This window comes from Dasypus novemcinctus, chromosome 8 (genome assembly GCF_030445035.2).
Source record: "Dasypus novemcinctus isolate mDasNov1 chromosome 8, mDasNov1.1.hap2, whole genome shotgun sequence".
Classification (NCBI taxonomy): domain Eukaryota; kingdom Metazoa; phylum Chordata; class Mammalia; order Cingulata; family Dasypodidae; genus Dasypus; species Dasypus novemcinctus.
This window is the reverse complement of record NC_080680.1, coordinates 16849363-16985137: the sequence shown is the minus strand read 5'-3', so window position 1 is coordinate 16985137 and position 135775 is coordinate 16849363. Positions and strand designations below refer to the sequence as shown.

At 38.3% G+C, this 135775-nt stretch overlaps 2 protein-coding genes, 1 long non-coding RNA gene and 2 other non-coding genes across 9 annotated transcripts; 1 reads left to right on the top strand and 4 right to left on the bottom strand.

The window, feature by feature from the left end:
- Positions 1-3785: 3785 nt before the first annotated feature.
- LOC111762697 (U6 spliceosomal RNA) lies at positions 3786-3893 on the bottom strand. Its single transcript, XR_002795743.1, has one exon. It is a non-coding gene; the product is annotated as a U6 spliceosomal RNA (small nuclear RNA).
- A 46221-nt stretch (positions 3894-50114) lies between these two features.
- ZNF510 (zinc finger protein 510) lies at positions 50115-73399 on the bottom strand. The gene is made up of 5 exons (XM_058301504.2): positions 72782-73399; positions 71202-71260; positions 63308-63434; positions 62944-63039; positions 50115-52724 (listed from the first exon to the last, which is right to left on the bottom strand). Exons 2-5 carry the CDS (start codon positions 71214-71216, stop codon positions 51106-51108), a joined length of 1857 nt encoding a protein of 618 aa, XP_058157487.1. The 5' UTR covers positions 71217-71260; positions 72782-73399; the 3' UTR covers positions 50115-51105.
- Positions 73400-78476: 5077 nt separating this feature from the next.
- ZNF782 (zinc finger protein 782) lies at positions 78477-109357 on the bottom strand. Of its 5 annotated transcripts, XM_058301497.1 has the most exons (8): positions 109016-109357; positions 108629-108804; positions 106922-106981; positions 104525-104595; positions 103262-103367; positions 103051-103177; positions 87980-88072; positions 78477-81972 (listed from the first exon to the last, which is right to left on the bottom strand). In XM_058301497.1, the coding sequence occupies exons 5-8, from the start codon at positions 103262-103264 to the stop codon at positions 80093-80095; spliced, it is 2103 nt and encodes a 700-aa protein (XP_058157480.1). In that variant the 5' UTR covers positions 103265-103367; positions 104525-104595; positions 106922-106981; positions 108629-108804; positions 109016-109357; the 3' UTR covers positions 78477-80092. The 5 variants fall into 5 exon arrangements, with proteins under 5 accessions (XP_058157480.1, XP_071072702.1, XP_058157479.1 ...); XM_071216601.1 differs by lacking the exon at positions 106922-106981 and having other exon boundaries at positions 109016-109156; XM_058301496.2 differs by lacking the exon at positions 108629-108804 and having other exon boundaries at positions 109016-109139.
- LOC131279411 (uncharacterized) lies at positions 79148-83744 on the top strand. The gene is made up of 3 exons (XR_009186741.2): positions 79148-79230; positions 82333-82405; positions 83666-83744. It is a non-coding gene; the product is annotated as an uncharacterized lncRNA (long non-coding RNA).
- A 21186-nt stretch (positions 109358-130543) lies between the features above and the next one.
- Positions 130544-130650, bottom strand: LOC111762698 (U6 spliceosomal RNA). The gene has a single exon (XR_002795744.1). It is a non-coding gene; the product is annotated as a U6 spliceosomal RNA (small nuclear RNA).
- Positions 130651-135775: the final 5125 nt, after the last annotated feature.

The window sequence follows — 135775 nt, the reverse complement described above, 5'->3', positions numbered from 1 at the left end:
AAGGAAACTGGTTAGATAACAGAGGACAAGAGAAACCACCATGTGTATTGCCATGTGACAATGCAAGGACCTAGAATTGCCGGTATGCAGGACATGAATGCTACAGTCTTCAGGGAGAAAGCATCTCCATGATGCCTTGATTTGGACTTTCGTTCAGTCTCAAAACTGTAAGGAATACTTAATTTATTGTTAATCTGTTGTATATATGTTACTAGAATAAAACATTAAGAAAATCGTAGGCATAGACAACCCAGTAAACCCATGTGTAATAGATGCACTACATAATGTAAGATCTTACTAATAGAGTATAATAGTGTAATATGGGAACTCTGTATTTTATGCATGATTTTTGTGTGAACCTACACTATCTCTAATTTTTAAAAAAGATCATGATCATCTGCAGTAAAATAACAATCATTCCAGATACTTGGAGACCAACATGGAATGAAATGTAAAATTCTGTACCCTCATGGGATTTATGATCAGGATTGTTATGAGAAATTCATCAGTCAGCATCATCTTTTTGAAGAGCAGCTTCACACAGCGAAGTACATCTGCTGATGTATTCAAGAGACACTCACTGTGCTTAATAAGCTTCAACTGCATCTGAATCCAAACATATGTCACACCAATTTCCAGTTTCCTAGACTTTACAAAATTCACATAATATACTTGCTCACATTGTGGGTCCAAAGCTATTGTAATCCACTATTCTTGAAAAACAAACATTTTATTTTATTTGTTCAACATCAGCCCAGTAGGTACGAGAAAAGAGATTATTTAGAGCAAAGAGGTTTGCTGGTCCTCTGATATTTTATTGAGCCAAGTCCTTGCTTTTGACATTTTTCTATTTTGAACTATCCAGTGGCCTCTTTACTGGCCAGCCCACTTCTCAAACTGTCATTTAGTCAATCAGAGCCCAGCTTTTTTTCATTCCAAGAAAACACCAAAAATATAGCTGGTTCTCAGCATTTATAAATCTTTTAAGTGTAGCATAAGTCTAGATACTGCAACCAGATTCCTAAGTAGCTGCTGGTCAGACACCAGTGCACAAGTCTCATCACTAAAGTTACATCTCAACATTCACCTCTTCAGTATCCTGTTTGTTGTTAGGAACATCTGCAGAAAATAACTGTACTGATGGACATTTTTTCTAGTTGAGCCATAAAAGCCACCAAATTTGGTATTTTAAGGTATGATTTTTGGTGATGGGTTCAAAGACTTGTGTTTACTCATCCTTCCAAATGGCACCTTCTAATATAAGACATCAAATTTGAAATATGAATACTCACACTTGTTAATATGACTGAATATCCTATACTTCCTTGGCTAAACTTCTAAGCCTCAAAGTGATATAACTGGTGAGTGACCCTGTGGAGTTTTTTGGAACAATTAAAAATATCATAGAGAGGAGAATCTTTTTTCATATATTATCCAGCTCACAGAAAGTAATTTTCCTGCAGTCTCTCTCCAATGTCATGGTCAAGAAAGAACTGATAAGGCTTTACAGTATTTTCTTGAGAAACTAAGGGCTTATATTTTTCTTTTACCAGAGAAGCAAAGTCAAATTTTTGAAGATTGCCGTGAATTTAACAAGTTATGTTTCTCGAAGTATCCTAAATTGACAAAAAGTAACCAGTAAACTCTTAATAAATTAACAGAATTGATGTGTTAAATTTCAGTTCACTTATCAGCTCCACGATATATAGCATTTTCAGACTGGCATCTTTCCATAGTGATATGCATTTTAGGTCCCTTGTCTATTTATGACATGATAGCTCAGTTATTTTTATCAACTGAATAATATCCCATTGTACAAATATAACACAGTGCATTTATGCATTTATATCTTAGTCATTTCAGTTTTAGGCAATTATGACTAAAGCATCATTCCTTTCACTGCATCAGAGAACTCACACAGGAGAGATACCCTATGAATGTAATGAATATGGGACGTGGAGTAATATGCTGCTGGAAATAAAAACTCAAAGTTTTTCAGCCAGAATTCAGACTTCCTTATATATTAAACCAGTCACCCAGGAATGTATCATGATGAAGGAAATGAATCTGCAAAATATTCCCTCTGAATTCTACACTCCATGAACCCAAATTGTAGAGAAACCCTCAGAAAGTAATACAAATGTAAGAACTTTCTTCCAGAAGTCAAACTGCGTTAAACAGCAGAGGAATCACACAGTGAGGAATCCTAGAACGTAATGTGTGATAACCATTAGCTCAAATATAACTTTTTTGAGTACAGCAGAAAATACATACATTGTAGAGATTCATAGTATATCAAACCCATTAAGATGGTAATGAATGTGGGAAATCGTCCTATGAGAGCTCATTCCTCAAATTGACTTATGCATGGGCATCTCCCATTTGGCATGTCCTTAATAATTTGATTCCAATAATAAATTTTTCATCTCCCTAAGTTCACACCTGTTCTAAATTTTCAACCACTCTTTCCTCCACATGAGGTCTTGCACTAACATCTGGCTAGTATACTGTGGGGTCAGTGACAAGTAATATGAAGGACATTCCTCAACAGCCTGCAAGTTCTCGAATATTCTGTATCAGAACAGCATATGGAGAACACTCCAAGTGAGCAATGAATTGAAGGTGATAAAATAGAAGCCCGAGGGAGGCAGTATCCAAGAATGACTCTAAGGCATGGAATTTCTTCCATGTCACACTTGGATTTTTGTCAACATGGAAATAAACTTGTTTTTGCTGAGCTTTTTATAGGTTTAGGTTTCCTTGTTATGTACCAATGTTAATGCATCCAATGAATAGGATTTCTGTTTGAAAACAACTCTCAGTACATTTAAAAATGTAGCTGAAGAAACTCATAAAATATTGTGAATGATTGTTAGCTTTTATTCACAGTTCTTCATTATTAATGAGAAATAATAGGTGAGACTAGCATATGAACAGCTATAGGAAAGCCTTTATCAAGAATTGATAGCTCACTGAGTATCAGTTTATATTAGTATAAATGTTCTGGTTCTGTGAAAGTTTACCACAAAACTTCAACCCTTATTAAAGATCAATGATTGTTCAAAGGGCAACCTATCAATTCAGGAAATGTTACTAAAAGCCTTTATGTACTGTATCAAAACCCTTGTAAAATATGAAATACTAAAATGTTCAATAATAGACAACAAAATATTCATAGACATTCACTGTGTAGGAAGTTTCAGAAAATCCAGAAAATGTGTAGTGTGAATGTTTTCTGAGCCCTGTAGTGTTTGTTTATGTGAGTATGCATATGTGCATGTCAATTTAGCAGCTTTTTAATATTTTTTGTAGCTTTCATCATTGTAATAGGAATTATGGATCTTTTCCTTAATAATCATTATCATATAATCTTTTATATTCTATATAGGTCTTTTTTTATCATGCGATCCTATTAAGATACATTTATACACATGCACATATACATATATACATATAATTATAAAACTGTATACATAAAATAATACACATGTAGAGGAAAGCTGAGGGGAACATGTTCTAAATTTTTGTGCTAATGGTTACCTCTGAGGAATGGAATTTGTGTTGGGAGACAGAGAATGAAAAGGGCCTCTGCTTTTTATGTTATGCATTTCAATCATGTGTGAAATGTTTTCCCAAGCCTGTTCTACCTCTGTTGTGTTTTTTTTTGTCTTCATTTATTTTTTTAATGTTACATTTCAAAAAATGAGGTCCCCATATACCCCCCACCACCCTGACCCCACTCCTCCCCCCATAACAACAACCTCCTCCATCATCATGAGACATTCAAAAATATGGAATGCTTCACGAATTTGTGTGTTATCCGTGCGTAGGGGCCATGCTAATCTTCTCTGTATCGTTCCAATTTTTAGTATATGTGCTGCTGAAGCAAGCACTATATAGGTCTTAATCACAAATAAATTGTTTATGTGAAATATTTGAAAACTTCGTTGAGACATTCCACATTTTCTGTGGTATTTTGGAAATTTTTATTAGAGCAGTTGTAGGTTTAATAAAATAACAAAGTTCCATAAACTAACATATTATTAACATCTTGCATTAATGTGCCACATTTGTTGAAATTGATGAAAGAACATTTTTATAATTGTACTGTTAAGTATACATGCTAATCACATTAGGGTTCACAGTTTATATTGTTAAGTCCTATGGAATTTTTTAAAAACACTTATTCTAGTAATATATATACAAGTTAAAATTTCCCACTTTTAAGTACATTCAAATGTATATTTCCCTGATGTTAATTACATTCATAATATTGTGCTGCAATCACCACCATCCATTACCAAAATCCCAAATAGAAACTCTGTACAATTTAAGCATTAAGTTCCCATTTTCTCCCTCCTGCCATGCATTGGTAAACTATATTTAGTTTCTGATACTGTGAATTTTCTTATACTAATTATTTCACATCAGTGGGATCATACAATTTTCTCCTTTCATATCTGGCTTGTTTCACTCAACATGATGTCTTCAAGTTTCATCAATATTGTGGCATGTATCAGAACTTCATATCCTTTGATGCCTGAATAATATTCCAAGGTAGGTATATACTGCATTTTGTTTATCCATTGATCAATTGGTCGACACTTGGGTTGCTTCCTTCTTTTGGCAATTGTGAGTAATTCCACTATGAACACTGGAGTCCAAATATATGTTCAATTTCCAGTTTTCAAGTCTTTGGGATATATACATAGAAGTGGAATTGCCAGATCATAATCCTATACCTAACCATGCAAGGAAAACCCAGACACCATTTTACATTCCCAACAACAATAAATGAGTTTCTTATTTCTCCACATCCTCTCTAATAATTGTAATTTTTCTTGTTTTAAGAGGATACGTTCTAGTGGGTTCTCTCACTGTGGTTTTGATTTGCATTTGTCATATAGTTAATGTTGTTAAAGCACTTTTCATGTGGGGTTTGATCTCTGTGCTATATAAAGAGCTTATACATGCTCTGCTCTCTTGCCTCTGGACCCGTTCCTGCCTTCTGGGCACCACTCACCATTTTTCCTCTGCCATGTGGCCACACAAGTAAACCTGGGATTTATAACCTATAATGGGGAATTGTAGTCTATAAATCAGCCCTCTTTATCACTTTTCAGCCCCTTCCTCTCTACCTGGGACCCCTGATCTGTTATTTTCTCCCATTTCTCTTCCCTGCCTACCTGAATAAATTATTGATCTAACTCAAAAAAAAGAAAAAAGAAAAAAAAGATCATACAAGTCAACAATAAAAGAGCTAGCAATCCAATTTTTTAAAATTCCAATTAAATAGACATTTCCCAAAAGAAAATACAATGGTCAAAAAGGACAAGAAAAACTGTTCAATATCACTAGCTGTTAGGGAAATGCAACAAAATGATAACACAATAACATCTCACACCTCATAGAATGGCCATTTGATAAAAAAAGAAAACAACAAACATTAGTGAGGATGTGGCGAAAGAGGAACACTCATTTACTGTTGGTAGGAATGTAGAATGGTGCAGCATCTATGGAAGACAATTTGGAGGTTTCTTAGGAAGCTAAACATAGAATTGCTATATGATCTGGCAATCCCTTTACTAGGAATATTTCCGGAAGAACTGAAAACAGGGACATGATTAAGCATTTGCACACCAACAGTCATGGTGGCATTATTCACAATTGCCAGAAGATGAAAACACCCCAGGGTCCATCAACCAATGACTGGATAAACAAACTCATGTGTACATGCAAAGAATGCTATGCTGCTATAAGAAGAAATGAAATTGGGTCACATAGGACATCATGGTTGAAACTTGAGTTAATTATGCTGAGTAAAAGAAGCCATACGCAAAAGGTCAATAGTTATGATCTCACTTATATGCACTAATACGAAGAATAACACATGGAGGTAAAATCTAGGGTATAAGTTACTAGGAAATGGGATGAGGGCTGAAAAGGAGTCCTGATGCTTAATGTATGTAGAATTTTTTATTAGCTTGAGCATAAAATGTGAAAATGGATAGAGTTGATGTTAATGTATTATAGTGAGTATAACTAATATGGCTGGTTTATAAACGTGATTGTGGCTGAAAGCGGTAGTCTAGGGATGTAAATGTCAATTGAAAGAAAGCTACAGAATAATCTAGGGACTGTATAACATAGTGAACTCAGGGAAACGGACTTGGCCCAGTGGTTAGGGCGTCTGTCTACCACATGGGAGGTCCACAGTTCAAACCCCGGGCCTCCTTGACCCGTGTGGAGCTGGCCCATGTGCAGTGCTGATGCGCGCAAGGAGTGCCCTGACACGGCAAGGGTGTCCCCACGTAGGGGAGCCGCATGCGCAAGGAGTGCACCCTGTAAGGAGAGCCGCCCAGCGCGAAAGAAAGTGCAGGCTGCCCAGGAATGGCACCGCCCACACTTCCCTTGCCGCTGACAACAACAGAAGCGGACAAAGAAACAAGACGCAGCGAATAGACTCAGAGAACAGACAACCGGGGGAGGGGGGGAATTAAATAAATAAATAAATCTTTAAAAAAAAAAACAAAAAAAAACATAGTGAACTCAGTGGTGGATAAGGATTGTGGTTAACAATACAAATAAAAGAATATTCTTCTATGAACTAGGACAAATTTATGTCACTGTTACGAGGTGGTAAGAATATGTTGATACATGAGAAAAATACAAGTCATGTAACTTATGGACTACAGTTAATAGCAATATTGTCATAGTCTTGCATCAATGTCATAGAACATACTATATCAATTCCTAGGGTCAGATAGAGGGGGTATGGGATTTTTTCTTGTACTAAGGAAAACATTCAAAAATTTACTGAGGCAATGATGCACAACTCACAACTCTGTGATGAAATAGAGCCATTCAGTCTATACGTTAAGTGGACTGTATAAAGTCCTGGAATTATAACACCGTGAACCATGTGGTAGATGAAGGACTGTAGTTAAGAGTAAAAATATGAGAGTGCTGTCTCATGAAATATAACAATTATACAATACTAAAACATGTTATTTAACTTGTGGATGTACATAAAAATATACCAAATGCAAACTACAGACTATAGTTAGTAGTAATATTTTGATGATATTCTTTCATATCTGTCAGAAATGTTCTACAACAATGAAAAGTGTTGGTGGCAGAGAGTTATATGGGAATTCTTCAAGTATGCAAGATTGTTTTGTAAGCTCACAACTTTTCTAATAAAAAGATAAATATATAGAACAGTTCCATTGGTTTGAGATGCAAACTCTATCATTTACTAGGTTTCCATTCATACTTCAAATTTATTTCTACTCTATTAATTTACTTGTCTATTTGTGAGTCTCTTGTATTACTTTAGTTATATATCTATTATAGTATGGTTTAGAATATGGTAAATATTCTTTTTTTTTTCCAAGGAGGTACCAGAGATTGAACCCAGGACCTTGTACATGTGAAGCTCACGCTCAGACAATCAGTTAAACCTGCTCCACAATCTATGGTAATGTTAAACATCCTGCATTGGTCTTCATTTTCAGTGATTTCCAAGTCCTGTGTTTATTTTTCCATATTAACTTCAGCATCAACTGGTCTAAATGTAAGGCAACAAAAAATATTGCTATTGCAATTGGGATTGCATTAATTAACTTTATAATATAAATTAGGGAAAACTAAGAGTTTGATCATACTACCACATCCTATTGTGGAATAAAGAATAATTTTCAATTCAAGTCTACTATTATTGCTTACAGGACTGTTTAATAGTTTTCTTAGGGGTGTGGGGAAGGGGAGAGAAATAAATAAAAATAAATCTAAAAAAAAATAGTTTTCTTATTGACTTCACACATTTTCTGTTAAGGTTATTCCTGTGTTTTACTGTTATTGTAAATGGAGTTTTCTATAGCCTTATGTTAACTGGTTATATGAAGGCTATGAACTTTTGCATGAAAAATTTCTTAAAGATCATTTATATTCTAAGTTATTTTTCAGAGTGATATCCAAAGGTAATCCCTGATCAGCAATATAGGGAAACATTACATCATTACACCTTTCTCTGTTTCAGACAGATTTTTTTTTCTCTCCCCTTCCTCCCTGTTATCTGCTCTCTGTGTCCATTCTCTGTGTGTTCTTCTGTGTCCGCTTGCATTCTTGTCAGCGGCACTGGGAATCTGTGTCTCTTTTTATTACGTCATCTTGCTGTGTCAGCTCTCAGGGTGTGTGGCACCACTCCCGGGCAGGCTGCACTTTCTTTCGTGCTGGGTGGCTCTCCTTGCAGGGACGCACTCCTTGTGCGTGGGGCTCCCCTATGTGGGGGACACCCCTGTGTGGCACGGCATTCCTTGCGTGTATCAGCATTGCACATGGGCCAGCTCACCACAAGGGTCAGAAGGGCCTGAGTTTGAACCCTGGGCCTTCCATATGGTAGGTAGATGCTCTATCAGTTGAGCCAAATCCACTTCCCTCAGACAGATTAATTTTGAATCGTTGACAAAATGTTAAGTAAAGTGGTTTCAATTTACATTGATTTAAAAAATGAAAAGCTTAATATTTTATATTTTGATTACTTATAATACTTTTATAAATTATGTATCATATGCTTTCATCAGAATACATTTCTCCACTGAATACATTTCTCCAATCAATGAGTGCATTATTGAGTAAATATTTATTTAGACCATATCAGTCCCTACCACACTGCTATATTTCAGCTCAGTCTGACTAATGACAAGAAAGTTTATCAAATATATGTGCCATTGAGGGGCAAAACATACTAGATTTTTTTCATTTGACTCTGAATACTGGACATAGAGAGATTGCTACTGCCAAATAAATATTTATAATGACCTGTCCTAATCCAAAGCATGTAAACTGTGGTAATACTCATTTTCTATTTGCCTGCAGTGATTTCAAAACCACCTCTGAACAATTATGGGGACCATCAGACTTTTGCAACATGAGATATTTCAACTTCCATTAATTCTTTCCTTTTAAATCTTCTACAGAAGATACAACATCCTGGAAAACTCCCTTTTTCATAGGCTAAGGCTTTTTTGTTGTGTTCAGCTCTAAATTTTTGTCAATTTAGACTTTAATTTGACGTTTTTCAGATTTTAGCTTATTTGAATCAAATTTGCATGGGGTTATCTTTTTCCAATCTTTTACTTTCAACTGGGTTATATCCCTGGGTGGAGGGTGAGTTTCTTATAACCAGCATATCCATTATGTTAGCCCATATCTTTTGATTGGGGAGTTTAATCCATTCACATTCAATGATATTACTGTAAATGCATTATTTACTTACACCATTTTCTTCTTTCGTTTTCATGTCATATCATACTTTCATATGTCTTTTTACTCTTTTGGTTATCTTTTCTGTTATTCTTTCTTCTATACTCTCCTCCAAGCCTCTCTCTCCTGTCTTTTCCTTTCAGGCTTTACGGCTTTCTTTAATATTTCCTGCAAAGATGGATTATTTTTCATTAACTTTCTTGGTTTCTGTTTGTTTGTGAATATTTTATACTCCCCTTTATAGTTGAAGGATAAACGAGATGGATAAAGAATTCTTGGCTAGTAGTTTTTCTCTTACTGTCCTAATAGTATCATACCACTGTCTTCTCATCTCCATGGTTTCTGATGAAAAATCTACACTAAGTCTTAATGGACATCCCTTGTATGTGATAATCTGCTTCTCCCTTGCTCCTCCCAGAATTTTCTCTTTGTCTTTGACACTCGATATTCTCAGTACTATGTGTCTTGGATTAAGTCTATTTGGATTTATTCTGACACAAGTATGGTATACTTCTTGGACATGTAAGTTAATTTCTTTCATGAGAGCTGGGAAATTTTCAGCTATTATATCCTCAAATACCCTCTCTGCCCTTTTTCCCTTCTCTTCTCCATCTGGAACTCCCATGACACATATTACGTTGCATTTCATGTTGTCATTCAACAACCTGAGTCTCTACTCAAGTTTTTCCATTCTTTTATCTCTTCAATTTCAGCTGTTCTGTCTTTGGTACTCCTCCACAGCTTGCCTTGTTTGCAGGAGCAGCATAGGACTCTGAAGAGAGTAAGTTCAGTTTGGGTATGTCACCATTCATTTCAACCCTGGGCCGGGCTCTGAGAGCACGTTAAATGGCTTAGGGTCCAGGTCTCAAGAGTACGGTAGGATCACAGACTCCAGCTGTGTCTCTTCCTCTCCCCTTTCCTGGGAGATGTGTCTTCTACAGTCCGTCCCTTCCAGGAGAGAGCGAGAGATCTCTCCAGTAATGTGCTGTCTCCCAGAGCAAATACTGGCATGGTCCCGCCCAGCCTGGAAGGGCTTGTGGCACACAGCAGACCAAATTTGTGGGTCAGAAGCAGAGTCAGCCTTGGGCTGTGCCCCTCTCTCTCCCCTTTCCTGGGGCGGTGGATCCCTGAAGATCCCTTTGTCTGTAGCCAGCGCAGACACTTGAGAATTCTAAAGGGTCTTTAGTGTGGGGGAGGGTGCCAGTAGTTGCAGCCACTGGATTCAACTCACAGTTTTGCCATCATAGCAATTCCCCTCATTTGTCCTTCTCTTTTCTGGGTAGTGTCCAAGCTTTGCTTGGTGTTCTAAATCCTAGAAGATATTTTTCCAGGCCATTCCAGCCTGTTCTCTTGCTATTTTTCTGGGAGAAAAGAGAGTCCTGTGTCTTTCTAGCCTGCCATCTTCCTGGAAGTATCTGGACATTTTTATTATTGTTTGTTAACCTAAATATATGACTCCAACTTTCATTCAAATAAAACTGACTGCAATGATTGAAAAAAAGAGTTGAAAATGTATAGCAATGCCTCTGGAGTAGCATATGTGCTACTGCCAAAATAACTTCTACAACTTTGTCCTGGTGCTATACAATTTCAAATCAGGCAAGAAGAAAAATTGAGATGAGAGCATGTGAGAGTCAGTGCATAAAGCAGCGGGAAAAAGAGGAAACAACGCATTATAGGGAGTATCTCTCAGCAGGATTCAAGCTATACACATTAAAAAGACAATTTCTAAGTTATTAGAGAAAACAATTTAAAAAGAATACAAAACCCATCAGCTCCTTTCCTAAGCAATATTCGCCCATCTTCATCCCTACCAGACTCTTGAGACCTGGACCCTAAGCCCTTTCATATGCTCTCAGAGCCCAGCCTGGGGTTGAAATGAACAGTCACTTCCCCAAGCTGAGCTTACCCTCTTCAGAGTCCTGTGCTGCTCCTGCACAGAAGGCAGGCCATGGAGGAGTAGTACGGGGAGGGGGAGGTAGGGGGAGTGCTTCACAGATAAGGGCAGCAACCAAGGAGGGTAGAAGATAAGGAGAGGAGAGGGGGGAAGGGGATGGAATGGGAGAGGGGAAAGGAGGGGTCAGGTGCGGCCACCATTCTCCAAGTAGCTCAGAGGATCATGGGCAGGGCTTGGGGAACTGAAGGAAGAACTGACTCTTCCAAGTCAAGGATTCCCAAAGGTCTCAATGGGTATGAAGTTCAGTCTTTGCAAAAATCGACCCTATTCATTATCCTATGGGTTTTTTGGTGATGAATACAATAAAAGTAAATTTATTTCCCTTAAACAGATAGTTACATAAAAGTAGAGTTCTTCTTGATTAAATACAATTTTCTACATAAAACCATTTGCATTCTAAAGCTAAAGGTGAATTGTCATTCATTTATTTTATGCAAGTAGGATGGGCTTTCTCATCCAGCAGCCTTAGCAAAATCATGAATAAGATTTGCAGTTTGGTTTTTCCATCTGCTTGAATACTACACTGAGAACAGCCACTAAATAAGTAGTGGTTCCTGAACATTTGAGAATTTTTTTGCCCTTATTTTTTATAATGTATTTAAGTTTCCTTAAACAATTTAAAATTTTGTAATAATTTGAGAATTACAAAAACTTGAAAAGGTTGTAGGAATTTCTGAAGAGTCTTCATTAATTTTCTTCTAATATTAACAACTTACATAACCAGGGTACATTTATGAAAACTGAGAAATTAATGTCAGTAGAATGTTACCTCTCTAGTTACCTAAACTAGAGATTTTTTTTTTCAATTTCCCCATGTCTACAGTAATGTCCCTTAACTCTTCCAGGATCCAACCCAGGTCTAATTGCATATAGTGGTTATGTGTCCTTAGCGTCCTTCAATCTCTGTCAGTTTTATGGTCTTTCCTTATCCTTCATGCATATGACACCTTCGGAGAGTTCTTGGTCAGATATTTTGTACTTTGTCCCTCAATTTCAATTTCTCTTATGTTTTCTTATTTGACTGAGGCTTTAGGTTTGGGGGGGGAATATCACAGAGGTGATGGGTCCTCCTCAAAGCATTATGCTGAGGGTACAGGTTGTCAGCATAGATTGTTTCCGGTGATGGAAACCATGGTCACTTAAAGTGGTGTCTACCAGGTTTCTCCAGAGTAAAGTTACTATTTGTTAGAAGGAAGTGAGCACACTTGGTGGCACTGGCAGTAGCATGTTATGACTCACCTCCTAGTACGATGAATGTCACTAAATTTGTGGACATATGTTAAAAACTACCATTATAACTAAAAAATATTTGCTGAGAGATACTTTGAAACATCTTTCTCTTTAAAATTTCCCCAGTAATTTTAGAACTTTTCAGTAAATCAGTCTGCATCAACTATACTGTGGTGTTCTAATGGTGAATTTATATTTTCCTCATTGGTTTGGGAAGGAAATTCAGCATCTGGGGTGATATTAGAGGTAGGCTTCCATGTTGTTTAAAAGCCGTCCTGGCACTCACTGCTATACCACAGTGTTTTCTCTTGGACATAAACAATCTCATGAAACACCAATTAGGCAAGGTTGTTGTTCTGTGACCATGAGGAAGTAGAATAAACAATATCACTTTATAATTTTGTTTTAGCACAAACAGATAACAAGGTCACTGTGCCACCTAGAAACTACCAAAAATTCTCCCTTGGCTAATGTGAATGACTGCTGCTTCTTTATAACACCAATGCCGAACAAACTCTGTTTTCTTCGACTCTCCCCAAAATTACCTAACCAAAGCCCCAATACTAAAATAAGTCCTTTTTAATACTATCTTTATAAGATGATCTGTGGTTCCCCCATGATGTGTGATCTCTCTCTTTGCAAGGAGTAACGGAGCCCACCTACTAGGAAAACCCCAACATATGCTACAGGTATGTTGCTGGTGATTTTTGGCTGAAATGCAGTGGCAACTATTTTATTAACTGTAATTATTTTGTAAGGAGGACTTTCCTCTTCTCCCCCATTTATTTATTAATTGAAAGTTATTTTTGTTAGGATGGACACATAGAGATTTCTTTTATGATTTGGACTATAATTCTAATTATTATTATGTTGCCAAATGTGTTCCAGATTTGGACATTGGGAACTATTTTAGCCTTGTTTTGTGTCCTTTTGAAATATTCCCACCCTTTTAAACACAAAATCAATGCAAAAAACTCTCTTACTTATGGCACTAAAAGATCCTCAAGGCTCATCTTGTACTTTCTCTATGCCAGCCATAAATCCACTATTTGTAAAGATCCTTGGTTTCTTTTATTCAAGCATGATATCTGGAAACCAAGATCTAGGTGCAATATGTGCTCATTGCTACTGGAATATCAGTGTTTGTAGGTGCTTGTGACAGTTTGAAGCTGCATGGATCCCAGAAGATGATGTTCTTTAAGCTAATCCATTCCTGTGGGTGCAAAATCTACTATAGATGGGATCATTAGATTAGGTTCAGTTAAGGACCTTACTTTTCATTACATTACTTTAGTAGGGCATGGCCCAGGATGGGTCTTTTTTCTTTTAAAGTTTTTATTTATTTATTTATTTCCCCCAACCCTCTTGCTATTTGAACTTTGCTTTGTCTATTGTTTTCCTTGTGTCATTGGGAGGTACCGAAAAGTGAACCTGGAACTCTGATGTGGGAGGGAAATGCCTAATCACTAGAGTCACTTCCGTTCCCTGCTTTGTTGTGTCTCTCATTATGTTTTTCTTCTTGTGTCTATTGTTGCTTCATCGTGCTGCATCACCTGCCACACCTGCCCATCACACCAGCTTGCTGTCTTGCTATCTTCTTTAGGAGGCACCAGGAGCTGAACTAGGACTTCCCATGTAATAGGTGGGAGCCCAATCACTTGTGCCACATCTGCTTCCCCCAGGATGGGTCTTAATCTTCTTACTGGAGTCCTTAAGAAATGGATGAATGAGGAGCCGAAAACAAAGAAAAGAAGGCCACAGAGACAGAGAGATCGCTTCCAGAAGTTGAAATCAACGGACCTAGGAGACAGAAAAGCCACAGACAGATCAGCCTGAAGTGGAAAGCAATGAGGACTGGAGAAGAGAAGAGAGATGAGCAGTACCCTGCCATGTGCCTGGTCACCCACAGCTGAACTCAATGAGAAAGTGAGCCTGAAGGAGAGGGCAGAAACTGGCAGTCACCACTGGGCCTTACGGCATGTTGGTAGTTCAGGAGTGCCAGCAGCTGACCCTCAGGGAGAGAGCTTCACCTGATGCCTTGATTTGGACACTTGCCCAGTCTCAAAACTGTAAGCTTTTTGGGAAGTGGCTGTGGCTCAGTTAGTTGGGCTCCCATCTACCATATGGGAGGCCCTGGGTTCTCGTCCCGGGGCCTCCTTGTGAAGGCAACCTCACCCGCACAGTGAAGAGAGCTGACTCAGCAAGGTGACACAACAAAATAAAAGGGAGACAAGCAAAACAAACAAACAAACACGGAAGAGCATGCAGTGAATGGACACAGAGAGCAGCAGACAGCACGCAAAAAGTCACAAGGGGGGGGTAAAAAAAACAAACTGTAAGCTTTTCACCTAATAAATTTCCATTATAAAAGCCAATACATTTCTGGTGTATTGCTCCTAGCAGCCTTTACCAAACTAAAACAATACTCTGAGTGGACAGAGCTAGGAGATACACATGCACACGCACACACACATATGCAAACATTTATCTTTTTTCCACTTCTATCATTTTGTCTTTCACAGGATATCATGTCAAAGAATACATGATATGTGGGTTCTAGCTTCTATCACGTAGGAGCACTCATTTAAAATTACCTAAATTGTTCTGTATATTTAGATTATATTTTGCATGGGATTATTTAATTCATAATTTACATTTTGGTTGTTTTTGCTGGTGTATAGGAGCACAACTAGTTTATCCATGTTCATTTTGTAGCCTGCAACTTTAAAAAAAAAGATTTTATTTATTTCTGTCCCTTCCCCACCCCCATTTCTGCTCTCCTGTGTCCATTTGCTGTCCGCTTGCATTCTCGGTGGCACCAGGAATCTGTGTCTCTTTTTGTTTTGTCATCTTGCTGTGTCAGCTCTCCATGTGTGTGGCATCACTCCTGGGCAGGTTGTGCTTTTTTTGCGCAGGGCGGCTCTCCTTGTGGGGTGCACTCCTTGTGCGTGGGGCTCCCCTATGCAGGGGACACCCCTGTGTAGCAGGGCGCTCCTTGTGTGCATCAGTCCTGCATGTGGGCCAGCTCACCACATGGGCCAGGAAGCTCTGGGTTTGAACCCTGGATCTCCTATACGGTAGGCACACAATCTATCAGTTGAGCCACACCCACTTCCCTGTTTTGTTTTTCAGTTCTGGTAGTTTTCTTGTGGAGTTTCTGGGATTTTCTATAAAGAGGATCATGTCATCTGGGAATAAAGACAGTTTTACTAACTTCTTTCCAATATGGATGGCATTTATTTCCTTTACATGCCTAATACACAGCCCAGAACTACCAATGCAATGTTCAATAGAAATGACAGAAGCAGGCATCCTAGTATTGTTTGTGACTTTACTAAGAAAGCTTTCAAACTTTCACCATTGAGTATGATGTTAACTGTGGGGTTTTAATTAACTCCCTTTTTCTTGTTGAGGAAGTTCTCATATAGTCCCCATTTGTTGAGTTATTTTAATGTGACAGGGTGTCGAATTTCAACTAATTTCAACTAACAAAAATCAACTAATTTTTTGCCCTCAATTGACATGATCAAGTGTTTTCTCCTTCATTCTACTAGTACATGATATCACATTGTCTTATTTTCCTTTGTTGAACCAACCTTGCATTCTGGAATAAATTCTGCTTGGTCATAGTGTAAAATCCTTTTAACATGCTACTTGATTCCCTTTGGGATTTTGTGGAGAATTTTGTATCTATGTCTGTAAGAGATAGTGATCTGTAGTTTCCTTTTATTCAGATGTTCTTGTCTAGCTTTTGTCATCAGGGAAATATTGGTCTCATGAAGGACTAGTGTTAGTTCTTTGATTTTTTGGGAAAATTCACCGTGAAGTCATGTGGAATTTTCTTTTTGATAGGTTTTAGGTTACTGATTTGATCTCCTTTCTCGTGGATCTTCAGTTTTTCTATTTTTTTCTAAGGCAGTTTTGGTAATTTGTGTTTTTCCAGAAATTTGTCTGTTTCATCTAGGTTATTTAACTGGAAGACATAAAATTTGGTAGGAATGTTCCACTTACATCTCTGATTTTCCTTATTTGACTCCTCTTGTTTTGTATCAGTTATTTAAAGCTTCTCTCTGTTCTTCTGAAGCAAAAGCTTTGTCAGTTTTGTTGCTGTTTCCAAGAACCAACGTTTAGTATCAGTCTTAGTTGCAGGGCTTACTGCAACAAAGTACCAAAGACTAGATGGCTGTAAACATCAAACTGATTACACCTCAGTTTTGGAGGCTAGATATCTGAAAGCAAAGTGTTGGCAGGGCCTTGCTTCCTCTCCATGCCTTCTTTTTGATTTCTGATGGGGTTCATGGACTTCCATGGCTTGTGGCAGTGTATCTCAGTCTCTGACTTTATCACATGGGTGTCTCTTTCTCTTATGTGTCCAAATGTCCTTTTAATAGTGGACTAATAGTGGATTAAAAGCCTACCCTTAAGAATTAACACCTTCAAAGATGATATTTCCCAATGGATCGACTTCACAGGATTGGAGATTAGAACTTGAACATTAATCTTTTCCAGGTAGCCAATTCAATCCACTCTAGTACTGTTTTGTTTACTTTATAAATATTCTGTATTATGTGTTTTCTCTCTCCTAATCATTATTTTCTTTATCCACTGGCATGTGTTTAGTTTCCAATTGTTTTGTTTGTAAACATCTCCAAAGCAAAGATGTAGAGGATTGAGGGAATAAAATCATGTACTTCTTTTAAAGTTATTTGGCAAAAGTATCTGTAGTGCTCTGCCTGAAAAGTTTAATTAATTTGTAGAATTTTTTGCTGTTTTGAAAGAAAGCTAGTATTGTTACAAGTTACTCTGTCATTTCCAGACTGAACCTTTAAAATTTCATTGTCTCTACAGTCAGATGATTTTTGACAAGCTGTAACCCACCCAGATGGGCCAGAACAGTCTATTCAACAAATGCTGCTGGGGGAACAGTATAGCCATACCTAAAAGAAAGACAGAGGACCCCTATCTCACACACAAATTAACTCAAAATGGATGAAGGAACTAACTATAAAGGCTACAACCGTATACCACCTAGAAGAAACTGTAGGAAATTTTCTTCAAATCACTTATGTGTTTGTGTGTGTGTCTATGCATATATGTTTATTAAAATGTATTGCTGATCCTGAGACTTGTGATGATAAATATAGACCATGCTAAATTTCATTAAAATTTATAAAGTGTATGATCCAAAATGTAAACCACCATGTAAATCATTGACTTTGGTTAGGACCAATGTTTTGATATTTGTACATCAATTGTAACAAATGCACCATCCACATGTAAAATGTTATTGATAGGGGAAAGGGAAAAAGGGGGAGGATGTTGGATATATGGGAATAGCCTATATTCTGTACATGACTTCTCTGTAACCTAAAGCTTCTTTAAAGACAAAATGAAAAAAAAAAAAAGACACAGGAAAAAACGGAAGAAAATGTCACTGTACGTCCAAGACAACAGATCTTACAGTAATGAAATACATAATGTAAAAAAAAATTTTTTATTATTTCAAAGCTTTTAAAAATATTTGGTATTTTATTTATTTTAAAAATATCATTATGTCATTTTCTTATTAATTGTATTTGGTTATATTGGTGGCTTCATTTTTGAAGAAGTTTTGGATCACAGAATGGTTACAGCTGTGGCAAGGGAGGATCATTGGCGAGGTTTGTCAGTGATGGGGCATGCATGGGAGAAGGCTCACCTGGGGCATACCTATAAGGCATATGAATGTGTTCAAGTATTCATGGGGCATTGTTACGGGGGGTGCACTTTCACAAAATACCAAAAGAATATCGAACTCCCATCCCTGGGAGTTCTGCCACATTCTCTTATGGGACAGCAGTGACTGTCTAATGGGACAGCCCCCAGGAGCAGTGACTAGTGAAGGAGGAAGGACCATTGATGGGTCCTTGATAGTGATGACTGTACTTATGAACCTTTACTTTTGAAATAGAAATTTAGCCGAGTATTATAGAGTGCCTAGGAGTTAACTCCTGAGAGCATCCTTGTTGCTCAAATGTGACCTCTCTCTAAGCCAAACAGCATAGAAATGCAGTACCTTCCCTCCAATGTGGGATAACTCTGGGGAATGATCCTCCCTGGCACTGAGGAATTACTAGCAAGCACCAACTAGCAATGAAACTGGAAAAAGACCTTGACCAAAAGTGGAACAGGATAAGGACAAATGGGTTTATATGGCTAAGCGACTTCAAAGTGAGAGGTTATGCTTACCCACATCTCAACAGGATCTCATTGACTGCCAAAGTAAATATTGCCTTTTTTTTAAAAAAAAGAAACAGACTTTATGCTAAATATGGGTGGTGTTTTTATATTTCTAGGGGTTGGAAGAATGGAAAGTTTTAGATTGCAATGCCATATACTTTTTTTTAAAGATTTATTTTATTTTTTTCTTCCTATCCACTCTTTGTTTGAGACAAATTTTAACTACAAGTCTGTTTATAATTATTAACTATTATTAGATCTACCTGTAATGCGGTATAGAATCAAGATCTATTCTTGAGGGAAACTAGCACTTTTGTTTGAGGCTTTGCATACTGTGGTAATTTGTGACATCTGGCTGAGACCTTCATAAGAGTAACCTCCAGAATGACCTTCCACCACTTTTTGAAATCTATTAGCCATAGCAACACTATTTTATTCTAATATTTCCCCTATCCACCTGGTTAGGATTCTTTTTCAGAAGCACTGTTGATTAATATTTGGTATTAATCCCTTGGTACCAGGAAGGCTCATTCTTGGAAGTTAGGTCCCATGGATGGAGGAAGATAGTGAGTTTATTTTGTAGAGTTTTCTTAGAGAAAAAGGTCACATTGAATAACAAAGAGGTTTTCTGGGAGTGACTCTTTTTTTTTTTAATTTATTTTTTATTTTCAATTTCTTGGGCAATATTACCCATCCTCCCATCCCTATGGGAGTGACTCTTGGTTTTAATTATAATTAGGTTTAGTTCTGTCATTATAAAAATAAAGTCTATAGGCCCTGTAAAGTTCTTTGATTACAGTTTCAGTAAACGGGAACTTATATTTCCTGAGAGAATGGCAGGAATTCCTCAGGGGAGGAAATTTGGAGTTTTATGCTTTTCTTCCTCAGTTCCTCAAGGAACTTTACAAATATTTCTTTCATTTTCTGCCCCAAACATTTTGAATTGCATAAAGGTATTACATTAGCTTGTACAGAATACTAAAATTTCATTTATTATTTTAGATTCTAACTTAAAGTTGAGTAAGGTTGTTTATATAAATGGAATAAACAGGTTAAAACAGTGTGTTACAGAAAATTCAGGTTTTGGATAAAATTAATTTCTTTCTTTTTGATTTTGCACAGAGAGTTTAAAACAGACAGTATTACCTTTTACCCTGTATTCTGATTTACATCAGTTTTAACTAGATGTATTCCATTCACATTTTAAAGTAAAGTTTGCTACCTTCATCAGTTTCTTCGTCAGTGGCTGTATGGAATCATCTTTTTAGAATTAATGTTGCTTCCTCAGTATTTTCAGAGCTGGAGAATTTCAGCTCTGAGTCTAAGGTGTCACACACACACCCAAAGTTCCAGGAAGCTACTAGGTTATACACAAATAGCAAATATTTTAGAATTTAGAAATAACAACTAAAGCTCTGAAACAAATGTGACTGGAAGGGCTTACAAGCTAGATTTGAATTTCTTTATGAACATTTTCTAAATGAAGCTATTTTTAGAAATATAAACATTTGGCAATTAACTTACTTTGAGGTTATTAACCATAGACCATAGCAGAAGTTTTTCTTTCTCTTTTACATTTTTGCTTGGGTTATGTTATTTAATAGGTAGAATATAATTGACCTTACTTTTCAAAAAATTTTCCTAAAAAATCAAGCTTTGATTTGTGGCAGTCTGTATGTACTTTTAGAGGGGCATCAGAGTAAAAACAATGTAAATGATAAGGAAAGTTGGTTGCTTTTATGACATATATTATGCAGAAATCTTTTTAAAATCTCTAGGCATTTTATATAATCCTTAAATATTTACATGAACATTTAACTCACACTAATTTAATTAACAGGTTAGAAAATCCCTTTTAATTTTCTTAACACTTTTTCAACACTTCATGCAACTTATAAGTTATGAAGTTAGCTAATTTTAGTATTTTATCTTTTACAAGATGGAAGAACAAATCTTTTACAAATGCTTGAAATAAAAAGATATTACTTAGGGTTTGACTTTGAGAAAGTAAAATGTCAAAAGTTGTTAGATATGAACATTATGTTCTTTTAAAAATGAGAAGACAGCGGTGTGATGTATTTAAGGTACTGAAAGAGAAAAATTGCCAGCCAAGAATGCTGTATCTGGCAAAACTGTCCATCAAAAATGAGGGCGAGTTTAAAGTCTTTACAGAAGAACAAAAACTTAGGAAGTATGTTATCAAAGGACCGGAATTACAAAAGATACTAAAGGGAGTGCTGCAGACTGGAAGGAAAAAACAAGGATGATAGATTTGGAGAAGAGTGTAGAAATGAAGATTATTGGTAAGGGTAAATTAACAGGTAAAAAAACAGACAAGAGAAAGATATGAAAATAGCAAGCCAAAGGATAAAATGGACAAAGTAAGAAAAACCTATACAGTAATAACATCGAATGTTAATGGCTTAAACTCCCCAATCAAAAGTTATAGACTGATAGAATGGATAAAAATATATGAGCCATCTAGATGCTGTCTAAAGAAACTCACCGCAGACAGAAGACCAAGTTGAAAGTGAAAGCCTGGAAAAGATATTCCATGCAACTAGTAACAAAAAGATCAGGAGTAGTGATACTAATATTAGACAAAAAAGAATTTAAATGAAAAACTGTTATAAGGGATGAAGAAGTACATTATAAATTAATAAAAGAGGAAATTCACCAAGAATAAATAACTATAATAAATATTTATGCACCTAACCTCAGTACCCAAAGATATGTGAGGCACACACTGACAAAACTGAAGGAAGAAATAGATGTCTCTACAATAATAGTTGGAGACTTCAATCTGCCACTCTCAGTAATGGATAGAACATCTGAACAGAGGATAAATAAAGAAACAGAGAGCTTGAATAATATGATAACTGAACTAGAGCCAACAGATGTTTATAGAACATTATACCCTGAAACCACAGGATATACATTCTTTTCTTTTCTTTTCTTTTTTTAAAGATTTATTTATTTATTTAATTTCCCCCCCTCCCCTGGTTGTCTGTTCTTGGTGTCTATTCGCTGCGTCTTGTTTCTTTGTCCGCTTCTGTTGTCATCAGCTGCACGGGAAGTGTGGGCGGCGCCATTCCTGGGCAGGCTGCTCTTTCTTTTTCACGCTGGGCGGCTTTCCTCACGGGCGCACTCCTTGCGCGTGGGGCTCCCCCACGCGGGGGACACTCTTGCGTGGCACGGCACTCCTTGCGCGCATCAGCACTGCGCATGGCCAGCTCCACACGGGTCAAGGAGGCCCGGGGTTTGAACCGCGGACCTCCCATATGGTAGACGGACGCCCTAACCACTGGGCCAAAGTCCGTTTCCCTATACATTCTTTTCAAGCATCCATGCATCCTTCTCCAGGAGAGACCATAAGCTGGGTCACAAGACAGGTCTCAATAAATTTAAAATGATTGAAATTATACAAAAACACTCGCTCTGATCATAACAAAATGAAGCTGGAAATCAATAATGGACAGATGTGATGGTTAGGATAATGTGTCAACTCAGCCAGGTAATGGTGCCCAGTTATTTGGTCAAGTAAGCACTGGGCTAATTGTAATACAAGGGCATTTCATGTACTTTAATCATCAGTGAGTTGATTGCATAGCTGGTTACATCTACAATCAATGGAGGAGATTGCCATCAGCAATGAGTAATGTCTCATCCAATCATCTGAAGGCCTTAGAAGGGGTAGTGATTTCAGCATTCAGAGAAAATTCCCATCTCTACTTCAGACAGCCAGTTTCTCCTGGGAAATTTATCAAGGACCTTCATCAGAACACCTGGTTTGCAGCCTGCCCTATGGAATTTGAACTTGTGCATCCCCACAGTTGCATGAAGCAATTTTATAAAATGTCAGAATATTTACAGATGTGTTCTGCCATTTCTGTTTCCCTAGAGAACCTTGACTAATAAAGCTTGGTACCCAGAGTGGCTCTTGAGAAACAGAACCTTAAAAATGGGATTTCTGAATTGGTTTGGAGATTTTTGCAACTGGTTTTCTACTCTGATTAGATTCAAGGTCACTAATGGCTCTGTTTCCAAAAATCAAGAGGCCACTAACAGTCCATGGCATATATTGGCAATAGAGATATGCAAAATATCACCCCTAGTTACTACTACCTCAGTGCTTGTAAGAGGCAAAGATCTTAGTTACAGTGTTTTTAACACCTTAAAAGAGTTTTGTGACATTAAAAGGTACAATGATGTTGCCTGGCTGTTCCTAAATATGCTGGATACAGTTACAAAAGTGCTGAAGGGGAAACGGACTTGGCCCAGTGGTTAGGGCGTCCATCTACCACATGGGAGGTCCGCGGTTCAAACCCCGGGCCTCCTTGACCCGTGTGGAGCTGGCCCATGCACAGTGCTGATGTGTGCAAGGAGTGCTGATGCGCGCAAGGAGTGCCGTGCCACGCGGGGGTGTCCCCCGCATAGGAGAGCCCCACGGCGCAAGGAGTGCGCCCGTAAGGAGAGCCGCCCAGCGTGAAAGAAAGTGCAGCCTGCCCAGGAATGGCACCGCCCACACTTCCTGTGCCGCTGACGACAACAGAAGCGGACAAAGAAACAAGACGCAGCAAATAGACACAGAGAACAGACAACCGGGGGAGGGGGGAAATTAAATAAATAAATACATCTTTAAAAACAAAAAAAGGGATATGTATATTACTAGAAGGAAAGCTAAAAAATGTAAGATGGGTCTGTATTACATAGTAAAACCTCATGTGAAATATGAATATAGGTAATTGAAGATTGTTTTTTAAAAAAATATTAATACGAACAAATTGGAGAGACCAAAACAGAATAGCAGGTATGTATGACGGCATGAGCACAGTGAGATTGAGAGGTGATAGTTTTTGTTCGTTTGCCAATTTATTATTATTATTGGAATAATAAAAATGCTCTAAGTGGTGACTGAAGTGATGAATGTACAATTATGTTACTATACCACCATTACACACTTTGGATGGATTCATGCTTTATTAATATGTATCAATAAAATTGACTTTTTAAAAAAGAATGTAACATATTCAATTTATTTTCATATGAATATTGAAACTCATGAAGGTATTTTGTATTTACAGTTTTGTTAAGTTCTTTTTAAGTAGGTGTTTTAGTTTGCCAATGTGGTGCCAATGCAAAGTACCAGAAATGTGTTGGCTTTTCCAAAGAGTATTTATTTGGGGTAAAAGATTACAATTCCAAGGCTTTGAAAAGTCCAACTTAAGGCACCATAAGAGTGCTTTCTCACCCAAGTCAGCTGCCATGCTTTGAAATTTCTGCCTGGCCTCTGCCTTCCCTGGGCTTCCTCTCTCAGGCTCAGCTGCTCTGCTTTCTTTTAGCTGCAGGCTCTCAGGCAGAAGGCTTATCTCCTGAGCTGCTCTGCGGGACCAGCTTCTTGGGGCTTTGTGCTTAAGTGATTCCTGTAGCCCTCTCTCCTGACATAGGGCTTGTCTCTTAGGGTTTCTCTCCTTGCAGTTCAGGTGTGGGCAAAACTTGAGTCTTTTTTTTCACATGGCAGAATCAATATGGAAGTTTCCTTTTTCCTGTGTGTCTATCTGAGTGAGTCTTTCTCTGTGTTTCCATTTATATCAGACCCAGCACGGGGGCAAAGACTCAACATGAATTACACCCCATTGATGTAATCCAATCAAATGGGTCTCACACCCACAGGAATGGATTAGTTAAAACAAAATATTTCTCTTTTTGGGTTTCATGAAATAATTTCAAATGGCCACATTAGCTATATATATATATACACACACACACACACCTAAGTTTTTTTCCCTTAAATGAATTATTTTATTTATGAAGACATAAGTAATAAGCATTGAAAATATTATTTTAGATTATACTGTATTCTTATATGATTCTTAGAATGCAGTTAAAGGAAGGCACTTTGTTTTCTTTTCTAAATAGTTATATGTCTATCCAAATTTCTGCATGACTTTTACCAATGGTCCTGTAAATTAACTGGCAAAGGTCTGAAAATGCAGGTATATTAATCTGATAAGATTGAATTTTTTCAAGATGCACGGAATCTTCATTAGGATTTAAGAAATATTGTTATAGAAAGGGAGTTAGGCTAAGTTTGAATACGGAGAGAAAAGACAGGAGGACTTCAAAGAATACTAGAAGCTCAGCTTCTCTAATTTCTGGGACTTTAGGAGTATTAATTTATACATATAAGCAATTATTTATCTTTAGGCAATTTGTTTAGAGTTCTCTTAAGAATTTTCATCTGTTGGTTTAGTATTACCATCCAGGGGAAGGAGAATACATATCACGCAAACAGATGCAAAAAGAAGGTCAGACATAACATCACAGAAACACATCACAACAGTGCAAGGTCTCAATGGTAGGGTGATGTACGCAAGCCCTGTATGATGATATGCATGTTTGTTTTGTAGGTTCACAACTTTTACTTTACACTTGTTTATGTATGTTCATGTAGGAATGATACACTTTAATAAAATTTTATTTTTAAAAAACACAGAAACACAGATATATAAAATGATTTAATTTGAATCAGAAGTTTGTACTTTTTTCTGAAAATTCTTATTCTGTTAGACCATAAAATATTGTACATATGGAATTTCATTCCATTTTCTCATTCTCTTACAAAATAAATTTAACTGTAAGATAACATTATAGTCAAGAGATCTCTTGACGGCCATTCCTGACCATCCTCTAATTTATACTGTGGCCTTGCAGGTTTTAAAAAAAATGTTCCTTCCCTCCCCTTCCCCAACCCCCCCCCCCCAAGTTGTCTGCTCTCTGTGTCCATTGGCTGTGTATTCCTCCGTGCCTGCTTGTATTCTTGTCAGTGGCACTGGGAATATGTGTTTCTTTTTGTTGCGTCACATTGCTGCATCAGCTATCCATGTGTGCAGCACCACTCCTGGGCAGGCTGCACTTTTTTCACGCGGGGCGCACTCCTTGCATGTGGGGCATCCCTACATGGGGGTCCCCCTGAGTGGCACGGCACTCCTTGCACACATCAGCACTGCACATGGGCCAGCTCACCACACGGGTCAAGAGGCCCTGGGTTTGAACCCTGGACCTCCCATGTGGTAGGCAGATGCTCTATCAGTTGAGCCAAATCCACTTCCCTGGCTTTTGCACAAAATGTCATTCTCTTTTTAGTCACTGGCTCATAACCAAATTGTTCCCAATATTTTAAAATGCAATCTAAAGGACAACATTTCGCCTCTACTTCAGAGCACTGCCATTTAACCAATCTGAACCTCTCCTTTCTTTAAGAGACTTGACAACAATCAATTCACAATTCTCAAATTCCAAGACCAAAAGACACTTGTGCTTCTGCCTGGGTGTGATATGGTCTCCTATACCAGGAGGCTGCCCCCCTTTGGGCTTCAGAAACTCTGGATGTCCCCAGGACCAAGACAAAGAGTCTAAGGATAGTCTAACTGCCTACAGTTTTGGCAGGAGATTTAAACCCACATCAACAAGACCAAGTTTAGCTTAAAGAATAATTTGAAGCATAGGGTAATCACTGGAGTTGAGGAGGAAGTTCTAGTGTTTCCCTTGTTGCTCTACTGCTGTATGGACCAGCAGTGCTGGGGGCCAGTGCTGGCTCACAGAGACAACTGGCTCTAGCAGCCACTGAGACAAGTTCAGAGAATACCCACCACAGGAAGCTGATGCATCAGGCAGCAATCTCTTCAGAGACACAGGGTCCCATCTGGGGTGCCAACTGAAGGGTAACTCTGCAGGTTCTCTGGGTCCTTACCCAGTGCAGAGAATATAAATCCACACAAACACTGATCAAAAGGGAAAAATTTATTAAACTGGCAGAGGTCAGGAAATAGTTTCAAATCTGCCTCTGAAAACAAAGAATTAAGGGTTTTTATTAGATAAAGAGAGGTGGGGATAGGGAAGCCATTGGCAGAGGCAACCTGCAAACTGAGGTCTATAAAGTGGGCATCAGAGGAGGGGGAGAAGGGGTCAGCTCATAGTTGCTGTTTTTTCCCACTTTAATTGTACTCCTTGGAGTGTCGTGGGTTCCCAGGTATCTCAGTCTTATGAATGGTACTAGGTTTAAGATAACAGGAGAAAGAAAACAGGAGCTTGTTACTGAGTAGGGGGAAAAAGTCAGAAACCTGCTAGGGAGTGAAAACCAGGAAGTTGCTAGGGGAGTGAAAACAGGAACTTAATTGATAACTAAAGATAATTTCATCAACAGGCAACAGTGTACAACTACATGCTGTGGATTACATGAGTGAAATTACATAATTAAAATTAAAATATTCATTAGCTAAATTAAAATTAAGATTACAGTGTAATATATATAAATACTATAAATACTATATGGTTATGTGTATATATATATCTCATATGACTGATTTGGTTTCTCTCTCAAAAACATTCTCCAGTGGATGATGTGGTACTGGGGAATCCTCTGGGCAAGTCCTGAGCAACAGGGGAGAGCAGGTGAAGTCTGTTTCCCCAAGGACTAGCTTGTATCTCCTGAATTTGAAGGAATGAACCCAGGTCTTCTGGCCAAATTGATTTCACCATGTGGGTGCATGATTGAGACTAAATTTGATACAAATTCAATCATAATCTCAAAAGATTTATTGAAGGAACACTATACTTTCCGGGATCATTTCTACAGTTCTTTACTAGAGAAGGTTCCCTGAAGGTATATACCATGACAGAAAAAACCCAAAATCAAAATGGGTGAAATAAGAACTGCCTTTACAGTAATAATACTGAATGTTAATGATTAAACTCCCAATGAAAAGATACAGAATGGAGGAATGTATAAGAAAATATAAATCATTTACATGCTGTCTACAAGAGACTCACCTTATAGTATAGAATACAAACAGGTTGAAAGTGAAACGCTGGAAAAAGATATTCCATATATGCAGTAATTTAAAAAAAGCTGGAGTAGCTATACTTATATAGGATGAATTAGACTTTAAAAGCAAATCTGTTCAGCTATGAACAGTTGGGAAAGCATAGAGAGATTGAGAGGTGAGAAATTTTCTTGTTTGTTACTTTGTTTTTTTTATTATTAATATTGAAATAATGAAATGCTCTAGTAATGACTGAAGTGATGAACACACAACTACGTGATTATAATGTGATTATGGCAAATATCATTGATTGCACATCTTGGAGGAACTGTATGTTTTATTAATATGTATCAATAAATTGATTTTAAAAATGAAAACAAAAAAACACACCAAACAACAACAACCATAGAGTGTAAAACACAGTGTATTCTCAAGTAAACTATGCAGTATGGTTAATAGTACAATTACAATATTCTCTCATCAATTGCAGCAACATATCACACTAATGCAAAATGTTAAAATGAGGGCAGGTGTATGAGAACTGTGATTTTTCTGCATGATCTTTCTGTAAACCTATAATTTCCCTAGTAAAAAAAAAATTATTATGCTGGGGGAAAAAGAAGCAAAGCTGTTAGAGAAGCATATGTGGCTCAAGCAGTTGGGAGCCCACCTCCCATATGGGAAGCCCTGGGTTCAGTTTCTGGTGTCTCCTAACGAAGACAAGCAGACACAATGAGCAGATACAACAAGCAGACATGAGCAGACACAGTGAGCAGACAATGAGCACACAGATGAGGAAGCCATCTGGGAGAGGGAGGGAGAATCAGTTTGCCCTGTAATTCCCCAGTTTAAATCTTTAAAAAAAAATAAAAGTAAAGCTGTTATTAGAGACAAGAAAGATGATTATATGCTAATAAAAGGGGCAATTCACAATCATAAATAACAATCATAAATGTTTATGCACCTAACCAAGATGCTCCAAATTACATGGGACAAACACTGGCAAAACTGAGGGGAGAAATAGATGTCTCTACAATAATTGTTGGAAACTTCAATACACAACTCTCATCATTGCATAGATCATCTTTTTTTTTTTCACTTTTTTTTCAAAGATACTTTGATTACATAAATGTTACATAAAATATATAGGGAATTCCCATATGCAAGGATAGATCATCTTGGCAGATGATCAATAAAGAAACAGAGAGCTTGAATAATATGATAAACAAACTAAACCTAAAAGACATATACAAAACATTGCACCCACAAACAGCAGGATATACATTTTTCTCAAGTGCTCATGGATCTTTCTCCAGGATAGACCATATGCTCGGCCACAAAGCAGATCTCAATAAATTTAAAAAGATCAAAATTATATAAAGCACATTCCACGATCATAATGGACTAAAGCTGGAAATCAACAACAGTCAAAAAAGGGAAAATTCACAAATGCATGGAGGCTAAACACACTATTAAATAATCAGTGGGTCAAAGAAGAAATTGCAAGACAAATAAATATCTTGAGATATTGAAAACAGGAACACAACATATCAGAACCTATGGGATGCAGTGAAAGCAGTGCTAAGAAGGAAAATTTATAGCCCTCAATACTTATATTTAAAAAGTAGAGCTAAAATCAATGACCTAACAATACAGCTGGAGGAACTAGAAAAAGAACACAAACTATGCCCAAAGCAAGAAGAAGGCATGATAAAATAACAAAGATTCGAGCAGAAATAAATGAAATTGAGAACAACAACAAAACAATAGAAAGAATTAAAATCAAAAGTTGGTTCTTCAAAATTATCAATGAAATTGACAAACCCTTAGCTAGACTAAGAATAAAAGAGAGAAGATGCAAATAAATGAAATAAAAAATGAAAATGGGGACATTAATACTGACCCTACAGAAATAAAATAGATCATAAGACAATACTATGAACAACTGTACACCAACAAAGCAGATGAAATGGAAAAATTCCTAGGAATATACGAACAAGCTTCAATGGCACTAGAAGAAATATAGGATGTCAACAAACCACAAACAAAGAGATTGAAACAGTCATCAAACAACTCCCCAACATGAAAAGCCTAGGACCAGATGACTTCACAGATGAATTCTACCAAGTATTCAAAGAAGAATTAAAACGAAAAAAAAAAAAAAAAAATTTGAACATAAAGGAACACTATCAAACTCATTCTATAAAGCCAATAGCATACTGATATAAAAGCTAAACAAAGATATTATTAAAAAAAGAAAATTACAGGACCATTTCCCTAATGAATATGAATGCAAAAATCCTCAACAAAATAAATACTTGCTACAAATCTAAAAACACATTAAAATAATTATTCATCATGATCAAGAGGGTTTTTATCTCAGGCATGCAAGGGTGGTTCACATAAGAAAATCAATCGGTTTAATACACCACATTAATAAACCAAAGAAGAAAAATCACATCATCTAGATTGATGCAGAAAAGGCATTTTACAAAATCCAGCATTTTTTCTTGATATAAACACTCCAAAAGATAGGAATTGAAGGAAACATTCTCAACATGACAAAGGGCATATTTTAAAAATCCCACAGCTAACATTGTACTCAATTGTGAAAGACTGAAAGCTTTCCCATTTAGATTGGAAATAAGACAAAGATGCCCAGTGTCACTACTGTTATTCAGTATCATGCTACAGGTTCTAACTAGAGCAATCAGGCAAGAAAAAGAAATACAAAGTGTCCAAATTGGAAAGGATGAAGTAAAACTTTTGCTATTCATAGATATAATCTTACACCTAGAAAATCTTGAAAAATCTACAACAAAGCTACTAGAGCTAATAAATGAATTCGGCAGTGTGGCAGGAAACAAGATTAATATACAAAAATCAGTAGTGTTTCTATACCCTAGTAACAAGCACTCTTAGGAGGAAGCCAGGAAAAAAATTCCATTTATGCCAATAAAAAGAGTAAAATATTTAGGAATAAACATAACAAAGGACATAAAGCACTTGTATTCAGAAAACTACAATGTATTGCTAAAAGAAATCAAAGAAGACCTAAATAAATGGAAGAACATTCTGTGTTCATAAATGGGAAGACTAAATATCATTAAGATGTCAACTCTACCCAAATTGATACACAAATTTAAGACAATCCTGAAAAAAATTCCTACAGCCTTTTTAAAAAAAAATGGAAAACCCAGTTATCAAATTCATTTGGAAGGGTAAAGAGCCCAAAATAGCTAGAAACATCTTAAAAAGGAAGAGCAAAGCTGGAAGACTCTTACTTTAAATCATATTACTGGGAAGCGGATGTGGCTCAAAGAGTTGGGCACATGGGAGGTCATGGGTTCAGTTCCTGGTGCCTTCTAAAGAAAATGAGCAAGATAGCAACCTGACATGATGGGCTGGTGCGGTGAGCTGAAGCAACAAGATGATGCAACAAGGAGACATAATGAGGAAACAAAAGGAGACACAACAAGTAATGGAGGTAGCTCAAGTGATGGGGCACCTCCCTCACACATGGGAGGTCCAGGGTTTGATTCCCAGTGCCTCCTAAAAAGATGAGTAGGGGAGTGGATGTAGCTCAAGCAATTGAGTGCCTACTTCCCACATATAACTTCCTGGGTTCAATTCCTGGCCGTGGTATGTAAAAAAAAAAAAAGATGATGAGCAGACACAGAGAGCAGACAGTGAGTGCAAACAATGGGGGTGGGGTGGAGAAATAAATTTAAAAATCTTAATAAATAAATCATATTACCTAGCTAGAGTGGTAAAAACATCACAGTACTGGCATAAAGATAGACATATAGATAAAAAGAACCAGATTGGTGGTTCAGAAGCAGACCCTTACACCTATGGTTAAGTGATTTTTTAAAAGATTTATTTACTTATTTCTCCCCACCCCCTCGTTGTTTACATTTTTTGTGTCTGTTGTGTGCTGGTCTTTTTTAGGAGGCACTAGGAACCAAACCTGGGACCTCCCATATGGGAGGGACCACCTAATTTCTTGAGTTCCCTCTGCGCTTCCTTTTGTTGTAGCTTTCATTATGTTTTTCCTCCTCATGTCCCTGTTGTCGTGTCCTCATGTCGCCGTGCCTGCCCATTATGTCAGCTTGCTATCTTGCTTGTCTTCTTTAGGAGGCACTGGGCACTGAATCCAGGACCTCCCCTGTGGTAGGTGAGAGCTCAATTGTTGGAGCCACATATGCTTCCTAGGTCAAGTGATTTTTGACAAGACTGTCAAACCCACCCAACTGGAGCAAAGCAGTCTATGAACAAATGGTGCTGGTAAAACTGGATATCCATATCCAAAAGAAAGAAAGAGACCCCTGCTTCAAACCTTATACAAAAATTAACTCAAAATGTATCAAAGACCCAAATATAAAAGCAAGTATCAAAGAACTCCTAAAAGAAAAACAGGGAAACATCTTCAATACCTGGTGGTATATGGGACTTTGTAAACCTTAAGCCAAAAGCATGAGCTGTGAAAGAAAACACGGCTAAATAGGACCTTCTCAAACTTAAACACTTCTGTACTTCAAAGGTCTTTGTCAAGAAGGTGAAAGTCAGCCCACTTAATGGGAGAAACTATTTGGAAACCACATATCCAGTAACGGTATGATTTCCATGCTATATAAAGAGATCCCGTAACTCAACAATAAAAGAGCAAGCAATCTAACTAAAAAAATGGGACTTAAGTAGATATTTCTCCCAAGAGGAAATACAAATGACCAAAAAGCACATGAAAAATGTTCCATATCACTAGCTATTAGGGAAATGCAAATCAAAACTACCATGAGATATCATCTCACACCTAATACAATGGCCATTATTTAAAAAAACAGACAACAGTAAGTGCTGGATAGGATGTGGAGAAATAAGAACACTCCTTCACTGTTGGTGTTAATGTCTAATGGTGCAGCCTCTGTGCAAGACAGTTTGGCAGTTCTTCAGGAACCTAAACATAGAAATGCCATATGATCCAGCAATCCCTCTACTAGAAATATATCCTGAAGAACTGAAAACAGTGACACAAGCAGACACTGGCACACCAACGTCCATACAAGCATTATTCACAATTGCCAAAGATGGAAACAACCCAAGTGTCCATCAACCAACAAATGGAAAAACATATGACATATACTATTATACCATCTATGGTATATACTATGATGCTGTAAGAAGAAATGACATTGGGGCACATATGATAACATAGATAAACCTTGAAGATAGTATTATGTTAAGTGAAATAAGCCAGACAAAAAAATTACAAATATGGTATGGTCTCACTAATATGAACTAAATATGGAGAATAAATACATGGAGATAAAACCTAGACTATAGGTTACTAGGATATAGGATGAGGGTTGAGAAGTGGTACTGTTACTTAATTATGTAGAATTTTCAATTAGCTTGACTCTAAAAGTGTGAAAATGGATAGAGTTGATGATAAGACATTATAGTGAATATATTTAACATGGCTGGTTTATAAATGGGATTGTGGCTGAAGGGGATAGTCTATGGAAATAAATGTCAATTGAAAGAAAGCTAGAATAACCTAGGGACTGAATAACATTGTGTACCTAGAGGTGGGTGAGGATTATGGTTAATAGTACAAGAATGTTCTTCTATGAACTATAACAAATGTACTTCACTCTTACAAGGTGGTAAGAATATAGTGATGCATAGGAAAAATAAAGTTCATTAACTTATGGACTAGAGTTAACAAAGAGGTACTTTATCAATGCTAAGCATCAATATTATGGGGATATGGGGTTTTTTCTTTTGGACTAAGAAAAATGTTCAAAGGTTTACTGAGGCAGTGCCTGAAGATCTCTGTGATGAAAGTGAGAGCCACTGAGTGTACACTTTAGATAGAATATACAAGGCATGGTACTGTATAACACAGTATTGGGTTCTGTAATAGTCAAAGAGGTGCTGACGCAAAATAACAGAAGTCTGCTGACTTTTATAAAGAGTATTTATTTGGGGTAGGAGCTTACTGATACCAGTATATAAAGCATAAGTTACTTCCCTCAACAAAGTCTATTTCCACATGTTGGAGCAAGATGGTTGCCAATATCTGCCAGGATTCAGGCTTCCTGGGTTCCTCTCTTCCCAGGTTTTGCTGCTCTCTGGGCTCAGGGCCTCTAGTTTCTCACAAGGTCAGCTGTAGACTATGAGGCTCTCTAGGCATTGCCTCTCTCCACAAGGTCAGCTGTAGATTATCAGGCAAATGGCTCTATCTCTCTCCCTGGGGTTTCTGCTGTGTCTAAGAAGCCGTCTCTATTTCTCTTCCCAGGGCTCCAGCTCCAGACTCCAGCATCAAACTCCAAAACTCCAGCATCAAAATCTCCAGGATCAAAAAGCTCCAACTCTGTCCTTTGCCATGCCTTTTTTTTTTTTTTAAGATTTATTTATTTATTTATCTCCCCTTCTCCCTCACCCAAGTTGTCTGTGCCATGCCTTTTATCAACACCCTACTGATGTGGCCCAATCAAAGCCCTAATCATAATTTAATCATTCCCAGGTACAGACCACTTTACAAACATAATCCAATATCTATTTTTGGAATTCATAACTATATCAAACTGCTACAGGTTCCTTGTCATTTTTTCCAGGCCACCCCATCTTTCAGCAGATTTTGCCACATCTGGCTATAGGAAACCCTCTTTGTACTGGACTTTGTAGGAGGTGATTTTCCTTTTTCCCATATTTTGCCTTCCTATTTGGCACTCCAATTCCTGATATCCTTGTATCCATCTTTATCTCTCCCATCTCAGCAAGGGCTTGTCCTTTATCATACACAGGGATTCCAACAGGAGGGCCTAAAATTGGGAGGAGGGTCCTCTTCCAACCACGAGTTGCCACTTTTAATTCTAATTCCTTGGCTCCCTTATCAAAATCAATTGGCCATAGAAGGGCTCTCAGTTCTATTCCATTGGTCTTATAAGTCCATCTTTGTACCACACATACTTTTCAATGTGGATTTTTATGGCTCGAAGAGCTGCCTAACCCAGATAGGGATGTTGGAGTAGGCTTATTTGGCAACAGATGGTGTTCAGCATAATGATCTAACAAGCCCAGAGGGGTGGATTTGAGTCCTGAGTCCACCCAATTGTTTCTCAAGAGGGCTCCTGACAAAAACAAGCCCTCCTTACTGGCAATAATGCCTAATGCAAAAACAATTCAAAAGGCTATAGGTGCCTAGATTTAATAGAAACTAATGAAAGACAAACTCAGTGTCAAATTTGCCATTAATTCTACAAATAGCACTCCTGGCTTAAAACAAAAGTACTATCAATGGCAAGGCTGCTTTCTCCCCCACTACCCCCATGCAATCCACCATGGCCCTGTGCCTGCTTAGGCATGAACCCCAAGTTGAACAGGAGAGATTATATTGGCTCTATGGACAAGGGAATCCCTAATTGTAAGTGCCCTGCTCTTCCATCAGAAACTAGTAAATCACTGGAGCAATCACAATGTTTATTACTCTTAGATTGCAACCTGTAGTACGCTTACAATTTGGTGTCTGCCTTATCTTCTGCACCTGCCCCTGATTTCCACCAGTGGCAGGGACTTGCTCCAATATAGGGATTTGGTTATAAGAAAGTGGACTCTTCCTACAGACAATTGCCTTTTTCCCACATTAACTGTAGTTTGGGCTCCAAAAAATAAACAGCACTGGCTGGCTGTGTTGGACACGGGTGCCGAGATTGCCCTAATCCCAGAAAGCCCTCATGCTTTAATGGGACTTCCCCCCTAGAGGTGACCAATTTGGGATGAGGATTAATTGAAGTGGTAATTACCTGCTTATTAATATTGGCTCAAGGGAAGCGGATTTGGCCCAATGGATAGGGTGTCCACCTACCACATGGGAGGTCCAAGGTTCAAAACCAGGGCCTCCTGACCCATGTAATGAGCTGGCCCATGCGCAGTGCTGATGCACATAAGGAGTGCCGTGCCACGCAGGGATGTCCCCCACATAGGGGAGCCCCACGTACAAGGAGTGTGCCTCGTAAGGAGAGCCGCCCAGGGTGAAAAAAGTGCAGCCTGCCCAGGAATGGTGCCGCACACATGGAGAGCTGATGCAGCAAGATGATGCAACAAAATGAGACACAGATTCCGGGTGCCGCTGACAAGAATACAAGCAGGCACAGAAGAACACACAGTGAACCGACACAGAGCAGACAACTGGGGGCGGGGGGGGGGGAGGGGAGGCAGGGAAGGAGAGAGAAATAAATAAAAAATAAATCTTAAAAAAATATCGGCTCAGTTCATTAAAAGATACCTCTGTTCCAATTTTTACCCCCAAGACAATCCCTTTTCTTATTATTGGAATGGACTCCCTCAGTCAGGGGGTATCCTTGTGAAACAGGCTTAAAACTTTTATGCTATCAGTGGGTGCTGCTTGGTGGAAGCCAGTTATCCATCCCATTACTAGCCAGTTGTTAAGCGGCACACACCTAAAATAATCTTAGATCTCACTGTTTGGTAAAAACATTGCCAATTCTAGTTGGCCTCAAAGTGCTCTATAGATTACAGCCTTAAAAAATGTTCCAGCAGAAAGAGGGGCAATGGATAATCCCAGGAAATGGATGCAGGGTTTGGGCACTTAGGATAAACACCTGCTGAAGAGGAAATGGGCAATTTTAGTTCTAGTATTGGCTCAGAAAATGCAGCAGTATTCTTGTAAGAGGTTTCCAGGGAATTCTCCTTTCTCCAGATTTCCCCTTCGCAGCTCTGGCAAGTGAGTGTGGTAATGCCCCAAGGGTTTCCATCTGTTGTTCTCAAAGGTAGCACCTGGGATCAAGAAAGGAATCTGGGGTGACAGTCTACCATTATGGCCTTTGGAGAAGACAGCTTTAGGCGAAGGGGCTAGAGGCCTAGGCATCTAGTCTTCTCACATCTGCGAGCCCCAAATTCAGGAGATTTGGGCAGGCAGGAGGGCCTCCCCTGTAACTCTGTCCCACCCCCTTGTCATCCCTTAACCCAGGGAGGAACTGGACCAGAAAGACACAAGCCTGCCCACCCAAGACCCTTAGTCCTTAGCTCAGGCTATGGCCCCACCCAAGGTCCCAGGTCCAAGTGGAACACAGCATGCATTTGGGAAGGGAAGAATGGGGGTTGAGAATAGTGTACGGGTTGCTTCATAGTAAACTGATGGGTGCAGCCAGGAGGAGTACAGACCAGCCTGCTGCAAGTCTGCCGCTTCCCCTCTGGTGAGTGTGAGCCCAGGTCATGTGACGCTTTTCTCCTTTCCCACAACATTACTGTCAGACATTATATTTGGGGAGAACTGCTAGGCTGTCTTTGAAATGAACTCCAGAGATTCCCAGGGACCAGAGGCAGGACCTTTGCTAGGAGGATCTGTTTTAACCCCATGGGTAAGGTGAGATGTCAGGAAGGGGTGTCAAGGAGCAGCACTGCCTGGCCCACCATCATCATCCACATCAGGGTCCTCTGGGAAGTGCCTCCCAGGATTTCTCCAGCAGTGGACCACATTTTTAATGATTATCAGATGTTTTGCTTTTCTCCTTTTGAGAACATACTGGCATCTCTGTGTCAAAGCTGTGTGGGCAGTGGAGCAGTCCCCCACCACAGTAGACCTCCGGTTCCCTGCATTGGGTTGTGGTGGGTCCGTGTTGGGTGGAATGTTCTAACTTTGAGGCCCCAGGGACTATATCCTGGGGATGATGAGAAATGGGAAATGCACAAGCACCAGAATTTCTTGGGGCAAACCACAAGTAAAGTATAAGTTGTTCGTTAAAAAGCCTGGGGTTAAGGCAGGAAAATTAAGGGGCATATTGCAGTCAGCTCCCTCACTGGAGGTGTCAGGAAGTCTCTGAACAGCCTTTGGAGTGTGTGGAAGCCCCAAGGAGACTGAGATTTGATCAGTTAAAATGAATTAAATCAGTTTAGTTAAAAATGGAAAGACAATTCCATCCAATTCCATGGCCATGGAATTCTGAAGCTTCTTACTTAACTACACACATATACACAAATATAGTTATGTATGCATGCATGTATGCCTATATAGTATATAAACAAAAGGGAAGAGAGGAACAGTAAGGCAAGTGTCCAATTAATTCCTCCCTATTTTTTTCCTCTCTCCCACCCACTTGTGCCTCTCCCAATAAAAACATACGCATGCAGGATATTAATTTTTATTGATGAATTATTGGAATAATTCTTTGAATCACTTGTGAACCTGACAATTTTTTTCTCATTGTTAAGAGTCAGTCTTTCTTAAAGAAATGTTTTATTTTGGAAAAATTATAGACTCGCAGGATGTTGCAAAGATAGTAGAGAGGTTCATTTACCCTTCCCCCAGCTTCCTTCAAGGGTTACATCTTACACAACTATAGTACAAGAGTAAAACCAGGAAATTGACATTGGCATAATTCTATTAGACTACACACTTTAAATTTTCATGGTTATTACACTATGCAATTTTTTATAGGCTAATTTTTTTTGTCTTTATTCATTTTTTAATATTACATTAAAAAAATATGAGGTCCCCATATACCCTCCACCCCCCTCACCCCACTACTCCCCACATAGAAACATTCTCCTCCATTATCATGAGACATTCATTGCATTTGGTGAATACATCTATGCAATTTTATTACATGTTTATATTCATGTAATCACCACCACAATCAAGGAATTTCCATTACTATAAACTACATCATGCTATCCCTTTTTAGTCATACCCACTCCCCTCAGCCTCCCAAACTTTTAAAATCTTTAATCAGGTCTCCATTCCTATAATTGTATTGTTTTGTCATTATATCAATACCATCATATAGTATGTAACTTTTTCAGACTGACATTTTCACTCAGCATAATTTCCTTTAGATTCATCAAAGTTGTTGTATATATCAATAATTCACTCCTTTTTATTGCTGTTTAGTATCCCACCAGCAATAAATGAGAGATCTAGTTGTTCTGTTTCTTTGCTAGCACTTGGTATTGTCAGTATTTTAAATTCTAGCCATTGTAACAGGTTTTAATTTGAATCTCCTTAATTTCAATGATGTTGAATATCTTTTCATGTGGCATATTCCCATCGTTAAAGTTTCTGTTCATGTCTTTTGCTCCTTGGTTTTTTAACTGTTTAAATAATTATTTATACAGTTTGATACAAATCCTCTGTTGGAGATAAGGTTGCAAATATTTTCTCCCATCTATACCTTGGACTTTCATCCTCCTAATATTGTCTTTTACAGAGTAAAAAAGTGATTTTGATGAAGTCCAATTAATCCATCAAGTTTTTCTTCTATTGATCATGATTTTGATGTCATGACTAAGAACTCTTTCCCTATTCCTACTTCCAGAAGAATTTCTCCTAGGCTTTCTTCTAAAACTTAATTTTTTCCCAATGGATATCCAGTTATCATTTTGTGAAAATGCTTTCTTCCCATCTTTAAATAACCTTGGCAAGTCTGTAAAAAATCAGCCTGTTCTACTTGCGTGGGTCAATTTCTGGATCATTTTTATTCTCTTGATCTATGTGGCTATCCCTCATCCAAACCTGTCTCATTTAAGTGCAGGTAAATAAGTTTTAAAATTCAGTAGTATGACCCCTTGTTTTAGTTTGATAAAACATACCAAAAGCAATATATCAGAAATGAACTGGCTTTTACAATGGGAACTTAATGGCTTGTAAGCTTACAGTTCCAAGACAGCGAAAAGTGTCCAAATCAAGGCATCATTAGGTCACACTCTCCCAGATGACCAACTGCTAATGATATGGCACATGACAGCATCTGCTGGTCTTTGCCTTCTTCTCTGGGCTCTGTCGCTTTCAGCTGCTGGCTGCTCCATCTGTAGCTTTCTCTCTCCTGGTTCTGTTATTTTCAGCTTCTTGATCTCATGGCTTTTTCTCTCTGTTTTCTGTGGGTGTCCTTCTGAGCTCCTGTGTCTTTCAATTCATCCCATTTATAAAGGATGCCAATTAGACTATTAAGACTCACCCTGGGTGACACCTTACTAAAGTTATCTAGTCAAAAGATACCACTTACAATAGGCTCATATCCACAGAAATGAATTAGCTTTAAGGACATAATTTGCTGAGGTCCAGAAAGCTTAAAAGTCCAACACTCCTCCAGTGGTGTTCTCTTGCATTAGAATAAACCTACAAACAGTCGTGCTGGGATTATGAAAGCAAGTAAATTTACAGATTACTTTAGGTGGAATTGACATCATTACTATGTTGAGTCTTTCAATCAATATAACTCTCTGGTTATTTAGATCTTCTTTTGAGTTCTTTCATTAATGTTCTGTCATCCAGTGTACAAATCCTGTAAATGTTATCTAAGATTTATACCTAAGAATTTCATTTTTTGAGAGATTGTAAGTGGCACGGTGTTTTAAATTTCATTTTCATTTGCAGATAAATAGAACAGTCTAGTATATAAACATATAACTAAATTTTTGCATTGACCTTGCTGAATTTACCAAGTAATCTAGGAAGTTTTTATTTTTAAATCATAGATTCCCTGAGATTTTGTTCATACAGCCATGTCATATGGAAATAGGGATAGATTTATTACTTCCTTTCTAAGCCATATGCATTTTTCTTTTTCTTGTCTTGTGCTGCAAGGACATCATACTATGTTGAATAAGAGTGATGAAATTGGGCATTATAGAATGTTAGCTGTATACTTTTAGTAGATGTTCTTTAATTTGTATCATGAATAGGTGTTGAATTTTGTCAAATAATTGATATGACCATGTCACTCGTCTTCCTTAGTTTAATACCATGCTTGCATTTCTGGAATAAATGCCACTTGGTTATAATGTATATTTGTTTTTATATATTGCTAGATTTCATATGCTGAGATTTTGCTGAGAACTTTTGCTTAGAAATTTATATGGTATTAGCCTTGAAATTTTTTTTTTTTTTTTACTATTTTTGCCACATTTTGGTAAGAGGGTCATAGTGGTCTTATAAAATGAATTGTAAAACATCCCCCCCCTTGTTTATTTAATGGAAGTGGTTGTGTAGAATTGTGTTAATTCTTTTTTTTAAAGGTTTTTTCTCTCCCCCTGCCCCTCCCCCCGGTTTCTGCTCTGTGTCCATTCGCTGTGTGTTCTTCTTTTTAATTTTTTTATTTGAGATTTTTAAAGAAATTTATTTTATTTCTCTCCCCTTCCTCCCTTCCCCTCTTCCTTCCCCCCTTCCCCCTCCTCCCCTCCTCCCCTCTCCCCCAGTTGTCTGTTCTCTGTGTCTATTTGCTGCATGTCCGCTTCTGTTGTCAGCAGCACAGGAATCTGTGTCTCTTTTTCTGGCATCAGCTTGCTGCGTCAGCTCTCCACGTGTTTGGCACCATTCCTGGGCAGGCTGAACTTTTTTTCGCACTGGGTGGCTCTCCTTATGGGGCGTACTCCTTGCGCGTGGGGCTCCCCTACGTGGGGGGCACCCCTGCATGGCATGGCACTCCTTGTGTGCATAGGCACTGCACGTGGCCCAACTCCACACGGGTCAAGGAGGCCTGGGGTTTGAACCGTGGACCTCCCATGGTAGACGGATGCCCTACCCATTGGGCCAAGTCCGCTTCCCCCCCGTTGTGTGTTCTTCTGTGTCCACTTGCATTCTCAGCAGCACTGGGAATCTGTGTCTCTTTTTTGTTGCAGCATCTTGCTGCATCAGCTCTCTGTGTGTGTGGCGCCACTCTTAGGTGGGCTGTGTTTTTTTTCACATGGGGCAGCTCTCCTTGCAGGGCACCCTCCTTGTGTGTGGGGCTCCCCTATGCGGGGGCACGCCTGTGTGGCATGGCACTCCTTGTGCACGGCAGCACTGTGTGTGGGCCAACTCACCACACGGGCCAGGAGGCCCTGAGTTTTGAATCCGGGATCTCCTAAATGGTAGGTGGATGCTCAATCAGTTGAGGCCCATCCACTTCCCTGTGTTAATTCTTTAAATGTGGTAGAATTCACCATCGAAACAAGCTAAACTGGAACATTTCTTCCTTGCAATTTTTTAAACCATCAATACAACATATTTATGAGATACAGGAAAGTTAAATTCACACTATTTATTTTATCTTGGATGCATTTAAGTAATTTGTGGTCTTCAGGTATTGGTCAATTTCATCTAAATTATAAAATTTATGTGCACACAGTTTTTTGTGGTGTTTCCTTATTATCCTTTTAATATCTGCAGAGTCTGTAGTGATAGCACCTCTTTCATTCCTCATATTGGTCATTTCTGTCATCTTTTACATTTTACTAAAGAATTATCAATTTTGTTGATAAATGCATAGTAAAATTTACATAACAAACATGCATATTATCATACAAGACTCTCATACATCTTCCCACCACCAACACCTTGTAGTGTTGTGAAACATTTGTTACAAACTATGAAAGAACACCGTCAAAATATTGCTACTAACTGTACCCCATATCTTACATTTGGAGTATTTTCCCCATTCTCATATTTTCCCTGTTAACCACTGTACATCCTCCACCACTGGAGTCCCTGTGTTATAGAGTCCCATGCTTTGTACAATCCATTAAAAGTGTACACTCAGTGGCTCTCATTTTCATGACAGAGTTGTACTGTTACCACCTCAATTTTAGAACATTTTCATTACTCCAAAAGGAAAAATCACATACCTTTTTATACTTCCCTATTGTCTCTTAGTATTGTAAAAATATCTCCTTGACATTGCCATAAAATTTTACAATTTTACTGTTAACTATTGTCTAGAAATTACATTAGTTGTAATTTTCCCATGTATCACCATATTCTTAGCACTTTGTAAAAGAAGAGTATCCTTATATTTATACCATTAATCACAATCTTCATCCACCACCAAAATCTGTTACACATTCCCTAGATTATTCTCTAGTTTTCTTTCTATTGACATTTATTTCCACAGACTACCCTTTTCAGCCACAATCACATTTACAAATCAGCAATGTTAGTTATACTCATTAAAATGTGTTACTCTCAACTCTATTCATTTCCACACTTTTACATTAACTTTATCAATAATGCTGCATACATTAAGCACCATCTTCCATTCTCAACTCACCTTCTATTTCCCAATAACTTCTATTCTAGAGTTTACCTCTGTGAGTTTACTCAACATCTTCAGCTCATATTAATGTGACAATACAATAGCTGTCCTTTTGTGTCTGGCTTATTTCACTCAACGTAATATCCTCTATGTTCATCCATGTTGTCATATGCATCCTGATTTCATTTTTTAAAATCCATTTTTAAAATCCATTATTTGGTTGATGGACACTTGGGCTGGTTCCATATTTTAGCAATTGTGAATAATTTTGCTATAAACATTGATGTGCAAATGTCAGTTCACATTCTTGCTTTCAGTTCTTCTGAATATATTCCTAGTAACGAGATTGCTGGATCATATAGTAGTTCTATATTCAGTTTCTTGAAGTACAGCCAAACTGTCTTCCACAGAGGTTGCACCATTCTACATTCCCTCCAACAGTGAAGGAGTATTCCTATTTCTCCATATCCTTTCCAGAACTTGTATTTTTTTAAAAAAATAATGGTCATTCTATACAGTGTGAAATCGTATCTCATTGTAGTTTTGATCTGCAGTTCCCTAAAAGCTAGACAAGCTGAGCATTTTTTCATGTGCTGTTTGGTCATTTATGTTTCCTCTTTAGTGAAAGGTCTAGTTTTTTGTCAATTTTTAATTTACGTTGCTTGTCTTTTTATTGTTGAGTTGTATGATCTCCTTATATAATATGGATATCAAACCTTTACTGGATATTTTGTTTCCAAATATTTTCTCCCATTGAGTAGGCAGGTTTCACATATCTTGTTGCTCTGTTTGGCACAAATGTAATTGCTCCCTTCTTTGTGTACTGACCCCTTTATCATTAATGTCACTTTTTTCCTAGGAAATATTCTTTGCTCTAAAATCTTTTTTTTTTTTAAAGATTTTTTATTTATTTCTCTCCCCTTCCTCCTCCCCTCCCCCCAGTTGTCTGCTTTCTGTGTCCATTTGCTGTGTGTGTTCTTCTGTGACTGCTTCTACCCTTATCAGTGGCACCGGGAATCTGGGTTTTTGTTGTGTCATCTTGTTATGTCAGGTCTCCATGTGTGCAGCGCTATTCTTGGGCAAGCTGCACTTTCATCACCACAAAAGAAAACCTTATACCTATTAAGCAGTCACTCCCCATTTCCTCCTCACTCATACCTTAGCAAAGTCTAGTCTGCTTTCTGTCTCTCTTGATTGTTAAATATTCTGGATATTTCTTATGAAAGGAATCATACAATTTATGAACTTTTGAGTCTGGTTTCTTCTTCTTAGCATCACGATTTCGAGGTTCATCCATTTTGTGGTATGTATCTGAACTTCATTTCTTTTCATGGTTGCATAGTATTCCATTGTATGGATATATTACATTTTATTGATCCAATCATCAGTTGGTGAACATTTGGGCTATTTCCAACTTTTGGCTTTTATGAATATTGTTGTTTTTAAATTATGTACAAGTGTTTTTTGAGTACCTGTTTTCAAATCTTTTGGATACCTAGAGTGGAATTGCTGGGTCTTATTGAGGAACCACCTAGTTCTTTTCCACAGAGGTTCCCCATGGAATAATCCTCACAGCACATATGAAGTTGCCAAATCCTCTACATCCTCACAAGCTGTTATTTTCCACTTTTTTTTTTTTAAGATTTATTTATTTATTTCTCTCCCCTTCACCCCCCCACCCCGGTTGTCTGTTCTCTATTTGCTGCGTCTTCTTTGTCCGCTTCTGTTGTTGTCATTGGCATGGGAATCTGTGTTTCTTTTTGTTGCGTCATCTTGTGTCAGTTCTCCATGTGTGTGGCACCATTCCTGGGCAGGCTGAACTTTCTCTCGCGCTGGCGGCTCTCCTTATGGGGTGCACTCCTTGCGCATGGGGCTCCCCTACCCGTGGGACACCCCTGCGTGGCATGGCATTCCTTGCGCGCATCAGCACTGCGCATGGGCCAGCTCTACATGGGTCAAGGAGGCCCCGGGTTTGAACTGCGGACCTCCCATGTGGTAGACGGACGTCCTAACCACTGGGCCAAGTCCGCCGCCTCCACTTTATTTATTTTTTTTTTAAAGATTTATTTATTTATTTAATTCCTTACCCCCTCCCCTTTGTCTGTTCTTGGTGTCTGTTTGCTGCGTCTTGTTTCTTTGTCCGTTTCTGTTGTCGTCAGCTGCACGGGAAGTGTGGGCGGCGCCATTCCTGGGCAGGCTGCTCTCTCTTTTCACGCTGGGCGGCTCTCCTCACGGGCGCACTCCTTGCGCGTGGGGCTCCCCCACGCGGGGGACACCCCTGCGTGGCAAGGCACTCCTTGCGCGCATCAGCACTGCGCATGGCCAGCTCCACACGGGTCAAGGAGGCCGGGGTTTGAACCGCCGACCTCCCATATGGTAGATGGATGCCCTAACCACTGGGCCAAAGTCCGTTTCCCCTCCACTTTATTTTTTTTAGTCTTCCTAGTAAATATGAAGTAGGATCTCATTTTGGATTCTTTTTGCCTTGCAGTTCCTAATGATATTAATTTTTTCATCTGCTTATTGGCCAGTTGTATATATTTTTGGGTGAAATGTCTATTCAAGGCTTTGTCCATTTTTAAATAGGGTTGTTTGTCTATTTTATTATTGACTCTTAAGTTGTTATGATATTATAGTTGTTGATTTTTGATTTTTAAAAATTTTATTGTAAATGTTTATGAGCACACAAACTGATTTTTAATTATTGTTTTATGCATTTGTCTTATTTCATATAAAAAAGACTTAGGAACAAAAATTCAGTATTTTTTTTTAGATTTACCCATTTTTAAAATTCTTCATATGAATCTGAATTGCTGTCCAGTGTCAATTCATATGTAGGCAGGAGGACTCCTTTTAGCCTTTTCTTTTGTAGCATGTGTTTATGAACTTGCTGTACATTTTGGTTATCTGAAAATAGTTTATTTATCCTCCACTTTTGGTTTTTTGGATATAGAAATATTTGTTGACTTTTTTTTTCTTTAGTTTAATAATATATCACTGGCTTTTGGCTTTCATGGTTTCTGAAGAGAAACTGGCTGCTCTGAAGAGAAATTATATTGAGCATCTCTTGCCACATGAACAATACTCTTCTCTTTTGCTGCTTCCAAGATTTTTTGTCTTGGATGTTTGACAGTTTGATTATAATGTGTTTCAGTAAGGATATCTGAGTTTATCCAACTTGGAATTTATTGTGCTCTTGAATGTATAGAAACAGGTCTTTTATTAAGTTTAGGACACTTTCTGGTATTATTTCCTCTCATATTCTTTCATCCACATCTCTCTCCTCTCCTTGTAGGATATGTTGGTAATTTTGATGTTGTCCCAGAGGTCTCTAAGGCTCTGCTCATTTTTCTTCATCATTTTCATTTTCTGTACCTCAGTCTGGATAACCTCAATTGACCTGTTTTTTAAGTTTGCCAGTTTTTCTTCTGACTGCAGAAATCTGCTGTCGAAACAATCTTGGGAGTTTTTTTTTTTTCAGGTATCATACTTGTCAGCTCCCAAGTTTCTGTTTGGTTCCATAAAAAATTTCCCTTTACTGATATTCTCTACATGTTGATATATGATGCCCTTGTTTTGTTTTTTATTTTTAAAATTATTTTTATTTTTAAAACTTTAGATTACATAAATGTTACATAAAAAATATAGGGGATTCCCATATGCCTCACCCCCTCTCCCATCCCACACTTTCCTACATTAACAACATCCTTCATTAGTGTGGTACATTTGATTCCCTCGGTTTCTTTAAGTTTTTTGCCCATGGTTTCCTTTAGCTCATTGAGCTTATTAAAGGTAAAATGTTTGTGTAGTAAAGTCTAATGCCTCTACTAATTCAGGAACTCTACATCCTTTGTTAATTTAAGTTTTTCCTCTAAATGGGCCTTATTTTTTTGTTTCTTTGTATGCTCATCATTCTCTGCTGAAAATGACATTTTTAAACAGTATAATGTGGCAACCCCAGCAATAAGATTCTTCCCCTCCCTGGAATTTGCTGTTGCTGTTTACTGTGAGCTGTTGTTACTTCTTTAGTGACTTTTCTAAATTATTTTTCAAATATTTGTCATTTGTGGCCAATGAAGTCTGTATTCCATTACTTAGTAGTCAGCTAGTGTTTTGACAGTTTTTTTAAAAATGCATGCAGGTGAACAAGAAAAAGAAAAACAAGAAAAGAGAAAAAGAAATAGATCAAAAACAGTCTCCCCAGTCTCTGAAAACTGGGACACTCCTTTAACACTCAGCCAAGCTACTTACAAATCCGCCCTAGCTTTCATTTCTTTCTTGTGCAGAGCCCTTAAGCCAGTCAGTAGTGGATACTTGGGGTCTTCTGATGCCTTTCAGAGCAAGCATTCATCCATGCATTATACATGTGACCTTCTCACTTCTCCAGTATACACGGGAGCTTAAAAAGGATCTTATTACTCCATTTATCTCCTTTCCCCACCTGTTCCCTCCTAGACCTTGTTTGTTGATTGCTTATGTCTCCATCCAGGCTGCTGTGGTCAATACTTGTGCCTGTAAATGCTTTTGGCAAGTCACCTGGGAAGTTATTCCAGTCCTGGGACTACCCCAATTCAGGTGAAACAAAGGCAAGTCCTTGCATCAGTCCTTTAAGCAGTTGCCAGACAGGTTGAAACCCTCAACCATAATTCAGTAGGGTTCATATTGCTTCCTCTGGTCCTAGCAATTTACACCCAGAAGTGCCAGGTGTTGTCATCATGGTCATTGCTGATCTGAGGTATGGAGAATCGGGGGTATTAGGTACAAAGCAGCTGTTTTTTCCAACAAGCCTTCTCCTGGTTGTCAGGTTTTGACTAGATTTTGCTAAAGGTAGCATTCTGACAGTTTTTGCTGGTCCTTAGTTGTTTTTGTAGGGGGATGGAGTCCTGGGTTTTCCTGCTCCACCATGTTGTTATGTCCTTGTTTTTAGATCATTTACATTAACACAATCTTGATACAATTTGGTTCAAGTCCAACATCTTGATTCCCTCCCCCCATTAGTTCTTTATTCACTTTTTTTTCTGGCCTCCTTTTTGGCTGAAAAACAGAAATGTCTTAGTTTTTCACAGCAATAATATGCTGAATCAAAGGAAGAGAGTATCTGAATTTCACTTTTATACTTGTATATTCAACAATTTTTGAGTGCCTAGTATGTAGAGGCACTGTTTCACATGCTTGGCATATCTTAAGAAAAAAATAGCCAAAAATTCCTGCACTAACAGAGGCTTTTCTATCTTTATTAGCTTGAATACACTGAGTAGATAGGCAGATTTAAAAAACTGACTCCTCCAGGGTCTTGAGATGCAGAATCAATCTGCTGGAATAAAAGACCATGACCTGGTAAGGAGGGTCCACCAGTCTGGGAGGGAAAAGGAGAATTTTGCTGACTATAGCAGAGACTATGGCCTCCAGTTGATGATACCATATATGCAAAGGTGTCCCAAGCCTATCCTAGCAAAGAGAGATCAGGTAAAGCCAGTCATAGGACTTTGTCACCTGGTCTCCCAATGAATGACTGAGGTCACCTAGGTTAACTGGTTCTATCTGGTGGGTACCTGCCTCTGAATTTAAAAGCAAATCCATTCATAATCCTAAAAGATAATATTTAAGAGGAAGGGGGTGAAGATTGTAAATATATTCTTTAAGAAAGTGTCAGGAAAAACCAGAGAAAATTTTTTAAAATTACAAAAGATTGGCTTTATAAATTATTAAATACTACAAAAACATAGAGTAATTAAGAATTGATGTTTTGATTCTCAGGGAGCTGAACACTAACTCAGGTTGTATACCATCCATCTGCCTGTCACATCTGCTTCTCTCCATGTGCAAGCTTATTTTCTTCCATTGTAGATACATTTTCTCGGCAAGGCTGCTAGCAGTTCTAGGGTCACTATCAAACTGGTCTGTGATGTCACATCATTTCCAAAGTCTTACAAAAGATTCTCCTGTCCAAATTTGTTTCAAATACCCCCCTGTGAAACACTGTCCTTTAGAAGGATGAAGTAATTTGGCCCACATGAGGCACATGACATCCTTACTGTCACAAAGGGTGATGTGTTCCTAAATTAATGTTTGGGAGTGATGTTAATCAACCATATGCAACATCTTTATATATGATAATTTCATGTATGAAGAATATATTTAAAATTAGAGTGAAAGGAGAAGATAAAGTGGTATATGGCCTACTCTGGCTATTGACCCAGAAGGAAAAAATAGTTTTATTTTCGAGGGGTTGGGTGGGGGGGGGGGGGTGCAGATTCTTATATCACATGTTATGAAGGGAAGTACCAGGTACATGGAGACCTTTACATTTTACCCAGTATAACATGGTGGATATTTTGCCATGCCAGTATGATAATGGACCCAAGTGACAAGGGTGGTAATCTGGGCAGTGAATGCTCAGTCAGCAGCTTGATTCTTGTCCGTCTCATTAGAGAATAGTCTCTTTATATGGACATTTAGATGAGGGAGCCAGATGGTGTTCTCAGCAGTTGTGTTTTTTTCCCCACAGTTCACAGCCCCAACAGGGATGATTTTAATCTGTCAATCTACAATTTTCCAACTGACACTCCAAACAGTGAAACTACTGGCAAGAGCCCTAGAGCCAATAAAAATTTTAAAAAAGGTTCAAAAAGAGAATAGTCAAAGCTGAGATCACCCTTGTGTTCTGCCCATGGGAAAGGAAAGGCCACATCCATTTTTGGGCCGGCATACTGGCACCAAAGTTAAAAGTCATGGCATTCCAGTGCTTTCAGCTTAGCTAAACCATCAGTGAACAAGGAACATGTAGTTAAAGGATACTCTGTGAGTTTATGGCTCTGCTGACTCAGTGGCTTTTCTTGAGGCAGTGAATGGGGGAAATTTTCCCTCACAGGTGTATCTGCTATTTTTCAATGGACAGTCAAGATGCTGCTGGGGTAGGACACCTGTGTATTTGGATATAACATATTTCACATGCAAGGGTTTTGGGGGTCCTTCCCTCCGTTAGTCCTTGACTCTTGAGATGACACGCCCCAAAATTAGATTAAAGCCTAGAGGTCTCTGAGTCAGGTATCTATAGAATCTAAAAGAGTCCAAGAGTAAGCTAATATTTGCTTTTAAAAAGGGGGTGTACCTGTAGCTCTGCCAGAGACTCCTCTGCCCAGGGCTATCTCTTGCTAGAGGTTCCATCAATTAAGTCATCAGTGATTTAATGCTCCAAATGGTCAAAAACAAGGCAGTGGAACCTCAACTCTTCCTGTTTAGGAAAATTCCTAGTATGATTTATGGGACAGGCAAGTATAGCATGTAACATATTAATTCCTACCATAATGTAAGATGCAGATGTAACCACAGTAAACAGCACAGGCCCAAAGGGTCCCATCTACAGGATTTGTTCCCTTCCCTACTATCCCTCCCCAGCATACCTGATTGGGAGCCAACAGCTTTCAGTTCCCTTTGGAGTAAGGGCAACCTCTTTTTAAAGCAGAAGAAGTGGGAGTATACAAAGGTATCACGAAGTGTTCAGGGAGAGTGGCCATTAAGTAAGTCTCATTTACTTTTTGTTTTGAGCTGCATGGTGGCTGCTAACCAATTGACAACAAAAAATTCCAACTTTTAGATCCATTCCAAACCATTTATCAGGTAACAATAATCATTGCTACAGGCACCTCCTTTTCCATTACATTGAAAGTATCTCACATATGAATTCCCTGATGACCTTTGAGGGACCTCTCAACTTAGCAAGCCTCTGAAAATGTTTGTGTCCTCTGGGTGACTCAAGTTTGGCTCAAACAGTACTTTTAGACTTCCCTAGGAGAAGGATGGTTAAATTGTTGTATTAACAAATAGACCCAAACAGGTAAGAGCACAACAGAATACAAAGGTATTTCTCACAAAATATTCAAGTGGTGAAGATCCTGATGGGGGTGAATTCTGTTCCAAATGTTTTCTCAGAGATCCTCACTTCCTTCATCTTGTGCTGTGCCATGTGAATGCATGGCATCCAAGTTTGTCTTGGAAGTCATTTCCATTTTAATTTGAAAGGGGCCTGGAAACCTGTGAAGGAAGTCTTTTGCTAGGCCTGGATGTGGCATTCATCCTTGGCATCCACATTGCCCTAGTTAGTCACATAGTCCCACTTGGATGAAAGGGAGAAATATAGATTAGCTATATGCCTAGAGGAAAATGAAATGGTTACTGGTGAAGAAGTCACCAGTCTATGTGATGGATACAAGTTATCTAATAGAGTATGACAATTCAGTGACTTTCTGTAGTATATTGAAAAAATAGAAGTCTGAGTGAATTCTCTGATACTCTGAGGATTGATTTTTGGACAAAATTCTTCCTACATTCATTATATTCACAGGCTTTCTCTCCAGTATGAATTCTCTGATGATGCACTACTGTGAACACTCACTTCTGGAACAGATACTGTACATTCACTTGGCTTCTCCCATGGATGAGTTCTCTGATGTCAAATGGGTGGTTTTTGTCTGGAGGATTTCCACATTAAATCAATAGGGTTTCACTCCTCCCCGAACTCTCTGGCCTAAGTTTAGGGTTAAATACTTACAGTTTTCCTATACTGATTACATCCTTAAGATTTCTCCCCACTGTGTGTTTTCTGATGTATTCTAAGATTTGACTTCTGGCCAAATGTTTTCCCACATTTATTACATTGAAAGGGTCTCTCCCCTGTATGAATTCTCTGATGATCCCTAAGGATTGCCTTACGGACAAATTTTTTCCCACATTCATTACATTTAAATGGTTTCTCTCCTGTGTGAATTCTGTGATGTACTCTAAGTGTAGAGGTCCGGGCAAAAGTTTTCCCACACTCATTACATTTAAATGGTTTCTCCCCTGTGTGAGTTTTCTGATGTTGAATTAGATGGTCTTTCCGCCAGAAAGATTTGTCACAGTCATTACATTGGTAAGTTTTCTCCCCATTGTGAGTTCTCTGATGTATTCTAAGGTTGGATTTCTGGCCAAAAGTTTTCCCACATTCACTACATTGAAAGGATTTCTCCCCTGTGTGAATTCTATGATGATCTCTGAGGGTTGACTTCTGAACAAAAGTTTTCCCACATTCAATACATTCATAGGGTTTCTCCCCTGTATGAATTCTCTGATGTCCCCTAAGGGTTGACTTCTGGACAAAAGTTTTTCCACATTCATTACATTTATAGGGTTTCTCTGCTGTGTGAATTCTCTTGTGTGTACTGAGGTGTGACTTCTGGGAGAAAGTTTTCCCACATTCATTACATTCAAATGGTTTCTCTCCTGTGTGAGTTCTCTGATGCTGAATGAGATGTCCTTTTTGACAGAAAGATTTTCCACATTCATTACATTTATAGGGTTTTACCTCTGAGTGAATTCTCTGGCGTACTTTATGAGCAGATATCTGGTAGGATTTTCCATTTTTATTACATTCAAAGGATTTATCCCCAGTTTGTGTTTTGTCTTTACATATAACTGGAGTGTCTTCTGGCACAGTTTTCTGAGGTTGAAAGAAGTGTGACTTCTTGCTAAAATTATTTCCACTTACATTACATTTATAGTGTTCTACAGCCATGTGAAATTTATTGTATTCCAAAACGGGTGGCTTCTCACAGGAGGATTTCCCAGGGTGGTTAAAAAGAGAGCGTTCTTCCCCGGGGACAGTTTTCTTGTGGTCAGGTAGAGTTTTCTTATCACAATTTTGTTTAAACTCATAAGGTATACAGGATTTCTCTCCTGTGTAAGAATTCCTATGTACAATACAGGCAGTCTTGTCATGGAAGGCGTTTCCAAAATCATTACATTCAAAAACTTGTGCCAAAGTTTGAAATTTCTGATGTTCAGTAAGATCTTCCTTATAACTGAGGGCTTTCACATTTTTATTATATCCGTTAAATTTGTCTCCAATGTGAGTTCTTTCAAATTTAATATTGAAAGGTAAATTCTCACGAACACTAAAGTAATCTCCATTCTTTGTAGAACAGTGTCTATTGTTAATGATAAATTCAGAAAAAAATGTTGAATTCATTCCCTGGGAGTCACATTTAGAGGACATTTTTGTTGAAGAAACAGGAACTATGCGCAGATTAAATAGTTTTCCCAAAACATTCTCTTTCTCTTCAGCCAATGTTTTATTATGAATAAATACTGTTTGCTGCAAGTGTTTGTCTTTGATTTTCTTGTTCCTCTCAGTTAGGTCATCACCTCTGCATTCTTCTAAAACAGAAAAATTGAAAACATCTTATGAATCTTACATTTCATATGTGTTGTGCTTGTAGACATATAGCCTATTTTGTACTTTACTCTTTAAGTTCTTCAGGATTCAATAATTCATATATGTGTGTGTGAGAATACACATATCCCTGTTAATTCCTCCTTTTATAAAATAATAATGATATACTGAAAAACAGGAGAAGAAAATTGTAATGAACACATATCTGTATTTGGCATTTGATAAATAAGATTTTCCCACGTGGGTAGAGAAGGAGGGAAAAAAGGAAACAAAATCAGTGAGTTTTAAAGGAAGAGTTATTTTAGGGAGCAGGAAAATCAGAAATGGGATGAATACTGAAAGAACTGTAAAATTATGTTGAGTACCAGGAAAAATCAGGAGATTGCAGTGTTCATGTGATAGGTCCAAAAAAGAAGGGGTTTATTCTTAGGAGGTAAAGTATAGTCTACATCCTTATACTATCCATATTACATTGGTGGAATAATCACTGATCTACAGTCTTCCAATTTGGCACCCCCCATTTCCATTCTACCCTTCAACATCAAATTAAATTCATAACAGGGAAGCAGACTTGGCTCAATGGATAGGGCATCCACCTACCACATGGGAGGTCCACGGTTCAAACCCAGGATCTCCTTGACCCATGTGGAGCTGGCCCACGTGCAGTGCTGATGCGTGCAAGGAGTGCCGTGCCACACAGGGGTGTCCTCTGTGTAGGGGAGCCCCACATGCAAGGAGTGCACCCTGTAAGGAGAGCCACCCAGCGTGAAAGAAAGACCAGCCTGCTCAGGAGTGGCACCGCACATATGGAGAGCTGATGCAGCAAGATGATGCAACAAAAAGAGACACAGATTCCTGTGCCACTGACAAGAATAGAAGTGGACACAGAAGAACACACAGTGAATGGACACAGAGAGCAGACAACTGGAGGGGGGGGAAGGGAGAGAAATAATACAAAATAAATAAATCTTTAAAAAAATTCATAACAGCACCAACTTTATCATGATTAAACAAAGGATCTTATAGCTCAAGCTGTAACTCATCTTACAGCTATGATTCGCAGAAACAAAGAATTGTTAAGGCTGATGAAAGGAAAATCCATCCATGCAACTAAATTAGAACTGCTCAATTCTGGCTATGGAACCTTTCATATAGTCTAACAGATTGAATAAGTGAAATTGACCATGCCATTCTAAGTTTGCACATTTCAATCTCCTCACTTATTTCCTCAAATTGGTGTTTTCTTGACATAAAACTAATCATTATTTGAAGGCCTATTTTAGACTTTTTAATATTATTTATCATAAAAACTCTTAGTGTACTTGGCAGTTACTACCCTGACACCCCACACTCAGTCAACCTGTCCTAAATGTCAACCCTGTCCTAAAATCCTCTTCTTTGAAGAAATTCATCCTTTCACCTTTTTCTATATATTCTTTGAAATAATTATCATGTTTATCTTACAGTCCTTTTCTGCTAACTCATAATATCTGAGTCATTTGGGGGTCACCTTCTAATTATTTTTCTCTGGTGTTTATTATATTTCCTTGCTGCCTTCTTGTCTAGTACTGTTTTACTGTGTACAGGACATTCTCTCTAAAAAAGCCATACAGGTTTGTGCTTATATGCTATACATTCAAAAAGAGATAGTATAACTTTTTGCCTGTTAGGGAGAGCCAGTGAATAGATGATCATGTCAAAGTTAAGTAAAAACCAAGGTGGGTCAGGGCTGGGTTAGAGTTTTAGTAAAAGATTTGGCAGTATGGACATCCCATTTTTCTGACTGAAAGCCTAGCATATATTGTTCTTTTCAGCCCTGAAAGACTGTGGGGGAGCAAACTCTTCCCAGTCTAAATCCTCTTGGTTGTCACATCAGCTGAGTTTTAATATCTGGCAAAGTTCTTAAGGGGGAAGAAAAATGAAGTGTTTAAAACAGTACTCTTATCCCAGTAGTTGTTCCTTTCTTTTCTTTTTAACAGTAGTTACCTCTGTTGCAATTGATGAAAGATTATCCAAAATAGTACTAACAATCATTCATACTTTTCAATAGGTCTATTCTTCCCCCATATACTATCTATTATTAACACAATGTATTAGTGTTGTACAATTTATGAAAAAGCATTCTTGTACTATTAACTATAGTCCATTATTAACAAAAGGGTCACTGTGTTAAATACTGTTTTATCTTTTATCTAATAACATACACTATCTAATTCCCCCTTTTAACCACATTCACTTATATAATCCAGTGCTGTTAATTAAACTCACAATGAGCTATCATTACCACCATTTGCAAACCTTTACAATCAAACGAAATAGAAATTCTGAATGAATTAGGCATCATCTCCTCATTCTCTAACACCAGTCTATCTGCTAGTAATCTACACTCTAGATTCTAACTTTATGAATTTGCTTATTATAATTAATTGATAACAGTGAGATCATACATTATTTACCCTTTTGTGTCTGGAATATTTCAATCAACATAATGTCCTCATGTTATTGCATGCATTAGGACTTCATTCTTTTTTATGGCTGAATAATATACCTTTGTCTGTATATACCACATTTTGTTTATCCACTTATTAGTTGATGCACACTTGGGTTGCTTTCAGTTATTCTGTGTATATACCTAGAAGCAGGATTGCTCCATCATATGTAATTCTATACTTAGCTTTTAGAGGATCTGCCAAACTGTCTTCCACAGCAATTGTACAATTTATATTCCCACCAGCAATGAATATTTCTATTTCTGCACATCTTCTCCTACATTTGTAATTTTGTGTTTTTAAAATATTGGCCCTCTGGTGTGTTATGATATTGCATTTTTGTTTTGACTTGCATTTCCCAGATAGTCATGTTGAGCATATTTTCATGTGCTTTTTAGCCACTTGTATATCCTCTTTGAAGGAATGTCTGTTCGACTTTTGCCCATATTTTAATTGGATTGTTTTTTTTTTTTAAAGATTTTATTTTTTTTCCCACCCCCTTGTTGTTTGCACTTGCTGTGTCTATTCGTCTTCCCTGTTTCTTTCGGAGGCATGGAGAACTAAATGCAGGACCTCTGACGTGGGAGGGAGGTGCCCAATCACTTGAGCCACCTCTGTTCCTTACTTTGTTCTGTCTCATGTTTTTCTTCTTTTGTTCTTATGTTTTATTCTCTTGTGTCATCTTGTTGAGTCAGCTCGCTGTGCTCTCTCCCCATGCCAGCCACTGCCTTCTTTAGGAGGCAATGGGAACCAAACCAGGGACCTCCCATGTGGTAGACAGTAGCCCAATCACTTGAGCCACATTCACTTCCCTGGATTGTCCTTTTATTGTTGAGTTACAGGATTTCTTTATATATTCTGGATATTAAACCCTTATAGGAAATATGGCCTTTATTTTCTTCCATTGAGTAGGTTGTTTTTTCACTTCTGTTACACAGTTCTTTGATGCACAAAACTTTTTAATTTTGAGGAAGTCCGATTTGTCTAGTTTTTATTTTGTTGCTTGTGCTTTGGATGTAAAGCCTAAGAAACCATTACTTAACTCAAGACTGGAAGGTGTATCCTTACATTTCCTTCTAGGAGTTTTACAGCCCTAGTTCTTATACCTGGTTCTTTGAAACATTTTGTTTATTTTTATATATGGTGTGAAATAGAGGTCCCTTTTATTCTTTTGCATATGAATACCCAGTTCTCCCAGCACCATTTGTTGAAGAGACTATTCTTTCCCAGTTGAGTGTCATTGGCAGCCATGTCAAAAAATCAATTGGACTGATAACAACACACTTGTGTTCATTGTGGATGTCAAGGCTACAAGCATGAGATCAAACAAGCTGTGGAGAAGGTTGACGGCACTGAAGTGGCCAACGTCAACACCCTGATCAGGCCTGATGGAGAGAAGAAAGCATGTGTTTGACTGGCTCCTGACTATGATGCTTTGGATGTTGCCAACAAAATTGGGATAATCTAAACTGAGTCCTGCTGGTTAATTCTAAGTTTTAGAATTATGTTTTTAAAAAATCAGTCAGCCATAGATGTGAGGGTCTATTCTGAAGTCTCAGTTAAACTCCGTTTGTCAGTGTATCTATCCTTGTGCCAGTGCCATGCTGTTTTGACAACTGTAGCACTGTATTATGATTTAAAGTCAGGAAGTGTAAGTCTCCAACTCCATTCTTCTTTTTGAAGATGGTTTTGGCTATTTTAGGCCCCTTACCATTCCAAAGAAATTTTTGTTGGGATAAATCTGTATATCATTTTGAATATAATTGACATCTTAACAATATTTAGTCCTCTAAATCCATGAATACTGAATGTTCTTCCATTTATTTAGGACTTCTTTCTTTTAGCAATGTTTTATTTGTGTGTGTACAAGCCCTTTACATCCTTGTTTAGATATTCCTATTTATTTTAGTTGCTATTGTAAATGGATTTTATTTCCTTTTCAGATTGCTTATTACTTGCATACAGAAACACTACTGATTTTTGCCTCTTTGCAGAATTCATTAGCTCTAGCAGCTTTGTTGTAGATTTTTCCAGATTTTTTATATATAGGATCATCTCATCTGCAAATAGTGAAAGTTTTACTTCTTCCTTTCCAATTTCGATAACTTTTATTTCTTTTTCTTGCCTAACTGCTCTAGGTAGAACTTCTAGCACAATGTTGAGTAACAGTGGTGACAGTGGCCATCCTTGTCTTGTTCCAGATCTTACAGAGGAATCTTTCAGTCTTTCACCATTGAGTATGATGTTAGGTGTGGGTTTTTCATATATGCCTTTTTTCATGTTGAGGAAGTTACCTTCTATTTCTATTTTTATATGTGTTTTTACCAAGAAAGGATGCTGGATTTTGTCAAATGCTGTTTCTACATCAATTGACATGATCATGTGTTCTCTTCATTTTTTTTTTAAGATTTATTTTTATTTCTCCCCACCCCCTCGTTGTATTCATTTGCTGTCTGTGGTGTACTGGTCTTCTTTTTGGAAGGCACCAGGAACTGAACCTATACCTCTGATGTGGGAGGGAGGTGCCTAATTGCTTGAGTCACCTCCAGTCCCTGCTTTGTTGAGTCTCTCCTTATGTTTTCCTCATGTCTCGTTACGTCATCTTGTTGTGTTACCTCATCATGCCTGCCCATTGCATCAGCTTGCTGTCTTGCTTGTCTTCTTTAGGAGGCACTGGGAACCGAACCTGGGACTTCCTGCATGGTAGGCAGGAGCTCAATTGCTTGGCCACATCCACTTCCTTCTTCATTTTGTTAAATGTCATGCATTACACTGATTTTATGTTGAACCACCTTTGCATACCTGGGCTAAAACTGATGTGATCATTGTGTATAATTATTTGAATGTGCTGCTGGATTTGATTTGTAGGTATTTTTTTGAGGATTTTCCTATCTCTATTCATAATAGAAATTGGTCTGTAATTTTCTTTCTTTTAGCCTCTTTATCTGGCTTTATCTGGGTGATCTTGGACTTGTACCATGAGTTATTTTAACCATTTACTATCCCTGAATCCAAGATTCAGCTCATATCTGATGGCCTCTTATAGTTTAATGGGCATTTTCAATAGTGGTATAAAGATGGGTTGATCTTACAATTAATGACTTTTCCCATTTTATGAAATATTTCAAACATTCCTTATTAAAGGCAGAATTTAAAAAAATATTTCATGCAGTTTTGCTCTCCTACAGTCTATACTTCTGGAGCTGTTACTACATCTCTGATTTCTCTGAAACCTCTGTTGCGGAGAAATTAAATCCCTGACCCACACATGGTATGCACAAGAACTTGTGGAGACCTTTCCCAAATAAAATTCATTGACCTCAAACTGTCACACATGATAAATAAGAACAAGGATATTACTGGGTGTATATATTTAGAAAGGGTTCCCTTCTAATTCTTTGTAATCAGTAAATATGAACAGTTTCTCCCCAACCTTTGTAATCAGTTAACATGATTATAATATATATTATATATATATTACACAACCAGAGTAGGAGAGTAAACAGAGGACATTCTTTTTGGTGGATCATAATTCTTAAGAATAAAAAAAAGTTTACTTATGAGTTTCTCAACTTTGGTAGCATTGACATTTTGGGCCATTTTGGGGTATTGTCCTATACTATCAAATATCAGGGTGAATGAGGAAGTATTTATTAGTTTCTGTGGTACAACCACAAAGTTGGTTCACATTTTCAATTCAGGAAACTGAGATTAAGTTTTACCATATATAATATCTACAATAATGGTAATGACAGCAAGCTTTTACTGGATGACAGACATAATTCTAAGCACTTTTAATATATCAATTCAATGAAGTATTTGGAGAGGAAAACTTTTCAGTGATGAAAGGTATATTGCAAGGCAGAGATGCATATATATTTCTGGAGATTGGAACAAATGGAGTCCAGCATGATTATAATAGATGAAACCACACATTTAATTTTGTGGGTGTCAGATAGACCACAAATTCATCTAAAAATAAAACTGAATTCTAACTAGAAATTATACCAATCAAATGAGAAACTGTTTCTGGGGGTTGTCCATGGAAACTGAGAATATGAGGACATGTGAAAGACAATTTTCTAAATAAAACAGCAGAATCTGTGTAGAGATCATTCAGAGAAGATGAAAAAGACTGAAAAGATGAAAAAGACTTAAAAGCAACTTTTATGGCAATTATGGAAGCAGGATGACAGTGCAGATTAAGTTGGAAGTAAGGAAAGTGAGGATTTATGGTTTATGAGAGATAAATTTAGTTTTGGTTTCTGACATATTGAAAATGAAATGACTCAAATGTCAAAGATTAAGAATCCTCGTATGCAGGTAAAGGATGGCACAATAGTTCTGGTGTAATACTCACCCATGAGGTAACTTTCGGCAGGTGTAGTAGGCTGCTATGTAATTGGCCCCCAATTAATCGTGCCTCCCAGTATCCAGGTCCTTATGAAGTCCCCTCTCATACTGACTCAGGGATTGACCAAATGATGTGCTTTGACCACTGGAACATCAGTGAAGATGACATGAGCAAGCAACCAGTACTTGCACATTGGGGCTTGCTCTTTTAGAACACTGAGACCAGGATTGTGTGACAAAGCCCTGAATGAAAAACCATGTGGAGAGAGGCCCAAATGTCCCTGCTATTCCAGTCACTTCAGACGAGGCCCAAGATAGGAGAAGCCATCCTGACTATCCTGTCATAGGTCAGAAACCCTGATGATGGCAGCCATGAGTAAACTCAGGTGGCAAGAAGAGAACCACCTTACTGTGCTCAGCTGAAAATGCAAATTGAACAAAGGATTGCTTTAATTCACTAATTTGTGAGTAAAGTTTATTACACAGTAATAGGGAAATATGATACCAAACTAGTATTTGCCATTACATCTAAGGTAAGATGGAGCAAAATCATTAGGTAGATGACTGGAAATATTGGAATATAATTTCTGGAGTAAGAAGAAAATAGAAATGATTCAAATGAGTTCAATAAACAAGTGTGGATCATTTCATAGTGAAGGTGGAAAATAGAGTGGAATATAAAGGAATTTCAGTCAGACAAACTTAATTTTGGGATAAAAAACATGAAAAGACAGAAGTTAAAATAGTAATCTATAGTGTCTCAACTTCCTCTCCCACTTCCTCTTATTTAAACTTGCTATACACATAAATATGAATGTAAGAAATAAGCAATGTAGGAAACTTAAAATCTAACCTCCCAGAAACCACAGTCTGTTTAGGATCACTAACATATCTGAATCTACCTGGATACTCTTCACCTATCCTGCCTCCCTTTGAATCCCATCATATATAGTTATACCATATATTTGGTACAGAAAACAAAAGGTTGTTTAGTTTTTACTGTTTCTGAGCATTATTAATACAGTGTGATTTTTACATATAGATTGCTGAGATCTACTTTTGCCTATATATTTTGATTCTTAGTTTATCCCTGTTGTTTCTGAAAAAATAATTTATTTTTAACTTCCCTTGTAGAAACACACATAGATCATTTCTAGTTTTTTGTTCTTACAATTGATGCTGACAAAGACACCGTCATTCTTAGAGAGCATACACAGGAGTGCTTCTAGAGTATATAAGCCTGGGAGTGGAACTGCTGCGTCACAAGGAATGAACACACTCACTTTAAGGATAATGCCCACCTCTTTCCCCAGGTTACTGTGGCAATTTACACTGCTCCTGCATTGTGAAATTCCTCTCATACATTACAGTATATCATCACTCACTGGGTAGTATCAGACTTCTTAATCTTTGACAACTTTGTACCCACAAACATATATAACTCGTTGTACTATGAAAGTACACCTTCCAGATTACTGATAAGGTCATTAATATGAACAACAGATTGAATTTTCTCTTTTGAAAAATGGCAGATTGTTTTCAGGCCAATTTCTTTTGAAATGTTTGCATGAAAAAGTAATTGTTATGATTTTGAACATTTAAATACATTTTTTGTTTTCCAACTATGTGACAAGTATTTGTCTAAGTACCATGGGGTTGGAATAGTAAAGAAAACAGCAAAATATTCTTATTCTCTTTGGCCTTATATCCAGAAGTAGACAGACAACCAAGGTAAAGCAATCAATAAGAAGAGACAGAGTATCTGACATGCAGGGTACAATTTTAAATGGGGTATCATGAAGGCTTTACTGCACAGATGACATTTAAGAGAAATTCTTTATTAAGTGTGAAACATAATAGATATGTATATAAAACTCTTATGTGTAATTTAGCAGCACTAAGTATTTAGCAAGCACTTAAATGGAATTAGAAACCAGGTCAAGAGACAGAACATAAATGGCTCTCAAAAAAGCCTATTTATATTCCCTGCCTGGTCACAATCTGTTCATACTTAGCATGCACCACTCTCCTAATATTTATATAATCATTTCTTTGCCTTTCTTTATAATTTTACTACTAAGATGATTTCCTAAAAATGTAGTTGAGTTTTGCCTGTTTCAACCTTTACATAAATGTAACAATACAGGCATATTTATCTTTATTGGTTTCTTTTTGCTTAATATGTTTATAAACATTGAACGTTTTTCTCTGCTTAATTGTCCCTTCTACTCTTAATGAGCCCAATGTTCTGGAATTATAACCAATATTGTCCTAAGTATTATTTTATGCATCCTAAAAAGTACAGTCATGCCTTTCTTCAGGGTATAATTAGGAAAGGTATTGTTTGGATACGGTATATGATAACTTTACCTTAAGTAGGTAATAACATCCTGATTCCAAAGTGGTTCTACCATTTTAGATTTCCAACATCACTGGATGAGGGTCTCTGATATTCCACATTCTTACTGGTACTTGGCATTGCCAGATTTGTTACTCTCCTCTTTTGTGGAATCTCACTGTGAATTTTATTGCATATTTAACTAAAAACTAATGAGGTTGAACACATTTACATGGCCATTTGGTTATCACTGAAAGTCCCTGTTCATAGTCTTTTGCTTATTTTTCAATTGTGCTGCATACCTTAAACCATATTCACTTACAGAAGTTTCAGGATTGTTATCCTTTCTAGGTTACCTGATCTACATATGTATTCTGTCACTCTGTGGCTTGTCTTTTCCCCTTTAATGTTTTCGCTCTTTTAATAATAATTTATTGACAAAGTTCTTAATTTTAACATAGTCAAGTTTATCAAGTATTTCCTTTTGACTGGTGATTTTTGTATCTTTGGGCCTTCTAAATATAATCCTGGAGTTCTATATGATATTGCAGGGGCAGATGCTGGACATTATATATCCTGCCATAACCCATTAAATGTACTGGGGGAGAGTTTAAGCTACAGTGTAAACTATAATCCATGCAGTTCAGCAGTGCTCCAAAATGTATTCACCAAATACAATGAATATGCCACTATGATAGAGAGATTGTTGATGTGGGAGGAGTGGGGAGGTGGGGGGTGGGGTATGTGGGAACCTCTTATATTTTTTAATGAAACATTTTTTGGTGATTTATGTATCTTAAAAAAAAGACAATTTAATTTATATATATATATATAAAATATATATATATATATATTTAAAATATATATTTAAAATATATATATATATAAAATATATATTTATATATATATATATATAAAATAAATAAATATAATCCTGAAAAACAAAGGTGTTCACCCCTCAGCTGACCTTCTGGAATCTAACTACCTCTGCAGGATTCTGTCTGTCAGTGCTCAGTAACTCACCTGGGTAGCTCCTGTTTAAAAATTGCTCCTCTAAGAACCAAGGCTCTTCTCCTTGCTCCAACTTGAAGACCACCTCTGGTTTGAAAATGCAGTATCCTATAAACAGGGAAAATTGGTGAGACACATAAGGCTTTGGTTTCCCAAAGTTGAAGAAGACAAAGTTTTAGAGATAGCATCTGAAGATGATGAGTTGAGCTTATCATCTTTTTCAGTGCTCTTTCTAGTCCTCAGAGAGTTCAGTTACTTTAGAATGTTGAGTGAAAAGACTGAATATCATTAAAGTCTAAATGAAGTTTTCACGAGTAATGACAAAATTTAAAGGAAATGCCTTCTGTAATGAGTTCATGGGTACAAACATGCTCACCCACTGAGATGAGGTGGCTATAGTTCTCTAACATAACATCTCTGTACAGGGTCCTCTGGGCAGGGCCCAGGTGCTGCCACTCCTCCTGGGTGAACTCCACAGTGATGTCCTTGAATGACACTAAAACCTGTAAAACAATATTTCTGTTCATTCTGAAGGATTCACAATTAAGTTACATAGAAAATACATATGAAAACTATTCTTATGATGTTTATTATAAAAAGCTTAAAGGAAATGATTATAACATATGCCTACATGGAAGTTATATTTTATCTTATACTTTCTTAATTAGTAAAAATGCTTTTAACATAATGAATTTATATATGAGTTATATATATGTATTGTCATTAAACACATTAGTAAAGCTACTGATTTTAGCACACACAAAGAAGTAAATAAACTAGGTACTCTGTTTATAGAGTAAACTCTGGGCATATTCTAGGTCAAGGGCTAATAAATTACAGCCAGTGGGACAATTTCATCTTGACATCATTTTTATAAGGTTTTACTGGAACATGGTGATGCCCAATCATTTTATGTATTGATTGTGTTTGCTTCCATGCTAAAAGAGGAAAGGTGAATAGTCCTGTCAGAGACCATATAACTTTCAATGTGGAAAATTCTTACTACCTGGCCCTTTAGGGGAAAAAAATGTGCCAATCCTGGACAATATAATTAAATACATTAAAACAACAACAAGGAAAACACATTTTCTAGAGGGATACATGTAATTGAAAGTAAAAAGGATGGAAAAGTATACATAACATAAATACTGACCAGAAGAAAGTTGATCTGGTTACATTAAGATAAAAAACAGATTTAAAGGTAAAAATACAAAAGATCTGGAAGAGGAACAGTTTATAGCAATAAAATAGTCCTTCCAACAAGAATATATAACAAACCTAAATCTATGTACCTCTTCCAAATATATACAAAGAAGTTGACAGGAATGAAATAGATAAATCTATAATTATAAATAGTCAGTCAGTCTATGTAACATATCATCAGTCTATGTAACAAAAAAAAGACTAAAAAGTAATAAAAATATAGAACAGGGGTTGGCAAACTATAGTCTAATGGCTAAATCTGGCCCACTGTTTTCCAATAAAATTTTACTTAGAAACACAGCCAGGTTCATTTATTTCTTGAACTTTCAGATAACTGAAATTGCAGGAAAAACAGCCAACCTGAAATCATGCTCCTGAAAGAAGAAAAAGGACCTGCTCATTTGCTGACCCAGAGCAGATATCACCAACTCCATATAAACCAATAAGAAGTCAAAAGTAGAAAAATATCAACAACTTGCTAAAGGCCAAATGTGGGCTACCATGAGAATGTGAAGTCCCTGGAGGCTACAGACATAGGGAGATTTCCACCTTCCTGTGGGATTTTCTTCCCATAACCCAATCTGCCACAGGAGGACAGATGAGAATCCAGAAGAAGGTCCCCAACCCATCCCCTGTGGTGCTATCTCAGGTAGGAGAAGAACAGTTATTGCCTATCCCTATTACAGAAGAAAAGAATTAATCTGTGAGAGGAAAGGCATCAGAACACATAACCTGAAGGCACTGGTGAAATCCCATTGCAGCAGAGGGAGACCAACCATGTCTACCACCAGAATGATGTCCAAACTCATTTGCCATACCCTCCTAAGTAAGAAAACCCTCAGACCGACGTCTTTCTGCCTAAGAATGAGGTGTAATCAAAGGTCAGCTCAGTTCTCTGAGTAATGTCATTAATTGGCCTGTCTGGTGGTTCCGTGGAATATCCCACATGCAAGGCTGTTTTTATTTCACCTGACTTGGTTACAATTGCTGTGAATAACATTTTCCTAGGGGCATTATTAAAAACAAAACAGGCAGCTGTTTACTATCATAGCTGCATCAGGCAACTGATAAGAGTTAAACAAGCAGGAGTCTCATCAAAAAGCTTAAAAGGAAAAGTGGGAGAATGAGACGTATATAGGGGTTTTGAAAAGAATAGAAATCTTCCAGGAAACTAGATGGTCATGCACATGCCCAGGCCCATGTGCCTATTCAGGAAAGATCTGAGAAGCCCTTATACTCTCACCTCTGGCCAAACCTGAGGCTCTGTGCAAGGAGGAAGTGAAGGCTAATGCAGTGTTATAAACTGCCAGACTGTGAATGTGTGCCCCAAGATGAGCACACAGCATCTATAATTGGAGACTTATTGGTTACAGGCATAGAAAAAATTGCCAACCAAGAATTCTATGTCTGGCAAAACTGTTTTTCAAAATTGAGAAAGGGCTTAAAACATTCTTAGCTAAACAAAAGCTGAGGGACTTCATTATTATTGTACCAGCTCCAGAAGAAATGGTAAAGAGTTCTGCAGTTAAAAGGAAAGGACACCAGACAACTGAGTGAATCCACATGAAGAAATAAGGCTCTCTGGTAAGGATAATGATGTGGGTAAATACAAATACCAGTAATATGGTATTTTTAGTTTGTAACTCCACTTTTTACTTTCTATAGTATCTAAAAAGATAATGTATAAAATGTAATAATGAATTCATGACATATAAACATGTAATTTGTGACAAGAAGTACAAAAAAATAGGAGGATGGAGGGGTATAGGGACAATATGAATGCATACTATTGAAGTGAAGTTAGTATCAAAGTCAATAAGACTGTTACAGATTTAGGATGTTAAATTTAAACCCCATGGTAAGCACAAAGAAAATATTAGACTATGCAAACTTATAGAGACTTATACCAGGGGTGTAGGGCAGTGGCAATGAGGACTTAATTCAAAATAAGTGAAGGTTTTCTGTTTGGGGTAAAGGGAAAGTTCTAGCAATGGATGGAGTGACAGTAATTCCACATTATGAATATGTTCAATCACACTGAATGATATTTTTGGAGAGGCTGGGATGGGAAGACTTCTGTTGTATACATTAAAAAAAAAAAAAGAAAAAAGAGAAACTAAAGAGATAATGACAACTAAAGGCAATATATGGGACCAGATGGGGTTTAAGGATGGAGGAGAAAATGCTCAAAAGCACATTATTAGGATATAGGAACAAATTGGAATATGGAATATAAACTTTATATCAATATTAAATTTCTTGAATTTGATAACTACCCTTAAGGTATTACATAAGTGAATATCCTTGTTTGTAGGGAATGTACATAGAAGTTAAGTTGTCAAGGAGCATGATGTATGCAACTTGCTCTCAAAATGGTCTGAAGATAGATAGATAGACAGACAGACAGACATAGATAGAATGATATGGCAAAGATGGTAAAATGTTAAAATTTGTGGAACTTTGTGCCTGGGGGAGGGTATCTCAGACTTCTCTGTATGGGGTTTGTGTTGTTTCTGCAGCTGTCCTGTTGTTTTGAGAACATTTCAAAAGAAAAAGAACCAAACAAATTCTAAAGTTGAAAAATATAACTGAAATGACACCTGCATTAAAGGGGCTCAGCAGCAAAAATGATAAAGCAGAAGGAAGAATGAGTAAATTTGAATAAAAGCCAATTAACATTACCTAGTCAGAGGAAAAGAAAGAAAAAAAGAATGAAGAACAATGACTAAAGCTTCAGCGACCTATAGAACATAAAAATATACATAACAGGAGTCATAAAATGAGAGGAGAGGAAGGGAGAAAATGTTTCAAGGAAAAAAAGGCTAGAAAGTTCCCACATTGGATGACAACATTTACCTACACAGCCAAGAAGCTCCACTAACTCAAAGTAGGGTAACTCAAAGAGATCCACCCTTAGACACATGAAAAAATGTGGGATGTCAAAAACAATGATTGAATCTTGAAAGTAGTAACTAAGAAGCGACTCATGACTTACAAAAGATCCTAAATAAGATTAACATACAGGTACCTAACAAAACACTTCTAAAGACATGAGGTGCAGGGAAGCAGATGTGATTCAACAGATACAGCATCTGCCTACCATACAAGAGGTCCAAGGGTTCGATACTCAGGACCTCCTGGCTCGTGTGGTGAGCGGGCCCACATGCAGTGCTGCTGCACGCAGGCAGTGCTGGCCTGCATAAGGGTACATCCTGCGCAAGGAGTGGCCCCTGTGCAAGGAGAGGCACCCCACTTGAAACCGTAGCCCACCCAGGAGTGGTGCCACACACACGGAGAGCTGACGCAGCAAGATGACGCAACAAAAAGAGACACAGATGAGAGTGCCACCTGATGAGAATAGAAGCAGACACAGAATACATACAGTGAATGGACACAGAGAGCAGACTACGGCCGGGGGGAGGGGAGGGCAGGGAGAAAGAAATAAAAATAAATTAAAAAAAGACATGAGGTGCAAACTGACAGGCTTGAAAATAGAATAAGACATTTCGATGAGAATAACTGAGGATTTTAACACCCTACATTTATAACAGATAGAACAAAACAATGAAGATCAATATAGGAAAAGAGCACTTTAACAACACTATGTACCAACTAGATCAAACAGAATTCAACAGAACACTAATCAAAAGACTGCAGAATACACATTCATCTCAAGTACACATGGAACACTTTCCATATTAGGACACAAAACAAGCTTTGATAATTTTTAAAAGAATGAAATGGTACTAACTCTCTTATTCAACCATGCAGGAATGAAACCAGAAATCTGTCACAGAAGTAAAACTGCATGATTTACAAATGTGGAAACAAAGCAACACATTCCTAATCAACCAATGGATTAAAGTAAAAATCATAATGGAAATTAGAAAATACATAGAAATGAATGAAAATGAAACAAAAAAAATACCAAAACTTGAGATGTAACAAAAATGTGCTCAGATGAAATTTATACCTATAACATGCACAATAAAAAAAATAAATCAAATAACCAACTTTCCACCTTAAAGAACTAAAAATTTTTCACAATTGTCAAAAGACAGAAGGAACCCAATTATCCATCAAGTGGTGAATAAACAAAATGTGGTATATACACACAATTAAATTATTCAGCCTTAAAAAGGAATGGCATTTTTTTTTCTTTTCTTTTTTTTAGGAATGGCATTTTGATACATGCAACAACATGGATGAATACTGAAGACATCATGTTGAGTGAAATAAGCCAGGCACAAAAAAACAAATATTGTGTGCTCTCACTGATACGTAATTATGAGCAAACCCAGAGTCAGAATCTAGACTATAACCCAATTAAAATACAGGCAAAGGACTTGAATAACATTTCTTTAAAGAAGATATACAGATGGCCAATAAGCAAACGAAGAGGTGTTCAACTTCATTATCATTAAGGAAATGAAAATTAAAACCACAAAGAGATACCACTTCAAATATACAAGGATGGCTATCATAATAATTTAAATCAACTGGTGGCAAGGATGCGGAGGAATTAGAACCTTCTAAATTTGGTATATCCATACAATGGAGTATTACTGGGTTATAAGAAGAATGAAGTACTGATGCATGCTACAACATAGAGGAACGAGCAATATATTATGCTAAGTAAAAGAAGCCAGAAACAAAATACTACATATTATATGCTTCTGTTTATATGAAATGTGAGAATAGGCAAATCTAGACAGGATGTAGATCAGTGGTTGTTTAAGGCTGAGGGGAGCCCATGGTAAAGCAGGGAAGGGTGATTAAACTAAAGTGTACAAGGCTTCTTTTTCAGGTGACAAAATTATTCTAAAATTGACTGTGGGAAAGATTACACAACTCTGTGAATACACTAAAAACTATTCACTTGTATATTTTAAATCTGTGAATTGCATGGTATGTGAATTATTCAATAAATCTGCTATAAAATAAAGAAGACATTGGAAGAAACAGGATTATTCATACTTTCAATATCTATTACAGAAATGGAATTCCCAACTAGAAGTAATCACAAAGAAAACCCCAGGTGCAGATGGCTTCTGTGGTTTATTTTCCCAAACATTTAATGAAGAAATCTAATATAAACTCTTCCAGAGAACAGAAAAGGATGAATCCCAACTAATTTATGAGATCAGAACAATGATGCTCAAGCCAGACATAGACATTACAAGAAAAGAAAAGTGAAGGCCAATATTTCCCTATTAATTTTGATTCAGAATTACTAATTTATATATTAACAAATTGAATCCAGAGGTATATGTAAAGGATATTAAATCATAACCACATGGGAATTAAAAAAGCATTCAATGTAATTCATTCTCTAAGAGAATAAAGAAATAAAATTATATTATCAGACTAGAAGCAGAGAAAACATTTGACAAAATTTAATAAAATATCCATGTGTGATAAAAACTTTTAGGAAACTTAAAACAGAAAGGCAATCTCCTTCTTCTAACAAAGGGCATGTACAAAAAAAGCTAGAGTAAAAATCAGATTAGTGAAATATTGAGTACTTTTCCTTCAACTCAGGAATAAGACTAAAAGGCCTATTACCACTACTTCTATTCAACATTGTACTGGACGTCATAGCAAAGAGCTTAAAAAAAAGTTAAGGATATGGAGATTAGAAAGGAAGGCATAGGGAAGTGGACTTGGCCCAGTGGTTAGGGTGTCTATCTACCACATGGGAGGTCCGTGGTTCAAACCCTGGGCCTCCTTGACCCGTGTGGAGCTGGCCCATGTGCATTGCCGATGTGCACAAGGAGTGCCGTGCCACGCAGGGGTGTCCCCCACGTAGGGGAGCCCCTTGCGTGAGCCCCATGCGCAAGGAGTGCGCCCCGTAAGGAGAGCCACCCAGCGTGAAAGAAAGTGCAGCCTGCCCAGGAATGGAGCTGCACACATGGAGAACTGACGCAGCAAGATGACGCAACAAAAAGAGACACAGATTCCCGTGCAGCTGACAACAACAGAAGTGGACAAAAAAGAACATGCAGCAAATGGACACAGAGAACAGACAAATGGGGGGGAGGGAGGGGGAAGGGAAGAGAAATAAATTAAAAAAAAATTTTTTTTTAAAAAGGAAGGCATAAAGCTACTAAACCTAATAAATGAATTTAATAAAATGGCCAGACATAAAATCAATATTAAAAAAGCCTTTGTATTTTAATAAACTAGTAACAAACTGGAAAATGAAAGTTAAAAATAATATCATTTATAATACTGTTAAAATAGATGAAATATCTAGGAATAAATGTTAATGAAAGATGTCAAAAACTTTTCACCTCTAAACTGAAAAACTATCCATGAGGACATTCTATGAAAATGGACTATACTTCTATGAAAATGCAACAGTGCTAAAATAGTCAATAAATTCTTGAAAGAGTATTACTTGGAGGCCTTACACTACCATATTTCAATACTTAGTATGAAGCAATAGATAAATAATTGCACCAAAGGTATATGCCCTTATGTATACATACTTACGACCATACATATGACCATATGTATACAGTCAGCTGACTGACAACAGAGGCTCCAATGCAATTCAGTGGACCAAGGATGGTCTTTTCAACTTTAGGGTTGTAACTAGAAAAATCTGCCCTGCCACCAACATGAAAATCCAACTTATTTTTCCAGACTTCAGTGTCTTTAGTTTCCACAAAGAATGAATTAGTTTTATTCTTCTCATCAATGCAAATTTTAAAACAAACATTATCTGCCTGACTTTCTTCCATGGCTGTCGAAAAGGTCAGAAATAAACTCGCAGCTCCACTTTGGAAAATCTGCAACATTAGAAGACATCCATCCATCCATCCATCCATCCATCCACCTATCCACCCATCCATCTATCTTCCTCCCTCCCTTCCTCTCTCTTTCTTTTTTTGTCTTATTCCTGCATCTTTCTACATGCCAACTTTGCCCTGCCATTCATCTGCTATTCTATATCTTTCCTAAATGATTCTGATCCATTGCCTGTTTTATTTTCCTATTTTAATGTATGGGTCTTAAATACCTATAAAATCCATTATAAACAAAGTTGTTACAAAATAACTCACCTGAGATATGTTCATTTTCTGTTGCTCTTGGAAGAGTGTAGAGAACTGTGAAGGACAAGCTGAGGGTACAAAAAGAGGAATGGAGTCATGAGAGATCCAGTTAGCTCTTTATCTGTCTAAGAATCTTTTCTCATCACCTTTGATTTTGTGATTCTACGTATTCAGGATAGAAGGTGCTTTGGCTTATCTCTAAATGGTACATGTGGTCACTGACTTGGTGTGAGAGTAACTCAGAATCTGGAAAATATGAGGGAAGAATAAAGGAAATGGAGGGCTGTTTAAGGAAGAGTGGAAACAAGATTTCCTCAGCTCTGGCTGGTCCTGCCTTCCCTGGACGTCATGCTCCCACAAGCCCTCCAGGGATGTGGCTTTTCCTGTATAGTCTGATAATAACCCATCCCTTTAAACCCCAGGTCACCACCTTCTGCAAGGTGGTCCACAACCTCCATTGTCGCACAGTCAGTGATGGCTTCTGGTCATGGCATCACCATGTGGCTCACCAGAGCAGGGGGTGCTCTGGTAGAACAACTTAGCCCTGAAGCTCTGTTGAGAAGTCTCTGGCCAGAGGGGCTTTTTTGTTCCAGTGGGGCTCCTATCCACGGGGCTCCATTCTTCCTGCCTTACAAAAACTGCTTTGTTCCAGAGAGGCTGGAGCCTAGGCCTGGGAAATACATTTTAGTTGTAACCTTCATAGAGAGTAGGGTTTCGCAACCTCAGCACTATGGTCATTTTGAGCTTGACTACTATGTGTTGTGGGGGGCGATCCTGTGCACTGTGGGGTGGTTAGCGGCATCGCTGACCTCTAATACACTAGATGCCACAAACACTCCCCTTATCTATCTCGGTTTTGACAAGCAAAAACGACTCGACATTCCCAAAAGTTCCCTGGGGGAACAGAATTGGCTCCCTAGTTGAGAACCACTAATGTAGGGCCTTACACCGGATGCTTGTAGTTCAGAACGGTGCTGTTCATTTCTTAAGGGATCTGGAGAGATGCCAGAATTTCCAGCATAAATCCATTCGGCAGATAGTAACATTCTGTGCACATTCATCAAAGTCTTGGGGATCTGGGGACAAGTCTCTCTGTTAAGTGCTGGGAAGGCTGCTATGCTGGATTTTAGGCAGGTAGGATATTAGGAGTAGCCTGAGTTTAGGAAGCATATCTGGATGTGCATCCTAGCTTCCTCACCCCTTGTGACCTTGGTTATCTCATTCCCCTCTTTAAAACTGTTTTCTTTTTTTGCAAAGAGAGTTACACCTATAACTAGGGCAGTGCTGAAGATTAAATGAAATACTAAAAGAACAATGTGACTTCCAAATGTGACAGGAGCGAACATCTACACATTATGTATTAACTGGCATTTGACTAGATGTTTCACAGGTGATGACTTATCTCTGAGAACAACGTCACAAAGCAGTTTTTACTGATACCCTCCTTTTCACAAATGAGGAACCTGCGTGTCATTGGGTGAAAGTGCTGGAATTCACTCGGGCCTGCCTTGCTCCAGGGCTCACTCTCCCTCAGACCCTAGCAGTTTCTGTCAAGTTCAAAGTAAAAATTATAAACACGTATTCCTTACCGCCGCTGGCACGGGCTGTTCCCCGGTCGGGCCGCAGGCTGGGCCGGGCACAAGTCCCCTACACCTGGATCCTCACTGAGCACCGGCTCCTGAAGTGGACTCGGTCCCGGGGAGGGCGCGGGGCCGGGTCTGAGGTTGCCCCACCGGTCTGTCCCAGTCTGAAGGCCGGTTTGGGGGTCCCGCTTGGGAGAGTTTTGAGATTTCCCCCTCTGTCCCACTATTCAGAAGTCCCCTCATCTATAAGGGCCCCGAAGTCGCGCAGGGTCATATATCCAGCCCTCGTATCAGCACAACGGAAACTTCACACACGCGAGCAGGGAGATGGTGGAGACAGGAAGGTGAGGACTGACAGCGCACGCGCAGATGGAGCTCGGTGGCCAGTTCCAGAACGCTGCGTGGAAAATTCCGTAACAAGCCAGACTACACTTCCCATGAAACACCGCGCTCGAGCCGCTGAGTTTTGTGTTTGAAACGCTAGGGAATTGCACCACCTCACTGAAGGTCTGATACCTGCAGTCTACGTGGTCCTTAGGTCCCCAGGGTTTATGGATTCGATTTTATGACATAACAAATGCAATGTGTGGTCCTCGACTGGATCCTGATTGAAGAAAACAAGAGCTGCAGAAGACAGCTGGTAACAATTTTGGGAACTTGTATATGTACTGATATAAGAAACATAAAGGAAAATAATTGCTTTTGTTAATTGTGGTCATTCAGGTAATTTTACTTATTTTTTTTAGAGTATCATATTCGACTGTTCAGGATTGCGTTACATATCTGTGGTTTCCCTTAAGTATTTCAGCAAAAGCAATTAGAAAGTGCAAATACGGCAAAATGTTAAGAATTCCTACATCTAGAAAATGGTAATGCTCGTTTACTATTTCTATTCTTCTACGTATTGGAAAATTTTGTAATGTAAAATTCATAAAAGTAAAAATATGGGCTGTCCCTCCACTAGTGTTCATGGTTTATTTTTATTTTTTTGTTTTTTTAGTGTTCATGTTTTAAAACAGCTACCAAAGAGATGGAAAGATACATGTAAATAGCTTTTGTGAATAAAGCTATGAAATGTAAGAAATAGTAGAAAATGAAGCCCCAAAGTAATAGAAAAGAGTAACATCTATGACCTTCAATTTATCAGAAAAAAGCAAGCTGTTCAAAGTTACATAATACTTTAAAGTATATGGTAATCCAAAACAAGAAAATGATTACCATGTAAATTATGCATCTCCTAGAGATGAAATTGTTTAAGATTTATATGTGTGGACAGTTCTAACTATAAAATTCGGCACCTTATGTCCTCCTATTAGTAAACTATATATACCTTCACACACATACTTTTCTTGGTCAATATTTTGTAACAGCAATCTTTTTTTTTAATGCCAATGATAAAATACAGAAAATAAGTTTCTATAAGGAAGAAAAAAGGATAATATTCCCAGTTAGTTATTGCAATTTAGGTGAATCATGGTATAAAACTACTCTGAAAACAATTTAATAAGTACCATATTTCTAGGTAGTCTAAAATTCTTTAACAAAACCAGAATTCTCAAAGTTTTGTTTTTTCTTTCATATTTTTATATTTTGTTTGTTAACAGGAATGATTCCAACTTTCATTCAAATAAAAACTTACAGTAAGGATTTTAAAAATTGAAAATGCAAGGCAATAGCACTATATTAACATGTGCAACTGCCACAATATTAAAAATAAATTGGTCCTGGTAAATAGAAGTTCCAGTCCAGGAAGAAGAAAAAGTAAGGTCATGTGTGCCATAGTTGGTGCTTAAAGCAATGGTAAAGAGAATATCTACTGTAATAAAGCAAGGACATATCCATGAAGCTCACATTACAGTTTGAATTAGAGGGATTCAAACTGTAAACATTTAAAAGACAAGTTCTAAGTTCTTAAAAATATAAAATCCCTTTGCTCCTTTCCAGGAAATGCACGCCCTTCTTCATCTCCACCATAATAAGCCTGGGCCCTGGATCCTGAGCCCGGTTTGGTGTTCTTGGCTTCAGACCTCTGCTGCACTTTTGCTCTTTCTAATTCTGTGCTTCTATTGGAAACCTGGAAGGCCACAGGAGAGGCACCCAGGGGGCCTAGCTGTTAGTGCAGCTGAGGGGAGCAGAGAAAGGAGGGAATGGAGGAGGGAGAGAGGAAAGAAGGGGAGAGGTGAAAGTGGTGGGGGAAGGGAGGGATCTCATCCCATGGGACAGTGGACCTGTGGTTCTGTGGGGATCATGTGCTGAGGAAACTAAAAACAAGAACTGAATCTTCCAAGCCAATGGATTTACAATGATTTTGTGGATTTATTGTCTTATTAATCAATGTGAATTTTGGTGTTTGCAAAAATGGCCCTACTTGGTTATCATATGGGCTTCCCTGGAGAAGAAAAAAGAAATGTATTTCCTTTAAAGAGGTAGTTATATAACAAATAGCATTCTTTTTTAAAAATTAAATATACTTGTCTACATAAAAGCCCTGAAAGTTTTAAAGCTAAAGCTGAACTGTCTGTCATCCTATCACATTTGTTTTATGCAAGTAGGATAGTCTTTCTCAACAAGCAGCCATAGCAAAGTCATGAATAAGATTTGCAGCTTGGTTTTTCCATCTGCTTGAATTCTACACTGAGTGTGGCCATTAAACAAATACTGCTGTTCCTGAATATTTGAGACAGCTTCTTGTCCTTTATTTTTTTGTGAAGTACTTAACATTTCTTAAAAACAAGGCTTTTTATTTTCAAATACGTTTAGATTTACAGAAGTTGCAAAATTTGTACAAAGTGTTGCTGTAGAGTCATTATCTTCTAATGTTAACTTACATAACTGCGGTACATAGATCAAAACTAAGAAATTAACATGAGTAGGATACTATTATCAAAACTAGAGACCTTATTTCAGTTTCTCCAATTTTTCCACTAATATCTCATTTCTGTTCCATGATCCAACCTGTCAGTCCCATGATTAAGTTATAAGGTGCAGGTGACCTTAACATAAGAGATTTGCTATGTGGGCTTCATTTACTCATATGAGCCCTTAAAAGTAGAAAGCTTTTTTATGCCTAATGGCAGAAGGGTAAGTCAGAGAGATCTGGAAACATTTGTTATGGAGCAACAGAAGTGAATGCAATTGGGACATTCAAACTTCTTGAAATCTCCACGGAGCAGTGGTTCTTGACAACTTTGAAACGTCTTGTTTGAAACCCTTTTGAAAATCTGATAGATGAAATGAACCATGATCCCACAAACATATGCATACCTACAAACAGCCAGAAATTTGTATCCATCTCAAGCAACAAATGAACTCACTGCAGATGATTTATGGGGCTCAAGTTAGGAATAACCTGAAAGTGGCTCAGTATATCTATTTTCTACTCTTCTGATACTGCAGTCTGGAAATATGCTCAATACCGGGAGGAGCATTACTGAACCTAATCATAAGGAAACAGGAAAATTCCAAACAAAGTATGTCCCAAGCTCTTCAAATATACCATTGTTGTGAAATACAAAGAAATGTTACACCTAAATATACAAGAAACAGAATGTAATGCATGACACTGAATTTTCTTTTGTTATAATGGGAGTTATTTGGAAAATTGGTAAAATATGAATAGCACCACAGATTTCTAGCATTTAATGTTAATTTCTTGATTTTGATAAATATTCTGTAATGTAATTCCTTGTTTATACAATATAGAGTGATGTTTTCAGGAGTAAAGGAGCACCTTATCTGCCACTTTTTCTTCCATACTTCAGGAAAACTGTGTATCTAAATCTGTCATCTATCACCTATCTATATATTTGATGGAAAGAAGGATGGAGCAAATGTCGTAAAATGTTAACACTTGGGGAAAGGTTAAAGGTTGTCTAAGAATATATATATTATTCTTGCAACTTTTCTCTAAGTCTGAAACCATGTAAAAATAAAAATTAGAAAAATAGGGCTCAGAAACAGATCCAAGGACACACATTTTATTACTGTTTATTGGCTAGATGAGGGAACTACTGAAATACCATGGATATTGTAGTCTTCATGGAATCAAACCCCTCCTGCAATTATGCAGTATCAGAAAGCTCTGCCTACCCTATCTCCTTCACAAAATGTAACCTTATTTTCAAAAGTCCAAGGACAGGCACTCATTTTTCCATCTTGGATTGAATACCTTTCACTGGAAAAATAAATGTGGAGGCAAGAGATGAAATGCTATTTGCTCATATGGGTTATGCCCCACGTCTGGGGCACAAAGACAGTACCTGTTACTAGACGAAAATAGGGAAAGACTACTGAGAAGTCTGTAATACCACTACAAATGGCAAATCATGTCACGAAATAAAGCACTCCAAATAAGTAGGAATGTGTGATAAAAACATAATGACAAAGAACTATTTATAGAATATTGCCAAAAGAAGCAATGTAAAGGGGTCAATGAATAAATCAACTTAATGCATTTCCTACATTTTTAGGGGAGACACATTCAACACCATGCTAAATTCTCAAAGGAGCCAACTTGTGCTGGCAATAGTACAGTTCACAAAGTCCAAATCCTTCTTTTACCTGATGCAACCTATTAAATAATTCAAGAAACCTGTTCCATAGCCCCTAAAATTTTCCTCAAAGGTTTCACAAAAATATTTGGATCGTAGGCTCACTCTAAATAATTCAAATATAAACAGGGTATATTTCTATAATTTTTCCAGGAAAATAACAAGGACATATTCCTAGATCATTGAGAAGAGGGATGGTTCTACCAGTAGGAAGAAAGGAGAGATGGGTCCTGGATAGCCAACAAACATTGCACCATTTTTCTCAAGTAAACTCAAGAAATCTTGATGATGACCATGACGATGGTAATACCAAAAGCAATAATGGCGGCAACAACAAACATTACATTTGTCAAGTGCCAGATATCCTTCCATTTCATTTAGAGGTAATTAATTTCTTTTATCTTCATAATTACCCTGGAAATGAAACATCATTTCCATTTTGCAGCTGAGGCAACTAAGGTGCAGTGTTTAAGTGACCTACCCAATGCTCATTTATTATCTGGGATTTGAGCACTGGTAGTATAGCTGCAAGTTTATTCTTTCATCCACTTTGTCATGCTGCCAATACTAGGAAGAACATAGTACACTAAATGAACTTCCATCATGGAAAAAAAAAAAAAAAGAATACATTTGTTATGAAGAATTAGTAGTTGCATAATCCAGCTTATGTAGTCACCTCAAGAATGTAGGAGACAAATATTTTTCTTACTAACAACCATTATTCACAGATGCACTCATAAATTCAATCAGGTTATTTTTCTAATTTTGACCTGTGTGCATAGGTATGAATGTATATATATGTTTATCTAAAATGTACTGCCAATGAGACAACAGAAAAGTATGAAGGAAATGCTGTTTGGCTTTTTGGAAAAGAAGTTCAATGACAACAGTCTAAGACACAAGGTTAGAAGGCAGCAGGAGAAAAAGAATGTGATATAGTACTTTTAAACTTTCAGAGACTTCCTATAAAGGTTTGTTAAACATGTATGTGGCAAATTGCACCTGTGTCAGAAGAGTTATTAAGCAAGGCATAATGTTACTATGACGATGTTGAATTTCAATACATATGTTAAATACCTTTTAGTGGCATGCACACATACATACTTACATAGATGAACAGTAGAAAAGAGAATATTCACATTCAATGCTGGTTTCTTCAAAGTATGCAATTTATTTCTTGATCTTTTAAAAGGCTTTTTTCCCCCTAGTGAATGCTATGAATCAATATGGTTATATTCCATTAAAGGTGTTGACATTACATGTAAAACGAGTTTTGATAAAAATCTCAGGATAAGAGTTATTTACATTTCTCCATTTTATAGATTGTTCGTTTAGAACTGTAAAAATCAATATCATTGGACAATTGAAAACTTTCACACATTCAAAATTCAAGAACAGATATTCAAGGAGAGATCATTTTCTTTTTGGTAATAGAATTCTTATGGGTTGAAATATTAGATTTCTCCACTGATATTTACCTGATTCATAATGAAGGATCATTCTGGGACAATACTTAGGATTTTGTCAGGGGTTTGTCCTGTGTGAATTTTTGAGTATACATTAGTTTACATGTCTTACAGAAGTAATATTTATAAGTTTTATTAACCGATGGTGCGTATATGTCAGTATGAAATACACCTAAACCTGCAGAAGTTCATTAGAAACAAGGTATTTCCTTATCCCACAAAGTTTACCTGTGTACACAGAGGAGAAAACTCCATTCCAGAGTCACTCTCGGACTTTGGCTCATTTCATCTTTTACTCTCCCATCATCTGTGCAGGAGCCCAATGATTTCCCAGAGGAGACTCTCCTTTCCACTGACAAGGATCAGGAGAAAGCACTGAAATTTTGAAAGCTTTCTTTAATGAGACATGTCACCAATTCCTACATTCCAGCAGTCAAAGGTCAGTGACATGATCCCAATTGAAAGAGTGGCTGGGAAACTGAGATTTGATGTGCCACTAGGGAAAAGAGGAAATGGTTACTGGAGGACAAATAATATTCATTATATGACATATGGGATTATCCCTGTGTAATTGAGCAATGATATACTAAAGCAGGAGTTCTTAACAAGGGGTCTGTGAGCTTGAATTGAAATTTTAAAAAGCATTATTCTTGGTACATGTTGGAGAGGGTGTGATATATTTATTAAATAATACACAGTATAATGTGGACTTAGTAAGGAGTCTGTGGTTTTCACCTGATTGGCAAAGGGGTGTATGGAACAAAAAAAGGTTAAGAATCCCTGTACTAAAGGACTTTCCATATTCATTACCTTCACAGAGTCTCCTTCTTGTGTGTTTTGATATACTAAGGGGTCCACACTCAATGCATTTTCTGCTTACTGAGAAAGTTGACTTTTGGCTTAGGGTTACCACCCATTTATTACATTTTAGGGTTTTTCACCAGGTGCTTTCTCTGATAATGAATATTTCATTAATCTTGGCATGAAGTGTTCAATTATTACTTCCTCAGAATTTTTCCTGAAAAATTTCTGTGAGTTTCCTGAAGATTGGTTTCTTTCTTAGGTGAATTATCTGGTATCCAATGAGGACCATGCTCTCACTGAAAGACTGTTCATGTAAAATATATTTCAAGAATTTCACTCCTATGTAAAGTTGTCTGATATTTAAAGAAGGCTGATATTTTGCAGAAGAACTTCCAAAGTTTAATTTTTAAGGATTTCTTTTCTGTTCATATACTCTGGTGTTTCGTGAGGTTTTATTTCCAACTCAGAGTTTTCCCATCTTATTTACATTCATATGTTTAATCCCCTGTATGGGATTTCTGATGTTCTCTAAGGCTTGATTTCTGGCTGAAAGTTTTCCAACATTCATCACATTTGTAGGGTTTCTCCCCTGTGTGAGTCCTCTGATGTACTCTGAGGTTTGATTTCTGGCTAAAAGATTCTCCACACTGGTTACAATTATAGGGTTTCTCTCCTGTGTGAGTTCTTTGGTGTTTTCTTAAGACTGAATTCTCACTGAAAGCTTTTCCACACTCATTACATTCATAGGGTTTCTCCCCTGTGTGTGTTCTCTGATGTCCTCTGAGATTTGATTTCTGCCTAAAAGATTTCCCACATTCATCACATTTATATGGTTTCTCTCCTGTGTGAGTTCTCTGGTGTACTCTGAGATTTGATTTCTGGCTGAAAGATTCTCCACACTGATTACAACTATAGGGTTTCTCCCCTGTGTGAATTCTGTTATGTCCTCTGAGCTGTGATTTCTGACCAAATGCTTTTCCACACTGATTACATTTATAGGGTTTCTCTCCTGTGTGAGTTCTATGATGTTTTCTTAGACCTGACTTCAGTTTGAAAGCTTTCCCACATTGATCGCATTTATATGGTCTTTCCCCTGTGTGTGTTCTCTGATGATTCTTTAGGCCTGATATATGACTGAAAGATTTCTCACATTCATTACATTCAAAGGGTTTCTCTCCTGTGTGTGTCCTCTGATGTACTATAAGGATTGACTTATAATTGAAAGATTTCCCACATTCATTGCATTCAAAGGGTTTCTCCCCTGTGTGAGTTCTCTGATGGATCCTTAGACCTGACTTTGCACTGAAAGCTTTCTCACATCCATCACATTTATAGGGTTTCTCTCCTGTGTGAGTTCTCTGGTGTTTCTTTAGCCGTGACTTCTCACTGAAAGCCTTCCCACATTCAGGACATTCATAGGGCTTTGCCTGTGGTGGACTTCTCAGAGGCTGAACTGGGCATGAATTCATAGAGTAGAGTTTTCCAAATTCCTTGCATTCATAGGGTTTTGCCCTTATGTGATTTCTCTGATGTACACTGAATGCTGACTGGTAGCTCAAGGTCTCTCTACATGTATTATAATCCAAGGATTTCTCTGCTGTGTCAGTTTTCTGATGTACTGAAAGGGCTAAACCATGGCTGAAACTTTTTCTATATTGAAGTGGTTTCACCTCTATAAGAATTCTTTCATGCTCTCTAGAGTGTGATTTTTGGCTTAAATTTTTCCACTCTTTATCAATTCTTAGAAGCTGAGTAATAGTATTGAAATTGCTCCCATTTTCATTACATTTACAGTCATTAAATTCATAGTGATTCTTATCCTGTTTAGGAAAGTTCTGAGAGAAAAAAAGAGTAGATTTATCACAAAGGTTTTTCCCATATTCCTGGTATTTATAAGATTTCACTTTTGTATGGGTACTCTTCGATGCAACGAGGGCAGCCTTCTCAAGGAAAGCTTTTCCACATTCAGTATACTCAAAAGCATGCCCCAAATTCTGAATTGTCTGATTCTGAATAACTTCCTCCTTATGAATGAAGGCATTCACATTTTTATTATAATGGAAACATTTCTTTCCAGTATTAGTCCTGCCATTGTTAATATCGAGGAGCCATTTTTCACATACATTAAACTCATTAGCCTTCTCTCTTGAATACTGACAGTGTGAGACAAATGGGTTTATACCAAGGTAAGTAGGTCCTTCAATGTCACATTTACAAGGCATTCTTGAAGAAAAAATATTTATGCCCAGATTACACAGTGCTCCTGAGATGTTCTCTTGCTCTGTAGTCAATATTTTGTTGGTGAATAAAACTTGCCGCCAGTGTTTGGCTTGGTTTTCTGGGCTCTTTTCTATGGATTCCTCATGTTGACAGTGTTCTGAAAATCAGAAAATTAAAAATACTTTACGATGCTTAGCACACTTATGAAATAGGGTTTATATACATAAGCACTATTATCTATTTGACTCCTTGATTTCTGACCCACTCTCCAAATAGAAAAGTAATTCCAAATGTTTATTCCCTAGATTCCTTTTATTTTTAAAAATAAGACATGCATGAGAAAATCTTTATGTAATGGAAAAAGGGACAGGCATGAAGAAATGACTATCATATGTATTTTGCATTTTAATATATAATTTTCAAAATCAGTCATATGCTTCCTTTAGAATTCCTTTTTCCATTCTATATATGAACACCAAAATAAATTTATAATGGCACCAATTTCCTCTTGTCATAGGCCATGCTTCGATTCTTTCTGTACCATCATTCACAGGAACACAGATGTATAAGTTAAAGTATAAAACTGATGTGTAAGTACTTAATTTTTCCATCTGTATTGAATTCACTGCTCTATCCTGGCATAATCATATACTATATATATGTTATCATTATATATTATTATAGAATTATATCAAGTACCTGCATCTATAATATCAAGGCTATCCAATGACTCTGTCTTGACCATCAAATCTTAACATTCCTCCTTTCAATTTGCTCATTCATTTACCCTGAACCAGTTTTGCTACAGTCTAATTCTTAATGCAGCTTTCCATCTACTTTTCAACATTTCTAGTTTTCACTGACTGTGAGAACCTTAAGGACCATGTTTCAACATGATACAAGGAACTTTACAAATAGCTTCTATATTTATTTATCACAGATTTCTTACATATATTTTATATCAATTCCCTGCTGCAACCCACATTCCATGCAACAAATTGTCAGGCCTATGCTAAAAGCATTTTAAGGTCTTGAGTCTACTCCCTAGGTACCAAGAGATGAAAGATTTAAGAGGCATGATTCTGAAAATGCAAGTTTTATACTAAATGCATGTTTATTATGTGTTCTGGCTACCATAACACTAATCCTCATTAATCTTGCTCTAGTCTTTTTTTTTTTTAAGATTTCTTTCTTTATTTCTCTCCCCTTCCCCCTCCCCCCAGCCCCAGTTGTCTGTTCTCTGTGTCTATTTGCTGCATGTTCTTTGTCCGCTTCTGTTGTTGTCAGCAGCACAGGAATCTGTGTTTCTTTTTGTTGCATCATCTTGCTGTGTCAGCTCTCCATGTGTGCGGCACCATTCTTGGGCAGGCTGCACTTTCTGTCACGCTGGGTGGCTCTCCTTACGGGGTGCACTCCTTGTGCATGGGGCTCCCCTACGCGGGGGACACCCGTGTGGCAGGGCACTCCTTGCGCGCATCAGCACTGTGCATGGGCCAGCTCCACATGGGTCAAGGAGGCCCAGGGTTTGAACCATGGACCTCCCATGTGGTAGGTGGACGCCCTAACCACTGGGCCAAGTCTGCTTCCCTCTGCTCTAGTCTTGACAGGCTATTGAACCCCACTAAATGGTTCATTTCCAACAATAACATTACATTCATATTCTTTCCTTAGTTATCCTGCATTCCAGCCTTAGAACTTAAAATCTAGATGTATTTCAGAGCCAGGCTATTTTTCCAAAGGTTAACAATAATGTTTTTTTAAGAAAGGTTTCTTATATCATCCCATGAATTTAAGCACCATTTGTTTTAAAATCTGAAAGTAGTTATTGTCTGTATCTTTCATTTTTCCAGTGGCTACAGGAGAGAACTCATGTATCAGAGACACAAGATTTTTAAGCAAATTACCATCACTGACATCAACATGCATCTTAAAATGGACAGCATGTTCACAGTTAAGTGGCCACCAATTTCCCTTGGTTGTGCCTTAAATAATGGCTCACCTTTTAATGAACAGCAATTTATATGATATAAAATGTATTTTTTAAAACTTTGCTTTCCTTTCCAAAAAACAACATTCATTCTGATTTCACTGCATTCATCTGTAACATAAATTAAATCAGTGACCCTTAAAAAGCAGTGAGCCAGGGAGCAGGTGTAGCTCAGTGGTTGAGTACCTGCTTCCCATGTACAAGGTCCCTGAGTCAATAAAAATAACTTTCAAAAAAAAGCAGTGAAGCACATAATGACCCAGAGAGCTCTTTCACATATATGGCTCAGACCTAGTACAAACTTCATGGCTGTCCATTATTGGAGGAGAAAAAATGTAGAAGAAACAAAGTGAGAGGGGATGAACAGAGGATTTTGATTCATGAGAGAAAATTTAGTCTTATTTTTACTCTATTGAGAATAAATGGTAGATATACTCCAGTAGAGAACCCTGAAGGTACAGGAAATGCTGCATTAGAGAAGAAGTGGGAAAATATAATGTGGTGGTTAACAAAAAAAGCAAAAAACCTTAAATCTGAAGGCGGATCAGGCAATGAGGAACTTGCTGTATAAGATGAGGTGCAGAGCACAGAGGACAGAGCCTTCAGACAGAGACACTACAGGAGGAGAAAGAGCCTGCGAATCAAAATTCATTCACTCAAGAAATAGTCCCTGGAAGCCTATTATATACCTTATTGTGTTCCAGGCACTGGAGAAGCAACTTTAAACCAGTCTCACTAGGTGCAAAGAAGAGCTGATGAGTGCTTTGGAGAAAACATAAAGGAAGGGAGTAACTAGACTGCCTGAGATGAGGGATATCTTTTTTTTTTGAGGTACCAGGGCTGGGGATTGAACCTAGGACTTGTATGTGAGAAGCCGGCACTCAACTACTAAGCTACACTGACTTTCCTGGAGTTGGTTTCCTCATTTTTTTTTTTTTAGGAGGTACTGGGACCTCATACATGGGAAGCAGGCACTTACCCACTTGAGCTACATCTGCTTCCCAAAGGATATCATTTTAAACAGGAGGTCATGCTCAGAAGTAGATACTGTTAACAAAAGATTTCTTTATCTATTACAGAAGCAAAGTTTTTGTGGGGTACATTGTAGTAAATATCATCTCTCATTGGTTTGTCTCCTAAATTTTCAGAAATATAAAAATAATATAAACGTGCATAAAATTCTTCTATGCATTTCAAAAGCTGGCAGAGGGTTAACAACTATGTAACCACCATTCAAGCCAAGAAAATGACTAGCAACAAGAAATCCCAGGAATTCCTTCATGAGTAAAACTTCCTTCATGCTTATAGGTCACTTCTCTCATTAACTTTATAGCAATTGTTTCCTTACCTTTCTTTATATTTTACAGCCTATATATGCAACTCAAAAATAACTTAAATTAGTTGCTTCACATAAATGGAATCATACAGCCTACTATATTCATTGTTGTCTTGCTTCTGTGCTAAACATTGTGAAGCTGATCCATTATTTCCTGGTAGCCATAGTTTGGTATATTCCCTTTGTGGTATAATATTATTATTTTCAATAAATGCCCCACATTTTTTGCTCCATTCAACTGTGGGTGGGTATTAGGCTTGTTTTCATTTTGAAATGCAATTTTCAAATGCTTCCTGTGTAGCAGAGCAACACATCTTTCTCAAGCATATATAAGAGAGGACAAGAGTTGTCAGATATGGGGTATGCATACATTTGCCTTCACTCAATAATGCCCACTGATTTCAGAAGTGATTGCACCAGTTTCAATTCCACAGCAGTGATAAGTCTCTGATGCTCCACATCCACATCAATTCCTGATGCTGTCAGACCCTTCATTTCTGTCAATCTTATACAGAAACAACTGTGTAGTGGTATTAAGCTATAGTTTCATTTTGTACTTCTTTCATAACTAATCAGATTAAATTCCATTTTTCATGCTTACTGGACACTTGGATTTCCATTAGAGAAGCTCCTTATTAACTATTTTGTCCATGTTTATGATGGGCTGCATGATTTTGTCCTCATAGATTTGCAGAACTTCTGCTATGTTGTGCTCTGACCTTTACCTTTTTGTGATAAAAATTCTGAATTTTAATATCATCCAGTTTATTGATCTTTTCTCATATAATAAATGATTTTCTGGTCTTAAATTGTTCCTCTCCAATGTAATAAAAATGTACTCCCATATTTTATTCTAAAATATTTACAATTTTGTCTCTTAAAATTCAACCTTTCATCTATCCAAATTGACTTTTCTGGTAGGGTATAAAGCAGTAGCAAAATGTCAGTTTTCATATTAATGACTTTGAAATACTCTGCAGTATCATCTTTTTCATAAATCAAGTGTCATTAAAGCACATATTTGTTTCTGTGCTTACTATTCTGTTTCACTGGTCTATTTAATGATCTTTGTACTGTATCAATTCATACTGGTTACATGAGCTTTATAATATACCTTCATGTCTGTGATAGAAAGTCCTCCCACCTTATTTTTGTTCTTTTTCAAATATCCTTTACCAATTTAGGCTGTGTTATTCATGTGGCTTTATTTGCAAGTAGTGTAAATACATACATAAGGGCATGGCTGTGTTCCAATAAAATGTTAACAATCCAGACAGAGGCAGGATTTTACCTAAGTGCTATAGTTTCCCAAGCACCATTCTACAGTCTCAGTTTTTGGCTACTGACTCTGGTATGAAATTAGTGTAAATTAAGGTTTACTCTGCTAATGTATTTTTATTTCTCCTTATTTCTTGTAGTTTTTTTGTTTTGAGAATCTTAATGATAACTTATTTAGTGCATACTTATTCGAAGCTTTTATACCTCATTTTTAAATTATCTTCTTTAGCATTATCAAAATGCCCTTTTCCTGATCTGTTTTTTGACCCAAATTGAACCTTAGGTAGAAGTTACATAAATCAACCCTGAATCATTTTTATATTTATTGGTATAACAACTCATTACTATATTTCAAACTTCTGAAATTAAATTTTGGGTGTATCTCTTTGATAATAATCCTATAGCATTTTCCCTTGATAACTGACTTTAATTCACTTACCTTTGTTGATAGGGCAGATATGTTTGTCTTGCTTTATGTTACACTGTATATTTGCACAGCTTTTGTGCAAAAAAGAGTTAACATAGCAAGTTTGAGACTACTATCTTTAAGTAAAGTCTGTCTGCAATGTTGGTCCTTGGCTGGCATCTGGAAACTTAGATTTCAAGAGGTTTCCAACTTTCCCAGAACCAGTTAAGAATGGCTCACTGTGCCAAAACTGAAATAAACTATGTGATTTATACTGAAGACCTCTTTTCCTTCTGAGTCCAGAATTTTGGGAGATGCTAGATACAGGCTGCCTACATAACTAGCACCCAATTAGAACTCTGGGCCCTGAATCTCTAATGAGCTCCCCTGGTAGACAACATTTCATGCATGCTGTCGCAACTTATTCCTTAGGAAATTAAACATGTCCTGAAAGACTACACTGGTGGAGGACACTTGGAAGCTTGTGACTAGTTTCCTCTGGCCTTCACCTCATGTGCCTTTCCCTTTTAATGATTTTGCTTTGTATCCTTTCACTGTGAAGATCGTAGCCATAAATATGACTACATTTGAGATCTATGAGTCTCCCTTATGAATCTTAAAATGTTGGGGAGGTCCTGGAACCCTGATACATCTTTCTAAAAAAATATTTCTAGGAATTTTGCTGTGGTAAGTATAGTTATTTTCTAATAATTAGGAAGGTTGTATTTGGTTCCAATAGTTATAAGTATAATATGTAATTCCTAAATTACTTATATATTTACATACTTTCCAGTAATTCCCTATTAAATAATAAGATTGCTTCCACTCTTTCCAATCTTTCACTCCCAATTGAGGTGGGTTAATAACATTTATTAATTCTGATATTTTTACATTAAATACATAACCACACTTAATTTTTCAGCTAAAAATATACTCAGCTCCCATATTTTCAATATGGGAAATCAACATGCATATATTCCATTCTTTTTCTTAGATCTTTCTTCCACATCTTATTAGATATTTTATTTCTAAAATTCCAAAGGTAAAGAACCCTACAAAGAGAGTGCTGAAAAATATTTCAAACTGCCCACCTTTAACTAATCACATTAGGTCTAATTTCTTTAAATATTATCTACTGCCAATACTAAATAACTTACCTGCATGGTTCCTATTTGGAAATCCTTCCTCTAATAACCAAGCATCTTCTTGTTCCAATGTGAAGATCAGTTTTGGTTTTGTAAAGCAGTACCCTGTGAATGGGAAATGACTCAGAACTTGAGTGAGCTGCATGGGTTTCACTGTCTTTGAATTTAAAGGAAGGCACAGCTTAAGAAGCTGCATGCTAAACATGCTCATTTGACCCTTTATGAGAATGACAACAGAAAACATTTTCTTCTATTGAAAAAGAACCAATCTCCTTAACTCTAAATCATAAACCTAAATACTTTAAAAGGATTTCCAGGAAACTTCTGTTTCTGGCCACGATGAAGGAAAAGGAACTGATTTACTGTTCCATATCAGACATCTAGAAAACCATATAAAGTATATGGAAGGATAGCTTTTAGGCAGAGGGTTCTCGAAACTAGGGAAACAAATAATGTGAGGCCTTTAATTATCAGAGATTACTGCTAAATAGTTAACACATACACACAAAGGACTACCATAGTAGAACCTGGCAGACTCAGTCAGTGAAGATATAATAGAATTGGAGGTTTATGAAAGACATGGCAACTTTTGTGGGACAAAATGAAAGAGAAGAAAAGAGTGGTTCTGAGAGGGTGAATCTTAAGAGATCCACAGAAGGGTCTCCTTGAGTCTTTGGCTGGGTACTGACTTGGACATGCATGTAAGGAAATTACCCAAGGTTGGGGAAAGAACTACTGGAAAGGAGTAGACTGAAAAATCAATGAAGCACATATTTGGGATATTTCTGATTTTGTCAGCCAAGACTGAAAGTCCTCCTAATACATGGAAGACTGCGTAGAAAAACCAGAAGGGAACTGCTTAATTAGTACTAGACTAAAGTGAGCTCTGAATCCAACATAACAAAGTTTAAAAGCAAATCTTGAAAGGACCAAAGTAATTCCAGGTATCTTAATTGCACTGCATAAATAGCCCCCAAATATTAAAAAAAAAATACCAGAAGTCCCAGCACTCTACAAAACTAAAATTCACAACATTAAGCACCCAATCAAAAATTACCAGGTAAGAATAAAAGCAGCTCTTAACAAGGATAAAAACCAACAAAGAGCAACTGAATGAGAAGTGACACAGGATAGAATCAGCAGCTGGGGTCATTAAAATAGCTATAAACTCCATGTATTTAAGAAGATAGAGAAAACCATGAACATGATGAGAAGAGAAATAAAAGTTGTAAAAAGTTCTAAATTTAAATTCTAGATAAAAAAATTAAATATCTGAAATGAGAAAACAAACAAACCAGAAACGACTGGATAGGATTATTAACAGTAGACACTACATAAGGAAAGATAAATGGCATCAGCAGCTTGGCGACTTTATAAACAGAGCATCTATCCTGTGGGATAACATCAGACACTCCAACATATGTATGAATGGGATTCTAGAAGGAAAACAGGAAGATGGAAGAAAACATTGGAAGAAACATTGGCCAAATGTTCCAATTCTGACAAAGTATATAAACCCACAGATATAAAAAAGAATGAATTCCAAGCTGAAGAAACATGAAGAAAATTGCACTATTGTATATTAAAATCAAATTGCTAAAAACTGGTGATAAAGATAAAATCTTAACCAGATAGAAAAAAAGACATATGTACAGAAGGAAAAAGAAAATGAAACCAACTTTTTGTGAGAAATTATGCAACCCAGAAGAAAATGAAGTGACACTTTTAAAAACTGAATGAAAAAAATTAACCTAGGTATAGATTTCTATACCTAGCAAATATAAGATATTTTCAGATAAACAAATGCTGAAAGTATTTCACACCACCTCACATGTATTACGAAAAAAGTTAAATTCTTCAGAGAGAAGAAAAATGATACCAGAAGGAAATTTAGATCTACACAAAGAAAGAAAGAACACCATAAACTGGAAACCTGAGGATAATTTTAGAACTCTTTTAAAAAGGCAATTGAAAATTGCAAATAAAAACAATAGGTCAGTGCTGTGATGACTGCCGTGCAGGTGCACTAATGGCTGAGCTGTGGCGAGTAGCACAGATGGACAGCCGGGCTCCAGACGTGGCTCCTGACTCCCAGAACCTTTATATTTAAAGTACACAGTAAATGCTGGCAAGCTGAGGTTGAGTCCAAATGAGGAAGTTTTTATCTTGAAGGAAGATTATGAAAGAAGACAAAAACTAAGATTGCTAGAGGTTTGAAAACAAGAAAGGGATCTCACCTTACAGATAAAAGAAGACATAAAACAGGAGAAATCAGCAATTCACTCATTTGGCAGAGGTAAGGGCAGAATGGGAAGAAACATAGATCCAGAAAATTAGGACTTGGAAAAACTGTATTTGGCAAGTTTAAGAAATGTGGCAGAGGGACTTCGACAGGCCAAAGAAAATGAACGTCATTTGGATGCTCTGGCATGGTGGGCAGCAGAAAGGAAAGGAAGAACAGAAGTGAGGCATAATAAGGTCCTGAAAGAAACACCAAAAAGAAATATTACTGAAACAAAAAAACTGGCATATAAGCTCGAAAGAAAACACTGCTTGTGGAAGAAGAGAGATCTGCAAAAATAACAAGTCTGCTACCTCCTCCCCCATCTCTTTTTGAGATGAATATTTTGGTATAAAGAAGAACTAAGTTATGGTAATTTTTCTTTATTCTTAGGATTCAGTAGAGTAAAAATAACCATCATTTTTTAAACTCAATTTTAACTGCACATCTAACGTATGAATTGGATGGTCCAAGGAATTGGGGGGAGGCTTGGAGGAGAGCAGGTAAACATGGGAGATTGTTGGGTATATAGTTGAAACTATAATGTTGAGAAAACTCTTTAGAAAATATAATAAGGAATGGTTGCTGGTTTAAGGTGTTTAACGGGGGGCATCTGGCACAGGGTCCACCTGAGGCAGGCTTCTAGGGAGTGTGTAAGTGCTCATCTTGTCATAGTGTGTTATATCAGTGGGTGGAGAGCCATACAGTGAGCAGGAAGGTGTTATACGCCCATCCTGGGGAGGCCTGATGTTCTCAAACAGAGGGGAAGGTGTCTCCAGAGAGCATGGGTGGCTCCCAATGAGGGAGGACAGAATTGTGTCAAATCCTCAAAATTGTTGCAAGTATCTATAAATCTTGTCCTTCAAACAGTGAAGCTTGGTTGTCACTGTGGGCCCCAAGGGGAGGGGGAGAGAGGAATAAGGGGTAACTGGGAGCATTGGAAGTGTTCTGCATGATCCTGCAATGATGGATACAGACCATGTTAAATTTCCCCCAAATTTATAAAAAGTGTATAGTCTAAAATATAAACCACAATGTAAACCACAATGTAATAAAAAATTTATAGAAGTGTACGGTCTAAAATGTAAACCATAATGTAAACCATAATGGAACAATGGTTAGTAGCTATGTTTCAATATCTGTACAAAAGTTGCAGCAAATGTAACATCCACATGTGAAAAGATCATTGCTGGGGAAGGGGTAAAAGGGTTTGATGCTGGGTATATGGGAGTCCCCTATATTCTATATGTGACTTTACTGTGACCTAAAACTTTTTTGAAGACATACTTAAAAAAATTTTTAAAAAGATGTAGGCACTGAGGAAAAAATGGAAAAGGTTACCTTGACACTGTACATACAGGGCAACGCCTATTACAGCGATGAAAGGCAACACATCAAAAATATTTTTTTTATATTTTTCATTTCTTTAATTCCCGAATTTATTTTTTACTTTATTTTAATTGTATTCTATTTCTAATCTTTAAACCTATCATTACTAGTTCATTTTCCTATTATTGAATTTGGTGATAAATTAGACTTCATTTTTGAAGAAGTTTTGGATCACAGAGGTGTTCAACTATGGCAGGGGAGGAACAATAGTGTGGGGTGTCATTGATGGAGGATGCATGGGTGGGAGGGAGTTCACCAGAGTATGCCTGTAGGGTATATAGACATGTTCAGATGTTCATTGGGTATTGACATAGTGGGTAGAGTTTCACATGACAACTGAGGGAGAGCTGGGCTCCCACCCTGGGGAACTCTGTTGCATATACCAATGGAACAGCAATAATCCCCCAAGTACAGGGGCAAAGACCAGTGAAGAAGGATGGTCCAATGATAGGTCCTGGATACTGATGACTATGCTTATGAGCCTGTGTGCTTGAAATTTCAACTCGGCCTAGAGTTGCAGGGTGCCTAAGAGTTACTTCCTGAGAGCCTCCATGTTGCTCAGATGTGGCCACTCTCCAAAGCAAACTCAGCATATAAATGCATTACCTTCCCGGACATGACTCCTGGGGATTAGCCTCCCTGGCACCGAGGGATTACTACCAAGCACCAGATGGTGATGCAACTAGAAAAAGACCTTGAATAAAAGGGGGAAATGGTAAAAACAAATGAGTTTATATGGCTAAGAGACTTCAAAATGAGTTGGGAGGTCATCAGAGGGGTCACACTTATGCATGTCTAAGGCCTCAGCAGGATCTCAGAGAGAGCCAAAGTAGGTAAAACCCCAGGTAGTGGGCTCCTGAGGGCTATGGAGATACCCATGTCCTACGGTCATGGCAGATGGCTCCGGAGTTTGGTGCCTTGTCAGTGGGCCCTATCTTGGAACTTGTGCTCCTGAGTGTGATGTAGCCGGACCCAGATGTGACCTCTCTCTGAGGTCACATACCTCTTCTGTCACTTTTATTGAACCTGTGGTTGGTGCTGGGGTTGGTGTATGCTCAGGAGACTTGAATCTCTGGACTGGCCATGTGCCACCTGGGCCCTGTGCCTCAGCAGAGTTGCAACACCTGTTCTCTGATTTGTTGGACTTACCCATGTCAGCTAACAAGGAGTTGAGGATGGTCAACCACCACATCAGGGAACCAAGAGAGTCTACAACTGCAAGCAGGAGAATACCATCCATTAGCCATGTGGGATCTAAGCCCCCTCTCGATTTAGAGGTGGAGAGGACATCGCCATCCCAGGGTCCTCAGGGTGGAGGAATAAAATATGGATTAGAGTGGACTTACTGGTATTCTACTGTAGAATTATTGTGACTCTAATAGTGGAAGAAACTGAATCACTGATGTGGAGGTAGTGGCCATGGGAGTTGCTGAGGGCAGGGAGAGGGAAGAAGAGGTGTGTGATATGGGGGCATTTTTGGGACGTGGAGTTGTTCTAAGTGATATTGCAGGGACAGATACAGGACATTATATCCTGCCTTTACCCATTGAATGGTCTGGGAGAGAGTGTAAACAAAGTAAACTATAATTCATGCTGTGTAGCAGTGTTCTAAAATGTATTCATCAAATGCAATGAATGTGTCATGCTGATGAAAGAGGTTGTTGATGTGGGAGAAGTGGGGGGGATAGGGAGTGGAGGTATATGTGAACCTCATATTTTTTAATGTAACATTTTGTGTGATCTTTGTATCTTAAAAAAGGAATGATAAAATTCATTAATGAAAAAAAAGTTGTGTAGTCATTTTTATCTAAAAAGGTGAAGTAAAAAATCTTAAAAAACAACAATGTATTAGAGTTATATAATATATATGTAAGTAAAATATAAGATAAAAGCAGCACAAAAGATGAAAGGTAGAAAATGGAAGAAAAGTATTCTAAGATTTCTTCTAACATCATGAAGTGATAAAATATAACTTGAAGGTACACTATGATAAGCTAAAGATCAAAAAAAGAAAAAAGGAAAACATGGGAAAAATAGCAAGTAATTATAATGGTGTAAATTAAATTAAGTTTAGTGCTTCATCAACTTGACTGGCTAGTCATAAGTTCCTGCTTTGAGCGATCACCCCTGTTAGCTCTGTCTGCTTAAACCCAACTGTCAAAACCTGCATTTCCATAGGATTTGGATGATCAGAGCCGTCCTTAGCATCCTCAAATGGCTTTTAACACTTCTGCTGCAAAGTTTAATGCTGCCAATCCCCAGCATCTACAGGAAAACCCCACTCATTTCCCCAGATCACAACAAAGGCATGGGCTGGGGACTTAAATGGGTTCCCTTTGTTCCTCCATTGAGGAACACAAGATAGGTAAACCCTAGTCTCCTACCATCCTCCTTGTGGCCCTCTCCCCCTTCAAGGCCATTTCATTTAATAAAAGTTGCATGCATTCTCAGCTGTCTAGCTATCTGTTTGCATCTCATCACCCAAAAAACTTCCACTTTACACCCAAAACAATTGGTGCAGCAAGCAAGGTGATAATGATGCTGACAAACAGTGATCAGATAGGAATGCATTTTAGACCGCTCTTGGCTTATGTGCTGTCTCAAGTGTTTAGCACCATTTAGGTGGCATTCGATGGTACCACTTTTCCTGGCTACCTTTTTTTTTAAATCAGGTATTGCCTAGGTTTCCTACACCAAACTGCAGATCTATTAAAGGCCCAGGGACCTGCAGAGAGAGGCACAATCTGGATCCCTAGAGACCTGTTAATTTCGCCACTTGCCTTAGTACTGCAAGACTGGGTGCAAGAATCTCTATCACTCCTTGCAAAGGAGCACAGGACTAAATGAGACCAGCGAAAAGTTGGTATAAGTTCCACTACTGTCTTGCAAAGAAACAGAGGCCCACATAAAGTATATAAGAGGCTGTTAACCAGGTCTATGTGCCTCAGGCCACCCAGGGAGTAAGGACTTGTGGGTCTCCTGTTTACTGTATCTGTCAGACCTTGTTCAAGCGTAGTATACCGTCTCTGGGTTTAGGGAATATTTCCCTGGCCAGGGAACATAGGGGGAAGCTGAAATGAAAGATATTACCAGAGTAGAAATTTAAACCATTCTTAAGGATTTTGTTCAGCAGGAGGGAGAAATGGTGGCAGACTGGTTGCAAAGGGTATTCAACATGGGTCTGATTTATTCGTAACACCCAGGAAATGAGGCACTAATATCACTAAAGACTCTGAGCCCCTCATCTATTGACTTAAAAAAAAAAAAAAAGACAAGGTAGATACCCACTGGCAAATAATTAATGAGGCCCCACTGTTACATATAAAAATACTGAGATGATGCAATGGATGCCCATTCATCCAGACAAAAGAGACCCCAGTTCATCTCCAGCCCTGAGGAATCCCCCCGTTCACACCAAACAGTGGAAAGTTTTCTTATAGGGAGCCCCCTTCCCCCAAGTAACTTGACAGCCTTGCTCGACCTTATGGGCTTAGCCCATACTGTCTGTGTGGCTATGGGCAGGGTGGCACTACTGGCAAGACATGGGGGGATTCACAACAAAGCCCCAGATCCTGGCTTATCAGGTCATGACAGAGATGACAGGGGCCTACACCTATTCCTCCTACATATTGTGACTATTGGAACAATTCTTATTAAACAGCTACCCCTAGCATTGGCATTTTTTAGCTCTTACTTTTCCCACTAGAGGTATTCATGCTTGGATGTGTGACTGAAATAAGATCAAATCTTTGCCTCCCTTGATGGGCCATGCCAAAAGGGACCCATGTGGAACTCTCTCTGCCAATCAAGGTGATAAACACTGCAATATCGCCTGAAATGAGGTACTGTGGGACTCTGGGCTATAATCCAAAATCTCCTCCAAGAAGGTGTCATTATACCTAGCATCTTCCATAGTAGCCCTACGCAGTCAGTTCTTAAAACCTTCACCAGTGAAGGGTGACTGACCATTAGTTATACCAACCTTAATGTACAAGTCCTGTCCATCAAAGCTCCTATTCCTAACATATCTAAAAAAAGAAAAAGAAAAAGAAAAAGATATATACATGGGCAGTTTTTTGCTGTGACTGACTTGGCTAACAGGTTTTACTCAGTGCCAACACTTAAAAAAATCCTAACTGCTGCTGCCAAGACCTTAAAAAATAGTCTGTAAAAAGCAGTTTAATAAAGGAACTACACAGCTGAGAACTGATGAAGGGATGACTCTAAGAGGGGCTCCTGGGAGGACCTACACACACTCACGTATAATTTATAAAAACAAGAATGAGAAATAGCACCCCATAAAATATAACAGCCAGCACACTCTGTCAAATTCCTGGCCATCAACTGGTCCCCTTAGAGCAACCAGATACCCACCACCATCAAAACAAGCCCATTTAAGACACACACAACACCTCTAAGGCTTATTCTGGATGTAACACATCTCATATCTCTCATTTTCACTACATTCCACATACAAAATCACATGTACATCTGTGCCTTTTTACTGGGGAAAGTCTCAAAACTTTATTATAGAATTGGCATAATAAGTCGTTTCCCAAGACATGCCTCCTGTTCCACTGGGAACAGATTTTAGATTAGAGATCTTGGCCATCTCCAAATATGCCTCTTGGAGTCATTGGACTATGCATAGCAAATCCTGGCTGCTTTTCAGACTCTTCAAAAATGAAGGTGCTTACAGAGCCACAACTGGTCACCCTGTGCATGCAGACTCCCATAAAGCCATGGGTAAGAAATAATACCCAGTAGGGCTTAGCATAGCCACTGAATCCTCACTGGTATATAACATGGAAATGGTACACAGATGAAGGCTAAACCTGACAAACAGGATTTTTCCAAGTTACAGGAAGATGTGGCTTCCCCCATGATCAGCCCGTAGCCCACTCATCTTGAGACACTAGAGATGGTGCCCCCACTATCCCTTCCTCTAGTCAAGTGAGGAGCTCCTTGGGAACAACTGACTGTCATGGAAAGGGAGTTGGTATATCTTAAAGAGGACAACATTATCATTTGTAGGCAATACAGCTTGCTGGAGGGCCACTGCCCATCTCCTGGCCTTAAATACCCCTCTTACTCAAAATGGTTGTTTGGGGTCTGCACAGTTCACAGAGATGAAAATGGTCCAGTCAGTCCTCCAGGATGCTCTCAGCTGCCAGCTGCCTAAACTACGAATCTTTACTGATTCCTGGGTTGTGGCCAAAGGGCTGTCAGGAGGGTCAGGCAATGGAAACTAAACTATTTTCTCATACAAGAGAGACATTTAAGGCAGGTTCCACATCTGCAAACAGCTTCTAGTCTCACCCATTTCCATACACACTCAACTCACCACACTGGACTCACTGTTCAATGACACTACTGTTAAAACTATCTAAAATTCATTCTTACACAGCAGATGTGGCAAGTCTCTCAGAGACTGCCCACTCAGGCCCCCAAATCTCCCCCTAACAATGATCTGGGCCCATAGCAGCACAGGACTCAGAGGTTCCTCTGCCCTGGAGGGAGGCACATAGAAAGGGACTGCCTCTAGGCTCACCACTGACTAAAATTGTTACTAAAGGTTGTGACTTGTACTCCAAAACCAAACACTGGCATCCTACAGATGGGTCATGTTTCACAGGTTGGAGATAAATCCTTCTCCTACTGTGACATTAATTATATAAGACTACTTCCTATCAATGCCAGAGCCAGCAGGAATTAGAGATTATAGATTCCAAACCAAGTACTGGAATGATCTGGGTCACCTTTAGAAGTGAGAAAAACTATGTTTCGTGGATGCTGGTCAATCACAAAATGAATTCTTTTTACCCTCCTCTGCGTGCTGATTATACACACAAGGCACAGTATCAGGCTGGCAAACACCAGACCCCGAGTAAGCCTTGAGAGAAAGCATTATAAAATCAAGGGAGAAACAACACCAACTCTAGCTGTCATACAAGTACAAGGACCCCAGAAACCTGTCCTCACTGAATGGCATAATGTCAATGTCTACCTTGGCTCGGGTTTTAGTATTTTTGCTGGCTACATGGGGCATGGGCTTATTTACCAACACACAAGGTCCCACTATGCAGGCCCAGGAATGATGAAACGATACTCAGCCAAACCTAAAACTACACTCAGAGATGGGACAGAGGAGATTGCTGGCTGTCACTATTCAACCACCTTCCCTCAGCATGCCACCAAGCATGGCTAATGACCCAAAGCCATCCAACCTAAATACCAAATGGGTCCATTAGCACAAATGGGTCTGATGCATAAATGATTCTTGACTCAACATACCCTAAATAAGATTCCCATACAATACCAATGACCCCACAAGTATAATCCAATCAAACCTGCATGGCTCATTGTCTTCTACCCCAGCCTGCCAGACAGACTAATTGAAGACAGAGCTAGGAATGCAAAGAGGGCCTACAGAAAATTACCATTCAATTGGCATATAAGTGTGGACAAAACACATTCTCCCTGCAGATGGAAGTGTGGGTAATCACGTGGGAACATGCACCTAAAGCCTCTGCTAGATGCATCCTAGATAACTTTCTAAAAGTCATAGAGGGAAGCAGAATTGGCTCAACTGATAGAGCGTCTGCCTACCACATGGGAGGTCCAGGGTTCAAACCCAGAGCCTCCTGGCCTGTGTGGTGAACTGGCCCACATGCAGTGCTGATGCATGCAAGGAGTGCCATGCCATGCAGGGGTGTCCCCCGCACAGGGGAGCCCCACAAGCAAGGAGTGCACCCCATAAGGAGAGCCGCCCCACATGAGAAAAGCGCAGCCTGCCCAGGACTGGAGCTGCACACATGGAGAGCTGATGCAGCAAGATGATGTAACAGAAAAGAGACACAGATTCCCGGTGCCGCTGACAAGAATGCAAGGGGACACGGAAGAACACACAGCGAATGGACACAGAGCAGACAACAGGGTGGGGGAGAGAAGTTTTTTAAAAAAAAGTCATAGAGGTCAGGGATAAAAACCATTTCACAGAACCTACAGAGATATCATGACCAGAGATTCCTAGTGGTATTTAAAAGCCCCATCCTTTATGGATTACTACTGGGGAAGGAAGTTGGTCCCCAGTGACCAGATGACAGCACTCCAGTTTATGACCTCATTGCTGGGAGAACCTCACCTCCAGTCAAATCCACCAAAGTAGCTGGAGCAGTTGGAACGCAGGACTTACGGCACTGTTTGCAGCCCTAGGTCTCAGAAGATTGCTAATGCCTGCCCAGCATGCCCATGCAGTTCCTTAAAGCCTGCAAAACAGTAAGCTATCCTTCCACAACTGTCAGCTCACCCTGACATGAGCAAATTCCTAAAGATTAAATAATGTATATGTAACCTTGAGGATGATGATTCATGTCTGTCACAGAGCCCCTCCCTGACCTCCTTTCTCTTTTTTTACTAATGCAGAGAAATTCTTGCCTCAGATCCCAACTGAGGGCTCCCTGTACAGTGTCATGGTTACTTTCCAAACCCATACCTACATCTCCACCTTCGTCGCCCTTCTCCCCAGAATACCTGATTCATCCTCTTGGGAATATTTACCCACTGACAGGTTTTTTATGCATGTCACTGAAATACCGGCCCATAAGCTACAACCACGGATCTACTGGGTATGCCACCACCATGTGCAGGCCTATATCCCAAGTTTGTACTCTACCCTGACAAAGTGGTTTCAATGATTCCCTGCCTTGAACAAATGTCACTTACCCTTGAGTACCCCTAAAGCTATGAGATGATCATAGGGTGGCTACTATGTGTCCCTCCACAAATCTGCCTAGAGGAAAATGTGAGTCACACATGACAACCACATTAAAGTCATATACACTTATTTTACTTTTTATATGTACCCCAAAACCCAAAATCCTTGCCAAATGTCACTATATGGAACTGATACTACCACCACACAGCCACTCAAGAGAGCATTACTCCGAGGGATGTATCAATTGTCTTCTACTGTGACCCTGTCTTCTACTGGTCTATATCATCAAACTTCCTGTTCTTTTAGTTTCCTCTGACAGATGGGGACTGGTCCACTATGACAATATAGCCAATACCTTTGGAGGGAGCCTCTCACCCAAAGCCACCCTGGTCCCATGTTATTACGAATGGGAGTCCTCACTGGGGTCACTGGAAATACTTTGGGAGCCACATTCCTACAACAGTAAATGGATATCCTCCAGCCAATCAAGGGTTGTCAGGCCCAGCAGCCCAGCATATGTAACTGGTATACCAGACCCTAGGTCTCAAGCAACAAAAGCATAGCTCAAGCTGTCTTTGTCAACAAACTAGCACTGGATTATCTGCTAAGGAGTAGGGAGTCTATGCTATGACTTGTATGGCCATTGTGTGTACATTAACAACTTAGGGCAAATCAAATATAAATTACAAAAGACACACATTTTTAATAATGTCTCCAATACTTCTGTTAAAATGTATAATTCTTCCCAAACTTTCACTGTCTTCAATCCTGCCCAGAACCTTTTCTCATGACTAGGATCCACTACCTGTGGAGACTGGCTCTGCCAAGCCTTCCAATTATTAGTCATAGGACTAGTTACCCTTATTTAGACTGATCATTCCAACCAGAAGAAATAGCGTAAATACATCTTTAAATATTTTGACTACTCAGGTCATAACCCACTTAAAAAATGATACTGAGGCACCAAAGGATGGATTGTAAAGGCATAAAATAAATTACATTTGGTGTCTCATCATCTTGCCTATCCTAGTCGTAAGTTTCCCTCTGAGTGACCATACCCTTTAGCCTTGCCTTGGATGTAACCATAACGAGTAACGCACGTAGCTCCGTAAGGTTTGGAAGATAAGGGCCATCCTCAGTTTTCCCAGAAAGGTCCTTGCTGATTCTGGCCTTTGTGTCAGATAGTTTAAAGATGCCAATCCCCAGCATCTGCAGGAAACCCCTACTTCTCCCCTTTGGGTTACAATAAAGGTGAGGGCCAGGGAACTTTATGGGCTTTCTCCCCTTCCTCCACTGGCCATCGTGGGAACCTTGGATAGATAAGCCCTAGTCCTTTCTGACCATTCATAAATCTCTTTTCTCCCTCTCCAGGCACTTTGATCTAATAAAGGTATCACTTCATGTATTCTCAGCTCTCTGGCTATATTGCTTGCATCCTGTCACCTGAAAAACTTATAAATAATATCCTAAACAATACTCATATAATACATTTAAAGCCAACTATATCAATATTAACATTAAGCAAATGAAAAAATGGTCTAATTGTTCCACTTAAAAGGTAGAGTTTGACAGCAAGAACCAGCTAAATGGTGTCTACAAGACTCAACTATATCATGTGTAAAAGAAATCCCCTTAAACATAAAAACAAAGAGAAGTTAAAAGTAAAAATAAAAGGAAAGAAAAAGATACCATGCAAACACTGATAAAAAAGAAAGTCTCATGTTATGTTAATATTAGATAAAGTAAAATTATACTACGTAACTCTCACAAACACTGATATAAAAAAAGACAGTACCAAGTACTTGTGAGGACAGGGCATAACTGGATCGCTTAGGCACTGCTAGTGGGAGTGTAAAGTGATATAAGCACTCTGGAAAACATTTTTCAATTTTTTAAAAAACTTAATATACACTTACCATTTGGCCTAGCAATTATACTCCTGGGTATTTTTTTCCCCATAAAAATAAAAACCTATTCAAAAATATTCATAGCAGTATTATCTGTACTAGCCAAAAACTGAAACACATTAAATGTCCTTCAATAGGTGAATGGCTAAACAAATTTAAAATGTCATACAACAGAACACTGCACAGTAACAAAAGGAATGAACTAATGATACAAACTACCACTTGGATAAACCTCAAGAGCATTATGCTGAGTTAAAAAACTAATCTCAACATAAGATACACTGTATGGTTTCATTTATGTAACATTCTTGAAATAACAAAATTATAGAGATGGAAAACAGATTGTAGCTGACAGATTAGGAATGGTGGGAGAGAAGACAGGTGTGATTATAAAAGGTTAGTACAAGAAAGATCTTTGTGGTGATAGAAGAGTCTGTTTCTTGACTGGGGTGGTAATGACATAATTCTATGCATGAGATAAAACAGCAAAGAACTATTCACACACATTGTACAAATGCTATTTTCCTGGTGATGTTGAATAATAAACGAGATGTAACCATTTGATGAAACTTGGCAAAGAATACAATTTTGGATAATTCTTGTGAATCTATAATTATGGACATACAAAAAATTTTTAGGAAAAGTATATGAGAAAACCTCAAAAACCATGAAAATATTTTATTCTTCAAAAAAATTATTTAAGAAAATCAAATTTCAAGCCAAGGATGAAGAGAAAATAATGTGCAGAAAATATATATAATAAAAGGTTTGAACTCTTTCAACGCAGAAATAAGACAACAGATAAAAAAAGTAAACAAAAACAGACTGAAGATTTGACTGATTTCACTAAAGATTTATGAATGGTCAGAAAGGACATGGGAAAGGAGTCCAACATTTTTAGCCACCAGGGAATGCAAATTAAAACTTAATAAGATACAAGTAGAATGGTTAAAAATAGTAAGATTTGGGGAGGGGATGTAGCTCAGTGGTTGAGAGCCTGCTTCCCATATATGAGGTCCTGGTACCTCCTTGAAAAAATAACACTTATCAAACCAAAATTGGTAACCAAAGAGAATAAGAACTCTTGTATATTGCTAATGTGCATAAAAACAGCACAGCCAGTTTGAAAACATTTGACAGTTTTTTTAAAGATACATATTCAAAGAACCAGCAAGATTACTCCTAGATATATATACGAGATAAATGAAAAGAGATGTTTACACAAAGACTTGTATGTAAATATTCATAGCAATGTTATTCATAAAAGCCCCAAACTGGGGGGGAAAAACCATAAGTCTTCCAAGTGATAAGTAATAAACAGTGGGATATTTGTACCAATGAATAGTACTCAGGATAAAAAAATAAGCTACTACATAAAAACACATGAATCTCAAAAGTATTATGCTAGGTTAAAAAAAAAAACCCAGACAAAAGAGAATATATACTTCATGATTCCACTAACATAAAAATCAAGAAAAGGCAAAATTATTGTGACAGAATGCAAATCAGTGGCTGCTGGGGTCAAAGGGGTAGGGATGGAGGAAAAGGATTCACTGCAAAAGACTACAAGAAAATTTTTTGAGGTAATGGAAATATTCTACAATATGATATTGGTGGATAGTAATCAACTATATACATTTCTTAAAATACAATGGATTATTGGACTTTTACACTGAAAAGTCCAGACTTTAATGTTCCATTAAATATACCTAAACAAATATGAACAAAATTAAAAAAAGAAAAAACAGAAATGTACTCTATAGGGAGTTGCATGTGAGGATCTGCTCACCCACTGAGACGAGGTGGCTGTAGTTCTCCAGCATCACATCTCTGTACAGGGTCCTCTGAGCAGGGCCCAGGTGTTGCCACTCCTCCTGGGTGAACTCCACAGCCACGTCCCTGAATGACACTGAGGCCTGAAAAGGCACATTTCTGGTCAATCTGAAGGGTCCACAAACAGGTGACAACGAAAATACCTTACTTAGGAAATCAACTCTTACCATGTTTGCTGTTGAGAGTTTCAAACAAAACGGTATAAAGGATTCCTATGACGGTCCTGACTGTAGGAAATCTTGACACAATGTCAGAAGAAATGCTTCAGGAGCTCTAGTTATGGATAAGGCAGACACAGAGAGAAATACAGGTGATTCTCAAATTTAATATCTGATGATGTTTCTATAAATGATATCACAGTATAAGCTTTCATTTTCTGTTTGTTGCTTGGATAATGATTTTGATTTTTAAAAAATACTGACCTTGTATCTACCTACTTGCTAAGTTTTTTTTTTTTTTAAAGATTTATTTATTTCTCTCCCCTTCCCCCTCCCGCCCCGGTTGTCTGTTCTCTGCATCTATTTGCTGCATCTTCTTTGTCCGCTTCTGTTGTTGTCAGCAGCATGGAAATCTGTGTCTCTTTTTGTTGCGTCATCTTGTTGTATCAGCTCTCTGTGTGCGGCACCATTCCTAGGCAGGCTGCACTTCCTTTCGCGCTGGGCGGCTCTCCTTACGGGGTGCACTCCTTGCGCGTGGAGCTCCCCTATGCAGAGGACACCCCTGCGTGGCACAGCACTCCTTGCGTGCATCAGCACTGCACATGGGCCAGCTCCACACGGGTCAAGGAGGCCTGGGGTTTGAACCGCGGACCTCCCATGTGGTAGACGGATGCCCTAACCACTGGGCCAAGTCCACTTCCCCCTACTTGCTAACCTGACTTATTCATTCTTATATTTGTAAATTCTGGATTTTCTAAATACACAATCATTTCATGTCTAAAAAATTGGAGTTTTATTTCTCCCTTTCTCATCTTTGCACCTTATATGCGTTTTCTTTCTTTATATCCATGGTTAAAATTTCCAATAATATATTTTCAATCTCAAGAGAAAAGTCTTCTGTACTAAGTTATCACATATAATGTTACTAGGGTGGGTTATTTTTACATACCATATATCAGATAAAGAAAGAGCTCTTGTATTCCTAGTATGTTAATAACTTATCATGAATGCATATTAAATATTCTAAAATACACTTACTACATATATTCATGAGCATATAATTTCTCTCCTTTGTTACTCTCATGAATGATGATGAACTTCTATTAACTCAAATTCCTCGAATATCAGTAACTTTGTCATGACATATTATCCTTTATAAATATGGACAGATTCATTTTCCTTTTCTTGACTCAAAAAATGGATATGGAAAACTAAACAGGCATATATAGGCAGAAAGAGTTGAAAAACATCAAATATGTGAAGAAGACTTACTGGATATTGAAATATTTAAAAAGGTTCAATTATTAAAACTGTGGTCTTTGTACATGATGAAATGAACTGACCTAAGGAACAGAAGACAAAGTCAGAAATAGACACAAATATACACAATTTCCTAATTGTAATATAGGTGGCATGTCAAAAGGCTGGATGTCAATGTCATAGGGATAACTATAGGACCTTCTGGGACATGAAAGATATATACTTCACATTGCAGAACAGGACAAAATTCAATTGAATAAAAGATCTAAATCTAAGAAAAAATCAGTCACACTCTAGAAGACTACATGGAATGATTCTTTACAATATTAGAATTGAAAACACCCAACTATGATGCAAAAACCCAGAATCATAAAAGAATAAACTGCTAAATTCGTCAACATAAAAATCTAATGTTTTTATGGCAAAAAAAAATTGTCTATATATCATATACAAAGCAAAAGTACAAATGGCAAACTATAGGAAACTGTATAATTTATATCACAGGACAAAGCAATAAAGATATACTGAATACAAGAATTAAAAGATTAGCACATCAAAACAAAAACAAGTAGGAGATAAGCAGTTCAATAAAAAGAAATATAAATACATCACAAACATCACAAACAAAAACGATCCACCTCACTCATGAGAAAATAAAAGCTGTTAAGATTAAACTGAGATACCATGTTTTTATCACATTAGTAAAAATTCAAAAAGTTTCACACCACATGTTCTATTTGTAAGACTGCAGGGAAGCTGACAATCTCATCCTATTAGCTCTACCTTCAAAATAATTTCAGGATATGATCACTTCAAAGTACCACAATTGCTAACAGCCTTCAGAGCATCATTTCTTGCTAGGATTACTGAAATAGCTTCCTACATTGATCCTGCTTCCAACACTGTCCCACTAGAGTCTACCTTTGAATAATAGGCAGGACTATCTTTTAAAAATATATGTCAGAGCTGTTCTTTCTCAGTTTAAAACTCTTTTAAATAAATCAAGACAGGCTCAATATCATGATGTCAGACAAAGTGAAAATCAAAATTTCAGCTGGCTTTTTTGAGCAAGGCAAGCTTATTTAAAAAAAAAAAAATATACATAAAAATATATAGAATAAATAAATATATATATATAAAAGGAACCAGAATATTCAAAACAATTTTGAAAAGAACAAAGTTTATAAGATACATCATTTTAAGACTTACTGTAAAGAGACACTAATCAAGACAGTGTGATATTAACAAAAGGATAAACCCAGATCAAACAACAGAATCCAGAAATAGACCATGTATATTCAGCACCTCAAACAAAGATGCCATGGAAATTCAATGGAGAAAGTATATTCTTCTTAACAAATGGTACTGACAGGTGGTTGTGCAAAGGTGGAGAGCACAAATAAGGCGAGTGGCTGTCCCTCTACTCAAATATTTAAAGAACACTACCAGCACAAAATGCTAAGACCCCAGAACCATGAAATTCTAGGTTCCAGATTGGGTCTACTAGAACGTATTTTGTCCTTTTCTGATCAACAGCCTCGAAACCAAAATAAAATGTTAAATATAGATAAAAAAGGACGTACTGATATTAAGAAAAGATAAAGACTCCTACGATAATATTATAAACATACCCATGGAAATACATCTTACAAAGTAAACAAAAATAAACAATTTTCTATGAAAATGTAATGGCAAAAAGTAAATTGAGAAAACAGAAATCCAGGATAGATTTATGACTATTTCATAAATCAATAATCAAAACTTCACAAAAAAAGTTCTGGAAAGGCCAATTTTATAGGTGAGTTTCACTGAAATCTACAAATAACAGATACTTTTCTCATCTAGGTTACTAGAAAGGAAAAAAAAAAAGCAGAAAGGGCCCCTTTGTTTTGCAGCTATAACCAGGGTACCATAATGAGACAGTACACAAGAAAATTATAATCTAATTTGGGAATGCAGGAAAATCCTGAATACAGTATTAGCAAAAAAATTATAAAAATAAACCCACATGAAAATAAACAAAAAACTTAGGAAAACTTAACATACTTATTAGTAAGTATGGTCTACAAAGAAATTTAAAAGCACATTAAAGTTAGAAAATAGGTTATGCAATTCACAATATTCATAGATTAAAGTAAAGAAACTATGGCTTTTTTTTCAATAGATACTCAAAAAGTATTCAGTATAATTCAATATAAATTCATGACTAACATGACATTTTAGCAAACTGGTAACTGGAGGGAACCTACTTGCACTGACTTAGGTTACCTACCAACAGCTGACAGCAAATATCAGAGTTAATGAAATGTCTGACTGAATGTATTTATAGTTCTCCTTTTCCAATTAATGTATGGACCCTTATAATCCTCCTAAATCCAGTGCAGAGTGGGGAATGAACAAAGAGCTCACCTGAGAGTTTTTTTATTTCCTGCCATTATTTGGAGAATGTGGAGAATTGTGACCATTTAGCTGTGGGGACAGAAAGAGAATAGGGGTCATGAAATCTGGTGTCCTTCTGCTCCTAGATTTACCTGCCCCAAATCTAAGCACTCCAACTGGGGAGCAGCCTCCCTATGAGAAGATGGCTTTTTGGGCCATGAGAAGGACCATGATGAGGTTATAGTATTTGTACCTGTACCTCTGAAATGAACATGGGGACTTAAACCTGCAACTCTTCATTAGGTGAATATAAATTTTCCTCTCGATCTATTAATAACACATGAGTCCTTCTGACAAAAAGCAAATTAAAAAAAAAAAAGAAATAAAAACAAAAAAGGGGTTTAGTTGAATTATAGTACACCAAAGAAAAAGACACTATTCTTTCATTAAAATTAACTTAGCAGAGAAATACTCACCGTCCATCAGTTATCTATTTTCTCAGTGATACTGTCCCTGGACAAGTTACTGAAGTCGTTAAGCCCTATGTCTTTAAAACTTTCAAAAGAGTCAGAAACAGATAACCAAGGAAACTCTTCATGAAGCATCATTCTAGGATTCTATAAGGTGAGGATGTCAGTAGTGCCACATGAGGTAATGGGCAGGTGTCACAGCAGCACATAATTTGCACAGAGTGGATAACGAGGGCAATAGGAACTTTTTAGGGATGGGTGGAGACAGAATTACCTCACTGCTAGCTGGTTATCCCTTATCTCCAGACCTTGCCCATACAAGGTCTCCTATGAAGTGGCCCTTTCTGGACACCCTGCCTCTGGGTCTCGTCGTCTCAACTCGCTCTTCTCAAAGCTGCTTCAAAACCTTCGCTGTCAGTCAGTGGTGGCTTTTGGAGATGAATGATGACATCATCAAGTTTGGATCATTCTGGGCAGGGGGATCAAGAACTGCTTTTGGCTGAGTAAAGCAGAACCTACTCCTTTCTGGGCAATTCTGCCTCTCCTCTGACGCTCTGGTGAGAGGTAAAAAGTCAGAGAAACATTCTCTTTTGGGTAAGATTTCAGTTCCCAGGGGCCCTCAGCTTCCTACCTTATGACGGTTGCTTTTCTCCAAGAGATGTGGGCCATAGACTAGGGAAGCAAATTCATACAAGGGCCAAAAACCCGATTGTTGCAACTCCCTGTATTATCAGATGTAAAACATTGACAGCCTGCCAGTGCAGGAAGGACTAGGAACTTTGACCCAAGAGATCTAAAGAGACATTAGAAATCCCAGAATGCATTTGCCACATGGCATTTACATTCACGTCACATATTATCCCAGGGACTTGTGGACAGGTCACTGTTAAATGCCGTGAAGGCTGTAATCCTGTGTTTACGGCAGGTGTGATATTAGAAAGAGCCTGAGATTGGGGGTAAAGTACACTTGCTTTTGAATCCAAGCTTGCCTACCAGCTAGCTTGTGAACCGAGCACATCAATCCACCGACTTGAACCTCGAATTTTATTTTTAATGCATACGGTTATACCGACCTAATAAAGTGATTGTGAGGTTTACATAAGCTACTAAATGAAAAGAACAAAGGGTCTTCTAAACATAAAAGCCGTTGTCACTCAGTGTTTTGTACCCGGCACTTGTATAATTAGAGTTGACACTTTACTTTTCAAAACATCCTGAAGCAGCCATTATTATAACTTTCTTTTCAGATGAGTGAAATGACCCTTACCCTGGCTCCTTATCTCTCCCTGGTGGCAGGTGACAGATCTGCAGTTTACTCGGGTCTTTCTCGCTTCAGGGCCCGCAGATCCACGGCATGCTTTTCTTGCTAAGCTCACAGTCAACGATATAAATATAAACTGTCCTCCCCACGTCCGGCAGGGCTTTTCCCCGGTCGAGTCGTATCTAGGAGGAGCACAAGGTCCCCGCACATTTTGATCGTACAGAAAACCTACTCCCGACGAGGACTCTGCAGCCCCGACAACCCGGGAGCCCGCAAGGCAGGCGACCGCCCCGCCGGGCGCGCGCACAGGCCACGGACACCCACTCCCCATTTCCGGGCCCAAGCTCGCCCTTCCTGGCTAGTCCCCTCCGCGCGCTCACCCCGGGCGCTTACCCTCTACCGGGTGTAGAGCCCGAGGGTCCCAGGAAGCTCCCAGGAAGATCGAGAAGGTGAAGTGAGGAGGCGAAGCTATGACCGCACATGCGCAAAGGAAGCGCAGACATGTTCCCAGAATGCTGCTCGGTGAACGAGTACGAGGCTAGACTACATTTCCTACAAACGTCCGCGTCGCTCTTCCAACGGTTTCTTACAGTGATTGTTTCCCTAATGCAGGGAGAGAGAGAGATTATAGAAAGTTGACCACTGATAATTCTTATTTTTTTTTTTTTTGAGGTCTGATATTTTTAAAGGTCTCCCTTTCCCATGTCCTCTCAGAGCCCATAGAAGTTAAGGGTTAAACTTGAACTCAACCGCCAAGGACAAAGCTTGGTACGGATGGATCCGGATGGACGTGGTCCCGAACAAGTCCCGACTGAAATAGCCGCCTTTTTTCATAAGACATTTGGGGAAACTTGAATTGTTAAAGGCATTAATATTGAAGTATTTTTACCAAATCCAATGGATGTGTCATGATGATGGGAACGAGTGTTGTTGGGGGGGGGGAGGGGGGGGCGGGGGGGTGGGGTTGAATGGGACCTCACATATATATTTTTAATGTAATATTATTACAAAGTCAATAAAAAAAAAAGGAAATTAAGAAAACAATTCCATTTGCAATAACATCGCCTCAAAGACTGAAGCCACTGATGTTTACCATGGTATTTTATATATATTTAACAAATGTTGAAGTCTTTATTAAAAAAATGTGTACCACTTTGTATGAATTGTACAAAGCATAGAGTGGGATAACACAGGGAATTCAGTGGTGAAAAATGGACTGTGGTTAACAGGAAAAATATGAGAACGTTCTCTCATGAACAATAACAAATATATAAGTCTATGTTCTTTATGTAATTAGAAAATCTGCATCAAATTCATTAGAAGTTCATAGTATTTTAATGTTTTATTAACATGGAACAATTGGTTTTTTCATCTTTAGGATTTAAATTGCACAAGAATTTTAAATATTTTCTTATATAATTATGACATTATCATTACACAGATATTATACATTCCATGTGCCAGAAGCCTTAAAAATTTTCTTGTGAAAATGTTAAGATATTGTGACAGTTATTTCTGTATGATAAGTAGAAAGGAATAGGGATGTTTATTAAAAATTATGTCCATAATAAAAAATTAGAAATGTTATTTGAAAAAAAAATATTGAAGTATTTAAGATTGAAATTATATTAACTGTAAACTTATTTCATAACTTACAAGTTTTCATCCTGGCATCTTTTTACAGACTCGTAGCCTACGGACTCAATGGTCTGTTATTGGGTGCCTGGCAGGCCAGCCTGAAAGTTCCAAACTGGGGCCAAATCTGGTCCTGCAGTTATAGCGTATATAAGAAAACTGTTGGTTTTTGTACAAACATAATTTCTTGCGGAAATCTCTTTATTGTTTCACCAAACTTTTAGGTTAATTATATTGGATTTTCATGCACATATGGTCCATCTTTCCCCCAGTATTTGTAATTCTTAACCAACTATAAATAATGTGTATAAAACTACTGGTGGAGTTTTATTAAATCCATTATAATAGACTTTAACATTAAGATGACTAATACAGAGAAAGTTGTCAATTCATTCAACAAATATTTATTGAAAACCTACGCTTTAGTAGACATCATACCAGATACTTGAGAGCAACATGAAATAAGAGATAAAATTCCCTAACCCCATGGAATTAATGATCCAGATTGCTGTGAGGAATCTCAATCAGGGCTCCCACAAAAAACAAATGTCATCCTCAAACTGAGGAGAATCTAAGAAAACGGGGGGCGGGGCGGCTTTTGACAAACCATGGATAGGGTTGCTGTACTACTCTGTGACTAGTGACAGTAGGGAGCCCTATCACCAGGTCTGAAGTAAGAGTATGAAAAATTGCTGGAACCTAGCATAAAATGGCACCCCAATAGGAGTTATGGCCTTAGGAAGGAGATTATTGTAATGGTCAACTCATTGCTCAGCAGAGAACCGTGTGTGTGTGTGTGTGTATATATATACGCACACATACACACATATAAACATACATACACCCATATACACGTTTCCCACCCTCTAATGGCCTATCCTCTAGTAAGCATTCATGAACCCCACTCTATGTTTGTTCTAGAAGTTTATTCACATATGTCTTCTCCAAACCTTTTTTGTCACCAATATTCCCATTCTTATTCTTTTCTAGTCCCTAACTACCAGTCAACTCATAGAGCCATCTGACATGAAACAGTATAAGCTCAGAACATCTCTCCTCATCACAAAGTGGACAAATATATATATATATCACATGCACACTTGGAAGAGTTTATTTCACCACAGACTTTCAGAACCACCCAAGTGGAACTATAATTGCAGCAGCCATCACTTCTAGATGATTCCACCATGCATTGTAGGTTGTGTGTGAAAGAGATAATTCCTTGGAAATAATTTGTGGTACATATTTGTGACCAAATAATCATGAATTTATTCAAAGGTACCCAGCTTCCTCTTCAGTTGAATACTCCTGCCTATAAACTAGGATATATCAAGGACCTGGGAAAGAGAATTTGAATCCCTATTATGGTGACTTATGTTAGTTTTCTGCCTGCAATACTGAGATTTCATATGTATGTACACACACACATCTCTGCAGGCCACTGATTTCTCAAATATGGCTGCACTTTGGAAATAAGTAGGGAGTTTAAAAAGTATTTGTCAGAATCCCGCTAGAGAAATATTTATTTTGTGGGTATGAAATGCAGCACAGTTTGCTCCTGAATCCATGGTGAATACACGTGTATTGATCATCTTAAGCCATCCAAATTTATTTCACTCTTTATGCTCTAATATCCTAAGTATCCACCTTCGTGTATGCTACCAAGTTTTGCTTCTAATATTGAGCAAGTTCTTGAATTCCTTTGGTGTTTTATTTATTTATGGATAAGACATTATGGGTCTGGAATTGATAAGGAACGTTGTAGGGACAGGTCCCACATAAGGTAGGCATCTCCTTTCTGCGTTGGGTTACACATAGGAGCACCCCTTGGAATCTGAAGAGACAAGTGAGAGAGGTACTGTTAGAAGCCCATTGATCCTCCCACTTTTTCTCAGCTTATCACAAGCATTGATTTTCACAAAACTGAAAGGGCTTAAAATTGCAGTGTGCGAGGTACAAGGAATACTAACTATTTAGTAAGCCACAAAAGCCTGATTCCCCAGGGTCCAGAGCAGAGAATATCTGTTCTGACCAACTTTTACTAGAGGTTTGATCATATTCTTTATTTTTGATGGTAACTCTGGACCTCCTCGCTACTTTGTAAATCCACTTAGGCGAAGGAAGTACATTTTTTCTCCTTCATCTTGTCTTCACATTGAGTCCATCCTAGTAGGGATAGATGAGAAGGTAGTACTTACTAGCCATATTCCCTCATGTGTGCAGTAATAATTTTATAGAATATTCAGGGAAATGATGCCCTTCTTGAAGATAACCTTGTATTTAAAACTATATATGACTCAATCCTTGAGGTAAATATCCATTTATTGAAAGCCTACCTGGGAATAGTACTCTTTGGTTTCTGTCACTATAAATTAGTTTTTTCTTTTCTAGAATTTCATGCAAGAGGAATCAAACAGTCCATACTCTATTATAGTGTCTGACTTTCATTCAGGGTAATGATTTTGAGATTCATCCTTTTGTAGAGTAACCACAAGGCAGGAGCAGCCTCACACAGAGCTGCTAATGATGACAAGAGGCACTCATTGTGCTTAATGAGTTTAAATTACATCTGAATCCAAAGAAATGGCCTAACAATTTCCAGGTTCCTACTTTCCCAACAAATGCCCCAAATTTCATATGATATACCTACTCAAATCATGAATTCACTAGCTATTGTATTTAATTTGCTGCATAAAGCAAACATTTTATTTTTTCAACACCAGCCCAGTGACTATGAGAAAAAAGATTATTTTAGGGCAAATATAGAGGTTTGCTTATTCTCTGACATTGTTTTGAATCAAGTCCTTGATCTTTGAACTATCCAGTGTAGTATCTTAACTAGCTCACAATCTGCTACCACTTGGTCACAGCCTTGCTTTTTTTCTTTTCCCCATTCCAAGAAAACACCCACCACACAACTGGTTCTTAACATCCATGAATCTGATAAGTGGTCACTGGAACCCCAAGTCCAGATGCTGCAACCAGATTTCTAAGAAGCTACTGGCCAGACATTGGTACATGAGTCTAATCAATAAAGTTACATCTCAAAATTGACATTTTCAAGGTACTGTTTGTTTTCAGAAACATCAGAAAAATGACTCTTGTGGTGGGCATTTGTTTCTGGGTAGAGCCTTTAAGGCCACCAACTTTGGTATAAAAAGTTAAGATTGTTGGTATTGGCTCCTTCATCCTTCCAAGTGATATCCTCTAATAAAATGCTTCAGACTTGAAACATGAAGACTGACTCTTGTTTTTATGACTGAATATCTCCTAGTTCCCTGGATAAAAACTCCTAAGCCTCAAAAGGATCTGTCTGATGGGTGTCATTTTTGGTTTTTTTTTGCGTGTTTTTGTGGAGAATCTCATGTATCCTGCTCGGGGAAATGAAATGCTTGCAGTCTCCAAAGTCATGACCTAGGAAGCACAACAAAGTTAAGGCTTTGCTTTATTGTATTTTGAGCAACTAAAGGCTTGCATTTTTCATTTACCAGGTAAGTAAAGTCAAATTTTTGAAGAATTCCATAAACAATACAGGTTAGGTTTCTGGAAGTACCCAAAAATTCACAAAAAGTACCAGTAATCTCTTAATACAATACTAAAAGAAGTGATGGGTTAAATCAGAGCTCACATATCATCTCACAGTATGAAGCATTTTCAGACTGATTGCTTTTACTTCTCAATATGCATTTAAAGTTCTTTCATACATTTTCATGACTACATAACTCAGTTTTATCATTGAGTAATACTCTATTATATGGATGTACCACAGTTCATTCATCCATTTACATCTTGGTTGCTTCCAGTTTTAGGCACTTATGAACATACTGCAATCCTCACACTAGATCAGAGAACTCACAAAGGAGAGGATCTTTATGAATACAATGAATATGGGACAACATTACACCAGAAATCAGACCTCACAGTTTTTCAGCACAGTTCAGGCTTCATTATACACCAGAATATTCACTCACTAATGTAACCCGATGATGGGAATAAATACAGGAAATACTCTGCGTGAACTTTATCCTCCATGGAATCAAACTGGGCAGAAATTTTCTGCCAGAAATCAAACCCTATCGAGCACCAGAGGAATTACGTAGTGAAGAAATCTAGAATGTAGTATGTAATATCCATTAGCCTAAAGTCAACTTTGTCAGTACAGCAAAAAATTACATAGACAGTAGGGATTGATAGTTTATAAAAATACATGCAAAAGAAACCTTACGTACGTAACAAATGTGGGAAATCTTCCTATTAGAGTTTATGCCTCACCTTGAGATACACATGAAAAATTCACATTTAGCACATCTTGACTAATTTGATATCAATAACCATTTCCTCTTCTCCCTAAACTCCTATCTGCTCTAAATTTCCCAACCACGTTTTCATCCAAATGGGGTCATGTCATTAACATCTGGCTAGTTAAATATGGGGTCAGTGAAAAGTCCTATAAATGGCTACGAGTCTCTAAAAAAGAGTCTGGAGGCTGTCAGAAGGATTGCCCTTGTGCACAACTGAGCGGGGTATGAGAGACAGATAGAGCAGATACAACCCCCAGGTATTGGTTCCTTTGAGGGCTAAAGAGACCCGTGGGAGTTATGGTCATGGCCGATGGGGTTAACTATCAGGTCAGATGGCCCCTCTTTGGAAATGGTGATTATGTGTGATGAATCTGGACTCAGATGGGCTCTCTCTTCATGGGACTTTCATGCTAATGTGCTGGAGGTGCAGTTGGTGTTGGGGTTTGGGATATATTTGGGGGATTTGAATCTCTGGACTGACAGTGTGATGGCCAGGTCCTGAGCCTCAGCAGACTCCAGCACCTACAGTCTGATTAATTGGACTCACCACACTCAGCTAAGATGGAGTTGAAGAGGGACAACCACCACACCATGGAGCCTAGAGTGATTACAACTGAAAGTGGGAGGATTGCATCCAGCATCCATGTGGAATCTGAGCCTCCTCTTGACATAGAGGTGCAATGGACACAACCAATCCAGTGTCCACATAGAAAAGGTGGCATTAGATTGGGAAAAGTGGACATGGTGGCTGATGGGTATGGGGAAAGGTGGGAGGAGATGAGAAGTGGAGGCATCTTTGGGACATGGAGCTGCCCTGGATGGTACTTCAGGGGCAGTCACCAGACATTGTAAATCCTCACAGGGCCCACTGGATGGAATGGGGGAGAGTATGGGCCATGATGTGGACCATTGACCATGAGGTGCAGAGGTGCCCAAAGATGTACTTACCAAATGCAATGGATGTGTCATGATGATGGGAATGAGTGTTGCTGGGGGGGAGAGGTGGGGTTGGGGTGGTGGGGTTGAATGGGACCTCATATATATATATATATTTTTAATGTAATATTATTACAAAGTCAATAAAAAAATTAAAAAAAAACAACCCTCGAAATCATCCATGTTCTAGATTGTTCTGTATGCGAATATGGTGAATAATTCTGTATTGTGAATATTCTGTGTTGTGAATAATGCTGCTATAAATGCTGTACCTGCCTTCAATTCTTTTGGATACATACCAAGAGGTGGGATTGCCGGATCATATGGTAATTCTATTTTCAACTTCCGGATGAACCATCAAATCAATTTCCACAGTGGCTTCACCACTGTACAATGTCAGCAACAGTTCCTATTTCTCTACATCCTCACCAGCATCATTTTGCTTTTGTTTTTATTTTTTAAAAAAAGATTTATTTATTTATTTCTCTCCCCTCCCCCCTCCCAGTTATCTGCTCTCTGTGTCCATTTGCTGTGTGTTCGTCTGTGACCGCTTCTATCCTTATCAGTGGCACCAGGAATCTGAGTTTCTTTTTGGTGCGTCATCTTGTTGTGTCAGCTCTCCGTGTGTGCGGTGCCATTCCTGGGCAGGCTGCACTTTCGTGCTGGGCGGCTTTCCTTACGGGATGCACTCCTTGCGTGTGGGGCTCCCCTATGCAGGGGACACCCCTGCGTGGCAGGGCACTCCTTTTGCACATTAGCACTGCGCATGGGTCAGCTGCACACGGGTCAAGGAGGCCCAGGGTTTGATCCGCGGACCTCCCATGTGGTAGGGACGCCCTATCCATTGGGCCAAGTCCACTTCCCTTGCTTTTGTTTTTAATTGTAGCCATCCTAGTGGGTGTGAAGCAGTATCTCATTGTAGTTTTTTTTTTCACATTCCAATGTTTATTTAGTTTATCACCTTCACAACACTCTGAGTTATGTTACAATCAAAAGGAAAACATTTGGAAATTAACATGAAAGTTCAGGACATATTTATATAACATGAATATGAACATAAAACCCAAAGAAAACAAGCATGTCATTAAGTAATATTTAACATATAATCTTCCCCAATTTATCTATTTAATTTATGCTCATGGTTCTGGAGGTTTTCCATATTTTTCTCCTATAACTTTGTGCCATTTATTTAAAATGAAAAGTTTTTAGTCACCAGGATAAAGCAATTAATTTTCTTTAATGTTTTGTGGTCAGAGGTGTATTTGCCTTGCTCAGGGTAACGTGAAGGAGAGCCAGTTCCAAGATTCATCACTGGCAGATACTCAGCAAGCCTTGACCATCATGACTGTGTTTGCAGGAGCAAAAAACAGGCACAGCGGCTCCATAGGAGAAATTTTGGTGATGGTAAAGATACGGGATCTTTCTCTAATGTCACAAAAGGAAATGTTCCCAAAATTCATATCCAGGAAAACACTACTCAGTGTAACCAAGGGCTCACCTGGCTTAGTACTGGCTGAGTAGAGCTCTCCATTTCTTAAGCCCACGATCCAGAAGCCAAGTTCTGAAGACAGCAGAATTTCCTCTTATTGATTAACAGATTCTTTGCAAAGACCAAGATCCCTTTCTTTGCTCGCTATCACATTCATCTCCCAGTAATGAATCTAGAGGTGCCTAGGACACAAATTGAATCGAATCCCCCAGTACCCTTTTCACAATTCTGTTATAAATACCCACATTTGACACTCCATAGGTAATCAGAAATGATGAGGTAGTTATTGGCTGAGTCAATATCCAAGGTCATATCCACTTGGAACTTCAGAATCCTTGGGTTCATCTGTAGACTGTCTTTCAGGTAGGGCTCCAGCTCTTTGATCTTGGAAATCAGATTTTCCAGTTTCCCCTTGGGCCTGATGTCATTCTTTTGAGAGACTACAGAAGGGGCACAATAAAACTTCCCCGTAGAATACCTTCTTCAGTGAACTGATGCAGTGCAGGCAGTAGACATATCCACATTTCAGGAACATGGATTTTTCAAGGTAAATCATGCTGATGGGACATGTTCTTGCTCCTTTAAAGTGTTTAGCTCTGGTCAGGATCTCTCCTCTTGGTTCTCCTCTGGCCTTCAGCTGTTTCCACTGACAGCTCATTTTTCTCACTGTATTTTTGATTTGCATTTTGCTGCTAACTAGTGATGTTATGTGCATCTTTTCATGTGCTTATTGTTCATTAGTATATCTTCTATGGAGAAATGTCAATTTGAGTCCTTTGCCCCTTTGTTAATTGTATTATTTGTCTTTTTTTGTTGTTGAATTTTGGCAGTACTTTATATATTCCAGATATTAAACTCTTATCAGTTATATAGCCAGCAGTTATTTTCTTTTGTTCTATATGATGTTGTTTCACTTTCTCAATAGTGTCTTCATATACAAAAGTTTTTAATGTCAAAGAAGGCCATTTTATCTATGCTGCATGTGCATTTGGTGTCACATCTTAGAAATCACAACCAAATCCAAAATTATGAAAGTTTTCCCAAATATTTTCTTCTAGTTTTATGATTTTAGCACTTATGTTTCAGTCCTTGAACTATTTATAGTTACTTTTTGTATAGGGTTTGATGTAGGGGTCTGTGATGGTTGGGCTAATGTGTCAATTCAGCCAGGTAATGGTGCCCAGTTGTTTGGTCAAGCCAGCACGGGGCTAATTGTAATACAAGGACATTTAATGGACTTTAACATCAGTGAGTTGATTGCATAGATGATTGGTTACAACTCCAGTCAACCAAGGAGATTGCTGTTAGCAATGAGTGGCATCTTATCCAATCAGGGTAAACTCATGAAGGACCTTCATTGAGCCCCTGGTTTGCTGCTTGCCCTGAGGAATTTGGGCTTCTGCATTCCCATGGTCGTGTGAAAGAATTTTTAAAATGCTCATACTATTTACAAATATCGCCTGTTGGTTCTGTTTCCCTAGAGAACCCTGACTTAATACAGCTTTGTACAGGAGTAGTTTTTGAGAAGCAGGATCTTAAAAATGGGATTTCTGAATTAGTTCTGGCATTTTTGCAATTGACTCTCCATTCTGATTGGATTCAAAGGTACTAAAGACTCCTTTTCCAATAACCAAGAGGCCATTGACAGTCTGTGGCATGAGTTGGCAATGGAGATACGCAAATTATCACCACTGGCTTAGACTACATCCATACTTATAAGAGGCAAGGATCTGGGTGAGAGTAATTTCAACACCTTAACAGAGTTTTGTGGAGTCAAAAACTACAGTGATGTTGGCTAGATGTTCTTAAATAATCTGGACACAGTTACCACAAGGAAGGATGAGCTAAGGCTTCAAACTTGCAACTTAAATGCCGCATGAATGATGTGAAAATTTCTATGTGTGCTCTGAAAGAAAATCTTGTTTTTTGCAGTCACAGACTTGAGAGCTTCAAAAACCAGACTCAGGGTCTCATTGTATGAGTAGCAGAATTACAACACAAACCAAAATATCAACGTTGCAAGAGTGTCTGCTGTTAAAGTGAGGGCATTGACTGGAAGGGAGTGGAACACTGAGGACTGGGATAGAGACTTATGGGTTGATGATACTATTGGTGAGGACAGTGAAACCCTAAATCCTGTGAGACGTTGCTAGATAAACCTGTAGTGGGCTGCCCTATGAAAACCACACAATGTCAAAGTTGTATTAGCCAGCCTCCTGCCCAGCTCAGAGAGTCTGGACCTCCTCCCTGCCCTGAGGTGGATGCCATCCAAATTCAAGCCTGCACTGCCCAACCTCTAGCCTACCCCAGGAAGTCAGGACCCCCTCCCTGCCTTGAGGAGGGTACCACCCAACCTCAAGCCTCCATTGCCCAATTTCCAGCCTGCCCCAAGGAACCTTCACCTCCTTCCTGCCCTGAAGAAAACATCACCCAACCGCCACCCTGCCCTGAGGAGTGTGCCATCCATTCCTTGCCTGAAGAAATTAATCCTGTCTCACCAGATGACACTGAAAAGGAATGGCCAGAGGTCAGTAACTTGCAAGACACTTCTTACTCTTCTCCTTACCTAACTTTACCACCCCCTCTTCTCTTCCAGACCTATTACTAAACTAAAATCACAACAAGCCCTCAGAGGCAAAGTACAAAGTGTGACCCATGATGTAGTATGCTATACTCTAGAAGAATTGCATGAATTTTCCAATTTAAACAGAAGAATATGTGTGAGAATGGATATTGAGGGTATGGGATAATGGCGGAAGGAATATAAAGTTGGATCAGGCTGAATTGATTGATATGGGCCCACGAAGCAGAAATTCTGGATTCAGTGCTGTAGCTCAAGGGGTTAGAAAGGACTATAACAGTTTGCTTGGGTGGCTTGCTAAAACATGGACCAAAAGATGGCCTAGAATGTCTGAAGTGGAGATGCTTGATTTACCTGGTATACTGTAGAAGAGGGAATTCAAAGGCTTACAGGGATTGGAATGCTAGAATGGATTTACCATTTAAGCCCTGCCCACCCACCCCAGGAATGTCCAGAGGATATACCTTTAACCAGGACTGTGAGGAATAAATTTGTAAGAATAACTCCATCTACCCTGAAGAGCTCTGTGGTTGCTCTTCTCTGTAGTCCAGATATTACTGTGGGAAGTGCTGTCATGGAACTAGAATCCTTAAACATTATCAGGATGATTGGATCTTGGGCTGATAGAAGCCCAGTTAATAAAAAAGACAAGATGGCATGGCTACCACAATGAAAGGCAGACTCTAATCAGCAATCAAAAAAGTCTGAGTCTCACAGATATGTGGAGTTGGCTAATAATAGATCATGGGGCACCTAAAAGTGAAATAGATGGGCTGTCTACCAAATTCCTACTTGATCTGTATAAATAGAAGAATTTTAAGTGGAGTGAACAGAACCTTAACTTGAACTACAGACAGAGAATCATGGCCCCTTAATCAACTCCCAGAACGAGACTGTTTACAGACCCAGAGCCCCTTGAATAAGGAGAAGGCCAGGTGCCCTTGGAGAAGGATCCTGTTACACTGCCAAAAATTTATACGGTTAATCTTCCTCATAGCTTTCCCCAAAGAGACCTACAGCCTTTTACCAGAGTAACTCTGCTTTGAGGAAAAGGACATGATCAGTTGCTTTAGGGATTATTAGACACTGACTCAGAAGTGACATTAATTCCAAGAGACCCTAAATGTCACTATGGCCCATGAGTCAGAGTAGGGGCTTATGGAGGACAGGTGATTAATAGAGTTTTAGCTCAGGTACATCTCATAGTGGGTCAACAGTTTCCCCAGACCCATTTGGTGGTTATTTCTCCAGTTCCAGAATGCATAATTGAAATATACTCAGTAAATGGCAGAATCTCCACATTGGATCTCTGACTTGTGATGTGAGGGCTATTATGGTAGGAAAGGCCAAATGGAAGCTACTAGAACTGTCCCTACCTAGTAAAATAGTAAATCAAAAGCAATATCAGATTCCTGGAGGGATTGCAGAGACTAGTGCCACCATCAAGGATTTGAAGGATTTAGGGGTGGTGATTCCCACCTCACCCCCATCAATTCTCCTGTTTGACCTGTGCAGGAAAAAGATGGACATTGGAGGATGATAGTGGATTATTGTAAATTGAACCAGATGGTGACTTCAGTCTCAGCTGCTGTCCCGATGTGGTATCATTGCTTGAGCAAATCAATAAATCCCCTGTACCTGGTATGCAGCTATTGATCTGGCAAATGCTTTTACTCAATTGCTATTAGTAAGGACCCCCAGAAACAGTTTGCTTTCAGCACGTAAGGCCAATAATATACCTTCACTGTCCTGCCTTAGGGGTATATCAATTCTCCACCTTATGTCATAACGTTGTCCACAGGGACCTTGATAATCTCTCCCTCCCACAAGACATGATACTGGTCCATTATATTGATGATATGTTGATTGGACCGAGAGAGCAAGAAGTAGCAATGACTCCAGACTTATTTATAATTGATCAAAAAACAAGCATGATGCTTAGTTGGTCTCTTCAGATTTTGGAGACAACATATTCCTCATTGGGTATTCTACTCCAGCCCATTTATCAAGTGACCAGAAAGGCTGCTGTAATAGTTTTGAGTGGGGACCAGAACAAGAGGAGGCTTTGTGACAGGTCCAGGCTGGTATGAAAGTTGCACTGCCACTTGGGCCATATGAGCAATCAGATCCAATGGTGCTGGAAGTATCCGTGGCAAATAGAGATGCTGTCTGGAGTCTTTGGCAAGCCCCTATAGGAGAATCACAATGCGTACCCTTAGGGTTTTGGAGGAAAGCCCTGCCATACTCTGCAGGTAACTACTCTCCATTAAAGAAACAGCTTTTGGCCTACTGCTATGCTTTAGTAGAGACTGAATGCTTAACCATGGGCCACCAATAGACCTGAGTTGCCTATCATGAGCTGGGTATTGTATGTAAAACCAAACTATAAAGTTGCATGTGCACAGCAGTACTCCATCATAAAGTAGAAGTGAGATAGAGCTCAAGTGGCTCCTGAAGGGACAAGTAAGTTGCATGAGGAAGTGGCATAAATACCCAATGGTCACCACTCCTGCCACATTACCTTCTCTTTCCCACCCCTCAGCTATGGTCTCTTGGGGAGTTCCTTACAATCAACTGAGGAAGAGAAAACTTGGGCTTGGTTTACAGATGGTTCTGCCAGGATATACAGGTCCCACCCAAAAGTGGGCAGCTGCAGCACTTCAGTCCTTTTCTGGGATGTCAAGTGGTGAGGGCAAATCCTCCCAGTGGCAGAACTTCGAGCATTGCACCTGCTTGTTCATTTTACTTGAAGAAGAAATGACCAAAAGTGTGTTTGTACTCATGGGCTATTGCCAATTGTTTGGCTGGATGGTCAGGCACTTGGAAGGATATGACTGAAAAATTGGTGACAAAGAGGTCTTGGGAAAAGGGATATGGGTAGACCTGTCTGAGTGGGCAAAAAACATGAAAATATTTGTATCCCATGTGAATGCTCACCAGAGGGTAACTTCAGCAGAGGAAGATTTTAGTAATCAAGTGGATAAGAGTGCTCTGTGGCTAGCACTCAGCTTCTTTCCCCAGCCACTCCTGTCATTGCCCAATGGGCTCATGAATAAAATGGCCATGATGGTAGTGATGGAGGTTATGCATGGGCTTGACAACTTGGACGGATTGCCAGATCATATGGCGGTTCTGTATTTAGCTTCTTGAGGAACTGCCAAACTGTCTTCCATAGAGGCTGCATGATTCTACATTCCCCCCAACAGTAAAGGAGTGTTTCTATTTCTTTTACTTCTAGGACCAGTGTAGGTTATTCATATGTTCCTAGGAATTTGTCCATTTCACCTACATTGTATAGTTTTGTGTGGTGTACAGTTGTTCATTGTATCCTCCTGTGATCTCTTCTATTTCTCTGGGGTTAGTAGTAATGTTCCCATTTCCATTTCTGATTTTATTTATTTCCATTTTCTCTTTTTCTTTGTCAGTCTAGCTAAGAGTTTGTCAATTTTGTTGATCATTTTGAAGAACCAACTTTTGGTTTTGTTAATTCTATTGTTTTTCTGTTCTCAATTTCATTTATTTCTGCCCTGATCTGTGCTATTTTGTTCCTTCTGCTCTTTGGGAATAGCTTGCTGTTCTTTTTCTAATCCTTCCAGCTGTGTAGTTAGGTCATTGATTTTAGCTTTCTTTTTTAATGTAAGCATTGAGGGTTATAAACGTCCCTCACACCACTGCTTTCACTGTATCCCATAGGTCTGATATATTGTGTTCTTATTTTCTTTTGTCTCTAGATATTTACTGATTTCCCTTGCAATTTTTTCTTTGGCCCACTGATTATTTAAGAGTATGCTATTTAATCTCCATATATTTGTGAGTTTTTCCTTTTTCTGTCCATTGTGGATTTCCAGCTTTATTTCATTATGATCAGGGAACATGCTTTGTATAATTTTGATCCTTTTAAATTTATTGAGATCCGTTTTGTGACCCAACATATGGTCTATCCTGGAGAAAGACCCACAAGCACTTGAGAAGAATGTATATCCTGATATTTTGGGGTGCAGTGTTCTGTATATGTCTATTAGGTTTAGTTCACTTATCTTATTATTTAAGTTCTCTATTTCTTTACTGACTCTCTCCCCAGAATGTCTATCCAATGATGAGAGTGGTGTATTGAAGTCTCCACCTGTTATTTTGGATACACCTATCTCTCCCTTCAGTTTTGCCATTTTTCACCACATGTAATTCAGGGCACCCTGGTTAGGTGCACATACACTTATGACTGTTATTTCTTCATGATGAACTGCCTCTTTTATTAATACATAATGTCCATCCTTGTCTGTAATAAAAGGTTTACTTTTAAGGTCTACTTCATCTGATATAAATATAGCTAGCTACTCAAGCTTTTTTTTTTTTTTGGTTACTGCATGCATCGAGTATCATTTTCCAGCCTTTTGCTTTCAACCTATTTGTAGCCTTGGGTCTAAGATGAGTCTCTTTTAGAAGGTATAAAGATGGCTCATCTTTTCTTATCCATTCTGACAGTCTGTGTGTTTTCATTAGGGAGTTTAATCTATTACCATTCAATGATATTAATGTAATGGCAGTTCTTACTTCTCCCATTTTGACCTTTTGATCTTATCTGTCATATCTCGTTTTTTTTTTTAGCCCCTCTTACTTATCTACTTTTATTTTATTTTATTTTTATTTATTTATCTCCCACGTCCCTGCCCTACCCTCCCCCCCCCCCAGTTGTCTGCTCTCTGTGTCCATTTGCAGTGTATTCTTCTGTGTCTGCTTATATTCTTGCCAGCGGAACCGGGAATCTGTGTCTTTTTCTGTTGTATCATCTTGCTGCGTCAGCTCTCTGTGTGTATGGCACCACTCCTGGGCAGGTTGCACTCCTTATGGGGTGCACTCCTTGCACATGGGGCTCCCCTATGCAGGGGACACCCCTGCATGGCAGGGCACTTCTTGAGTGCATCAGCACTGTGTGTGGGCCAGCTCATCACATGGGTCAGGAGGCCCTGGGTTTGAACCCTGGACCTTCCATGTGGTAGGTGGACACTCTTATCTGTTGGGTCAAATCCGCCTCCCCATATCTTGTTTTCATCACTCTTTTTACACTTTTACTTTTACTGATATAAGTTTCATTTCTAGCCTCTCCCAAGCTTCTCTCTCCTGTCTTTACTTTTCAGCTGCAGTTCTCTCTCTTTAGTATATCCTGAAAAGCTGGTGTCTTAGTTACAGACTTTCAGTTTTTATCTGTGAATATTATAAACTTGTCCTAATTTTTGAAAGGCAGTCTTTTTGGATATAAGATTCTTGGCTGGCAATGTTTCCTCTTTCAGTGTCTTAAATATATCATACTATGGGAAGTGGACTTGGCCCAATGGATAGGGCATCCGCCTACCACATGGGAGGTCCGCAGTTCAAATCCTGGGCCTCCTTGACCCATGTGGAGCTGGCCCATGTGCAGTGCTGATGTGCACAAGGAGTGCTGTGCCACCCAAGGGGGTCCCCCGCGTAGGGGAGCCTCATGTGCAAGGAGTGTGTCCCATAAGGATAGCTGCCCAGTGCAAAAGAAAGTGCAGCCTGCCCAAGAAAGGTGCTGCACACACATAGAGCTGATGCAACAAAAAGAAACAAAGATTCCCGGTGCTGCTGATAAGGATAGAAGCAGTCACAGAAGAACACACAGTGAATGGACACAGAGAGCAGGCAACTGGGGGGTGGGGGGAAGGAGAGAAAAAAAAGAAAAAATATATATATATCATACTATTTCCTTCCTGCATCTAAGGTTTCTGGTGAGAAATCTGCATTAAATTTTATGGGGCACTCCTTGTATGTGATGAATTGCTTTTCTCATGCTGTTCTCAGTATTCTCTCATTATTAGTAATGGAGAAGGTATATTTGGGTTTATTTGGAAGGGAGTATGTTGTAATTCTTGGACACGGATATCTATGCTCTTCAATAGGGTTGGGAAATTTTCTAACACTATTTCCTCAAATATTCCTTCTGCCCCTTTTCCCTCCTCCTCTTCTCCTTCTGGGACACCCATGCCATGTATGTTTGCATGTCTTGCCATCATTTATTTCTCTGACACCCTGTTAAATTTTTTCCATTAATTTCTTTATCTGTACTTTTGTATGTTCACTTTTGGAGGCCCTATCTTCAAGTTCACAGATCCTTTCTTCTCCCTCTTCAAATCTACTGTTTTATATCTCCAGTGCACTTTTAATTTCATTTATTGTGGCTTTCATTCTCATAGTATCTGCTATTTTTCTATGTGTGCTTTCAATTTCTTTTTTGTGCTCACCAATATCATCTTTTTTTTTAGGAGGTACTGGGATCAAACCCAGGACTTTGTACATGAGAAACAGGCACTCAACTACTTGAGCTATACCTGATCCCCAGGATCTTAATATCCTTAATTTCTTTAGCCATCTCATTGAATTTATTCAGGATATTTGTTTGAACAACTATTACTAGGTGTCTTTAGTCCTTTATGTCATCTGGAGGCTTGGTTTGTTCCTTTGACTGTGCCATATCTTCCTGTTTCTTGGTATGGATTGTTAATTTTTTGTTTGTGTCTTCACATCTGATTTACTTAATGTATTCTGTGCTCAGTTTCTCTCTTTAGTCTAGGGCTTTTTATTTGATTGGCTTGTACTACAGCTGTTCTTTGATACTTGATTCAACTGAATTCCAAAAATTAAAGCAGCTTGTGTTTAGCTAATTTGAATTTTCCAGTTCATTTTCATCTGTTTCTTGCCCTTTCTCCCATGCTGGTTGTGGAATAGGAGTCAATGATGTGGTTAGTACTATAAGCCATGGAGGTTGAAACTGCTTTTGTTGCCCCAGGAACTGATGGAGCTTTTCCCACCTTTCTCCCCTGTCAGGGGCAAGAAAGGAGCCACTGTCATGTGCAGCAATCCAAGCAGTTCATGCCAAAACCATCTGTAGTTGCCCAGAGACACTGATGAAGGTCCATGCCTTCATCATCCCTGGTTCAGGGATGGAGCTGCAAGTGTGGGCAGTAAACTAAGTGTGTGGGTCAAAAGTGACTGCAGTTGCCCAGATAAACTGATGACACACCAATCATCCTTTTCCCCTGCCAGTGGTGGGGATGGAGCCACAGGTTTGTGTAACAATCTTGTCCGTGTGGGCCAAAAGTAACTGTAGGTGCTCAGAGAGGCCAAGGGAGCACTATCCCTCCTCCTCCATGTGTGGGACTGGCATGGATACACAAGCATGCCCAACAATCTCGTCTGGGCAAGTCAAATATAACTGCAGTTGTTCAGGCTGAGGGAGCCCTGTCCCTCCTCCTGCCCTGTTAGGGGCAGGGATGGAGCCATAGATGTGTCAAAAAAATGCAGTCCATGTGAGCCAAAAGTAGGTGCAATGTCCCAGAGGGGCTGAAGTTGAACTCTCCTGCCTCGTCAGGGGCAGTGATGGAGCCATAAGAGTGCCCAAGAATTTAGTCAGTTTCCCAGAGAAGTTGAGGAAATACTGCCCCCCTTTCCTATTGGTAGAGGGGATGGTGCCACAGGTTTGCCCAGCAATCTATTCCAGGTGGGCTAAAAGTGACTGCAATTTACCTGGAGAGTCTGAGGGAGCACTGTCTCTCCTACTGCCCTTTCAGGGGTAGGCATGGGGTCAGAAGATATGTGCGCAACAGTCTAGTCGATTCAGGCCAAAAGTTTTTGCAGTTGCCCAGAGAGGCTAAGGAAACATTGCCCCCAGTCCTGTCCTAATGGAGGCAGGGATATAGCCATACAGGTGCCCAATAATCTAGTCCATGCAGGCTGAAAGCAACTACAGTTGCCCAGAGAGGCCATTGCAAGTTCTCCCAGCTTCCTCCCTGCTAGAGGTGGGGGTGGTGTCCAGGCTATAACAGCAATCCAAACTGGGTGGAATAAAGCCAGTCCCTACTGTTCCTGTGATTTTTCAGTCAGCCCCAATTCCCTTCATGCCAGGGTTGGTGTTAAAATGGAGGCTACCAGTGTCTTTCCAACTTGGACAGGTTCAAACATTAGCTGTACTTGGTTTTGGATTCTGTCAGCCAAAATTACTAATCAGTAGTTGAAGTTGGTGCCTGACCATCTCTTCCTCCCATTTCTGGGAAATGAAACTTCCAACTCCAGCCAGGGAATAGCTACTGAGGCATCTTGCACTGTCAGTAGGGGATGGGTACTGGCCTTACTGGCCTCCACAGTGCGGAGTACTCTACTCACTAATCTTCACCATAGAAGGGAAGTCTCCTCCTTCTGTTCTTCCAAGGATGTTGCAGGATGCTCTTTTGGTCTCTTGGGACCCCCAGACAGGTGATTTTGATAGCTCTGGCTGATTACTAACTGCAATGTAGGACAAGCTGACTTTTGAGGTGCCTTACTCTACTGCTATCTTGCCCCTCTCCTGTTCCTGTTCTTCTGTTTCTCCGGATGTGAAGTTAGGTTGTTGATTTGACATCTTTCTTCCTGTTTAATATGTGCTCAAAGTTATACATTTTCCCTCTAGAACTGCCTTTGCTGCATCTCATAAATTTTTGTATGTTGCTTTTGTTTTCATATGTCTCAAGGTATTTCCTAATTTCCCTTGTTTTTTCTTCTTTGACTCATTGTTTAAATGTGTTAAGTTTTCCAGTTTTCCTTGTTATTGATTTTTGCTTCACTCCACTGTGTCAGAGAAGATGCTTAGTATAATTTCAGTCTCTTAGAGTTTATTGAGACTTGTTTTGTGGCCTAAGATGTTGTCTACCCTTGAGTATGATCCATGTGCAACTTGAGAAGAATGTGTATTCTGCTGTCACTGGGTGGAGTGTTCTCTCTATGTCTATTAGGGCTAACTCATTTATAGCAATGTTCATGTCCTCTATTTCCTCATTGATCTTCTGCCTATATGTTCTATGCATTACTGAAAAGGGTATATTTAAGCCTCCAATGATTAATGTAGAGTTGTCTATTTCTCTCTTCAGTTTTGTTATTGTATTTTGTATTCATGTATTTTGGGGCTCTATGATTGGATGCAGAAATGCTTATAATTGTTATACTTCATGTAGTGACCATTTTCTTAATATATTGTCCTTGTAATAGTTTTTGACAAAGTCTATTTTGTCCAATGTTAGTATAGTCAGCCCAGCTCTCTTGTGGTTACTATTGCATGGAATGTTTTTTTCTATCCTTCCAATTTTAACATATTTGTGTCTTTGTATCCAAGATGGGTCCCTTGTAAAAAAGCATACAGTTGAATCATGCTTTTAAAAATTCCATTCTTTCAGTCTGAGTATTTTTATTGAAGAGTTTAATCCATTTGCATTCAGAATAATTACTGATAAAGCAGAACTTTATCCTTCATTCCTTAGTTTCTTGTATGTCTACACATTTCCCCCCCATCTCTTCCATTGCAGTCTTCTTTTTTGTATAGTTGATCTTTTGTAGTGCCACAAATTGATCCACTTTTTATTTCCATTTCTTTATATATTTTAAATACTTCTGTGTTATTACCATGGGTTTGTATTTAACATCCTAAATCTACATAATAAAGTATATGGGGAAACGGACTTTGGCCCAGTGGTTAGGGCGTCTGTCTACCACATGGGAGGTCCCCGGTTCATACACCTGGCCTCCTTGACCCGTGTGGAGCTGGCCCATGCGCAGTGCTGTCCCCCGCGTAGGGAAGCCCCACGCGCAAGGAGTGCGCCCCGTAAGGAGAGCCGCCCAGCGCGAAAGAAAGAGCAGCCTGCCCAGGAATGGCGCCGCCCACACTTCCCGTGCCGCTGACGACAACAGAAGCGGACAAAGAAACAAGACGCAGCAAAAAGACACAGAGAACAGACAACCGGGGGAGGGGAGGGGAATTAAATAAATAAAAAATAAAATCTTTTAAAAAAAAAAAAAGTATATGAATCCATAACAAAGTATACTTTGAAGTGATACCAACTGAATGTCAATGGCATACACAGTCTCAGCTCTTATAGCCTATTCTCTCTCTTTATTTTGTTATTTTCACATATCACCTTTCTATATTTTGCATATTTTCCCTTTTTGTAATTATGATTATGTCTTATGCAATGGTAATGTAAGAAATCTTGTAAGAAAATAAAATGTAGTGTTATATACTGAAGATACAATAATACTATAATGTTGATATTTGTATTTACCCATGTAGTTACTTTTACTGGAGATATTTATTTCTTCAAATGGCTCAAACCTACTATATACTGTCCTTCTCTTTCAATGTTAAGAACTTCCTGTACTATTTCTTGTAGGGTAGATCTTTTGGTGACAAACTCCCTCAGCTTTTATCTGGGATTGCCTAAAGCTTGACCTTATTTTGAAGGACACTTTACCACACAAAAAAATCTTGGCTGGCAGTTTTCCTTTTTCAGTCATTTAACGTTCATGTTAAATAGAGTGAACTGTATGGCATATGAAGTATATCTCAACAAAACTAGTTTTGTTTTTTTTTTTTAAATGGAGAGTTTCCTTCATTAAAAGAAATCTTCTGAAGCAATTTCTTATTTATCTATACAGGGTCACATGAATTGATTTCCTAGCCTAGTCCACATGGAAAATGGTAATGTAAAACTATTAACCTACTTATTCTAGCTTTAACCTATTTATAGCCATATATTTAAGAAATAAAGTATTTTGATATTTTATTTACACTTGTATGTCCAATGGCCAAAATATGAGGGCTTAGTAACTGCAGGAACCATGTGCACTATTTCACATTTTCTAACTCATTTAATTCTTAGGAATATCCTGCAAGGGGTACAAGGATGCCCTCACTACAAATGAGGAAGCCAAGGCCCCAGCTACACAGTAAACAGGTGGCAGAGCCTCGCTCAGAGTCCCGCACCCCAACCATCCTGCCTCAATCCCTGGTTTGGTCTCATTGGGTAGCATTTTACCATCACCTCACAACTCTCTCCCTTGAAAATTTTAACATTTTCCTACTATTGTGCTTTATGTTTAGGTCCATTAGTTTTCCATGACAGATTATAATGGTCAATTTTGCAAAAACAGGTTTCTCAATGAAAATTATGGACTGCTACACAAATTTCCGTGTCATCCTTATATAGGAGTTATGCTAATCTTCTCTGTATTGTTCCAATTTTAGTATATTTGCTGCTGAAGTGAGCATTTGACAAGTTATTTTTAGCAGGCAAAAGCTTCTTAATTTTATTAGGGCCAATTTTATCGATCCTTTCTTTTATCTCAATATTTTTTTCTAAGAAAGCTTTACTCTATATACTGAGATGCTTAACAAAGAATAGATATGAGTTCAGTAGGGGAGGGAGCTGTGACTGTATGGAGAGTTCAAAGTTGCAGTGGACCCAGAAATGTTAGACTTTCACTAGACTGAGTGCAGCCATCATGTACGCCTTGTGTTTTTAATTATATATGTATTTACTTATTTTTTTAAAGATTTATTTTTATTTCTTTCCCCTGACCTGCCCCCCGCCCCCCACCCCAGTTGTCTGCTCTCTGTGTCCATTCGCTGTGTGTTCTTCTGTGTCCACTTCTATTCTTGTCAGCGGTCCCGGGAATCTGTGTCTCTTTTCGTTGCATCATCTTGCTGTGTCAGCTCTCCATTTATGTGGCGCCACACCTGGGCAGGCTCCATGTATGTGGAGCCACACCTTGGCAGGCTTCACTTTCTTCACACTGGGTGGCTCTCCTTATGGGGCACACTCCTTGTGCATGGGGCTCCCCTATGCGGGGGACACCCCTGCATGGCCGGGCACTGCTTCCGTGCATCAGAACTGGCCGTGGACCAGCTCCACACATCAAGGAGGCTCTGGGTTTGAACTGTGGACCTCCCATGTGGTAGGCACATGCTCATTTGTTGAGCCAAGTTCGCTTCCCTATATGTATTTCTTATACTTATATTTTTTATTCTTCTATATGGTGTAAGAAAAATCTAATTTTAATTTTTCAAATAACAACCCTGTTGTCCCAATGTTATTTATTATAATCTGATTATTTGAGATGTAATCTTTCTCATTTACCAGTCTTCCATTCATACATGGGGCTTTATTTCTATTCTTGAACTTATTTCTATTCCATTCATCTATTTGTCTATTCTTGTACCAGTACAATTCTGTTTTAATTATAATGCCTTGTGTGGCATGGTTCAATATGTGACAATGTTAATCCTCCTTCATAGCTCTTTATTTTTCAGTGCTTTCCTAGCATTATCCTTATTTTTTCCATAGAATTTGATAATATCAACTTGTATGGATCCAAAAGATCACCAATAAAATCCAACTTAAATTAGCTTGGGGAAAAAGAATTTACTGTCTCACAAGATCAGAGAAAGGGCAAAACTGCCATTACATAGGTGATTATATAATAAATTTCATCTTAGGTAACATTAGAACTAGATATCAAAAGTTGTCCAACAACAACTTTTGCCTCTGTCACTAATTTGTTTTTCCATTTTTTCCAGTGATCCTATGTCCAGGGAAAAAGTTCTGATTGATCCCTTATGGAGAAGTATTCACCTTTGGGACATCTGTTGATGGGATAAATTCATGCAACCATTTTACCTTCCATCCTTGCAATATAAAACTGAAGAGAGAGCAATTTAATGACTTTTCATGAATCTATCAGAGAAATGATGACAAAGAACAAATAACCATACTAAAGTCCTGAGAAAGTCAGGCACTGTCAGGGAGACACAGGACTCAAATGTATGCTTAAGTAAGACAGAAGCCACCAGGTGCCATACAAGCTGGTAGAAAGATTAAAGAGAAATTTCGATAAATTGCTAAAGGATGAATGTGGACTACCATGAAAGTGGGGAGCTCCTGGGAACTCTTGCAGACTTTTTCTCCGGGAATCACAGAAGGCTTTTACAGGGAGGTTAGAGATGAATGAGTACAAGGCACCCCCATTGTGCTGGCTAAGGGAAGGGAACAGAAGATATGAAATCTACCCAGGCCATTCTCCACTAGGTAGCAGAAGGGATAATCAGCAGGAGGAAAGACATTAGAGATCTAAAGCTTAGAGTAACTAGTTGATTACCAGAGTAGCTAGGAGTTGGTAACTCCATCCAGACACAACCCTTCTATCTCACCATATTAAAAAACAAACTAAATCAAGGGCCCAAACCTACTTGGCAAAGGACTTCAAGGTTATCGACTTAGTAGATTCAGAGATAGTCTATACTGTGGATAAGGAAAAGAGAGGCAAAAATACTTAGGAAGGCCCACAAAGACACAATCCCACTCTGCATTCCAAACACTAAGACTTGAACGGAACTCCCTTTTCCCCATACCCCATCACCATATACAGGGGTCCATAATAATAGTAGTGGATTGGGGAGTACCACACAGGGAAGACACAAAGCTAAGAGGGGAGATAAAAACAAGGCCACTAAAGGGAATTTGAAATCACTGAGGTCCATAGAAACACCAGAGTTCAACACAGATGACCACAGCAACGGCAAACTTCAAACACAGCCCAATTCCTGACTAGATTAACACGAATCCTGAAACTAGCGACCTGTTTACCTTAGTACACATTACATTTTCTTTTAGCTCATGATCTTTATATAAACACCTAACAAAATTTTCTGAGCTATTATAAAAAATATTGAAACATATTATCAACATATTGTTGATATTTTCAATGTAAATTCATAGTTACATTACAATTTTAGTAACTTCGTGGTTTTCTATTTGTAACTTAACTGATGTTTTCAAATGTAACTTAACTGATAAAACCAAAAACTCTAATAGGTTAAAGCCCAGGTCACTCAACTGATTCCCTTTTTTGCATTTTTTCACTCCCATCTAAAGCTTCAGGCCTTTATTATGTCTACTGCTTATGGTCATGTTGAGTGAAATAAGACAGACGTGAAAGGACAAATATTGTATGATCTCACTGATATTAAATAACTAGAGTAAGCAAATTCATAAGAGTAAGACACTAGAATACAGGTTACCAGGGGCTGGATGAGGGGAGGGAATGGGGAGGTAATGCTTAATGGGTACAGAATTTCAGTTTGGCATGGTGGAAGTTTTGGTAATGGGTGTTCCTGTTGGAGGTGCAATATTGTGAATGTAATTAATACCACTGATTATTTGAATGGGGATAATAAAGATAATTATAGGTTATATATGTGTTACTACAATAAAAATTTAAAAAAAAAACACCAAAGCCATAGGACTATATAATGCAAACAGTGAACCCTGATGTAAAATGTGGACTACAGTTAACAGTACAATTATAATATTATTCTTTCATCAGTAGTAACTAAGGTACCACACTAAGGCAAGGTGTTGATAATGGAGGAGGGGTGTATATGGGAACTCTGTGTTTTCTGCATGATTTTTCTGTAAACCTACAAATTCTCTAATAGAAAATATTTTAAAAATATAGTATGAGACAGAAAAAGACAAAAGAAAGTCCTCCACCATCAAAACTTCTATCAACAGATGAGTGGATTAAAAATGTGGGATATCCATGTACTGGAATATTATTTGGCCATCAAAAAGAATGAAATTCTGTAGCATGTTACAACATGAATGAACCTGAAAAACATTCTGGTAATTGAAAGAGGCCAATCACTAAAGCATACATTTTTTTATGAGTGCGTATATATGAAATAAGCAGAATATACAAATCCATAGAGACAGAAAGTAGATTAGTGTTTGTCAGTGGCTGGTAGGAGAGGGGAATCAGGAGTGACTGCTAATGGCTAAAGGGTTTCTTCTTTGAGTAATGAAAATATACTGGAATTAAGATAGTGGTGATTGATACATAACTTTGTAAATATACTAAACACCAACAAGTTATACTCTTTAACAGGATGAACTTGGGGGTATCTGAATTTTATCTCAATAATGGTGTAGTTAAAAGAAAAGAAAAATAATAAAGCACTCCAAATCAGAGAGAATGGTGTAAGTAAACTTAAAGATATAAGAACAACTGGCCACTCATCTGGAAGGAAATTTGGGCTGATGCTTAACTCACTCCCCATCAAAAGAGGCCAGAACATTCAGGGGTTAATAGATTATTCACACATTGTATATGGGAGACACACCTGAGGTAATTTTATTTTTGCTGGTAATATGTCAACTCTTACAGCAGAGAAACCTTTTTCACACAAAGGTATAATGAATAATTTAATTAATTATGGAGGAAAACTTTCCACATCAAAGTTTCACAAAATTTCCTCAAAGTTCACACTGGACATGACTAGGTCACATGCAGTATCTACATAAATCAAATACTGGAAGGGTGTATTTCCATGATTATCCCCAGGTCATCTGGTGCATATCCCTGCATCATCAGGTGATGGGGTGTATACAGGCGAGGGGTAATGTAAGGATGAAGAGGAGAATGGGTCCAGAATAGCCAACATACTGAATCTGTCAATTCTAATTACATTTTTTTTCATCATAAATGTAAGAAATATTGATGATGGGGGTGGTAGTAATAAAAACACTAATAATGATAATACTGCCATACACATACCATGTGACATGCACTCTTCCACCTGTTTTATGTAGATTACTTTCTTGAATCCTCATAACAATTCTGAGGTAGGTGATGTTACCATTTTGCAGATGTGGACACTGAGATACAAAGTTTCTGTGTCTTACCAAATACCTCACAGAGATCTGGGATTTGAGCACAGGCAGTCTGGCTGTAACTACGTGTTCTCAATCACTGTCATGCCATCAACACAAGGCTTCAAACCTAAATAAAAAATTAGAATATGAGACAGATTTCCACTAAGCACTGCTATACCTGTAGGTCAAAGGTTCTAACTCACAGGTTTCAAATATTTCTAATTTCGATATACTCTTTGATTAAATCATTTAAAGGCTTACTTTGTATTTCAATATTTTAATAATTAGTCTTTACAGTTTCCAGTTTTATTGACTGCAGTATTTCAACTTTGTCGAGTTCATTAAAGTTTTCTTTTGCCTTAAATTACTTTTACATTTTCTGAATGTTTCATCATCAATAGTTTGTTCTTTTTTTCCCAGACTCTACAGTTTAAAATAACTATGTAGGTATATATTGGACTTACTGTATAAAATACTGGTGTATACCTGCTAGAGTATGTTTCTTATCTATGGCTTTATTAACATTTCTGGTGGGATACTTCCATCTTCTGGGCAGTTGCCCTGTATATTACAGGATATTTAGCAGCATCCCTAATTCTGCATGAGATGTCAATAGTAACTGCCTTCAGCTCTGACCAAATAAGGCTCCAGACATTGCTAAATGTCCCTGGTGGCCAAAACCTT

What these genes read in the sequence shown, in the direction of transcription:
- ZNF510 (XM_058301504.2), bottom strand. An exon ending in TAGCCACCTCATCTCAGTGG is followed by an intron (nt 63,040 to 63,307) that starts GTGAGCATGTTT and finishes CCCTGTTTATAG; the next exon opens with GATACTGCATTTTCAAACCA. An exon ending in TTTAAACAGGAGCTACCCAG is followed by an intron (nt 52,725 to 62,943) that starts GTGAGTTACTGA and finishes TTTCTGTTTTAG; the next exon opens with AAGAATGCAGAGGTGATGAC.
- ZNF782 (XM_058301497.1), bottom strand. An exon ending in CAGCCACCTCGTCTCAGTGG is followed by an intron (nt 88,073 to 103,050) that starts GTGAGCAGATCC and finishes TCCCATTCACAG; the next exon opens with GGTACTGCTTTACAAAACCA. An exon ending in TCCAAATAGGAACCATGCAG is followed by an intron (nt 81,973 to 87,979) that starts GTAAGTTATTTA and finishes TCTGATTTTCAG; the next exon opens with AACACTGTCAACATGAGGAA.